General features: G+C 49.6%; 4 protein-coding genes across 7 annotated transcripts; 2 read left to right on the top strand and 2 right to left on the bottom strand.

The window, feature by feature from the left end:
• Positions 1 to 5,025: 5,025 nt before the first annotated feature.
• Positions 5,026 to 25,254, bottom strand: MVK (mevalonate kinase). 2 transcript variants are annotated; one of them, XM_082852550.1, is made up of 11 exons: positions 25,167 to 25,254; positions 24,147 to 24,238; positions 23,149 to 23,296; positions 20,353 to 20,497; positions 18,399 to 18,554; positions 15,203 to 15,306; positions 14,566 to 14,611; positions 10,591 to 10,681; positions 10,099 to 10,215; positions 6,781 to 6,934; positions 5,026 to 5,749 (listed from the first exon to the last, which is right to left on the bottom strand). In XM_082852550.1, exons 2-11 carry the CDS (start codon positions 24,222 to 24,224, stop codon positions 5,598 to 5,600), a joined length of 1,191 nt encoding a protein of 396 aa, XP_082708676.1. In that variant the 5' UTR covers positions 24,225 to 24,238; positions 25,167 to 25,254; the 3' UTR covers positions 5,026 to 5,597. The 2 variants fall into 2 exon arrangements, with proteins under 2 accessions (XP_082708676.1, XP_082708677.1); XM_082852551.1 differs by lacking the exon at positions 24,147 to 24,238 and having other exon boundaries at positions 25,167 to 25,223.
• A 283-nt stretch (positions 25,255 to 25,537) lies between these two features.
• MMAB (metabolism of cobalamin associated B) lies at positions 25,538 to 37,678 on the top strand (the record flags this gene model as incomplete). Its single annotated transcript, XM_082853813.1, has 9 exons — positions 25,538 to 25,654; positions 26,997 to 27,051; positions 28,466 to 28,559; positions 31,225 to 31,282; positions 33,235 to 33,307; positions 33,556 to 33,653; positions 33,989 to 34,053; positions 35,836 to 35,895; positions 37,340 to 37,678. The coding sequence occupies 9 exons, from the start codon at positions 25,538 to 25,540 to the stop codon at positions 37,437 to 37,439; spliced, it is 720 nt and encodes a 239-aa protein (XP_082709939.1). The 3' UTR covers positions 37,440 to 37,678.
• Positions 37,679 to 50,775: 13,097 nt separating this feature from the next.
• On the bottom strand, positions 50,776 to 106,621 carry UBE3B (ubiquitin protein ligase E3B). Of its 2 annotated transcripts, none has more exons than XM_082852548.1 (28): positions 106,487 to 106,621; positions 102,625 to 102,728; positions 101,057 to 101,238; positions 100,779 to 100,899; positions 99,395 to 99,454; positions 98,872 to 98,976; positions 97,293 to 97,389; positions 95,957 to 96,042; positions 94,989 to 95,071; positions 91,749 to 91,854; positions 91,330 to 91,450; positions 90,157 to 90,334; positions 89,562 to 89,725; positions 88,251 to 88,418; positions 73,784 to 73,955; positions 72,108 to 72,226; positions 71,357 to 71,471; positions 70,486 to 70,585; positions 66,028 to 66,147; positions 61,657 to 61,833; positions 61,421 to 61,531; positions 59,378 to 59,515; positions 58,955 to 59,020; positions 57,051 to 57,109; positions 54,512 to 54,694; positions 53,925 to 54,036; positions 52,402 to 52,494; positions 50,776 to 51,515 (listed from the first exon to the last, which is right to left on the bottom strand). In XM_082852548.1, exons 3-28 carry the CDS (start codon positions 101,215 to 101,217, stop codon positions 51,324 to 51,326), a joined length of 3,207 nt encoding a protein of 1,068 aa, XP_082708674.1. In that variant the 5' UTR covers positions 101,218 to 101,238; positions 102,625 to 102,728; positions 106,487 to 106,621; the 3' UTR covers positions 50,776 to 51,323. The 2 variants fall into 2 exon arrangements, with proteins under 2 accessions (XP_082708674.1, XP_082708675.1); XM_082852549.1 differs by having other exon boundaries at positions 106,502 to 106,621.
• A 374-nt stretch (positions 106,622 to 106,995) lies between these two features.
• KCTD10 (potassium channel tetramerization domain containing 10) lies at positions 106,996 to 140,332 on the top strand. Of its 2 annotated transcripts, none has more exons than XM_082852761.1 (7): positions 106,996 to 107,019; positions 114,163 to 114,376; positions 122,739 to 122,908; positions 125,539 to 125,625; positions 125,950 to 126,002; positions 127,289 to 127,484; positions 137,463 to 140,332. In XM_082852761.1, exons 1-7 carry the CDS (start codon positions 107,017 to 107,019, stop codon positions 137,685 to 137,687), a joined length of 948 nt encoding a protein of 315 aa, XP_082708887.1. In that variant the 5' UTR covers positions 106,996 to 107,016; the 3' UTR covers positions 137,688 to 140,332. The 2 variants fall into 2 exon arrangements, with proteins under 2 accessions (XP_082708887.1, XP_082708886.1); XM_082852760.1 differs by having other exon boundaries at positions 125,536 to 125,625.
• The last annotated feature ends 1,133 nt before the right edge of the window (positions 140,333 to 141,465 follow it).

Genomic DNA, 141,465 nt, shown 5'->3' with positions numbered 1-141,465 from the left:
CACATCACCCCTGCTGGAAGCAGGCTCTGGTCGAAGCTCCCTAAGGGTGTCAGGGGAGGTACTAGCATCCAATCTTCTCTCTCCTAGGGCAGGACGTCGCAATGGCAAAACCCAGCCTCGACCGGCAAGGAAAACGGAGGAAGCCCCGGGCTTTGCCGTCAGACACTGCTGCATTCCAATCCCCGCTCGGCCACCTCCAAGCTGTCCCGTCACCTCTCTGAGCCTCAGTTTCCCCATCTCTGATAATAACAAGAGCTCCTGCTTATTGGACACTCACTCCACATACCAGGCTCCAGGCTAAGTGTTCGATGTGCATTGTTACCTAGTATTCCCACTTTACAGACGAGGAACCTGATGCTCAGGGAGGTGATGTGGCCACCCCAAGCCCCACAGCTGGAGGTGATCAGGCCACAGAACAAGGCCAGACCTGTCTGACCTCAGAGACCACAAAATAGGAATCACTGGGAAGATGAAACGAGGGCACAAGGGCAAGCTCCTGGCACGGTGAATGGACCCCGTGGTTTCTATGGATGGGGCAACCAAGGTCCAGAGAGGGCAAGAGACTTGCCTAAGGTCACACAGCAAGCTGCCTTTTGGTTTCCTCTTCACAGCCAGAGCATCTTAGGAAGAGCACTCTACTGGCGTCTAGAGACCCATCTCAGGGCTTAGCTCCTGCACCTGTTGGCTTTGTGGCTTGGAGCAGGGACTCCCTCTGGGCCTCAGTTTCTTCATCTGTAAAATGGGGCTCGCCACACTTTCCTCACAGGCTTGCTGTGGGTACAGGTGGAGAGAATGATCATGAGAGCACCCAGAGCCACAGGCCGTCAGGCCTACAAGGGTAGGAGCAGTTCCATCAGTCACCTAGCTTCCCCAGGGCCCAGCCCAGTCCCTGGCATGCATAGGTGCCGATTTAATGTCTGCTGAATGAATACTGTCCATGAGCTCAGGGGCCAGGATCTGCCTACAGCCCTTGGCAGTCGTGGGGAGGAGGGCAACCCCTTTCTCTCCGGGCAGGGAGGATGCCCAGGGGGAGGCCAGGTGCATCCCAGGAAAGCCTCGGTGTGCCCCCATCAGCATTCATGGGGGACACCTCAGCCTCAGCCAATGCATTATGTAAATGCATTGAAATGGATGTTTTCCTTATCAGATTTAAAACAGTGAGAACAGACCCAGCTCATCTTCTGTGCGGGGGTGGGGGGTTTTGGCACAGCCGCCTGCGAAAGAGGCCCAACTCCCCCGTCTCTTCCCCTACGTGTGCAGTTAGGTGGCCTCCCCGTTAGCCCATGAGTGTGGTGAGAATGGATGCGTTCGGCCTCCCCACCCCTTCCCGCTGCCTTGGAGGGAGGAGGGGCAGCCCAGGAGGAGAGGGAGGCCCCTTCCCTCCCCCTCAGGCTATGGCCCCTCACTTCTGCCCCCAGTCTTCAGGAAGAAGCAGACCCCTCAAGAGGGCCCAGCAGATGGACTGGGCCATTTCCTGCGGTCGCATTTGTCACATTACAAGCTTTACCGTGGGAAAGAAACAAATACGGTAGAGGACTCCAGTTTGACTTACCAGCTGGAGCCCAGCGCCCCTCATCCTCAGTCTGTACTGACACCCCAGCCCTCTCACCCTGGTGGCCAAAGATGGGCCCTGGTCAGACCCTGCAGTGAGGGATGTCGTGTCCAGTCTGACAGATGGGGTTCAAGCCTGGGCTTCACCCGCTTAGATCTGTGGCCTTGGGTGAGTCACTGAACTCTCTCAGGGAGCATCTGTCTGCTCCTCTGCAAAATGGGAAGGCCATTCAGGCCCACGGTCCAAGACACTTTGAAACCCAGAAGCTTGGCACCAAAACTCACTTGTCGGCAGTTGCAACACGGGCTGACACACTATGTGTGACCTTTACCCTTCACACCCGTCGCTGCAGTCTGGAGTGGCGCTGCCCCAGATGCCACAAAGGCTGGAACATAGGGTGTCTATCCCTAAAGCTGCAAAATTCTGAATTCCAAATCACATCTGGTCCCAGGGTTTCAGATAAGGCACCGTGGTCCTGTCCTACAGACACCGCAGAGTCGCTGTGGGAATTAAATGTGACAATGCCTGCGGGGTTTAGCACACTGCCTGGCATTTTTCATGTGACGAAACTAAGGCACATCTGGATATAACAGCCAGATGTGTGGTCCTGGACAGGATTTTGGACATTTGGGGAACAACTGGGAGGAAATGTGACTATGGCCTGGGCACTGGAGATGAAAGCATACTGTAGGCACGCTGCTTAACCTCTCTGGGCCTCGCCTTCCTCACGTAAGCTGATGATTGAGACTGGCACACAGTAAGTGCTAAGACACAGCCAAGTAGCTGGTCCAAATGAGCTGGAAGGCAGGAAGGGCGGGCGAAGGGGGCACCTGCTAGTTTTATTTTTTTTAACAAAAAGCTTTCGCAGGAGAATAAGAATGAAAATGGGGACCTCGAGAGGCAAAGGGATGGGCCCAAGCACACTGGTATGGCAGGGCGGGCCCTACCAACCTGCTGACCTGCAGCCAGTGCCTCAACAGGCTGCCAGCCGTCCATGGGAGCCGGTCTCAGGGAGAAAAAGATCCCCACCGACAGAAAGAACATGGGTGTGACTGTAGCGGCTCCTCTGTCTGCTGTGGATCACAACGTCTGCTGCCTGTCTCCCAAAGCGAGACCTCTGCCAGAGTGGGCAAATGTCCTGCGACTTCTGGCTGGTGGGGGGCGGGGGGTGAGTGTTAAACTGGCTGGAGAGGCTGGGAGCCGCTCCAAATGCTGACTTGAGAAACTGCTGTCCTCCGGCAGGCAGCCGGAGAGGGCTTGGGGCTACGTCACTGCCTCTTTGGGGAGGAAGCCAGGAGGCTGGAAAGCCAGTTGGCATTCGCTATGTTTCTCGAACTGCGACCCCGGGGCTCTCCACCTAGGGGCTTTGAACAGACGGGGCTGTGTGCGTCTAACCAGCTCTGTGCACCATTTCTGGGCTCTGAGAGACACCGTCTCTCAGCTGAGGACCGTTAAAATGAGCGTTTACTGAGCGCTTACACTGTGCCAGGCACCGTGCCAAGGGTGTTACGTGCATTTTCTCATTCAATCTTCATGAAACTCTATAAGGTGGGCATTACTATTACTTCTATCTTCCCGATGAGGAGCCCACGGCCCCGAGAGTGGACTGGCTTGCCCGAGGTCACGTGGCTAGTGGCTGGCAGAGCCGACTGGGGGCCCAGGCGAGCTCTCAGTGCCGTGAAGCCTGCAGAAATGACCTTAGGTGTCATCTAGTTCAGTGTCCTCAGCCTGGCCGCACATTCGAGTCACCTAGGAGCTTGGACAAACTACCCATGATTGAGTCCCGCCATGATCTGTTAAATCAGAACAGCTGGGGGTGGGGTGAGGCATTCAGGGGTGGTTTCCAGGCGCAGCTGGGAGTGAGAACCACCACGCTAGGCAACGAGAAGGGCGAGGCTACAAATGCAAATTGTGTACAAATGTTATATCAAAGACAGGTGGCCAGGAGTAGGCCCACTAGGCCCATATGGTGGCCGGTGACAGTGGCTGAGGTGAGAGCCTGCAGGCCAAGGCACGCCAGGTGGCTGCTTCAGTGGGGCAAGAGTAACGGGTTGGCTTCTGCTCCAGGAGTGACACCTGGTCCCCAGGGAGCGAGGAAGAGGGAGCGTCTCAAGGAGCAGGTAGGTTCTGGGGCCTCAGCCTCTGGACACCCTCCTCTCAGGCCCGCCTCCTGCAGTGTAGAAATGCTGCCAACCAGCCTCATCCCTGAGAAAGCATCTTGCAACCCTGAGTGCTCATTCAAACCATATGGGGAACTTTCAAGGCCCAAGCCCCACTCTGACCACGTACATCAGAGTCCGGAGGAAATCAGGAGCCCGAGCGTGGAAAACAGCAAGAATCACAACAAACCTGTGTCCAGGCAGAAAGCACATAGGGGCTGAGGGCAGGGGCTGGAGTCAGACCATTTGAGTTGGAATCCTGCCTTGGATGCTGATTCGCTGTGTGGCCTTGGATGAGTTACTCAACCTCTCTGAGCTTCAGTTTCCCGATCTGTAAAATGGGACTGAGACTGGCAATTATTCTCCAAGATTGGGGTAGATGAAAAGCGATGACTGAGGGACAGTGCTTAGAACGGTGCCCCACACATGGTAAGCCCTCAGTATTATCATTTTATGCATTATTTGTTTTGAAGGGCAGAGGCAGGCAACCCCCATCAGTGATGCTAGGGTCATTTTCACATGTTAAGCTGGGGCAGATGTTCTTCCTATCGCCCTCAGATTCCTGGCAGTGACCCCAGGCGGAACCTGGAGAGAGAACCCTGGTGTGGGGGGCAGAGAGACTGTGCTCTAAGGCTGGCTCCTACTCGCCCTCCCCGTGAAGATGCTGGGAAAGAAGCCAGCTGCCCCCTAGTGGTCAAGGGCAGAAGCACAGAGCCATTTAAACCAAATCCTGCACTCCCTGCCCCAGCGCCCCCAAACTTCTCGTCCGGCCTCTTGCAGACCCAGGGCTTCCAGAGCTTCCGGTGGCAACGTGCTAGCTACCAGAGCTTTTGTATGGATTCTGCCATTTCACAGAGCCTTGACTTGCAATATAAAATTCAAATAGGGCCAGCAGGTGCCAGGCACTGGCTACCAGTGCTCGTCTTTCCCACCCCCAGTCAATTTTAGAAAGAAAGGAATATTCCATGACCTACAGCAGGTTTGTTTCCATATCTTAAAAAAGTCTGCGGATTAGTGGGTACTCATGATTTGAGAAGGAAGGAAGCTTAAAATTCCCCTTTTTGGAAAAGTGGGCTGGAGCTCTGCTGAGGGGCTGAGAGCTTGATGTCCGGGCATCCGTCCCTGTCTGGCCAGGGCCATCTCGGCAAACCCCGCCCCATCCCCCGAGACACACAACCAAGTGACCCAAAGCCTTTCTTTCCACTGAGAAAGTGGCTGGAGAAGGGACAGGACAGGAGAGGAAGGTGTGGGCAGCTGGAGACTACCAGGCCCTCCCTCTTCTTTCCCGACACAGAGTGAAGTAGTTTACTCAAGATCTTTTTATTCCCCCTTTGCCATCTTTTCTGCAAACCCCTTGGGTTCAGACTGGAAGAACTGCACATCAACCCTGCCTTTGGCCAACCCTCGGGCTGCAGGGTAGAAGGCAAAGACCACCACCCGGACACTGCCTGAGGGAACCCACAGTCTAGCTGGAGAGAACAGCCTGGGAAGGCTTCCTGGGGGAGGTGAACAGAGGTGGAAGGAGGGAGAAGGCCCGCTGCTCTGGGAACCAGACCCCTGCATCTCGGATCCAAGCAGCTCTGCCAGGGAATTTGTGGGTCTGTGGGCGCTGCAGGGAGGACAGGAAAGAGGCCCTTGAGTCTCAGAGGACTCCACATGGCCCCACTGCCCGCCGGCTCCAGAGAACGTTGTAGAACACAGACATGGCTTCTGGGCCGCCTGACTCACTCTGGGGACTGGGGGGCATGGCCAGTGGGAAGGGCGTCACAGAGGGGCTGGGGGCCTCCCGGTCAGCGTCAGGAGCTGGGTGCCCACTGGCCGGCACAGAGGACAACTCTAGTGCCCAGGAAGATCGGGAAGGGGCTTCGTGGCGGGGTGGTTTCATCTCAGAGGCCATCCAGGGCTTGCCGGACAGGGGCGTCCAGGGAGGCGGCCGTGTGGACGGAGACACCAGGGGCACCGATGCTGGTTTCCCAGCAGTCAAACCCACAGCTGGTCAGCGCCTGCTTCATGGCCTCCACCTCCGGCCGCTCCAGATCTGTGGGGAGGAAGGGCAGCAGGTCACCCCTGACAACCGTCCACTCCCTTGCAGAATGTTTGTCTCCGCTCACGGCACAGGCCCAGGGGCCGGTCTTCCTGCTGGTATGCCGAGCCTGGCACCCTCCCCGGGAGGGTTGTGGATCCCGAGTCACACGGACCTGGCCTTGGCTCAGCCGTGGGGCCTCAGACAAATGACTTCCCCTCTCTGAGCCTCAGTCTCCTCATCTGGGAAAGGGGATAATAATGAGACCTACCCCTCAAGGGTCACGGTGAGGCTGGCATGGGCTACTGCAGGTGGAGAGCCTGGCACAGCGCCTGGTACACCACACACGCTCAAGTATGTTCTCTCACCATCGTCATCGCCGCCTGAACTAGGTCCCCACAGTCAAGGTCTCCTGAAGTTAGGACACGGTGACTCCCTGAGGCCTGGGAGTCCCACTGAGGCGGAGGGGGCCTCTGTGGGCCACTGAGGGCTCATAGCAGAGCAAAGGGGAAAAGCAGGACAAGAAAAGGAAGGAGGAGGAGGCCAAGAAGGGGAGACGGAGAGAAAGGAAACCAAAAGGAGCAGTGACTCCCACCCCAGCACAGGGGCTGCTATAGGCCTGTTCCTCATCCTCGGCCCTGCTCTTTCCACAGAGACTAAGAGGAAAGAGACCACTTTCTTTTGTAGCAAGGTCAGTCCGCATCATGGCCCCATCAAGAGGTGACAGCAGGGGATGCAAGGCTGGTAGGGTTGGTGGTGACAATGTCCTGGTTACTTCTCAAGCTCGTGGGAGGCTTGGCAGGTAAGGAAGTGGTGGGAACAAGCCGGGCACCAGCCTCTCTAAATGCATTTTTCCTCCTTGAATCTAGGCAACAATCTTACATAAACTAGACTGTTAGCATCCTTATTTTACCAATGTGGCAACAAAGGCCCAGAGAGGTTAATTCACTTGACCAAGACCATATAGCAGAGCTGAGACTGTTCAGAGGCCTCTTCTTTCTCCCAAGGGAACTGCCCAGGTGGAACCCTGCCCATCCCCTGGGTACCTGGCCTGAGAAGCGTGATGCCACAGCCCCCGCCGCCCGCGCCAGTGAGCTTGCTGTGCAGTCCGTGGGCCATGGTCACCTGGCACAGCCGGTCCAGCGAGGCATGGCCCACACCAAGGGCATTCAGATGGTGCTGGTTCATGTCGATGAGCTCCTGAGGGAGAGAGGTCTCTGTTCCTGCTTGGCCTGCCTGAGGTCGAGGTCCTGTGCCCACCCTGTCCACGTGACAGCTGCTGGTTTGGGAACGCAAATGGCTCTGACTACCCAGCACACTGTCCCTCTCCACTGATAAAAGAACCTCTCCTTCCTGCTGGACGTCCCACGGGGCTGGGATGGAGCTGGTGGTGAGCACATGTCCCAGGCCTGGCCACAGAAGGCTCCGGCCATGGGGACTGATCAGGCTTGTGACCCCAGCTGGGCCAATGAGATCCCTCCCAGGGTTTACTCTGCCTCTTTCCTTGGAAGCTGCCAAAACTGGTTGACTTCAGAGGTAGGCCAGAGTTATCTTCCCTGCACATGGTCAGAGATTACAGAGAAGATGGAGATTTCACACCAGATCTTTGGCCCCTGGATCTAGCTATGCCTGAAGCTGTCCCCTCTGGTCGTGTCAGTTATAAGCCAACAAATTCCTTTTCTGCTAAAGTCTAGTTGAGATGGATTTCTGTCATTTGCAGGAAAAGAAGTCTCAAGTAATATGCCATCCTACAGCTCCCTCAGCTACCGATTTTCAGAATAAGAACAGGTTTGTAGTTCTAACAAGGTCACAAGTGGGGGAAATTGCTAAATGTTTGTTCAGGTTTCTTTGATTATGCATAATAAAATTCCTGCAGATCAAACAAGATGCAGGCTGATGAAATAACACAGCTAACAACCCTCACTGCCCAGGCGTTCCCTATTTACATTTCATTTACTCCATCGGCCTCTGGCAAATCCCTTCAACATGCTGCTGGCACCCTGCTAGATGCCGAGGCTCTGAGGATGAGCTCCGGTCTGCAGGGAAGTTACAAATGTGGGATCTGGAGGCAGAGGGGCCTGGGTTTGGGTCCCAGCTCTGCCACTTCTTGGTCGTGTGTCTTGGGAAGAGGTCTTTCACTCTGAGCCTCAGTTTCCCCCCTTGTAAAGCAGGGATTGTAAGAGTATCTGCCTCATTGCTGTGAGGATGGAACGAGGTATCTTTCACATGATGTGTGGAATGGGGTAAGTGCTTGGCAAACGTCAGCTGCTGTTAGTACTTTTATGGTTGCATTACTATCATCCCCATTTTTCAAAGGGGAAAACTGAGGCTCAGAGGAGAAAGTGATTTGCCTAAGGTCACTGAGCTAGTAAGGTACTGAGCTGGCACGGGAAGCCGGGTCTGCCTGATGCGAAGCGTGCATCTACCCCGCCTCTGAGAGCACCCTTGGCATCCCTCCCGCCACCCACTTCTTGCCGTGTGCGGCTTGACAGCATGCAGCTCTGCCCCGGGGTCCTGGGAGCGCCTGTGTGCCATAAGGGTTGCCAATCACAGGGCTGTCTGCCGAGGCCCACCTGGTTCTCCTGCCTGGAGCCGTCGGGCAGGGTCGGGTCTGCCTCCCCCCCGCAGCCCGCCTCACACACCCCAGTACTTTTGACAAACGAGCAGACAGGCGTGATGGCCCGGTGGCAGCCTTGGGTGCCTTTCACCGGCCCCGAGGGCTGGATGGGAGGGAAAACTTCTGGGGGCCTCTCTCTGCGCCTGAGCACCAGGTGTCACGTTGCCAAGGCAGGTTCCAGACACCTGTCACATTCTGATCCAAAATCTGTCAAGGATCAGATGACAGGCTGTGACACAGGAGAACAGCTCGCTGGCTTGAGTGCAGAGCTGTCCGGGAGGCGAACTGCACATTTCAGCGGCTGCCGAAGCCAAAATTATACACGATGTATAATCGACGTGCTGTTCTGAGGCATTCTCCAGGGGCTCAACAGGGTGTATTTTAGGCAGCACTCCATCATTATTAATTTCCTACTCGGGAGGACTGTGTTCCCTTCCTTTCTACGTGAAAGGAATTGAGAATGAGCAGGCAAAGGCTGGGGGAACGAGGGCAAAAGCCCAGAAATGAATTAGATGGAGTCCCTACACCGGGCCTGTAGTAGATACTCATTATAAATTTGTTGGGAATTCCCTGGCGGTCCAGCAGTTAGGACTCGAGGCTTTCACTGTCGTGGCCCAGGTTCAATCCCTGGTCAGGGAACTAAGATCCTGCAAGCTGTGCAACGAGGCCAAAAAACAAATTTGTTGACTAAAGGAATAAACAAGTAAGTCAGTGACTCCCTAGCTCAGGGCCACTCACTAGTTGGAAAACCTCAGAGAAAGTCATTCTCTTTAGGTCTTGGTTTTTATATCTGTAAAAGGGTGGCAACTTATCCACTTCACAGGTAGGTTGTTGTAGGACTAAGTGAGGAATCATTTGTGAAGAGACCTGGGAGAGTAGCAGTTCCCACTCATTACAGGGACTGCAGACTCAAATGCCTACAGTGGGGCAGGGAGGCACCAGGCAAAGAGTATAGTGGCTGTGGGTAATACTTAGGGAGTGGTGGGGACTACGGAGAAATGGAGACCCCAGGGCCACTCTCAAGGGGGTCCCCTGGGCACCTCCAGCTGACCGCTGCCACACAGCTATGTCAGCTGGGGCTGCCGGATCTTCTGATTCTTGCAGGGAAGCCAGATGGCTTTTTAATGCAGTCCATTCACTGGGCCAGATGGACCGGGTCTGGGAATGAGCCTGGGCCCTCTGGCTGAGCTGGTGGCTCGTGTGTTACCCACAGGGCCTCACTGCACTCTTAAGACACTCCAGTGAGGCCACGATTCGGACTTGGGCCTGAGGAAATCCAAAGCGTGAAGTCTCAACCTCTACACTAGAATTAGGCACAGGGTGGTGGCTGGAGTATTGACAGTGAGAGAACAATTTTAGACCATATCTGATCCACAGCATGCAGGTGAGAAACAGTTACTGCATGAATAGATGCACTTAGCAAACATGATGGGAAAGAAGCGGCCAGGGGAGAAATTGCTCCTGGACCTATGGAGGACTGTGTCCTTACATGCATGATCCCAAACCTGGCCCGTCGTACTTAGCACATGCCAGGCACCGCCCTCAGTGCTGTCTGTGTGTTCACTTGACTATTCCGAGTCACCTGGGAAGAGGCTCCAAAAGAAGGCACGCGTGCTCACGGGTGCACACACGGGTGCCCAGGCCCGGACTCTGTTTTAGCTCCCAGGGATTCTAAGCGCAGATGGGGAGCCCCTGCCTGGGACAGCGCCATGGGTGAGGGACCCCAATCCTGCAGGGGGGCTCTTACCTCCAGCACGAGGTAGTGCTCTGGGGCTGGGGCCACCGCCATCTCCCCCAGCAACCGCTCGCACTCCAGGGAAATGGCGTCTATGGAGGTCAGGAGGGGGGCCACGATCTCCGGGAACTGCAGGGAAAGGGATAGAGGGCCCATGAGGCCTGGGGGCTGGCAGACACTGGACAGCTGCTCCAGCACCAGGGCAGGGGGAGGAGGTGTCCCCAGGGCCCACACCCACCATCTAAGGAGACCCCCTCTCCTTCTGGCCTCGTCCTCGCCTTGCCCAGCCACGCTTGACCCAAGCGGGGGTTCTCACTGCAAAGCCAGCACGTCTAACAATCCCTGTTCTGCCTCCCGGCAGGGGTTTGGACAGACGGCACCTTCCCAGGTCCCCTCCACCCCACCCCCCTCCACTAACCCACGAGGCAGAGGGAGGGCTTGGACACCCAAACGTGAGCGCCGTGGCCCTGCCGGGAACCCGCCCAGGAGTGGAGCCAGCGGCACCTTCAGCAGCCTGCTCCTGACGCCGGCCACCAGGGCCTTGGTGCTGCGAGGGACTTTGGTGTTGGTCAGCAGGATCTTCAGAGCTGGCGGCCTGTGGGGTGAAGAGGGTCCACAGTGAGCCCAGGACAGGGCAGCTGGGTCAGGGCTGGGGGCCTGCCTGTACTCTGCCCCACCCTGACCCAGTGCAGGAAGCAGAGGCCCGGGGAGGCGACGTCAATGGCAGGCTGGAGACAGGTCCAGGGAGCATGCGTTCCTGACGCCCACCCTGGGGTGCCCACCACCGCCTACAGCTGCCTCCCTGCTTTGGCCTTTCAGCGGATGGACATTTTCCTTTGGCTTGTGACTCACTCATTCATTCATTCAACCTCGAGCGAACATGCACATGGAGGGCCTGGCATGCATGGAGTTAGAAGTTCAAAGGGTACAAGAAGGGGCTGAGGTTCTGTCCTGTGGGCCACCCCAGGGAACTGGAGAGGAGGGTGCTGGAGATTCAAAAAGAAAAAGCCACAGGACCAGGGATGGGTCATGGAGGGGGCATGGGGAAGAAGGCTGCTCCAGTGGGCACAGGAACGCGAGGGGAGGGCAGCCGTATGGGAGAGTCAGGGTCCCAGCGCTCTGAGCCAGTTCTTGCCCCGCCTCGACAGTGCCCAGACCGGTGGCCCTGGTATGAGACTAGGTGTGGTTAGAGGAAGTCACCCCCAGATGGGAGAACGGAGGGCCTGGGGTGGCCACGGTCAGCCAGCTCTCCAGCACGACCCCGTCGTCCTCATCTGCCCTCTGGGCTTTCTAATCCCGCCTAAAGCCACAACCCCAATTGTCCTTGTGGTTGGCTGTCTTTGGGGACTTAAGCCACTCTTTCTTGTCAATCCAACCTGCCTTTCAGAGCACTGCTCCAAGGCCAGGGACAGAGCGTGGAGAATTTGGATGAGCTCTAGCCAGAGATAGCTGGAGACGGACAGGCCCCTGATACATTTATTCGCTTTTCTTTTCACAGATCAAGATTGTAAAATCCAACAGGGCTGGAAAAGGCTGTCAGAAACCTGCTTGATCTCACCGCCCATAAGCCCATGAAATTAATATCGATTCTCAGCCTTGGAGACTGGCTTTTTTTTAACTTTACAAACGATGAACATTCTATTTGGCTTTTCTCTTCCCTTTAAAGATAAGCCATTCCTCAAAAGGGCAGCATTCTGGGAGGTCGCATCTTGATCCTCTCTGCAAACAATGCTTTTATTTTATTTTTTTATTGAGAAGCACCAGGCGTGGTCTGGGGTGCAAGGGCTCCTCTTTAAGCCATTGGCGGGATTAATGTGGAGTCTGGCCTCCTGGCTTCTCAGAGAATCTGCCATCTGCTCGCCGCAGCGCCCTGTAACCAGCAGCAAAGGTCAGCCGCTCTGTCACCATCCATCGGGATGGGAGAACTTTGGGTATCACATCTTCATCTTTCTCAGAAAAAGTCCTCTGCAAACAGCTAGCCCTGCGGGCCCCACAAAACTCAGGGTACTATGACATCCAGTGACCACCACCTGGGGCTATGCCCTGTAAGTGATCTGGGCCTGGCTATGTCCTCAGCCTCATCTCATCTCTGCCCTCCCCTGGAGCTCACTCCACTCACCCACGCTGGCCTCCTGGCTGCTGCTAAGCACGCCAGGAACACTCCTGCCTCAGGGCCTTTGCACGTGCATCTCTTCCTCCAGGGACCTGCCCCGGCCTCGGCAGCTCTGCTCAAATGCCGTCTGGTTAGAGGCTTCCCTTGATCAGCCTGTCCAACTCCCCCCTTCACTTTCCGGCCCTCACTCTGCTTTATGTGTCTTAAGGCCGTGGGGATGGCCTGCCGTGCCCTTACAGAGACATCTGTCTGTGGGTTGTCCTCCCACAAAGTGGGAGTCCCATGAAGGCGGGACTTTGGGTTCCCTGCTGAGGCCCCAGCACCCAGTAGTTTTTCAGAGATATTTGTAGACTGGATGAATGAATTTGGTCAGGAAGGAGTGAATAAGCACTTGATAAATACCGTTTCTGATTTCATGCCCAGGAGCCCTATTACGTAAATGAGAAGACAGAGGCCTCAGGAGAAGTGACTCACCTAAGGGCCCCCAGCAGGCAAATGGCAGAGCTGGGCTCAAACTTGAGCCTGTGGACCCCAGAGAATCTGCCACCACCCCGCCACCACCACCGGTCACTGTGCACACCTTGGGGCCTCTCCCCACGCCTCCGCATGCCTGGGAAACCCTCCAGCACTCAGCTCTTAATTCCCCCCATAGGCCATGCATGTGCCTGGCCACATCTGCATTGATCTTCTGTCCCCAGGGCCCAGTTCAGGGCTTAGGATACAACAGGCTCACAGGGAACAGAGTGAATGACCTGCCCCTGCTCTGAGAAGGACTCCCCAGGTCTGCAGCCTGCCTATGACTGTCATCCCCAGCGGCTTCAGAACCCCGAGGACACCTGTGTGCCGAGGATCACAGCCATGACTGCCTCCTCCAAAAGCCCGTGGGCTGAGGGCAGGCACGGGCCCACAGACCTCTGCATCCCGCCTTCGCTCCTGCTCTCACTGCACGTGGATTCGGTCCACCTGGCAGGGCCAGCCGCCACCTGGGCACAAGGCCCCCCTGCCATCGCTTCCACAAGCAGCCGGAGGAAGCTGTTCCGAGCTCTTAAATGGTTCCGCTCCCTCCTTTGTGTGGAGCAGTGGCTGTCACCCAGGGGCTCTTGCCCTCCAGGGGACAGGTGGCAATGTCTGGAGCTATCTTTGGTTGTCACACTGGGAGACAGGGGAGGTGCTACGGGTATCCGGTGGGCAGAGCCCAGGGATGCTACTAAACATCCCACGCTGCACAGGACCGCCCCCACTGCAAGGAATTCTCCAGCCCCAAATGTCCGCAGTGCTGAGGCTAAAGAAACGCTGATGTGGGGCCTCAGAAAGGCAGGCTTGGCTCCCAGAAGCTGACAGAGCAGGGGTGGGGAGATGCCAGAGGTGCAGGCAGAAGGAGTCCGCACCATGGCCTGCCAGGTCACTGAGCCTCGAATGGAGTGGCCCAGCTGGCAGAGGCAGAGGGCCAGGACCTGCTGTCCAGCTGCCAAGAAGACCACCCTGGCTGCAGAAGGTGACAGGGAGCCCTGGGACCCTCAGAGTGTGGAAAGGTGCCCTGAGGCGGCAGAGCACCCTGGGACAACCACTGCCCCCCCACAACTTGATGGAGGGCTCAGGGAAGAGCCAGGAGGCATCTGCTCCTGCTGGCCATGAGCTTCACTCCTGCCGCTGACGTTTCCACACTGAGTGCAAACAGAACAGAGGGTGTTGGAATTTAATACGCATGTCTGTAATTCCAAGGCTTCCGGCGGGAAGGCGGAAGGAAATACAAAACAAGCTGAAAGTTGCTAAATGCCCTTCCACTCGGACGCCCATGCCGTCACTACAGCAACTCCCACGTTGTCTTCTGGTGGCTTGTGTGTGTATGTCTGTCCCTAACCGCCCAGAACTATGTCCGAGATTCATCTTTATATCCCTAGGCCCTAATGCAGTGTCATCTGGAACACAGGAAGGTATCACTTCTTGTTTACTGAGCAAATGGACGGATGAACAGGTAACTGAATGAAGGTCTGGGGAAACAGCCACTTCCTGGAAGTGGAATGGCGCAGCCTCGTATGACCTCCCCCTCTGATCTCTCGGCAATTTAAGAGGTAAAGTGGGGAATTCTCTGGCGGTCTGGTGGTTAGGACTCTGCACTCTCGCTGCTGTGGGCCACGGTTCAATCCTCCCTGGTCAGGGAACTAAGATCCCACAAGCCACGCAGTGCAGCCAAAAAAAAAAGAGCTAAAGTGGAGAGGAAAGAGCAGGCTTCCTCGTGGCCCACGCCCTGTGGGACCACACAGAGGAGGGGATGCCCAGGGGCACATGCCCCTCACTCCTTCCCAAAGAAATGGGGCTCCCCCCTTCCCTGCCAGATGCGGAAGCTGCGGCTCCCCCAGAATTACCTATTTAAGGATGAAATCTTCCCTTGCTGGTATCGGAGCGCTCCTCCTAAAGAGAAGAAAGAGTGGGTCAGAGTCGTAGGAAAAGCTCCGTACCTGTGCCTCTTGGGAAAGGGGCTGGGTTTGGGGTAGGGGTAGAGTGTCACCGTAACTAGACTCAACCCCGTAACTAGGCACCTCAGCTTCAGGCAGCAAAGGCCCAGGAGGGAGCGAAGGCGCTCTGCACCCAGGACTTGGGGTCCCTCCCTTACATCCAGGCATCCAGCTTCCCTCCGATGGGCTGCACGGTGATGGGGTGGAGGTGGGACTACAGCAGGCGTTCTCACCGGAGGGGAGCCCAGCTGGTGTGGTCTGCAGACCCCACAGCAATGGTTCCACAGCTTCACCATCTGGACCCCTGGGGCTGGGGGTCCCACTGAAACCGTAGCTTCCCAGGCCCCGGCCCACCTCCCAAGATTTGGATCCAGGACATGTGAGGCCCTGAGACGTCCCCCGTTCCCCTCCCACCAGGAAAGTGCCATCTTCCTCAGAATCCACTGATGCTGCTCACCCCAAACCCACAGAGCCTGGGCAGCTACGCTTGTCACAAGAATTTCTAAAGGCCTAAAAATAAAGAACACAGGCCCGAGGCAGCACCTACCCCAGGTGCTGACGGCGTTGTCCACTCCGGAGGGGTTCCCATGAATCACCCTCTCCCCCTGGAAGGCCCACTTGTTAATTAGTTCCAAGCTCTCCTCAGTCCACCTGAAGAAGACACAGAGATTTGTCTTTACTGTCCATGGTGGTGAAGAGGGGGCTGGGGGTCACCGAGGGAAGCAGAGGGCAGGGGTCACAGGCTGGGCTTGCTGGAGACCAAAAGGCAAAGGGGCTTGGGCCCCCGAACTCAGAAAGAAGAGAAAAATAAACAATTCTGAACCTCTCCGGCTAAAGAGCACGCCCTAAAGCATGCCTTTTCGCCTGGTACAGCGAAAAGAGCCAAGGCTTTGAGTTCACAGGATCCTGCTTTTTGCCTCTTACGAGCTGAGTGACCCTGGGCCCCTTGCCTGCCCTCTCTGAGCCTCACTCTTCTCTGTAGGATGGTAACTCCTCCCTCCTCACAGGCTCAGCGCAGGGGTGTGGAATGTGGGTCATCTCTGGATCCCTCCCCAGCCCGTGGCCACAGTGCCTTCCCAGAAGGGATGCGGACTCAATGACGGTTTAAGTGAACAGACCCAAAACATGTGGGTATCGAACGAGGGTGAGTGCTCAGCCCCACTGCCCCACCTTCTCTCTCAGCTCTTGTTTCCTTTCTGTCGAGTCCCTGCCCCGTGAAACGGCAGAAGCCACTGGGGCTTGTGCAGCTGAGCTGGGAATCAAGCAGGGAGCTGGGGTGAACCCCATCCCGCCGCTGACTCACTGGGCGTCCCTGAGCAACTGCGTCACCTCCGACTCTCAGTGTTCTCATCTGGGAAATAGGGATAAAGATGTCTACCTCACAGAGCATTTTGTGGGATGGAAAAACACACAGGTGCTTTGTAAAATGCCCAGGGGAGAGTATGTGCTCTGGAAAAAGAGGCCACCTGGGATCACAGCACCTGGAGTCACTCCAAGCCTGGTCCACCCACTCCTTTGCTGTGGAGCCTTGGGCAAGTCAATCACCCCCTCTGAGTCTCTTTCCTCATCTGTCAGATGAGGATTTCAGGGACCTGAGACTCACACGGTGGTTGTGAGGCTATGACTCATAGTGAGTTAACACTGCTCAAAGCTTCTGATTACCCAGGGCCAAGCACTGCGCTAAAGGCTTTCACAATCACAATAACTCAAAAGGGAAGGTACAATTACCATCTCCTTTCTTACAGCAGAGGACACCGAGATTCAGATCACAGTACCACTCACTGCCTGAGCTCGTTAACTACTGACCTTTTTGGTGCTGACGAGACTCACTCACTTGTCCAATATTTATTGAGCATCTACTATGTACCTGTGACTAAGCCCACTCAGACGTGGTCCTTAACTGCTTGCAGCTTGGAGTCTAATACAGAGCAGATGTCAGGAAGCCACCAGAACTTAACTACAGCCTCTGGGAAGTGTGATGCCGGCTGGAAGGGGCACACCCTGTTCTGAATGGAGGGGCTGAGGGACAAGGTCGGCCAGTGAGGCAAGACAGCGGGAGAGCAGTCCAGCCCGAGGCTGTGCAGCCCGTGTTACTCCTGGAACTGGACAAGAACTGGCCCTTTCCAGGACCGAAAAGTGAGCGAGCAAGCCAGCAAGGTGGGGAAGGGGTAGCTGAACATAGCCCAGGGCCTGGCCCACTCTGCAAACTCAAGCCTTCCTTCCGACTGGGAAATGCTGCGGGGCAGGGCGGGTGGGTCTGCTCTCTTCACAGCTTCTGAGAAGGAATGATGGGTCTTCAGGGGAGGTGGGAGAACTGGGTGGAAGGAAGCAGCACGAGAAAGACCACACCCACGTGCACATTGGACACTGGCTCACCCACAGGCGTGTACATGCACGCACGCACACAAAACCACCCATATCCTTTGAAAGGCAGAGCCAGTTGGCCGGCCTGTGGGCAGGTGTCTATTCGGGACACCCAGGGCAACACGGCCTTCACTGCTCTGGGCTAGAAGCAGTGAGCAGCACACAGTAATGAGCGGCTGTCTTGAAGTCTCCTTCCTGAGTCACCGTCTTATCTTGGGATCAGCACATGTCAAGACTGGAAGCTCCCCCCCACCCAAGGGATCATAGGTGCTGCCCCTCACTTTCAGATGAGGAAATGGAGCCCCAGAGAGAAGCCAGTTAACCGGCAAACCTGAGATTCCTGAAAACCATTCCAGAGAATAGCTGCCTCACATCCCCCGCAGGTGCAATCATTACGGGCTCATTACCTGCCGAATGCTTCCCACAGCCACCTCCGCGGGCCCCTCCCCCCCCCAGCCCCGCCCCAGCCTCTCTCCAGCACACGCCCTTCAGAGCAGCCCTGGGGAATTTGGACCGGGAATCACATCAACAGTCCCACACACCTGCTGTGGCCACGGGGACCAAAGCGACCTCCGGGCTTAGCCAGCAGAGCCCCCGACAGCACAGCTGGGCCCACATGGCTGGTACATAAGGCCCCCCAGCGGGAGGGCTCCCTGGAGCCATGAGGGCCCAGGGCAGGTGTCACCAAGAAGCTGCCGGGCTGGATGCTGGGGCCTCATCCCCAACTCCCAGGGCAAACTGCATTATCTGCGCTAGGGCCAGTTTCTCAAGTTTCCCCAAGTAACAGAAACAGTCCACCGGCAGCCTTGTCTGGACAAGCCTCAGTGACTTACAATAAGCCGCGAAGGAGACACTGCGACCTTGTGGGTCGAGGACCCGCGGGAAGGGAGACGCCCTGACCTGACAGACACTCCTATGTTTATTTCTCAGCACGTTACACTGCTTTTCATAACCATTTGGTACCAGCTGGCAACACCCGCCGGGTATCCGTATCGACATTTACAGCCTCACTGAGTGAGGCTCCCAGGGTGGGGTGGGGTGGGGCAGCAGGCTGGCCAAGGTCCCTCAGCGAGTCGATGGCAGGGGCAGCCCGATGGCTCCTCTGATCCATTGCCCTCTACATCTGGGCCCAGGCTCTTTCTACCAAATCACGGGCACCTGAACCCAAAGGAGGCAAGGAGGGGTGGCGGGTTGGGGGCAAAGAGCTCAGGCTCTGGATTCAGACCGCTGGGTCCAGATCTAGCTCTACCATCACTAGCTGTGTGGCCGCCCTGTCCCCCAGCGTCCTCAGCTGTAACGTGGCCAAGGGACACCTCTCTCCTCTTGGTGCAGGGTGCGGAGCCCAGGAAGGACAAGGAGCGAGGCAAGGGCCTGATTACCTGCTGGCAGCCTCGCCATCCTTCAGTGGGTTTGGGATCTCCTTGCACGCAGTCAGGAGGGCAGCCGCCAAACACACGGAGTAGGCGGCACTGGAGCCGAGGCCGGCCCCGGTGGGCAGCTCCGACCACACGGCAACGTCCAGGCTGGGCAGGGCTCTGAAACACAGCAGGCAGCAGAGCGTGACTCTCCTGAAGGGCCGTGAGGGGCCAGCGCTGAACCGGCGGCCCAGACTCAGAACTGGACACGGGCAGGGCCTGACTCTTAATTGTCTGGCCCAGTTTTCTGACCTTGGGGAGATCTCCCAACCCCAAAGGCACCCCTGTTGGATGGCAGGAAATCATGGTGAATCAGACAACTTGAAAATAGGGAGAGGGTCGTTTAAGTCACTATGTTGTTGTCCAACCGGAGCTCTTCCTAAAAGTGCCTCGTGATCCATCGACCATTCCTGTAAACTCCTTCCTGCTCCCCACACAAGCAAGGCTCTTTCAATGCCCTGCCCTCAGCATAGGCTGGTCCCTCTGCCCAGGACAGCTCTGCACCCCTTTCTCCTCCAGGGGAATTCCTACCCATCCTGCAAGACCGTCCTCAAATGATCCCCCTGGGCGCTGATACTGTGTTCATGGGATGCCTCTCCTGCTGGACAGCGTTTCCCAGCCGCGTGTAACACAGGCCTGCTCTGGATCAGCAGAGAGTTCCCAATCGCTGCGCCTTACCTCTACTTCCCCCCAGCGAGAACCGTCAGACGTCAGGTTCTATCATTTCCATTAAGCACTCTTCCCGTTTTCCAAATATAACATTATAAGACTGAATCTGCCTTTTCAAACTGCACATGCCCACCCCACCCACATCAGATTCTGGAATGTGTCCCCCGCCCTCACCCCAGAAAGGGACACGCCCCTCTCAAGGTGAAAACCCCGGCACTGGACGGCAAGTGTCAAGACGCGATTGAATGCGTCTGCAGCGCAGCGCCCGGGCCCAGTGGCCGCTTGGCCAGCGTCTGCTGCACGAGTGAAGGGCTGCGCCCTGAGGCTTTCCCTTCAGGTTCTGGACCACCGCACTGTGTGCCAGTTACAGTGCTAGGCCCATTTCATGTATAATGTTTCTAATCCTCTGATAGTTTTTCTGAGGAAGGTGATAATGATAATAGCTAACATTTATCAAGCTATGTGCCAGGCTCTGAATCAAACACTTTAAGTAAATGAACTCATTTAACTTCACAGGAACCCTACGAGGTAGGTGCTATTACCACCCCCATCTTACAGATGAGGAAACTGAGGCTCAGGAAGGGTAAGAACCTCACAAAAGCTAGTAAATGGTCGCGCTGGGGTGTGAACCAACGCCGTCTGACCCTCAGCCCGTGCCCTCTGTCACCATGTGATACCACCTCAGCAGGAATGTCCCCCTCTAGGAGCCGGCTTTCCCGAGAGAGGAGACAACCCAGATCTTATCATAACACAGGCTTCACTCTGCTAATCACGGAGTTCCCCTGGAGCCTGTGGGATGTGGAACAAGGGTGCCTCTCTGGGCATGGCTTGAAGAAGACACACCGTGGATCTGAGAATGGAATCTGGCTTTGGTTGAATCGAAGAGGCCAGAGGAGGCAGTGTGGGGTTAAAAAGGCAGGCGCCGACACTGAAGGGAACTAAGTTGATTTCCCAGCTCTCACCACTTACTAAGTAGCTGTGTGGCCCTGAATGTCTCTATCTCTCTGGGTCCCAGTTTCTCCCTGTGCAAAATGAGGAGAGTGTCCTTCTCGTGGGGTTGCCATGAATACTGAAAGCAGACCATACATATAGGGTCTAGCACGGCTCCTGGCACGCGGTGAGGACAGCTGCTGTTATTCAGAGCCTGGGAAGGAGCCCGTGCATCGTCCAGCAGCCAAAACTACCGCCACCCTGGCTCAGTTTCCGGGGCAGGCTGCACCCGGACTCCCTGCCCCGACCGCGCACACACCTCTGACTCTGGCAGATGGACAGGTACAAGTAAAGGAAGGACAGCACAGCCAGGTGCTCGTGGTCGGCACAGTCCTCGGGGAAGCCCGCCACCTCCTTCAGCTTCTCCATTTGCTCCGGGGTGAGTGCTGTGACGTCACCTTGCTCTGTCACATGGGCAAACAAGTGCAAGCGGGTGGGTGAGAGGGCCTCGGGGCTTTTATAGACACCAGAATACAAAAGGCCGAGCAATCACCGGAGTCAGCATCTGGATGGACATGGACTCAGGGTCCAGCACCACAGCTGAGGGTGTCAGGGGACTGCAGGCTTGGGAGGCAGGCAGACTTGGGTTTGGGCCCTGATTGTGCCAGCTACTGTGACCTTGAGTAGGTGACTTAATCTATTTGCACCTCAGTTTCCCTCCTTGGCAAACAGAGATAACAGCAGTACATCCTCCCAGGGTTGTTTAAATAAGGTACAGAGTACCCTTAGCACTGCTCCTGGCATATAGTAAGGGCTTAACTGCTAGTAGTTTTCAAATACACACAAGCACACACACACACACACACACATAATCAAAGGCCTAGGACTGAACTCCACGGTACAAAATCAAAACCAAAGGCAGTATTATTTCCCTCTCCCAAAACATAATTAGTGAGAACAGGACACACACACAAAACTAGGACACATAAATGCCCAAATGTTCACTATGTTTAGGACTATTAGGAGGGAACAAAAAACACTGGAAGAAAAATGTGGCAGACCCTGGCAACCTAGTAGAAAACTTGACACCAAAAAGTTCAGATCCCCTTTGTCTCCTTGGAGAAGTAGCCTAACGAGCCCTTGCGAACGACTACACTCCATATCCCAGCCTCCACCCACCTCCCACCCTGTGGGATCATCATAGCAACCCTCCCAGGCATCATGACTCTGCTCACAGGGCCTCAGAGAGGTAAGTGACCCTCCCAGGCTCACACAGGGAGTCTCAGACAGGTGGTCTGAGACGTGTGCCACTATACCTGGCTGCTCAATCCGTGCTACTGACATACAAAAGTAGCAGCCAGTTCTCATGGAACGTTTCCGGCCAGGCTGAGTGGCCTGGGGTATCACGGAGAGCAAGGGCCAGGTTGCTCCAAAGTAGTGACTCTGAATTGAGGCTGTCCCTGCAATCACCCAAATACACACGCCGGGTCACCTACCACCACCACCGATTCTCGATAGGAGAGGGGCAGGGCCAGGAAGCCATCTGTACCGTTAAAACAACAACAACAAAAACCTCCCCCGGGGATCTCAAGGCAGAACTGAGGCTTGCTTGAAATTGTGGGTTTTCAACTCTTCCTTCATCTCCCTGCAGGGTTTGGGAGTGGCTGAGTGACTAGCTGTGGACTGATTCTCATGGGGGACAGGGGACCGTCTGGAAAAGGCTCCTAGGGCTTCCCTGGTGGCACAGGGGTTAAGAATCCACCTGCCAACGCAGGGGACACGGGTTCGAGCCCTGGTCTGGGAGGATCCCACATGCCGCGGAGCAACTAAGCCCGTGCACCACAACTACTGAGCCTGCGCTCTAGAGCCCGCGAGCCACAACTACTGAAGCCAGAGTGCCTAGAGCCCGTGCTCCGCAACAAGAGAAGCCACCGCAACGAGAAGCCCACGCGCCGCAATCAGGAGCAGCCCCTGGTCGCCGCAACTAGAGAAAGCCTGCGCACAGCAATGAAGACCCAACGCAGCCAAATGTAATTAATCAATTAATTAATTTTTTTAAAAAAAAGAAAGGCCCCTAGAGGAGTCTCACTTGCCCCATCCTGGCTGGGAGACACTGTTCCAAAGGATGAGGCGTCAGCCCAGACAGGAGGCACTGAGAGCGAAGAACACACCGCAGCTTTGCTGCAGACTCCGCTGATGAACGAACTGTGTCTGCTCAGGAGTGGACAAAACAGTCCCAACACTAGCAAAAATGAGCACGGAGGCCTTTATTTATTGGCATGGGAAGAGAGCCCCAATATATCGAAGAAGGCAAAAATCCCACACGCTTCTAAGAAGTTTATATGGAAAAAAAAAGAAGAAAAAGAAAACAGAAAAAGAAAGAAACAAAAAGAAGGAAAAAAAAGAGAAAAGAAAAAAAAGTTTATGTGGCTTGATCCAATTTTGGGTAAAAAACAAGCTCTCTCCCTATCTCAATCAATCAAACTACTAGTCTACAGGAAATTACCCAGAAGGACGAACACCAAAATGCTTAGCGTTGTCCTGGGGGGGTGGACTGGGAGGCAGTGATAACTGGGGATTTTTTTTTCCTGGCAACATCTCAGCATTGACTGTATTTTCCAGTAACATAAGTTACTTTTATTTTTAACGATCTTCAATCACACAAAACACCAAAACATTCTCTTTGTTAAAACAACACTGTAGAAGGGAGGTTCCCTTTGTCCACTCCCCGACCGAAGGACCCTCCAAGACATAACTAATCACCATTGTCAGTGGATATATATCTTCCCAGGGCTCTTCTCTGCATTTACATACCCACTGATACTTAATCCATACGTGCTGTTTTGCATCTTGTGTTTTTTCACTCAACAGTAGGCCCTGATGACCTGTCCCAACGGCTCACATAGACCCAGTGCATCACTTTATGCTTTTAAATTTAAAAAATATTAATAAATAAGTGAAGCTATTTTTGTGGGGACAGGAGAGAAAACACCCCCAGAGTGGCTGGCTTTTGGTCCCTTGGGGACAGCCTGGGCTGACAGCCCAGCTGTCCTCCTTCCCCTTCTCTTCGGGGCCCAGGCTCTTCCCGCACCTGGTTCCTGCTCCCGGCACTTACTCAGAAAGCTGGTGTCCAGCATCTGAAGCTTGGCCACATCCCAGACCCGCTGGATGCCAATGTTGGGTAAGTTGAGGCCCACTTTCCCATTGCTGTGGGGCTGAAGCCGGAGGAATGTTCTCAAGTTCAAGGCCACAGCCAGTGCTACCTATAGAATGAAGGGCACAAGCAGTTAGCCTGAGGGTGGTTGGCAACAAGCATGGCTCCTGTCTTAGGAAAAAGGGGCCCTTGTCAATGAGCTGAGAAGAGAGGGCAAATACTAGCACACAGGCTACTCTCACCTATGCCCTTGGCAGACACTGCTAATCAACCTTGGCACCCTCTCCCACGCGCCTAGGCACAGCCACTACCAATCAATCAGGAGTTAATACCTACTTATATTTGCCCTCCCCACGTAAAACTTCACACGTTCTCAACACCAAGGAATGGCTTCCCCATAATCACCATGCTTTCAAAGATAAATATAAGTTAAAAATATGAAAAACGACAGCTTGAAAGAGTGGAAAAAGCATGGCTTTGGGTTCAAGCAGACTTAGGTTCACTCCTAGCTCTACCGAGGACCTTGATCAAGTTACCAATCCCCTCCTAAGTCCCAGCTTCCACGTCTGCAAAATAGGATAATAAAAGTTTAACATCAGAGGGTGGTTGTAAGAGGTAAATGAGACAATGCATGTCTCAGGCTCCTTTGCAGAATCCTACTCATTTTCCCCAGAGTTTAGTCCTTAAAACTCTTCTCTTCTCCACCGAAGCTCACTTCCTAAGTGGCCTCATTCCACCCACGGGGCTTTCCATGTCATCTTTTTGCTCTCTTACTGGGTGGGCCAGAGAAGCCCTTCAGAGGGCCTAAGACCTGTCTTTTCTTTGCCCAGCTGGGGAGAAACTGACTTCCTCTCTGATGTACTCCCAAGCTATGCCTCAAGGCTTCCTTTCAGCTTCTTTTAAGGTTAGCATCAGGGAGAAGCAGTTCCTAATCCTCAGAGGCTCAGGGGGCCTTGTACCTTGCCATGGACCACGGCATGCTCTCCATGAAGGATGACTTTCCCTGGAGCAGACATTAGCAGGACTTCTGACAACATGGCTCCTGGGAGTCCTGAAAAGGAAAGCCAGAAAGAGGATGGAAGGTCCCCAGAACTTAGAAAATGCCTAGTTCAAGCTCACCATTGTAATAAAAAAGGTAACTACCATCAGCATTTGCTATGTGCCCAAAAAAGCAGTGCAGGGTAGAAGTCAGCTAGACACATCAAATAGATCTGGGTTCAAATCCAGCTCTTCCACTCCCCAGTGATATCATCTTAGCTAACTCACTCAAATAGCTATGAACCTCAAAAGTTACACGGGGACAATAACTGTACTTACCTCAATGGGTTTTGAGAAGATTAAATTAAATAATGCAAGGGAAACACTTACGGTCTGGCACACCATAATCACTCAGATACTCATAGTTACTTATTAATGGCTCTGTTCTTGGTTCCAGCTTTTATTATTACTACTATTAAAGACAGAAATTTAAATGAAATCATGAACCGGAAGGAACCTTTTCCTAGACATTTAGGCTGTTTCTAACGTTTCACAATTACAAACAGGGTGCAGAAAACAGCTGTTATACTTTTTTTTTTTTTTTTTTTTGCACACTTAAGTCAGGCTCTCTACAAGACAGAGTCCTAGAAAGTGACTTGGGCGTACGTGTGCGCGTTTTAGATTTTTATAAATAATGCAAAACTACCATCCATTTAAGGGTTTACCTCAATAGCGTGAGACCAGAACCGCACTATGCGCTAAGTATATATTACAGTGATTCCTGTTTCTTAGCGGGGGAAACTCAGGCTCGGAGTGGGGGGGGCCTATCGCTTGTCCGAAACTCCAAATCCGGTCTGTCAGATTCCAGGCTGCCGGCTCGTCAGGACGGATTCTCAGAGTTGGGGAAACTAAGCCAGAGAAGCCGGGAGCCCGGTCCAGGGTCGTCCTGGGTCTCGGCCTCGGACTTCGCGCCACCCTGTCCCGGGACCCCGACCTCTCACCTGTCGCCACAGGGGCTCTGCTTCCGAACTCGAGCCGCTCGGGTACTCCATCCCCAAGCTCGCGGGCGGCGTGGGGAAGAGGCCTCTTCCTTCGCTCAGCCAATCAGAGTGCGCGAACCGAGAGCCCCTTTACCAATTGGCTTGAGAGTTGGCCAATAGCTGTTGCTAACTGAGTCTTCACGGGTTTCCCCGCCCAACTCCTTCCGTAAACCAATGAGAAACAAGTCTCTGGGAGTGTCCCGCCCTGGGGAGAGAGCCACGGACCAATGGAAGATGGCGGCTGATGGGTGGTGCGGCCAGAGGTAGGTGGAGTCACCCCGGGGTCTGGACGGGAGCCTGGCAGGGTCAGTCCCCTACCAGATCCGTGGACCATGGCTGTGTGGGGCCTGGGAGGTCGCCTTGGCTTGCGCGGGTGCCTCGGCGCCCGCAAGCTATTGTGTCCCCGTTTCCAGAGCCGCGGCCCCCAGGGCGTGGAAGACGGGGACAGGTGAGTACCTGGCTGGGAGGGTAACTCAGGCACCTGCCCTGAGTTATGTTGTCGCCGTGGTTACGTCAAACCGCTGGGAGGTCACCGCAGCAATCGCCAGGTGACGTCCTCTTTAGTCGTGACGTCACCGTGGCAACGTGGGCTCCGTGGAAGCCAGAGACCAAGGTTTCTTGGCGCAAGACAAGTCCAAACGAAGCCCAGCATCCATCAGGACAGGGCATATCCCATGTGAGCCAAGAGGGTCATCTTGCCTGGCCTCACAATCAGGAGGGGCCTCGATTCGGATATTAACCTCTCTCCAAAGCAGTTTATACTTTAAGGCACAGAGATACACCAGTACGGTCTAAAGATGGCTGTCATCATATACCTTGAAACTTGCACCCCGTTTCCGGACCTCAGACCCTGACTTAATAATGGATTAATCTATTTCACAGGTCCAGTAATTTAACCTTTGAATAACCTTTTAATGTCACATTTTAATGTTGAAGTCTTTATTAAAGGTGTTGCTATTTGAAAATGCCAGTTTTCGAACCCTGTTTTGGCAATTCTCCATTTCGGAGTATACATGAAGCTTTACAGTATGGTAATGGCCCAGGGATTTTTCCCTCCAAGAGTCCCTGGCTTGGTAGAGCAGAGGTAACAGTTTTGGGGTGTCGATAGTCTTGGGCAAGAATCCCAGCCCTACCGTTTCTTCCCGTGGTGACCTAGGAGGGTGAGTCTCATCCCGTCAGCTACAGATTCCTCAAAAACGAAATGAACGGGCTTCCCTGGTGGCGCAGTGGTTGAAAGTCCGCCTGCCGATGCAGGGGACGCGGGTTCGTGCCCCGGTCCGGGAAGATCCCATGCCGTGGAGAGGCTGGGCCGGTGAGCCATGGCCGCTGGGCCTGCACGTCCGGAGCCTGTGCTCCACAATGGGAGAGGCCACAACAGTGAGAGGCCCGCATACCACCAAAACAAAAACAAAAACAAAAACAAAAACATCATAGGTAGTGCTTGGGAAGATTCCAGGGATAATTCAAGGAGATAATGCCTGTAATTCACTTAGCACAGTGCAGAGACTATGGAAAGTGATCGATAAATTCTTTCAGCCAATATTTATAGAGCGTCTGCATTGAGCAATGCTATTCTGCAGATACGGCTGTGGCAAGACATAGAACTTGCCCACAAAGGGCTTAAAACTAAGAGGAACGGAGGGGAAGGATTTCAAGAGATCCAAGCAGAAGGGGGTAAGTGCTGCCTCTGAGGATATGGGTAGCAAACTGTGACCCACTGAAGGATGTGCCCCAGTATATATGCCATCCTCACTCATCATCTCTTGATGTTTATTTCTTCTTAGGCCACAGCCTTCCTCGAAGACATCCAAGCTCCCCAAGATCTACACCAAAACAGGAGACAAAGGTAGGGTGGGGACAGGTGAAAAATGCAAAGAAAGACATGGCAGATTCCATCTTAAAGTTCTTCCAAATTCTAGGACTTCCCTGGCAGTCCAGGGGTTAAGACTCCACGCTTCTACTGCAGGGGGCATGGGTTCGATCCTTGGTCAGGGAACTAAGATCCTGTATGCCACGTGGCACTAGAAATTGATGGAAAATTCTGGAATGAGAATTAAATAAATAATAGCTTTAAAATATATTTTTTAAAGTTCTTCCAAATTGTTTGCAGACGTTAAAAGTATGTGACAGATCTCAATAGGCGTCACCCAAATGTGATGTGAAATGAAAGATGCCCAAGATATATTAAGTGATAAAAGCAAGTTGCAGAACAATCCAAATAGTTGGAATCCATTGGATAAAAGTGTGTGTGTATATTTATATGTGTGTTCAGGTGTGCATAGAACATTGTGAAAGGTTATACCTTGGACTGTTACCTGGGAGAGAGACTGAATTGTGGGAGAGGGGAATGAATAGACGGGCTTTCATTGTTTCCTGTACATACTTTTATTCTATTATTTATTTTGTAATGAGCATATATTGCTTTGATAATTTAAAAAAATGCCAGAACATGATGTACAGAAAAAAAAGATGCAGAAGAACATATCAGTATGATGCCATTTTCTAAAGTTTTAAACCACGCATGGACTTCCCTGGCGGTCCAGTGGTTAGAACTTGGCGCTTCCATTGCAGGGGGCGCGGGTCTGATCCCTGGTTGGGGAACTAAGATCCCGCATGCTGCGTGGCATGGCCCCCCCGCCAAAAAAAAGCACGCAGATTGCCAGTATTTATTGCTTTGGGGGTATATTTATGTAGTAAGAAGATAAAAACATTCATAGATGTACTTAATGCCATTGTACACTTAAAAATGGTTAAAATGGCCAATTTTACATTATGTTTATGTTATCACAATAAGAAAAGAAAAGATGCAAAGGGATGACAGTGTTGATGCCCTCCAGCCAAAGACTCCAGGGACGGAATTCCCTGGCAGTCCAGTGGTTAGGACTCCACGCTCTCACTGCCAAGGACCTGGGTTCAGTCCCTGGTCGGGGAACTAAAATCCCACAAGCCAAGCAGCGCAGCCAAAAATAAATAAATAAATAAAGTATATCAGGGAAGAAGTGAGGACAGTGGTTACCCCTGGGGAGGGGGGCAGTGACTGAAAGCGGGGACACGGGGGCCTCTAGGGTGAGGCTCCTATTTTATTCCTTGATCTAGATGCTGATCACAGAGGTCTGTTTCAGTTAGTAACAATTCATCAACTTGTACACTTAGGAGTCGAGCACTTTTCTGTGTATGTTATCCTTCAAGCGGAAAAATGCTTTAAAAGAGCATATCAGGAAAAAAAACTCTTTAATTTGGGCAGCAAAACATTTTCACAGGGTTTTCCAGCACCTTCACTGGAGAAAGGAGACCGAAAGACGACCAGGTGTTTGAAGCCATGGGAACTACAGATGAATTAAGTTCAGCCATTGGGTAAGGGGGACGGGATTGGCCTTGAGGTCGGGCTTGAGTTGGTTGTTAGAGGGCATGACTGAGGTGCAGCTCTCCAGAGTGCCCGCCAGTCCCAGAGGCTGCCAGCCCTCGATAAACCTTCCTTGGCCTGTGGCTTCCATCCCTCACCGCGTGACGCTGCCTCGCCCCTCCATCCCTGCTCCCTCACTCTGCTCATATATGTGTGCCATTGAGGTGCACGTGCAAAGTGACAGGTGAGTCGAGCACAGTACACAGGGCATCAGACATGATCCCTTTCGGGAGGCTTATTTTTTAAGCATATACACAGCCAGAGTTTAGAAGGTGGACTCAGGGAAGTAGTCAGGATTGGCTGGGCCATGCTGGTATAACAAACAACCCCCACGTTTCGTGGCTTAAACCATCAAAGGCGTATTTCATCCTCTCACTTCAAGCCCATCGTGGGTTGGGTATGTTTCTTCTCTGCCTGGCCTTCACTCTGGGACCCGAGCTGGTGGGACAGCCTCTGTCTAGAACAATACCAGTAATTGTGGCAGAGGGAAGAAAGACCACAGAGATGCCCACGCTGGCTCTTAAAGCTTCCACGAGTGATACGCCACCTCTGCTCACACTTCATTGGCCAGAGCCAGGGACGTGGACACATGTGACAGCAGCAGGGGTAGGAGGGGCCGCACATATTTGAGAACAAAGTTCAGGCCACCGTGCTCAGCGAGCTGTTGGCAGCATGAGCTGCAGTTATTATAAGTACTAGTTCACAAGTTCTGTCTCGGCCGTGTGGGTGAAGATCATGGTAATCAGACAGACCTGGGTTCAAATTCTCTCCCACTGCTGACTGGCTGTGTGACTTCAGGCAAATCGCCTGGCCTCTCTGAGCCTCAGTTTCCTATTCTGTCAAGTGACCCTAGTAATAGTATCCAATCTCATTGGGTTCTTGTGAGGATGTAATGAGAGAACTCCATGTTTCCCCCTTAGGACAGTACCTAGCACCAATCATAATGCTAGCTATTATTGTCATCATAATTATTAAAACTTACCAGTTCATGGTGGCCATTTCTCAGTGATGGGCCAAAGTGAGGTTCTCAGGAAAGATAATGTAGCTAGTCTGCCAGCAGAGGAGAGAGGGCAGACCCCTTGGTGTGTGTGGGAAGGGTGTGGCGAGGGGGAAGTGCACACAAGATGAAGTGGACAGAGGGGCAGGAAGGCGGGTTCTAGCATCGGCTGTTTAGAATTAGCAAATCAGCAGGCCATCATCCCTCAGGTGATGTGGTGCAGGGGACTGGCCACAGCTCAGTTGTGGATTCTTCCGTCCTCAGATGTTGGTGGAGCATCTGCGTGTGCCAGGCTCTGCTGAGTGGGGAGCCTCAGCCCTGCCTTCATGGAGCCTGCGGTCTGCGGGGTGCGGTGCAGCGGGCGGGGCGGAGCAGACAGACGCTGGAGGGGCAGCCACAAGTGGTGGGAGCGGGGATGGAGCGAGCATGGGGAGGGGCCTCCCGCTGGCCTCTGTCGTGGGAACATCCTCGGTGAGCAGATATTCCCAAGCATCTCCAATGTGCCAGGCTTGAGGCATACGCCCCCGCCTCACCATCCAGAGGGGAAGACCAACGCGGGACAGCTTACGTGTGTGCTTATTTAGTTCTGATTGTAAGATGGGCTAGAAGATGCACAGTAGTTCTTCTTTTGCCCTTTCAAAGCCATTCTCCTGTGCCTGGGAGGCTGGCCTGGAGATGGTCTCACCCCGATTCCCTTGTCCTCTGGCTTTAGAGTTGGTCCAACCAATGGGCAGCACCAGCAGGAGATCGGACGAGGGTGAGAGGGGTAGGGGTATGTGTGGCCCTGCCCCCAGCCCTGTGCGGCTCTGGCAGTTGTGGGGCTCTCCACTGCTTTCTCCCAGCTGCCCAGCTCCTGGCGGTGGCCTCTGCCCAGAATGCAGCTCTCTCCAGGGTTGGTAGTGCCTTTGACCCTCCCTTGCCCCTTCAGGCTCTTGCTTTTGCTCATCTCTGCCATCCATCTGCAGTTCCCATAAGCCTTCCCACTCTGTCAGTAGTCCCTTCGTGAAGCTTTTCTCCAGGAACCCTTCAAACACACCACTGTCTGGCCAGGACCCTGACTGGTACAGAAGAGGGTGCAGTGTTCTGAGGGAGGCCAGGGCCACAGTCCTGACCTGCATCGGGGGCACTTTGATTTTCCTGCCCCACCCAGCCTTACCAGCGAACTCCTACTCAGCCTTCAGAGTCCCACTTCTAGCATTGCTTCCTCCAGGAAGCCCTCCCTGAACCCTAATCAAGGCCAAATATCCCAGGACTCTCACCCTTTCCTTCAGAGCACTGACCTCAGTTTGCAACTTCACTGTTAGTCGTGTGACATCTGATTCACATCTCCCTGTCCTGCCTAACGGGGCCTGTGTCACCTCTGTTCATACTGAATCACCTGGACCTGGCCAGAGTAGGCGCTGAAAGAGGAGTTGTTGGCTGGATGAGCGGCGAAAAACAAATACCCCCAACCACATGGAAGGTTACGATGTTCCTCAATGTCAGCAAGAAAATAACGGCCTTCCTGTGACAGCTCAATTAGCAAAATGGCCAATCCCCTGAGAATGTATTGCCTTCCAGCAAGACAGGGCCTGGGGATGTTATATTCGAGGCAAATTCTTCTTCCTTCTCCCTCACAGGTTTGCTATGGAATTAATTGCAGAAAAGGGCCACCCGTTTGTGGAAGAGCTTCAGAAAGTGAGTAACATTGTCTCACCCCGAGCTGGGATTTTCCAACCCCGAGGCCTGGTGGCCATAACTGGATTTGTCAACTGACCATCAGTTCCTTTCTGTGTCACCTGGGACTAGTCCACTTACCCTCTGTGAGCCTCAGTTTCTTCATCTGTAAGATGGGGACACAGAGATGACCCTCCCTCACAGGTGAGTGGTGAGGTTTGGCCTCAGAGAGGGAAATGTGAAGGGCAGTGGTCTCAGCCCAGGCAGTTCTGCCCCTCAGGGGACACAGGGCAATGTCTGGAGATATTTTAAGTTGTCTGGGCAACTTAAATGTTTTAAGTTGTCTCACTGGAGGTGGAGGTGCTACTGGGATCTAGTGCGTAGAGGCAGGGATGAGGCTAAACGTCCTACAACGCACAGGACGGTCCCCGTGACAGAGGATGACCTGGGCCAAAGTGTTAGTGACCCTGAGGTTGAGAGACTTGAAAGGCCCAGCTGTGGTTAGCCCTCGGTGGGGGGGATGGTAGGGTTCTTAGAATTACTGTTCTGTTCCTTAAGAGGCAGCGGGGGCTCTGGCCCACAGAGAGGACTTCAGAAATAGAGGCAGGGCCACCACCCCCAGAACATGGAGAATGTACCTGGGGTTTTAGTCTGCGTGCTGACCTGAGTCAGCTGCTCCCTGGAGGGTCAGCCCTCGGCCTGCTTCAGTCCTCCAGGCCAGGCTGGAGCCCACTGGGGCCCCTGGGAGCAGACACAGGGTAGTGAGGGGCTGCAGAAAGATGGGAGGCCTAAACTGCTGGAACATTCTATGAATGAGGCACCTCCTGTATGGGGGAGACTGGTCTTCAGCCTCAGAATGAGGAATTGCTGGCGTCTACAGTGGTCGTTTCTGTCTGCCATGCTCACCTCTGAGCGGGGTTTGCAGAGGGAAGAGGGGGTCAGTGGCGTGATGAGCCCCTCCCTTGCTTTAGACCACGTCCTTTGGGTAACAGTTTCAACATCACCTCCTCCGGGGCCTTCCCTGGCCACCCCTGCCTCCAGCTGGTGCCTCTCCCAGGCTTCCGCAGCTCCTGTGCTTCTGCCTCTGAAGGCAAGCACCACCAGGAGTGTGGCCTGGGCGCCCCAAGGGTGCAGACTGTGACTTGTTCAGCTGGGTTCCCCGCCTGGCCCCCGGGAGCTGCTCCGGGCCTATGGCGGGCCAGGCAGCCTGTTCCCGGCTCTCCCTGCAGAAGCCCATGAGGTGGAGGCCAGCCCTCACGTTTTACAGAGGACAAAACTGAGGCTCAGCCCAAGGCCGCACAGCCAGGAATCAGCAGGGCTGGGATCGGATTCCCAGACTGGGGCCACCTCTCTCCAGCCCCCGGGGTAAACGCCGCAGGTGGCCGGCGGCAGAGTAGTACTGTGACGTGACGCCCCTTTCCATCGGAAGCCACAGAGACACCACGAGGTTAAGGAACTTACCCAGAGTCTGCTGCTCGGCGGCTCAACAGGTTCCAGTCCACTCCCGGGTGGGCACCGTCTACTCTCACCGACCGTGTCCTGCTCCCGGCACACTGCCATGGTGGCTGTCTCATCAGAGGGCACAACCCTGTCCTGTATAGTTTAAAAAGCACTGTCAATTTGGGTCTCTCCGCCCAAGTGTTATAGGTTAGAAAACCAAGGCCGTCAGTTTAGAGAAAAGAAAAAGACCTCGAAGGGCCCGGCACATGGGAGAGGAGGGTCGGGGTGAGAAGACTCCTCCTGACTATCCCTGGGCGCTTGACACTCCCCATCTGCGTCACCCAGGGCCCCTCCCAACAGGGCAGACGTGCTGTGCTGCAGGTTCAGACAGAGTTTGCTGATTAGCCTTTGTAAATGCCGGCTCCTTAGAGGTCTGACAGCTCCCGGCAGGCCCAGCCCTGCACGTGGACGCACGAGAGCCCCGCTTGGCCCGCGTAACAGGGTCTTCACCCACGCCTTCCATTCCTCCCCAGATCCAATGCTCCCTGCAGGACGTCGGCTCTGCACTGGCAACACCGCGCTCCTCAGCCAGGGAGGCTCACTTAAGTAATTCTCTCCCTGAACCCACTGTGTGTGCTCAGAGGGCCCTGGGGGCCTGGGCCTGTGGGGGGGGGGGGAATGACTCTGTCCTGGGTGTCGCCTGGGACCCCTGTCAACCTGGCCTGTGCAGCCTGAGACGGAGGGTCCCTCTGAGCCAGGGGAATGGTTGGTGGGCACCCAGGTGGAAGGGACGGAGTGGGCTCCTTGTGATCCTGGGGCAGTGGCCTCACGGCCACTTCTCCTTGGCTCCACAGAACATGCCACGTTCGAGGCAGGGCCCATCCTGGAGCTGGAGCAGTGGATCGACAGATACTCCAGCCAGCTGCCCCCGCTCACGGCTTTCATCCTGCCTGTAGGTACTGGGCTGCCTCAACCTGGGGGTGGCTGCGGGCCAGTGTGTTGACCAAAACACACAGGCAGGGATTCAGCCTCCCCCCTTTTAATTTTTAACAGCGACAGAAGCTTTCCCCCAGCCCCCAAGTCCCCTCCAGACCGTCACGGCTCCCTCCCCAGTCCTGCCTGCTTTGGAGAGGGGTACCCAGTGGGTGTGCCCCGGCAGGGCCCCTGGAGACAGAACACTGCCTGTTGTGGGCGGGGCCTGTGTGTCCCTCCGTCCATCCAGGCTCCCTGCCTGCAGTGGGCACCCTCCCCCCACCCTTCCAGCCAACACCCGCTTTCTCCTTTCAGTCCGGAGGCAAGAGCAGCTCCGCACTGCATTTCTGTCGGGCCGTGTGCCGCCGAGCTGAGAGACGGTACAGGGGTGCGGGGCCGAGGGAGCGGGGCCTGGGCAGAGAGGCAGTGATCCTGACGGGGGTGGTGGGGTGGGGGCGGAACAGCACATCGGGATCAGAGCTTGTGCAGAAGCAGGCAGCTCCAGGAAAGGGGAGGGGGAGGCCCAGCGGGTCTAGGCGATTATTTGTAATTATAATAACACTCACGTGGTATGAAATTCAGGTGCGTATTCAGTGAGGACTCCCTGTTCCTGGGGTTAATTTAAATGGTGGGGGTGGTCTCAGCTGAGCAGAAAGGATTGAAAAGCTCCACACCATGATAAGAGCTATGAGGGAGGGTACTTGGCACCGGAGTGACCCAGCCTGGGACTGGGCATGGGGGGTACTGGGGGCACAGTGGACAGAGTGCCCAGGGTGAGGGGACAGCAAGGGCAGAGGCGGCAGTCTGCATGGAACACACACAAAGGACGCCGAGTGTCTGGTCCAGAGTGAGGGGCGTGAGGCATGACGAGGCTAGAGGCTGAGCTGAGGCCAGGCCGGGCAGGGCCTCATGTGCCCCGAGAGCTCTGCATTTACCCTGAGAGCCTTTATCCTGCGAGCCATTGATGGGTTTTAGGCCATGAGATGACATGCTGGCTGCTGGGTGGAGAAGGGCCCAGACCAGCCACCTGCTACCCCAATCCCCCAACTCAGTCAGGAGAGGAGGGACACCCCCCCCCACCCCCCGCCAGAAGCTCCCGACTGCCTTTTCAAGGAAACTTTAAAATAGTAATTGCGGGGCTTCCCTGGTGGCGCAGTGGTTGAGAGTCTGCCTGCCGATGCAGGGGACACGGGTTCGTGCCCTGTTACGGGAAGATCCCACATGCCGTGGAGCGGCTGCGCCTGTGAGCCAAGGCCGCTGAGCCTGCACGTCCGGAGCCTGTGCTCCGCAACGGGAGAGGCCACAACAGTGAGAGGCCCGCGTACCGCAAAAAAATAAAAAATAAATTAAAAAAAAAAAAGAGTAATTGCAACATCTCCATTTACACCACTCATAGGCCAGGCTGCCAGCCGGCTTTACAGAGGAATGAGAATAAAGCCCTGCTTTATATAACCGGCAGGACCGTGCTGGGCACTTTGTATCCATTATTTCATTGATTCCTTGTGGTAACCTTGGGGGAGAGGTGGTGGCAGCTCCCACTCTACTGGAGTCAGGACGCTGGGGCTCAGAGGTGACACCGTGGCCAGGGTCACCTGGGTGGTCCATGGCAGAGTCTGGATTTGAGCCCAGGTGTGTCTGCTCCATACCTGAGCTCTGTCCATAGCCCCATGTCATAAAGATTTCACTTCTCATGAAAGGCCCTTGGGGCCAAGTGGTTCCTAAAGTGATGCTGAGTCACAAAAGAGCTTCAGCTTCAAAGGGAAAAAAGTCATTTGTACAAAGCTGTCCACATCAGCAGTGCTCATAGTAGCAAAAAATTGGAAACAACCCAAAGGCCCAACATCAGGGAATGGCCGAGTGGGGGGGGGGGGTCCTGGGGACACCAAACCCGTGCCCAGGTGACAAAGCCCCTGGGGCAGGAGACACAAACCTGGGGCCTCGGTTTGGGGCGAGCACCTCCCAGCAGGAGTTATGTAGCAGAGGCGACGTGCATGGAGGGGCTGCCAGCTCACTGGCGCTCAGCAGACAGCACCATCTAGCGTGTCTGCACACAGACTGGCGAGGCTGCAGCGGGAGTGAAATGCTGACTCGGGACGCAGCTCCTGCCCCCAAGCGTGTTGAGCCCGTAACGTAGTGTGATGCTGTGTTTCCTCCCCTTCTAGCGTGGTGCCTCTTGTCCAGTCCGGTGAGACGGATGCAAACGTGGCCAAGTTCTTAAACAGGTACTCAGATGGGATCTGGAGGGTCTTTCTGAAAAGGTAGGCACTTCGTGGCTCCAGCCCTGGCTCGTGTGGCTCCAGCGTGGGCCAGGCCAGGGCTGAGAGCTGAGGGACCCCAGGAGCTGCCTGGGGTCCAGAAAGTGACCTCACAGCCAGGGTCTGGCCCCTTGATGTGGTCACTCCTCCCCCAGGACATGGCCTGGGCTTTGATGGTCCTGACCAGCTCCTTTCCTCCTGGGAGGGGAGTGGGCCTGAGGGGAGTGAGGACCGTTCTGTTCATGTCACAGTAGTGATCCTGGGGAGCCTTCCAGCCATGTAGGTTGTGTGGGCTGAGCCAGTTCGTTCTCTTAGCAAGGAAGGCATCACCGTGCAGATGAGGAACCAGCATATGACAGCTCTGCGGCGGGGGCGATCACCCAGAGCGGGGTCTCTTCCACTGCCCAATCCCCCACCACACTCCCAGAGAGACAGCCAGGCATCAGGAGGAGGGGGGCATGGTTCCAGGAGGGGGCACGGGTCAGGGAAGGTTCCAGCAGGACCTGGCATGGAGCTGGCCGCGGGGTACGGTTGGGGCAGGGAGAGAAGAGGAGGGTGGGGTCAGTGCGGCCCGGAAACAAGGGAGAGCACAGGGCAGCTTCGCAAGCTAACTGCCAGCCGCTGAGGGGCAGGCTCGCTGCTGCCTCTCCTGTTTCCCTCCCCACCCAGCCCTGCCCAGAGGCCCCATCGCCACCGGGTCAAAGAAAGAAGGGAGGGGGGCACTAGGGTCTAGCCCACTAGAACATTCCAGGCCAGTGCTTCTCAACCGGGATGTCTGGCAATGTCTGGAGACAAGTGGGTGGGGGCTGGGGTGCTGCCCAGTGTCCTACGATGCACACAACAGCTCCCTCTTCCTGCGACGAAGAATCACCCAGCCACAAGGAATGATCCCGAATGTCACTAGTGCCGAGCTTGAGAAGCCTGCTCTAGGCTCCCTCTACTCAAAGAGTAGACCAGCAGCACCAGAATCACCTGGGCACAGTTTAGACCTGCCAAATCCTGGGCCTGGCCCAGCCAGTCCTCCCGAATCAGAATCTGATCTGCATGTCACCAGGATCCCCAGTTGACTTGTGTGCTCACCCCAGTTTGGGAGGCACCAGTCCTGTTCACTGGAAGGTGCAGAAACCAGGGAGTGGCCCAAAGTCACCAGCCCTGTGAGGTCAGACAGGGTAGTGGCCTCATCCTGCAGGAACCACCCCAGCCCTGGCGCCAGAGTCGGGCGCTGGGCTCTCAGGAAGCTGGCCTGGAGCGCCATCCATCAAGCCCAGGTCGGCTGAGCACCCGCTGTCCCACCCGATGCTCCTGGGGCACGTGACTGATATTTCCTCCTAGAAGGCTAATATAGGGAGGACCCTGTTAGCATTGATCTCTCATTTCAGATCATTCCATTTGCCTTCTTCTGCCCCTCCAGACTCAGTGACTATCTCTTCACGTTAGCTAGATACACAGCCATGAAGGAGGGGAATCCAGAAAAAATATACAAGAAAAATGACTTGTCGGTCCATGCCTGAGGCGCTTGGAAATAATGGAAAAAAGGAGCTTTGCAGACTCCTCCACAGTGACAACGGGAAAGGAAGACTTTGCCCTCGTGTCCTGATTCCTGAAGATCTCACCCAGAGGGGCCAGAAGCTGGTCTTTTGTCCAGACTCCGCTTCCTCTCAGGGCCCCCCACTTCCTTCAGGAGCTGAGGCCGGTGGAGAATTCTAGCCCCCTCCCCTGGGCTCTCCTCAGCCTTCCAAAAAAGAATAAAAGTGGGAAAGGCTTGAGGTGTGTGTGTGTGTGTGTGTGTGTGTGAGAGAGAGAGAGAGAGAGAGAGAGAGAGAGACAGATGCCCTCCACTGGCAGCTCATTTGGAATGGTACCAGAGGCCCTTGGAAATGTAATTGTGATTTACCTGTGCCAAAGGGGCTTTAAAATGTCACATTTATAAAGAGTAAGGCAGACAGGATTTGGAGTTTAGTCACCTCTGAGCCACTCATCAAGGGGGAAGGACGGCTGCAGACTGACAGGCGAGGCCTCGGAAACACTTGGACTGAAGTGCATGTGTGGCGAGGGTGCAGCCCGGAGAATCTTCTCTAAAGGGGAGCCTTCCTCCATCAAGGGACGGACATCCCGGGGAGAGGACCACCACCACTTTAATGAGGGCATGTCCTGCCCGGGCAGGTGGCGTCCAGGGTCAGAGGTGAACTGCGTTCAGCTTCAGACTATAAGCTCTTATGTTTCCAGCGAGGCTGACGCAGACCAGACCTACTTCTCTGATGTTGCACTCGGCTGGTTTATGCCTCTGAGATCCGGGCCACAGCTGTATTTTATTTCAGTTGTCACTGCTGCTCCCTCCCGCTAGGAAGTGACCCTGCCAGTGCCAGCTGTGTCCTTGGGAAGGGGGATATTTATGAAGGGCGAGGAGGCAGCCCTGAGAACCTGAAGACTCCACGCCACTAATTGCAGGAAACAACTTGGGAAGGGCAGGCTCTCACTAACTGTCAGGGCGGAAACGCCCAGTGAACTCCATCCAGCCATCATTTATTAGCCTGAAGCTCGGAAGTCTGGTCCCTCCAGCCATCCTTGCCAGCAGTTAGGAAACATTAAAATGATGAGTTTTGTGCTAGCTTTGCTTTCGTTCTTAACCACCTTACCTGCTCATTTTGTTGGAGGAACATCATTATCTCGTCCCTTCTGGGTCCTTTCGTTCCTGGACTTGGGCAAAGTGGCTGAGGTGCAGGTGACCGTGAGTGAAAGTGAAAACCCTCCAGGAAGTGGCCCCGGCCAGCAGTTGGCGCCAGGTCTGGTGCATGGTGGGCACTCGGCCTGTGTGAACAGAACTGAGAACATTACAGAACAGGCTAAAGGTGGTTCACTGTCGGGCAGGCACTCAGGCTGGACCGGGGAGGGTTATGTTCCAAGAGCCCACAGCAAATCCATCAAGTGACTAGGTCCTGCCCACACCTTAGCATCTTCCTGGAAGGAGCAGGACGTACATAATAAAAAGTCCCACATGCCCCACTGTAGTGAAACATCTGCAAAGGACAAGAGGAGTTCTTTGAGTAGATACAGCGTCCTCATGGGATGATCTCTGAAACAAGGCCTTTTCCTGTAGCCATATCCCCTCCCCAGCAGCCCTTGCTGGGAGGGGCTGTCGCAGGCCAGATGGTAACTCTGGGTTCCCAGGTCCCACACCCCCTGCATCATCCCTTCCACCAGCAAACATCCCCGAGAAACAAACACCCCTGAGAAACATGCAGGTGCAGGCATGTCCTGTGCCACTGACCTGGGAAGAACTGAGGCGGCCTGCTGGGGAAGGGCTCGCCCAGGGGACGGGTCAGTTTGAAACTTTCGCTCCTCTGCTGTACCTTACATAGCCATGTGGGAGCTGGAAGCAAAAGGAAAAATGTGTTCACTCCCGTACACTTAGCAAAACATCCTCCCCGGTCTCGAACCCAGTGGGAAAAGTTAATGAAAACTCTGTGATCGAAACACATGACTGTATATAAAGCCCGTCTGCAACCGCTGTCAACCCTTGTAAATGGTCGTCCGCATCACACAGCAACGCAGGTCGGGAGAGAAATGGCAGGCTGTTTTTACTTATAATGGTGATACCTTGTCGATCATAGATTTTGTTTTTGCATAAATTTGATTTTTTAAAATATCGCGGTGAGGGACTTTCCTGGTGGTCCAGTGGTTAAGACTTCACCTTCCAGTGCAGGGGGTGTGGGTTCGATCCCTGGTCAGGGAGCTAAGGTCCCAAATACCTTGCGGCCAAAAAAACCCAAAAACATAAAACAGAAGCAATATTGTAACAAATTCAATAAAGATTTTAAAAATGGTCCACATCAAAAAAAAAATCTTAAAAAAAAATACTGCAGTGGAAAAAATTCTGTAAAAAATTGCGTGAAAGTTATTTCTCTTGCTTCCTGGATTTGGGGGTGTTCCCATACATTTTGCACCCAAGAAAGTCCTCCACCTGCCTCTCCCTGGTCCAGGTCTGGCTCTCAGGATCGTATTTAGGGCCACAGTCAGAGGTGGTTGGATATTCCAGCGGCGAGAAGCCCACCAGCCAGCATTGTCGAAGGGCTTGACATGCCAGGCCCCAGGCCAGGGGCTCCACAAACATCATCGCATTGAAACCTCACAGCAACCCCGAGGGAGGCACTGTCTATGGCAGGAGGGGGGAAACAGACTTGCAAACCAGCTTGTGTCAGGGAGTCAGTGCCAAGATGTGGGCCAGGGATGCAGCCCTGTGACTCCCGGCCCAGTGCTCCTCCCCCCACTGCCACTTGACAGTCATTTTAATCACGCCCTGGGCCGCTGAGAACAATGTCAGGCACTAATAGATTCTGCTGTCTCATTTCTCAACCTACTTTCCCTTAACTGATACTTCATGGCTATTGTTAATGTGCATTTTTCACCGAGTAATTTTCATAACCCGAACTTGTAACGCATCCCAATGACAAACGTCCCCGGTACCAAATCCCCCATCAGCTGCAATGTCACCCTCATCTCCCCCCACCCCACCCTCACAGCTTCCTCCGACAACCCATACAGTTTTATGATCCCTCTGTCCCAGTTATCATTACTGAACCTTTAAGAATCCAGACACATTTCAAGTTTAATTGAATAAAATCCTTTGTGTAATAAATTCCACATGAATGCTACATAAATCAGTGCCTTGGGAGGATTTGTCGCTCACCCCTCCCTTCAGAACAGGCCCACTGGCGATACTGGACCCAGGCTGGTCCCACCTTGCTTAGGGAGAGGACTGAGGCCCCCTTTGCAGCCCAGCCAGGGTGCAGTGTTCATTTGCCTTGACCTGTCACTTTTCTTCTCTGGAGTCCATCGTGGGAGACAGTGCTTGGGCGCAAGCAGAGGCAGGAGATGAGCTGGTTGGGGGGCACCCAGGATCTTTGGGGGTGTCCTGGTGCTCTCCCACTCCACAGATTCACAAACTCCTGATGAAGGCTCTGTGCATCCTCTCCCACCGTAGTGAAACATCTGCAAAGGACAAGAGAAGTTCTTTGAGTAGATACAGCAGTCTGCGTACAACCCGTGGAAGCCCCGGGGAAGAACCTCTGCTCTCAGTTCTCAAGTGCAGCACCCACTTCAGGAGTGAATCCATGCACAGGGCTGCCTGCTCCAGCGGCCTCATTGCTGGCTCTGCGGAGCCCCAGGCTTGTGGTGCGAGAACAGTCAGACGCCCGGCATGGGCGTCAGCTTCAGGCAGACTTGGGTCCAAGACCAGCTCTGTTACTTCCTAGCATCACGACTCTGGGCAAGTCGTTCCGTCTTCCTTGGACTTGCTTCTTCAACTGTAAAATGGGAATGAAAATCATATCCCCCCCACAGGACCACTGGGAGAGTTTAATGAGGCAATGTTTAAAAGGCTTAGCATGCTCCCCCGTCTCATGTTAGCTATTATTATTTTGATGATTATTATTATTTGAAATCAAGTTCCAGCTCTGTCACTTCCTAGCTGAGTCACCTTGAGGGAATCTGTAACCACTCTGAACCTCAATCTTCAGCTTTTATTTTTGGGGACAATGATACCAACTTGCAAGGGTTCAGGAAATATGTCCATGGGCCTGGCACACGGCAGCAGCTCAACAAAAACAAAATGTAGCTACTTTTGAATCAGGTTTTATCCTTTTTCAAAGCACTTTCAAATAGCTCAGGCCCAGGTGGAGCGCACAGGACCGGGAGTAGCACCTCTGGTTTGTTAAGACTTCCCGAGCCGGTGGGAGATGGGGGCCTCCAGAGGGTCCTGGGCCAGGCCAGCCCAGGGGGATGTGGCTCCAGGAGCAACAGGCCGAAGTGAAAGGGAGGGTGACCCGGTCACAGAACAGCGAGAGCCAAAAGGGATCAGTGCCCGAGGACTCCCTGCGGGCAGCAGCAGAACCTGGTCTTCGGATTCCCACAAGGTGCCCTCTTGGGACCGAGGACATGATTGACAAATAACTGGGGCAGAGGAGGAGACGAGGGGACCTAAACCCGGGAGGAGCCCCCTACAAGCTACCTCTCTGAGGAAGGGTGAGCAGCAGGCCAGCTCAGCGTGCACCAGGGCAAAGGCAGCCTGGGGAAGGGATTGAATAAATGGCAGAAAGGCGTCCAGCTGACCCAGGACCTGGGGGTCCTCCCCGCACCAGCTGCTCCCAAGGCACGAACGCTTGGCCCTCGTCTTCGGCCATCTGCAGTGCCCACGTCCCTCCCCAGTGAGCAGGTGCCTTTATTTACGATCACCTTGGAAGGGTCGAGCAGACATATGTTGCTGAGGGTCGTTTATTCTTGTTTATAAAATTTATGGCTTCACCTCGATTACACACTGTCAAAACGGGAAGGATTGGCCCCAAAGTCTCTTGCCGCATGACTGCCTCAGACGTGTGTACATCTGTTAACTCCGTAGGAGCTGTAGAGGGAAATCAGGCTGCCGATGACTCAGAAGCTCGCTGTCCCGTCACAAGGTGTGGGCCACAGGCCTCAAGGAGAGACATCAGGCGCCTACGTGGAAGGGGAGGAGGTCAGGGTCTGCGGCTGGCCGCACCAGGTGGCATCGGGACCCTGGCCTTGCCTGGCAGACGGGCTCTCTCAGGCGCTTTGGGGTGGGGCATGGAAGGGGAGGAACTTGATTCCTGCAGCCCTCAGGGGTCCGGCTACAGGACTGGCAGCTGGAGCCAGTTCTAAGCCTGTGGATCTCCACCTGCAGGTGTCAGCGGGGAGAGAGAAACGTTGACTCCACTGTGGTGGGTGGAGTTAGGTACGACCTCTCAGGAGGGCAATCTGGCAATGCCTATCCAAGTCCTGGAAATGTGCGTCCTTCTGACCCAGCAATTCCGTGTCTGAGAATTTCTCGGAAGGAAATAGATTCATCAGTGGAGTCACAGGGTTGTTTTTTTTCTTTTCAGTGCATGCTGCTCATTACAGAGAAAAACTGGAAACAAATGTCCAACAATAGGGAGCTTATTATTAAAGAAGAAATATTTAACAATAAGGGACTGTAGGAAATATCATAAAGCTACTGAAAATGATGGTGCCTATATATTTATTACTATGCAAAAGTGTTCACAATCTATTAAGTGGGGAAAAAAAACCCAAATTATAAAACGGTAGGTATAGAATGATCCAAATCCTGTAAAAGAAACATGAGTGTAAATATACCATAGAAAAAAGATGCAAGGATTCATTCTATATGTTAATAATGCTTATCTCTAAATCGTGGGATTACTGGGTGGTTTCTACTTACATTTTTGTTTGGATTTCCTAATTTTTTTTTTTACAATGTATTTGGGTTAGATTTGACAGAGGCGTACTTGTATAATAAACATGATTGAAAAAGTGTAAAGAAACTTGACAACTGCTTTCCCTGCCTATAAAAAATCATCTACCTCCCTTGGGATGTTTGGAGCCAAGAGAACAGCCCAAGGGGAGGGCACCCACCAGCAGCCAAAGCCACGGGGCCCCTCCAGAAACTAGAAGCCTGGTGAGTGTGCCCTGCGTTCGTTCTATTGGAGACAGCTGGCTGTTTGGAGTGCAGCCCCTGTGCAGCCTGAATGTGGACGCTTGGCTTCCATTCTAGGACAACAGCTGAGGGAAGAAAAATGATCGCAGCCCCACTAAAGTGCCCCCGGCGGGTAATCACACCAGCTTTTCACAGGATGTTGAGGATGCTGGCATCCTTCTTTGTCCTCCATTGGCTGCTGCATCTTTAACTTGTACAGAATTTGAGAGTAGACAGTGGACTTTCACATTTAATTATTTTATGTGGATTTTTGTTCTGGATTATCACCCTAACTTTACCTGGACAAACTGGCGCCCCATCGGGTAGAGTAATGAATCCTATGTGCCGTAGTCAGCAAGTGGAAAAACCAGCCCTCAACCCGGGCTTCCTAGATCAGAATCCAGCTTCCTTGTCCAACTCTGTTCTGCTGAGACAGGGCTTATCCCAGGGATGGGCGAGAAATGCCAATTCCAACTGATTGGTAGTGGCTGCCTAAAGGGCTGTGGTAAGGAGCCTGAAGCTGGATCCGATGCAGCAGGAAGGAGTTTGGTAATCCATTAGTGATATCTGCCAGGCTTCCTACGGAGGTAATGCAATAAATAATGTGTATTTGACGTTTCTGAATTCCTGGGCCAAATCCCTCGCAGATTTCAAAAGGGTGGGGACCTCAGAGGTAAGTATGGGTCTTCAGGCTGCCTAAGGGTTCTCCTAACCCTACAGCTCCCCGAGAGAGCAAACCAGCAGGACAGGGATTTCTCAGGGCTTTGAGACGACACACCAGGGTCAGAGATCTTTGAGACACAAACACTTGTAAGTCTGACTAATTGATCAGTCAGCCCTGATGAGCTCACCAGCAGAATTTAGAATCTGTAATTACATTTCACATTAAAACATGCAAAGTTAAGATTAAAGCCAGTGAAAAGTGGCGTGACACCTCCCGACCCCAGCCCACCTGCAGCCTCTGCCTCCATCATCCATCCCTCCTCTCACCAGCAAGCGGGTCTCCTAGGGGCAAGGGCTATAGTTCTGGAAGCCGCTTCCTTGGGCTGTTTCCCTCTCAGTTCCCTCTAAGGCTGTTTCCTGCTGTGCTAGGGACCAGGTCCTGCTCCCCTCCCTGCAGTGCTACATTTAGTTAAGGCAAACGCTTTGTTCAGGGGGACATTTTTGGGTCTCCCAATTTACAGTGATCTCCAGCTAAAGACCTCTAAGAACACACCCACGCCCGTAGTTGAGCAAAGTCGGATCGACTGTCCTGTTGCAACGAGAGAGCACACAATACAGAGAGCCGCGGGGTGTTTCAGGAACAGGGTGTTAGAAAGGACCTAGAGGATTTGGGCTTGTGTCAGGTCCTCTGGGGAAGGTTCAAGGAAGCAGGGGTAGTTCTATGACGGGGTGTCTTGATAAACCTCTATTAGGAGGGAGGAATGTGTGAGGCTAAAGCTGCAATGGAACACTGGAGGGTCAGACAGGCACAGCCCCCAACCTGTGCGAGGGGCCGGGGGAGTGACGATACGACAGGGCAGGGCACCCCTTATCAGGTACACTCCCAAATCCAACCCTGCCTTTTAGCTCTTTAGCTGGGGACCTGTGCAGCTGTGCAAACTGTCACTTCTCCTGGTTTTACCAGGACTCAGGGAGACTGAGCTCTGGGGTCCTCAGCAAGTCCTTAAAAATGCTGCAGGGCCTTATTTGCAAAGTGGGCGCAATTTTGTCTGTTTCCTTCAGCCCCCAAGAGGGTAGGTGGGACAGGGGACAGCAGCAGACACAGTGGGCTCTGGACAAGGGACAGAACAGCCCCTGGGGCTTCCCTCAAGCTTGGCCCCTTGGCTAGAAGGCTCTCCCACGCCCTCTTCTGCCTGCTCAAACCAGGTAAGGGCTCTGCAGTGTGGCAGACCTGGGTTCAAACCTTGGCTCTGCCGTTTACTGATGCTGAGACATCGGACAAGGGGCTTATCATCTCTGAACCTCAGTTTTCCCAGCTGTGAAGTGAGCATCCTAGCAGCACCACGCTGGAGACAAGTGATGGCCGTATGTGCTCACACACGTCCTCCTTGGATTAGTTACGCCCCTTCCCCCACCCCATATCGAGCTCTGCAGGGCAGGGTGGTGCCCACATTCTTCTCTCTGTACCTCCAGCACCGAGCCCAGCCCAGAGCATAGTAGGTCCTGGCTATCTATCTGTTAGATGAATGGACATGAGCCTGAACTCCCTGGCAGTGTGGCTTCCTGGGCCAGCTTCTGGCTGGGACACCTGCCAGCTGCCAGGCCCATCTGGCACCATTGTTAACGGTGACCAAACCATCCACGCTGCACAGCAGACTCCATGCGGCCCTGCACTGCCCCACTTGGGTGATGGTCCCTTCCCTGGACAGCGTCCCTGGGTGGGCCACAAGCAGGGTGGGGAGTCAGTGGGGCCAGGCCCAGAGGGAAAGCGAAAGGACCATGGAGCCTGACGTCTGGGATAGGTGTCCAGAGCAGCCCAAACTGTCAAGAGGACAAAGTGTCACTGTGACTCCCCGACCTGTCTCTTTCTGCCTCTAACTTCAGGCTCCCCGGCCTCCCCTGGAAGCCCCTCCCCTGCAGCCCCCCGGGTCTGTTTGCACCCCCTAGGCTTTGCCACCTCCAGCGCCCCTCACGGCATGGGGTGTCCTGCACAGACCGTTCCCCTTGGCGGCAGTGCTAGCAGTGGTGGAAGGGGGACCTCCGTGGTCTCACAGACGCAGGGCCAAATCTCGCTTCTGGCACTTCTGAGCTGTGTGGTCTCATGCAAGCTAACCCACCTCTCTGAACCTGTGTCCTCATCTGCAGAACAGACCAGTTACGCTCCCAGGGCCCAGGGTCCCCGGGTGGATTGAACGTGACCACTTGTGCAGAGGGCTGAGCGCAGTGCTGGGCTTGGGCGAAGGCCGAGGGATGGCAGCTACCTTCACTACACTTATGGTAGGACGCTCCCACTCCCGTCCTTGGTGACAGATGTGTTCTAATTCCCACCGTCCACCACCCTCACACCTTCCGTCTGGCTGCTGCCTCTGCCCCAAATACCTCCCTTCCCATCTCTGAAGTGGAAACCCTCTTTCTAAGCGAAAATGAAAGAACACCTCCTTTACGGCCCCCTCCTGCCTAAACAGACGTGACCCCTCTTCTTTGACCCCCGCACACTACTTGTTACCATGACGATGCTCTTTAAGGCACGACTCACTATGCCCAGTTCTTGGATAAGAAGAGAGAGGTTGGCGGAGGTGGTCCAAGCTCCTGCAGCCGATGAGCGGCCGGGATGGGCCTGGCACCCGTGTCTGTGACCCCACAGTCCATGTTTCCACCCCAGCTGTTCGTGAGGTTCTCAGGACAGATACCACCATCGCTGGGGTGATTTTACTGATGAGGAAAGAAGGTTCAGGGAGCTGGAAACTTACCCAGGGTCACTCAGCTTTTGATGCCAAGTCCAGGGTCTTAGCCTGATCGCTGGGGCTTAGCGGACGACACTCCAGCCCTTGCTCCTCTGCGTGGTCTGCGGCGCAGTGCCCCAGCCAGACCAGCTGAAGCAGCATCTCCCTGGGGACTCGTGTGCACATGAGTGTTTTCGACGCTCTGCTTTGGCTTCCTCTGCGGCCCAGCTTCAGTGGGGTGTCTTCTGCTGTCGCTGGGGGGATCCCTGCAGTCTGGCTTCTAGGTGTAGGGTCTGTAAACTGACAGACCCACCCCCGTCCCCCCAAATTTCCAAGAGCTGAGAAAACCACAAAGGGAATGCAGCTGTGAGTCCTGGGTTGGGGAGATGCCTGGCCTGAGTGCGCGGGGAAGCGCAGAGCTCCGCCAGGGCTCGGGGCAGAGGAGGACCTGCACCCCTGGGGCTGGGCTGAGCGTGGTGGAGCCCAGCTCCTTGGGGTCCTGCGGCCGCTGACTCCGACTCCTCCGTGGCACGGTGAGCGCCGCTCGCCTACTTAATGGAAGCCCAGGAAAGCGAGGGGCCTCGCCCACAGCCTCCCAGCTGGCGGGAGGCAGAGCTGGAACACGAACCCCAGTTCCAGATGCTCCGAAGCCCTTGCTCTCTCTGGCGTCCTCAGTTAGAGCTGCACTCCACCAGACTCGGGAGTCAGCTGCCACCTGTTAAGCACACGCTTGTAACAAATGTTAACCATCACGATGATTATAATGAGAGGCTGCTTCATTCTGACTCCATGCCCCAGAGGCTGGAGAAAACCGTGGATCCCGTCTGGGCCTCAGAGCAGCCCCTTCTCAGCGTTACTCAAGTGTCACACTGTGTGGGTGTGTGGCTGTGTGCACAGGTGTTGATTGGGGGATGGGGGGCGCAAGCCTGGGAACACCTGGGCCAGGATCCTCTGGCTGACGTGCTCTTGTGTCCTTTCCTGCTCAGCCCTGTGCCGCAGGCAGTGCAGAGGAGGGCGTGTGCTTCTCCCCACTCCGCAGAAGCTCCACAGAGGTCACAGAGGACCCTCCTCCATGTCATCTCTCTTCATCCTGCTGTGACTGTCGGTAGCACCAGAAGCTACTCTGGAAGCCTGGTCAGAGCCCGACGACCAGGTGCGGGGGCAGCCCGGGTTTCGCAACGTGAAAGGTGAGGAAGGGCAGGAAGAGGGCTGACATCTGAGTGCTGACTCGTGCTGGGTGCACATCACGCCACTGAGCTCTGGCCGCCCCCGTGGTGGCACCAGGACTCCCGGAAACGCACACAGCCAGGCCGCCCCATGAGAATTAGAGCAGGAAGTGAGGGACCGGGTTTGCACACGTGCCTCTGTTTCTTGGAAAAGACACTGAATGAACGCTTTCCACAGTTCTCCACCAGCTCTTATCAATTTAAGACATTTCCAGGAAATAAGACTTCAGCCCAAGGGGGGCCCTGGGTCTACACGTTAGCCAGGCTTAGAGACAACCCGCCTGTCCGTACCTCTCACAGTTAGCAGCGTGTATCGGCTACATCAGCAGCACAAACATAGGCTGATGGCTTTGCTGGAGTCAGAAACAGTGGTGACCTGTGTTCCTCCAACTGCGTTCCACCTAAATATTCTTAGGCACCTGCAAGTTCTATCAGTGTATTGAATTGTCCTCATTTTAATAGTAATGGAAAACACCCCACTTGTTTTTCCTAGTTATAAAGACAAGCTTTCTGTTTGCAGTACTAACTTGTAATTAAAAGCCAAAATATCACAGGATAAGGCTTTAGTTTTTTAGGTGGGCGTGTCCCACACTGGAGGCCACTGATGGATTTGGGGGACTCTGCAGAATGTTTTTCCTTTGCAGGATATAAATGCTCTGTGGGAGGGAGCCTGGCATATGCAAATTCCTCTTGGGAGCCCAGGTGGCCCAACTGGCAGGCTTTCAAGACCTCTCTCCTGATGCTCAGATCCTCAGGTGCCCCCAGGCCAGGGGAGGCAGCAAGAACTCACGGGAGGAGCTGGAAAGACTGGCAGGGTTGAGATGGGCTTTCTGCTGGGTGTAAACCTGGTCTTGTGTAACAGGAAGAGACAGGGCTGGCGTGTCCTGCAAATGCGACCCTCAGTAATGGAGGAAAGCTGAATACACCCAGATTAGCTGGAAAATCTTACTTTGAGCACTTCTGAATTATCTGGATTTTTTTCAGTAAACACCTGTCACCATTTTACGTTACCGTGGAAGGCATGTAATCCAGGGTGGTGGCTGCCTCTGGGAAATGCGTGAGAAGGATGGGGAGCATGCAGGGTGCCTAAGGGGGCTTTAGCTTTACCTGAAAGGTGACACACTGTCCAGCACTGTTGACCCTGGTGAGGCAGTGAGCCTCGGCTGTCTGCTGCATCATCCTCTGTGTCTTCTTCCCGCTGTGGAAGCCTGCACGCCCTTTAAGCCCCAGATGCCCCATCCTGAGCTCTCCAGGCACTCGGTTGCAAAGTGCTCCTTCCCGACATAAAAAGCAGAACAAAGCCACTGTGTGCTGAGTACAAATTTGATAAAGCTTTTGTTGTTTTAATCCGAAGTTATCTATGAAAACAAGCTCCACCCCACAACTTTTTAGAGCCATCAAGAGCCATCGAGGTGTCTGTGAACACCACCTAGAAAAGCACAGACTCAGGGTTTCGGATAGTGCAATACTTCCAGCTGTTGAAGTTAAATGAAATGACAAACTACCCCTCCTCGTCAGAAGAACAAAGTCGATGCTGGTGCTTACGAACCCACTCTCTCTGCATCCCACACTGGCAGACCCCTAGGAAATAAGAATCAAACCTCTTAGTGCAGGGTGACAATCCTTTAGGCACCAGCATAAATGTACCCACCTGCCCAGAGCACAACACGCACGTTTAAAAGGAATTTTCCAAGGAATCGAGTGTTTAAAGATAGTGGCAAGTCCACAGAATTGGAGATTACTGACAAATCTTAATAATAATAAGAGTAATAAATTCCTATCTGTCTTTAAATTCCTTGCCGTCTCCCCATCAAGGTGAAACACGTGCTCTGTTTTGTAGAAGCCTGGGGCTCTAACATGGCCAAACGTGAGCCTGGGCAGGATGCCGGCACCTGGCTGAAACCCTCTGCCGGAGGCCAAGGAGACAGGTCCTGCCCGCTTTGCCACCAACATGAAGGTTCTTTCTGGAAGGTGTTTTGCTATGTGGAAGAGAGCTGTGAGTCCTCTGCCGGCTCCTGGCCTCTAGTCTGGCTTCAATCTGGCTGGTGGGGATGCACCGGGAGTGTGGTGACGTGGGCGAGGTGGGTGGCTGTCCACACAGAACAATAACATGGCTTCTGCCTCAATTCCCTGGATCTAGAGTACAGTTCTCGTGATAAAGGTGAAGAATGACGGCAGAAGAGTGCAATGGGTTGGAAGAGAAAACAAAGTGAAAAACCCCAAACCAAAAAACCCGGAGGGCCCGGAAGTCTCCTCAGCCTCATGAGCCTCCGTCAGTGCAAAGGGCTCCCGGGTTCCCAGTGCTGAGGAAGGACGGGAAACAAGACCCAAGTTTCTTGGGACTTTTACAGTCTACAGAGTAAAGCCACTGCCCAGATGGGACAGGTACCTTCAGCTGGTGTTTGTTCCTCACTAGACGACAAGTGTGGCCAACAAGCAGGGGAAAGGCAGCCGCCCTCCCCAGGAATCAGCAGGCTTCGAGTAACAGCTAGCGCCTTCTGGAAACGGAGCTGCTCTTAAGGAACGACGGGTTTTTTCTCCCAAACCCGGGATGCCAACGTGAGTGCCCAAGACGGGAGCAAGCCAGAAGGGGCTCCCTGGCAGCCCGGCTGCTGAGGACCCGGAGCATCTGAGGTGAGAATGGGCAGAGGACCGCCGCCGAGTGGAACTCGGGGCTCTGAGGTGGGAGCAGCGCCCTGAGCTTCCAGTGCTCCGTGGTCTCACCGGCAGGCACCTCTGCTGCCCCGGGAGCAGGTGGGCCTGGCTATCTGGAGAGAGGCTGCTGCGGACGGGACGGAGGCTGAGACTCTGCAGGGTGCATAGAGGCTTGGCGAGGCCTTACCTGAGTAAAGAGTTTTCAGAAACGGAAGGGACGCATCTCACGTTAGGTCGGCTTCATGCATTCAGGCCCACGCCCTGAAAACCACTCTGGAACCTTGGTGTTCCTGGGACTTGTTCATGCATGGCTCGCTCAGAAAGTTAAGGAACAGAAACTCACGAAAAGACCAAATTAACAAAAAGAGAAGCCCCACTGCCATCACAGGCCTCGGCTTCAGGCCGCTGTAAAGTAGGAAAGAAGGACCAATGCTGGCGGAATCTGGAGGTTTATTTTCAACACCCCCTTCCTGTTAGTGTCACCTGGAGAGTGCTGGGTAGCTTTGTCACGTGCATCCAAAGTTCTTGAGGCCACAGGGGACGTCTCATGGCTATAGAGAGGGTCTGGGGGCCACCATGCCCTGGCACGTCAGTCGTGCTCCCAGGGGAACGCTGCCTCTTGGGGCTGAGGGTGGCTGGGAGCTAGGAGAGCTCGAAGCCCGTGTTCATGCTGATGGCGTAGCGCAGCTTCTCCCGCAGGACGCTCTTCTTGCTGTAGTTGGGCAGCTTGAGCAGGTTGAAGCAGGTGGAGGAGGTGGGCAGGCGGCCACCTGGCTCCCGCTTGCGGATGGTAAAGAAGCCACGCAGGACGCTGCCCAGGGTGTCGCCAGTGTCCTGCAAGCACACCCCACAGCCTCAGGTTGGGGGGCGCCTGGGGAGAGGGCTGGACCGGCCCCCTGCGGAGGACAACCAGCCTGGAGAGGTGGGTGCACAGAAGCAAGCCTGGCTCCTGGGGTCCTGCACGGCGGAAGCCTGCATGAAGCAGCACTTGGAAACAGGACCTCTGGTTTAACTGCTAACCATCGGTAAACCAATGTGCAAAGAGCCGGAACACTGTAAAAATGTTATGGTAACAAACTCCTTCCTGACCTTGCCAGCGCTGCGGCCTGCGACAGACCGTAACTTGGGGCAGCCTTCCTTAAGTAAGGGGGCTGAGGGTCGTCTAGTGTCACCTAAGAGGAGGGATCAGCGTGAGGGTGGTGGCATCGTGGAAGGCAGCTACACTCAGAGGCCACTGGGTTTTTGTGGGGATGAGAAACTTATAACAACGGCTACCATCTGAGCACCCACTATGGGTCAGGCTTGTGGCACACAGAACACGATAACCCCTAGGGCGTCCACTCTCCCTCTGCAGAGGAGGGAATGAGGCCGCGTACCCAGGTGTGCACAGCCGGCAGGTGGAGGAGTTGAAGCCTGAGCTTGTCCAATTCCTGAGCCCACGTTCCGACCCCTCTCCCACACTGCCGCTCAGACCTGTACCAGCAGCTATGAAAAATGCCCTGCAGGTATTCTTCCCTGAGGGAGTAACGAGGAAGGGACCTCCAGGAGAGCTGAGGCCCCAAAGTGGCCCACCTGTGCTCCTGGCCCGAGAACCGCGACACCTCCTCACCCGGCCAAGGAGGCTGGCTGCCCGCCCTGTGGATACGACTGGGCAAGTGCCCCACCCGGTAGGTGCAGCAGACCTCACCAAGAGGGGCCGGCTCTTCCCCAGCAGCGGTACCTGATCATCCGACACTTCCACACAGCGGATGGAGAAGGGAGGCTTGAGGTAGGCAAATCCCAGGAGCGGGGGCCTGGAGCAGCTGGTCACAAACTGCAACACAAAGCAGGGCTGGGAGTCAGAGTGGGCCTGGCTGACGCCGCCCTCAGGGAGAGACCACTCGACAAGAGCACCGGAGAGGGAGGAGCTGGGGGGCCCGCTAAGCGTGTCAGGGGGAGGCCTGAGCTGAGGGCCGAGGCCAGGGGCACGCAGCATACCACCAAGCGTGAGTGCTCGCTCTGCACCTGCCTTGCCGCTCGGCTTCTTCGCCACGCAGAGGATGTGCACGCGGGCCTGCTGGGTTGCCGGGCAGCCCCTGTGAGCTTGGTTCCTAATCTCCTCTCAGCACGCTAACAAAAACCAGGCCTCAGGAGCCAGCGGGGCTGAGGGCAGACCAAGGTACTGGATGCCCCAAATGGGGCCTGTGGGCAGCCAGCCTCGCTTCCTTGCTACACTCTTGGAATTCCTTGCATTTTCCAGATGGTAGCTCCTGTGTCATTTCCCAAAATGACTAGTCCTGCCTGGACAGAGGCATCTACCCACCTGGAAATCCAAGTGCTTAACCTGCACAGGGAAATCCTAAGAAACCGTTCGCTTTCTTTAGTTCAACATTAGCCCAACGCTCTCCCTTCTCCAGGGGATCTAGGGACCTGCTACTTACAACACCAAGCTGTGCTTCAAAACTCTGTGTCAGGCTGAGTGTTTAGGTCTTAAAATAAATATTACCATTTAAACAATGTCATGAATGGTAGTGAGATTCCTGATATGATCCAAAAAGTTTACGTGTCATGCTTCAGAAACGGTTTTTACAAGAAGTATTGACAAGATATATTACTATCCTAATATCCTGTATTTTCCACCATAAAGAACGCAGCAGCGGATCCTATTTAGAAGCATTTCCACACCGTGCTGTGTCCTCTGTGAATCCGAGCTCAGCTAATCATACCACAGGTGCTGTGTGACTCGACCCGTTTGAAGGGTGAGGAAACAGACTCAGGTGAGTCTATGCCCCTCCCAGTTCAGGCTGATCAGGCCTGCTGCCCGCTGCCAGCCAGAGCTGGTCCAGGGAGGGAGGGGTGGTCAGTCTCCTGGGACAGGAGGAGGATTGGAGGGCAGGGAGAACCTTGGGGCTCTGCTATCACTATATTTAAAGAAAGTATAGTCACATTCTCTCCTGTACAACAGTTCTGTGGCTTCCCCCTGGCTCTGGGGCTGTCTGCAGCCACAGAAAAGGGCAGGCACAGGGCAAGGAACTGCAGGTGTGGTGACAGGCCACCCAGAGACATAAATATGCCTGCTGTGAGGGGCACCGACCACGTGGTTAGGAGAGACCGGCTTTCCTCTTTCTAGGAGAGGGGGGTAAGCAGCTCTACAGGTTGGCAGAGATTGTTATGCCTACAAGAGGCCCTGTTGGAAAAACTGGTTCTCTTGAGAATCAACTTCTGGAATTGGCCCCCTGCACGTATAGATAACATATGAAATACCTTCAGAAACATGGCTCTCTCGTCGGGCGTGAAGTCAGAGGCCAGGATATCCCAGAGCCAGATAATGACCCTGTGACTTCCATGGAAACCACCGTAGTACACTGTGTGCTTCCTGAAAACAATGCAGACAAGGGCTCAACCACACATTCTGATGGGCGCTTACAGACACAGGCAGGCATGGAATTTAGATAAGCGGCACAGCAAACTCTGGCCAGCCTGGGTGACGACAAACTTCTCTTAAGCCAGAAGTTCGTGCCTTAGTAACCCCAGGTTCCGGAAGCTCAGTGGGTGGAGCGTTGCATTGTAGGCCCTGTTGTTTCCCAGCAGAAGCTGACAGGAGACCCTGCACCACTGTTTCCTAGGACTTTGGAGAGCCCCACGGGCCTCAAGCTCTGCTTCTGCTTCTCAGTCTCCAGGCAGACAAGGGCTTGAGCTTTTCTTCCAAAGCAACTCACCCAGAGATCAGGGAAGAGGAGTCCATCTGGAGACAGGACCCTGAAAACTCTCCAAAAGGAACCCAAAAAAGGAGCAGCTTGCTTTCTTGGAGGCCTAAGAATTTCAACCTTGCCCCTGCACTCACTCCTTACTTTAAATCTTCCAGATCGATCTCAGCATTGTCCCCGGAGATGAGTCGCTGTAGCTCAGGGGTCGAGAACATCCGGGTCCACTCAGGTTTGATGATGGAACGGAATCCACTAATGAGGGCAGCTGTCTGGTTCTTGATTTGAGTGTGCATTCGAAAGTGGGCCATCAGATGGATGTAGCTAATTCTGTTGCCAACAAGGGAAAACAACGGAAATTAACAGGACAGGGTGGGCAGTTGCTGATGGGCTGAAAGATGAGTCCAGTCAGTTCTGAACCATTTTACAAAAACACAAATAGCACCAGAGCACTTCACCAGAACAACGGCGATGAGGATGACAGCCCTCCTGAACGGCCCACGGTGTGCCACTGTGAAAGCGTTAGTGTCAAGGGCGTCACCTCATGCACTCCTTGCGAAAGCCAGTGGGTCAGACGTTGGGGTAACCTCACTGTCAAGAATCAAAGTGAGGCATCTCCAGCTAAGGAGAGGGCCCTTCTTTGGACAAAGGGACTTTTATTTAACTTCATCCTTTTGGACATAAACCAATTAAGATACTGTTCAGTCCTCCAGAGAAAAATTGTTTCATGTTGAAACTTCAACCAAAACCTTGCTAGACTGGACAAGGAGTCTAGGCCATGAGAAGGTAAGGCTGCGGGAAGTTTTAACCACACGCAGCTGGCTGACGATTAGGCTTAATGAGGAAGTTGGAGCACTAACAACGGTTCCCAGCAGCCGGTCTTCCACGTCTGCTTTCACCCACACAAGTAGTTCATCTGCAGCTGCACAGCACAGTGCAATGCTTCTGCCCAGGTGAAATCCCTTTTCACAGGCTTGCCAGCATTGCTGATTTCTTAGCAAACCATTTATTCAGATGAAAGAATGTGAGCCCAGCCCAGGTACAACTCTCAAAATTCCAAATTAGTACAGTCCAAATAAATCTGTTTACCCCACGATGCTCAGATCTGAGTTACTGACCTGGAAAATATGCCTATTTAAAAAAAGCTTCCAGTGGCAAGCTTGCACACTGATATACTTAAATATGATTTTTTTCTATCACTGCTATTTCTTTCATGTACTCGTTGAAGCAGGTGACTAATACTGTTCCATTTTACCAAAAGAGGGAGGGAGCCTCGGAGACTTTCCCATCGAACACCCAGGAAGTGCAAGCTCAAGTATCTCTGCAGGAGCAGGTCCTGGTGATGTCTTTTAAGAGTCTGCAGGACTGAACGTCCTTGCCCTTATACTGGGGTTTTATGCTAAGGACACGTAAGAGTTAGTGAAATGACTTTCCACGTAGGTTTCCAGGCAGGACAGGAACCTCACTCCAACCCAGGCTGTATCAACCCACCTCCACTGGCTGCTGTACATACGGCTCCTACCATCGTCCCCGTGCCATGCCTGGCAAAACGGGCCCATCCGAGGGTAACATATCTGATGATGGTGAGATCACTGCTCTCATTTATTAAGGCCTCCTTTGAGCCAGACATCCTGGAAGGTACTTTACACGCATTCTCATGTGAAACCCTCTGAAGGGATGATTACAGGCACACGGTGGGCAGGCTCAGGGCCCACCCTGCTCTCTGACACCCCCAGGCAGCTTCCACCCGCCCTGTGGCCCCTGTACTTTCTGTCACTCTAAGGCCCTGTGGCCAAGAGTCAAAATGGGTGTATTTCAATCATGATGAGAATTGGGTCTGCTCTCCCGACTATTCTGACAGTCTAAATAAAAGCTCCCCGAGTGCGTGGACTGACTGATCCGACCCGAGAGGGACACGATGCTTGGGGACACTGGGCTGTGAGGTGCATCTGATCCAAATGACTCACCGGGTAGGACTAAGCTCTCACTTGTCACTGAAGAGAGTGATGCTCAGATTAACAGTTCAGATGCTCAGCTGAGCCTAGTGGCAGGAGATTGACAGAGTGACAAAAGGGCCAATATCTACTCCTTGAGCCGGGTCCTACCGTTTAATTAGGTGAGTACAGGGCTGGGTGGAGACATGCATGCAGGGGCTTTGCTTTGAGGGACCATTGATGACAGATTCCTAAAAGCCTGTTATCTGTGACAAGAGCTGCTGGGCCTCAGGGTCTCCCCACGTCCAAGGACCTGTCTGCTGCATCTGAATTCATCACTGTGTCTTCTCAAGAACAGTGCTTTATACAACTGCCACACACCCTCATTCTAAAATGATCTGCCCCTCCAAGGAGTCTTTCCACCTCCGTGCCCTCTGGGTTCAGGACTTCGTGCCCGACCGGCTCAGAACCCATCTGTCTGCATCTAGAACCGTCATTAAATTTCTAGGAACACCACAGCCTGGGTGCCTCTGACCTTAGAAGTGCTACTGCAAATATAAATTGTCAATTCTTATTTTGCAAATCGAATTTAATACGATTTCGGCCTATGAACTGTAACCAGTAAATTCCATTATGATGTTTATGGCCTCTTTCTACTTCAATTTATCTTAATAAATTCTCAAAGTAAGCCCAGAGAGCCAGAATGAAGTCTTTTCAAGTGGTGACCTTAAAAATCTAATTGCCATACTCACTTGTTTTCATTTGTAACAGGAATGGTCTTCCCTCCAGGAATCAGTTCATGGCAAACAAGCTGGGGGAGAGGAAGGGGAACAATTACTCAAGAGAATTCTAATGAGAAAATAAAGCTTCCTGAAGATGGAAAGGCCTGATGCCGACATCCATAATAACGACAGAGGAAGATGAGACATGTTTGGGAACAATCATTTTCACAAAAAGCCAGGGCTTAAATATCAACAAGCCGGCCCTGCATGATCAATCTGACAGGTTCCTTCCCATCTGATCCTCGTACAAACGTGTGTATTAAGGCCCCGGGGTGTTGTGGAGGGGAACGTGTTAGCAACGAAGAGCACAGGAGGACAGATAAATAAATGCTGATACAACCATACCTTGGAATACAGTGGCGCTATTAAAAAATATGATGAAAAAGTATATTTCTTGAAAAGGTGGGGGGGAAAGAGCAGATTATATAACAGCAGTCAAGGTATGCAAAAAATTATATATGTGCCCAGGGAGAAAAAACCTAAAAAGGCTCAGGCCACATGTTAACAGTGGCCCTCTCCAGGCACCAGCACTATAGGTGGTTTTCACTTTCACCTTTATGCTTTTATTGCAGCTGAATTTTTGGTTAGAAGTTTGCATTATTTTTATAGTCAGGACAGAAAATTAAGAATGTCGGGAAGAAGTCTCAAAATTAAAGATTAAAGTCTCTGATTAAATATTCAAAAACGCTATAGAATCAACTGCTTTCCTCAACTTCAAGAAGTCTTGTGGGTCGCCTAAAAATCAAAGAATGCATCATTTCAAAGCTAATTTTAATAGAAATTCTACTAACATAATATACTGTAACTCTAGAGACCTGGAAAGGAGTAACGGTGCCCTCTAGTCCCACTGCTATCAACATCTCGGGGCTGACGCCGCAGGATGTTAAAGCTGGATGGCCCTTAGGAATGCCCAGCCAGGTGTTTCCCACAATAGGTTGCAGGGAACTCCTGATCTGTGCACCACCATCTGGAGAATCTCTGTGTGAGGTGGTGTGCCCTCCCTGAAAGAGGAGTTCTGTGACCAAATGAGCTGGGGAAGGTTGAGGTTAACACAACCACAGCAGGTTCCTTTCTCATGGGCTTCTTAGGGCACTGACGTGCCAGCGTGCTCAGTGGTTCTTCAGGAGGAGGACAGGGCGTGCGGTCTAGAGGGCATCTGGTGACACTGGTCCCAGCAAGGACTAATTCGGCAAATGGTATTTGTTGAGATAAGGAAAGTGTGGCTCAGGGAGACTGAGTGACCTCGCTGAGGCCCTGGGAAGTCGGCCCTGTACTACGAGCTCCAGAGCGGCCCTAACACCACATGCACACTGGGGCTCATGCAGGGGTCCGGGGATGCAAATGGAGGGACTGGGAGCCCTGCAAGGAAAATCAGGACAGAGAAAGTCCGGGGGAAGCCCCTCTGCTGCCACGACTTCAAGGGTCTTTTTTCCCGGCTCTGCTCTCCATGCCGAGGAGGAGCAAGGACAGGGTTCTGTTAGAGGCACACCCTGTCAGGTGGTTCCTTCCCCATGTCTCAGTCATGATCCTCTGGAACAGCTAATCCTCACCATGGTAACGAAAGGCAGTGTACAAAGTAGGAGTCACAGCTTCCATCAGAAATGACCCCAAAGTGCCCTGGAAGCAGAGCAGGGTCTCGGTGGGAGCTCTCTGGGTGGCGAGCAGGCCAAGGCCAGGTCAGCTGGGAAGGGGAGGGGAGCGCCCTCCCTCCTGGCAGGGTGGCAAAGGGGCTGGGGAGGCAGAGGAGAAGGGTGGACAGACAGACAGACACAGCCCCAGTCTGTGGGTCTCCTGGGGAAAACATCCGGACTAGGGCAGGTCTTAGGAAGCCAAAGTGGGGAGGGGGAACAAGGTTCAGCCAGAGGCCCACCTACCTGACCCATGACATCCTCATCATATGACAGTGTCAGGCCCAAGTCAGCAATGTCCCCATCGTACCGCTGAAGCAACAGAGAAAGGGACAATGTAGGGGCCAAGGAGTGCTACATCCTTGAAGGTTTTAACACTCCCCGCCTATGACATCGGCTTGGGCAGCTACCACTGTGGCTGCCGTACAACTTGAAACAAAGGAAAAGGCCACTCGTCACCTGGAGGAAGGAGGCTGTGAGCATCAGTCCCGGGAGGAAGTGCTCAGGCGGGGACACGAGGCCCTGCAGTGGCTGAGGAGTGTGCCACTTCACCACAGCAGGAAATCCCACTCCACCCCACGACGACGGGGTAGAGCTGAACCCCACGGGGCGTCACTTGGCTGAGTTCACACCGGCACTCAGCTAAGCCATGCCGCCTTCCACACTGACCTTAATGGAAGTGAGGTTTTTATAGAACTCGGAATCCAGAGAAGGCAGTTCATCCACAGAGCTGTAGAAGACACTGTGGTGGTGCCCGAGCAGCTGGCTCAGGAAGAAGGATGCAAAGGGCACGTCCACCACAATTCCCTGCCAGAGAGGAGACAGGAGCTGCCACCTGCTGCCCAGCAGCCCGTCTCGGTGATCTCATCCAGGGCGGCTCGGGCTGCAGATGGGGCTCCGAGGGCGCCAATGACATCTCTAGACTTCCTAAATTTTCAGTCTGGAGAGCGATACATCCCTACCACCTAAACACAGTCGAGCGCCTCCTGGGGACATTACCACATAGTGGGTAAGGGCCCAGGCTTTGCAGCGGCACAGCTCAGGGATCGCAGCTCAGCTCCGCTGCTGCTAGACCACGGGGCATTGGCTTTATCATCTGTAAACGGGGACTAGAAGAGCCTCAGTTTTAAGGGTTAAACGAACAAGGTGGGGGAAGTTTCCAGGAGGAAGGGATAGCTGGGCAGGAGGCCTTTAGTACAAGGCGCACAGGTGCCCTCCAGGGCTGGGACACAGGTCTGTCTGGCCCCAGCACGGGGTGTGAAGGAGGGGGTGAGCGAGAAGGCCAGGGAGGCAAACAGGGCAGATCAGGAAGAGCTCATAAGCCTCCTGGAGTCTGGTTTCTATCCAGAGGGCAGCAGGGAGCCCTGGGAGGGCTCTCCGCACGGGTACTTCCTGTGGGGAGTGGCCTGGAGGCAGGGACACAGCCCGGAAGCCCTTGCACAACGCCAGGAACTTCAGACAGACTGTACTGGGTGGAGAGAGGTGTGCGGGCTGGAGAGACTGAGAAGGGAGAGCCAATCAAACCCCACAACGGGCCTGTCCTGAGGACGAGTGCGAAGTGAGTTAACACAGGCCACTCCTCATCAGGACCCAGGAGGTCCTTATTGCCAGAGAGGGAGGAGACGGAGACTAGGCCCAGGAAGTGGGGGAGGACATTTACAAAGCGAGGAAGTGGTGTTTTTCAGCTGGCCCAGCCTCTCCTGGGTCTCATCACAGCTACACGCTCAAAGGAAAAACACGGCATATGCCCAGGCAGGGCCTCATGGTTTTTTTTTTTCGTTTTGTTTTGTTTGTAAAAAAGAGGAATCAACTGAGAAATTGTCTCCATTTTGCAGATGTGGAAACAGAAGCACAGAGAATGAGCCCAGACCACCCAACCAGTCCAGGGCAGGAGGAGGCCTGGAGGGTGCTTGGACTCACATGGGGCACCTGACATCATCACAGCAAGGGCTGAGGCCGTGGACCGGGGCTGTTTACACAGAGAGAATGATGGACTAGAGAGTATGTTCACCCCACATGACCTCCTCTCTCAGCCTGGCCCGCTATAGCTTCTTTGCCTCTGGAAGGCATCCTGGCCTCCCTGGGCTTTGTGATGGGTGTGACACGAGCACTACTCAGGTGGCGGCCGCTGGGGGTGAGGCAGGCTGGGGAGGGACTGGTCTCCTGTGGCTCTGGAGTCCACTGTGAGGCCACAAGGACAGGCTGCTGATGAGCTGAAGCTGGAGCGTTACTTCCTTCCTGGGGAGCAGGATCCTCAGGGCAGGGGGTAAAGCGCCACCTGGAAGCAGTCCTGCCAGTTGGTGGGCTCTCAGGAGAGAGGGACCAGGAGCTGGGAGGGCTCGCCCAGAGCCTGCAGAAGGCCACACCACCCCGGCCCCATGACACCGGGAGCAGAAGCTCAGACACCTTTCCTCCTAATAACAGTGAGGATGGCAGCTCCGACTTCCCCCGTGACCAGCTGCCAGCCACCGTGGGAGATGTTTACCTGTATTACCTCATTTACCACCTGCAGCAACCCAATAACGTAGCTCTACTATCCCCGCTTCACTGACAAGAACACGGTTGGTGCTGGTTCCCGTCCCTCTCTCCTCACCTTTATCCTTGTGACAGGCAGTTGCCACTATGTACCTGATCACTTACATGCATACGAAGCCCACGGTACTTAGAACATTTTATTTTCCATTCCTGTTCACTGCTTCTTAACGTGCCTACCTCATACACAGCTTTCCCCAGCATCTTGCCCACAAACTCAAACAGCTGCAGGTAATTCTCATGAATGTAGGACGTGGGCGAAGGGTAGAGTCTCTCGTCCCCACTGGTCGTCTGCAAGGCAAAAGGACGGGTAGGGACAGGGAAGTTAAATGCCTTGCAACAAGCAAGGCCTTCACTTCTCATCTGTCACCTCGAATCTGGCTGCCGTCAACCACGCTCTCGTGCCCTTTAAATACCTTGAACAGGTTGAGTGCTGGGTCAAACACCCTCTTGATGATCTCTTCTAAGAACTCCTTGAAAACACCGTCTTGATCAATCCCTGCCTCGTCCACCCCGAGGTCATTGACAAACTTCACGCGGATGACGCCCTTCATGGCGTGCTGGGAGAGCTGCCGAAGTTGCTCGTAGCCGTCCTGCCAAGGGCAGAATTACCGCCCATTAGGAACCCAAGGCCCCCTGCATAATTCAGGGCTCCCTCCTCAAAGCTCCCTCTCCTCTGTGGGAAGCATTCCCAGTGTAATTACTAAATGTGTCAGGATGCACGGGTGCATGACGAGAGCCAGCAGTTTTCACCTGCTTCTAGACGACAGCCTGTTAAAAGAAAAACTCATTCTGGGGATGTGACTTTACCACTCTGGCAAGGGGAGGCTGCCCTCAGGAGGATGCAGAGCAAGGAGATGGAGAGATCAGACAAGATGAGTCACGACAAGCTCTCGGTCATCAGACAGGACGGAAGACGCTGAGACAAGATGAAAGCTGTAAGATGAAAAATCAGAGGAGCCCCCCACCACTCAACTCCTGGTACCTTTCCCCAGATCATGAAAGGCTGTGAGTCATGCTGGAAAATTCAGGTTATATCCTGAGGGCGCTGGGGAGCCACAAAAGAGTTTAGGCAGAGAGTCACATGGCTGGCTTTCTGTCTGAGGAAGATTTTTCTGTTGGAAGCAAAGCAGAGGGATGGCAGGGAGCAGGGAGATGGGTGCCAGGAGTGCCGCTGGGCCTGGAGGAGGGCAGAAGCGGTGGGAAGAGAGGCCTCAGCACCTCCGGCTTGCGGTCAGCTCCCTTGAGACACGCAGCCACTGGGTATGTCTCACTGTCCAGAAAGCTAGGACATGACTCTGGAGCTCTCCTGCTAAATCATCGTGCACAGCCTCTCTCTTGATTCTGATCTGTTGAGGCCTTCCTGGCTCCAGAGCCTGTCCTCAAATGTATTCCTGGCAGGTGGGTGCTGACGGGCAAGCTGCTTAGGCTTTCATTTCAGAGCAGTGATTATAAAAAACCGTGCTTAGAACACGATAGGGCCCAGGGAGGAGTACTTTGGCCCAGCCTGAGAGGCCCCATAACCAGGGTCAAACCGATGTCTTTAGATACTATCACAGAACAGGTTACAAATCAGCTGCCATGTCCTATTGTGGCCACCCCACGTTCCTCCCCTCAGGTACAAGTGCAGTGCTCTCAGATGCTCTGCTGACATCAGACAGGCCATCTCCACAGCACCCACTCACCTGCCAGTCTGGTTCCTTGTCACAAAGCAAATGAGGCCAGTATGGCAAGACCCGTTTTGGGGAACGCTTGCTGCCTTCCTGCCGACCGTGTTTTCCTTGTGCTCACCTACTGATGCAAAGGCCTGTGCCATGGTGGCTACCCATCTTATTTAGGAACTAGGTTCCAAAGTTAGTGAGCAGGGAAAAAAACTACCTCTGAAGTCCCCTAAATCACCTGAAGGAATAAGAACACGGTTTTGAATGCACACTCCTGAAAAGTACTTTTTTATGCACATGAAACATGAAAATCATTAAGTTAGACAAAAAGGAGAGAAAAACAGGGAGTCACCAGGCAGCTGCTGCAGCATTTCAATCATTCTGCCTAAATGTAATTATCTTGGCACTGAGTGGGGACGGGGAGAGAATTCTAACATGCCCCTGCCTGCAGGACTTCCTCCATTCTGCTTTAAAATGATGCCTCCCTAACCTTAGCATGTGTTAGGAGGTGTGTCAGAGTCATGCAGATTAAACGAGATGGTCCATGTGAAAGCTCTTAGCAAGTGGTCAAACTCATGGCAGGTGCTCCAGGAATGTTTGCTGGACTCAAATCTCAGTTTTGCTGGGTCAGCCCCACTTTAGCCTCCCCTTGAAACACTGTAGAGAGGAATTTGCTGCCCACCTCCTCTGACATACTTCCTATTGCACCCCACTGCCCTCTCTGGAGAATTCTATATCTGTGCCCCAGGGGTAGGTGAAAGGGGGACTGGGCGTTCCTCTTCTCTTCTGCATCTCAAAGAGCGGATGCACAGAACACTGAAGGGGAACGGGAGAACTGGCTTCCAGGCCCAGCTCTGTCACTGACACCTGAGTGACCTTGAATTCCTCTGGCCTCAGTCCTGCCTTTGACGGGGTGAGGGGAAAGGGATGAGCAAGGGTGTGTCCACAGCTCCTAGTTCTGCAGTGCTGGTGTTCTGGCCCCCGTTCACCCCTGTGAGGAGAGGCCTTCCTGCAGGACTTTGGACCATCACCTGGAAGCCTAATATACAAGCCTCACCTTCAGTACAAACCATAAACAAGGGGACAGAATAAAAGCCCAGGATATCATGGGTCAAACATCGGCTTTTTGATGCCCCCTTGTGTCCTAATCAAGCAAAGGCCACTGTGCTCTCAAGTTCTGGTACCCAAGCCACTGAATCGTGAGAACTGGGGTAACTGAATCAATGACCCTCTCTCCTTCCTAATTCAGTACGAACACCAGTGATCAATTTCATGACAGGATCTATCCCAATGGAACGTAAAGAGGAAAATGGACTTTGCCTAAAATCTAAGACAGAAATCCCTCCTTTGACGTCCCTGAGGGATGTGTTTAAACAAGCTGGCCCAGGGTAAGCGGGTGTCTGGTAAATCTCCCAGTGACACTTGAGGAGGGTGTCGGGGATTCTGTCACTCTCAGGAGACACCACAGTTTCCACCACCCAGACTCCCCGTTGTGCTGGCCACATGGGAGTGGGTATGACGGGCGGTGGGATGGAGGAGTTTAAGAGACAGGAAAGGTGCATCTGGGTCCAACAAAGTAAGTGCTGGAGAAATGAGTTCCTACAACACAGCTGGGCCTTTTTTCCTTTGAGTCAAAGCAGAGGTTGCAAACTGGTGGCCAGCAGGTTGAATTTGATGGGCAGACAGGTGTTATCTGACCTTCCAGGTACTTTACAAAACCTGACTAGTTCACAACACAAAGGACTGTGGATTTCACACAAAACCCTAAATTTTGGTCCTTTCTTAACAAGCCGGAGCATTATAGAGCCCAAATCGCCACAGGGCAATACTCAGGTGGCCTCTTTTAGAGGCATGTGCTCTCCACCAGCCCCAACACTGAGGCTGGTTGTCAGCTGTCATTTATCAACTCACTTGTGAGGTCAGTCCAAGGGCTGTGCTTCAAGAAAAACGGGAGCAAGCAGTGGAAGTGGAGGATATTTCTATTCATTTAGCATGCAAACAAAACGCCCCGTGCCGAGACACTCTCAGCGAGCGTTACTCATCTCCATGACTGGCAGGGCCCCTGGGGGCACTTATAGTTCTTATCCTTAGTTTTGAGAATGTCAAAATCGTCTGTTCACCACCTGCTGCCTTTCCCCGGCAGCTTTCAGTGTCAATCACCAGTGGTCAGAGAACTTAAACAAGTTCTCCAGGAGCGACAAACACAGCACAAATGCCCCGAGGCAGAAATGAAAACGTGTGCGGAGGAAGGGCTGCTGCCAATGCCGTTTGCTGGTGGCTGGCGATGCGGCCCCGGGCTGTCCGGGATCCCCTGACTGTTCTACGCTGCAGAACATGCCGATGAGGAACTGTGGCTGGAGTGTGACGAAAGGCAAGAGAGCAAGCATGGGCATATCAACGAAGCCAAGCCGCTCCTGGGAATGGGGACACGGGACTCAATCACCATACGCGCACATACGCTGCACAATGCCGGAGGAGCGTGTGGCAGGCACGATGCAGACACTGCAGGTGCGTGCATTTATTATGACAATGTTCAGGGTCTTGTTCCAGCAAAATCAACATATCATGACAACTTCCTGACATATGGAGGACAGTGTCCTGAGGACAGGCACCTATTTCAAAGTCACACAAAGTCGCTGCATGGGAGGAACCCTGGACGCTGGGTTTGGCAGAGGTGGGCCACTTCACGTGCAGCTCCTAAGTTTATGTCCAAAAAGAACGTGTAGCTCTGTGATCGATGTATTTCCCAGGATGGCTCAGTAACTTAACACCCGCACTCCAGCCTCCACACTCACAGCTGGGCGGCTGGGCAAAGCGCCTGCCAGGACAGACAGAGTCTGCACAGGTATAAGCGTGTCTGTCCTCATTTCGGAGGCACAGAGTGTTGGCCACTCTCACCTCGTGGGGTAAAGGGAGGGAAATGCTGCGCTGGGGTCTCCAGAACTGAGGGCGTGTTTAATCAAGCAGTGCTCAGAGCAGCTGGCAGGACAAACAGGCCCTTCCTGCACCCACAGCCCTGGCTTCAGTGTCATTAGATCAAGGAGTGATAAGAACAGTTCAGAGGCAACAGGTCACCCACTAGAAACCCTACGGTTTACAGAGCGCACTTTGCAACAGGCTTCTCACCTCCAACATCCGGGACCGGCGGATGGTAATGTGAGTGACATGAGGGGAGGCAGAGCTGGTTTCCACAAGCCCCAGTCTCTCCTTCTCCTTGGTCACCATGTTTCGGAACAGGAGAACTCTCTGAAATGAGCAAAGGTGAGACCGATAAAGGGGTCAACAACTGAGGATCCCCTAAAACACACTGTACAAAATTAATGAAATGTAAGCACGTGAGAGGCTCCCAGAATGGGATGCTTTGATGTGTGCTACAGGTTAGAAGTGTTTTGTGAGGACAGTAAACTTCCCCCCAGATGCTCTTGGGAATTAGAAATATAGCTGAATACATGCCAAGGGGAAAGGTTCCAGAAAGAGTGGTCTGGCTGCAGCCAGAGCCCAGCTAAGAACAGTCTGGGAGAAAAATCATTCTCCTTGTTCTGTCAATAATCCACCGTAAAAACCTTGCGGCAGCACGCATTACAGAGGGTGCCTTATATAGCCGTGCCTGCTTTAGAGGAAATCAATAGCATGAATTTAAAACACAGAAACATTTCAAAGATATATATATTTTGCTGTCAGAAATGTGTAAATGACCCTACAGTGTAAAGGTCCCTGACCTTTCTACCTGCCTCCTCTGTCTCCTCAAGCACATCGCAGTCCCACCAGTCATATTTCTCAAGTATCATTTAAATAGAACCCTCTTGCATTCTCAAGATTCTGACAGGCTCCTTTAGGAGAGCATTGACCTTTGGCCCCATCCTGTAATAGCACTCAAATCATGTCAGCAGAATGAACGAATAACTCCAACCTCAGCTGTTTTTCTGAAAAACGGACATCTCCCCAAAGTCAAGAGCATTGTTAAATACAAAAAATAACAGCCACTAGTAATAACAGTAGTAATAAGAGCTAACTATACACGAGGGGAGGCTACTGCATTTTCATTTGATCATTCTATTAGCTCCCTGAAGTAAATAAGGTGACAGAAAAAGCCACTGCCGACAACCTCCTGAGATGGGGGATGTGCTCAGTGGAGGCACTAGTCAGTGAAGGGGTGCCATGTGGCTGGTTTACAAGTCTAGAAACTAGGACTGAAGTGCCCTGAAAAACAGCACAAGCTCTCGGGGCTCCTTGGCAACGCGGAAGGGAGAGCGCGGGCTGAGGACAGCGAGGGTGGCTGGAGATGCACATGCTGGGGACTCTCGCCTCTGCCTTCTGTGCTGTGGAGCTGGAGACAAGCACAGGTATTTAACTCACGGGGGGCCACGTGGCATGACTGCTTCCCGTGACCCCCAAGTCTTTAGCACGATTACCTGAACAAGGGGTGCTGTCTTGTGGAACTTGAGGCAGAAGATAAGCCTCCTGTCAAGGTTAATACTATATGGAGCAGAGACAGCGGACACAGAGGCAGAACTACAGAGGTGACCACAAGATTGCCGGCCTCCCATGAATTGCAGAAAGACTGGATGGGGCTCTGGATTTCTGTGGGGCAGGAAAGAAGGTTTGGGGTAACTTTCACCAGCTCTCAAGGGGCTAGGAGACCTCAGTGAGCACAGTGGACATCTAGGTAAGGATCATCATCCCACTTTGCAGATGAGGAAACTGTCATGCAAGGTCACACAGCTGGTGCACGGGGGACCAGGGCCCATGCACAGACCACCACACTACCCACCCCTACCCACCACACGTGGCCCTAGGCCTTCTAGGCCAAAGCAAGAGAGAGAGAGAGAGAGAGAGAGAGAGAGAGAGGGAGGGAGGGAGGGAGGGAGGGAGGCCTTAAGTACCAGTCAGGAGATGAACTGCATGTAAACATGTAAAAGCAACATAAGAGAGTGCAGAGGATGAAGTGCTGCGTGTGTGAACCAGGCAGAGCTGAGACTTTTAAAAATATTAAGGAAAGCAATAAAGGCACTATAAGCCACCCACTCAGGTGGGATCAAGAATGAGGGAGAGGTTCGGTGTCTAGGGCAGATGGCATAACAGTAACAGATGAGAGAGACAACGCAGGCCTGGAGAGAGGCTTTCACCCCCTGTATGCCCCATTAAGAACGTCACCAGAAGAGAACAGCACACACGCTGTGAAGAGAGAGGGGAAGCCTGAGACACAGAAAACACGCCAAGCCTCAAACACTATCCCAGTCCTGCTGGTGCCATCACAGGAGCAGGACAGGGGCCAGAAGATGAAGAAGGGCCCTATTTTCCCAAGGGAGGCAATAGATTTATGAGCCAAGGACGAATGGCTCATAATCTTCATGATGTAGATCTTAAGCGCCCCCACCCCGCCCTTGGTGAGGATTACCATACAGCCTGGACTCTTAAGTCAGGTCAGCTAAACCCAGAGCTTCCCAGACTTTCCTGTTCTCAGCACCCCTAACAGCTCAGTAATATTTCTTAACTGCAATCTTAGGTCAAAAGAAATACCTAACAGTTCCATTTAGTAGACAGTTAAGTCCTAACAACTTAATAAGTGTTTATGTCCTAAGAACTTAGTAGCTGTATTTAAAAAACACGCATAAATTGAAATTTAAAATATTTTAATTTCATTTTTTTAAAACCCAGCTTAGCAAATAGGACATCATCGAGAAGAATGGAGCAGAATTTAACGCTGACGCTGTGAACTCAAGCAAGTACTTCACACGGTGCCCAACAGATTTCACTGTGTTTCCCTCAAAAAACTAAAATATCCTGTAGCAACCGGGGTGCCCCAGCGCACCGTTTGTTAACTGCAGACACACAGAGTGGAGATTCCAGAGCAGACGCTGTGGGGACGCTGTGGGCCAGGGCTGAAGTCAGACACCCAGGAACGGGGCGAGGAGCCGCACTTTAAGTCAGATTCCACCAACCTGGACTAGACCCACGAGGTGAAGGGCTGGAACCCACTTCAAATGAGGACTGGCTGGAGAAGGGAAGGGCACCAACCACCCTTGGAAAACAGACCACCCAGAAAGCAAACCGCAGAAGATGACACCATCCACTTTTAGTGGCTGTTCAAGGACCAAAGGGTAGAAGTTACAGGGAAGTAGATTGTGTAAGACAAGGAAGGATGTTCCACCACTGGGAAGACAGAAGCCATGCAATGGCCTGCTCTGCAAAGCTGCGCATCCTCTATCTGAGGCAGGGGCAGGGATGCCGCTAAGGGGCTCACGCACAGAGGGCGCGCGACTAAGTCATCTCCATGAGAGGCTTAGTTCTGTCTAAGCCTTCTGAGAGGCTCTGCTGTCAGGCGCAGTAAGAATTTAAACGGCCACATGTTTGTGAACCGCTGCTTGAGGGGAAGTAAAGAAGGGCAGCCACAAGTATGACATCAAGGTCAAGACAATACCAGAGAACAGTGAGGAGGACTAAGTAAGTCAGGAGAGAAAGGAAAGGGCACCTGTGGGTTCTAAGGAGCCTCCCCCCGAAGGAGCAGACATTTCTGGAGCGCTCACGACACACCAGGGACGCCCCTCATCTCCCGGGCACCCCTGCCACAGCACCTGGCCCTTCCCAAGGTTCTCACACCCCGTGGCTCTGTATGCCACACACCCCAGTTCTCTTCCTTCCTCTGATCACTCCTCTCCCCGTGCAGGGCTCTGGCCTCCGTCCCCGGTCTGCTCACTCCCTCTGGCTCCCTGACCACCTCAGCCTCATGCATGAATGCACCGAGGAGGTCGCAAGCCGTCCGCATGTCGAGTCCACCTCCAGCCCCGTCCTCTCTCCTGCACTCCAGACCCTCGAGGAGCTGCAGACACGTCGCCTGCTCCCGGCTCTTCCCAGTCCCGCTCCTGCCTGTGCCCCCACCTCTGGGAATGGCCCTCTCGAGCAGCCAGGCCCCCAAGTCAGAAACCTGAGCATGCTCTGAATTCCTCCTCTCCTTCCCCCGGAGTGCCATCGTTCTTCAAGGCCCGGAGGTGCTACCTCCTTCAGAATCTCTTGATGTCATTGTCTTTCTACTCCCGTGGGCCCACCCGAGTTCAGGCCAGTTGGCCATGACACCTGCCTCTCGCCAGTCCTTCAGGCGACGGCCAGAAGGAATTTTCTAAAGCAGAGTTCTGACCAGGTGCCTCCACAGCTAAAAACTCCGATGGCTCTGGACAAAATCCACGCTCCCACCCTTGGGTTACGAGGCCCTTCCTGCTCCAGCTTCTACGAACCTCCTCAGCTTCATTTCTTGACTCCACCGGCTCTCGCTTGGCACCACATTCTCTCTCACCTTGGGCCTGCAAGCACAGTCCGACTACCTGTGGAGTCTTCTCCTGAGCCCCTGCCCTGGGTGCCCACGGCATCCATCCCCATAGCATCCACCCCACACTAGCCAAATGGACAGTTCACACTGTCTTCAATCTCTGCACCCCCAGCACCTGGCATAACAGCTGCAACAGCATAAGAGCCAGTCAGCATCTGCGTTTACTGAATGATCGTTTTTATTCATTTCTAATAATTGCGATAACAAAAATGGACAGTCAGGAACTTGGTGGGAGGACCCCAGCTCTGAGTGCAACTCACGTTTTTGTGAGGAATGACGTGCGGGATGTACTGCAGGATCAGCTGAGCCCGTTTTCTGTCCTTGTCAAGTTCCTGGAAGAGCACGCTAGGTTTGAGATCCCTTAAAAACAAAGACATGGATTTGGGATAAAGAACAAGAAAACCATCCTCTAGTGCAGGGCTGGCCAGCTACAGCCTATGGGTCAAATCCAGCCTGCTGCCCATTTTTGTAAATAAAATTTTAATGGAACAGTCATACCCATTCATTAGGTACTGTCTCTACCTGCTTTCGCACTACAATGGCAGAGTTGAGGAGGTGCAACAGACACTGTCTGGTGTGCAAAGCCTGAAATATCTACTGTCTGGCCCTTTACAGAAAAAGTCTGCTAATCTCTATTCTAGTGCCACAACTTCAATAGTTACATAAGAGTTGATCTGTCATTGATTAAAAAAAGGCAGACATGATCTTATGTTTAGTTGTTGCAAGAGGATTTCCGTACCCAACCCCCCAACAAACCTAGCTGTGGTTTTTATCCCGCTAATTCTGCTCATAAAAACTGCCATTTAATGATCATAACCTGTTGCTTAGTTCAGCTGAAAGAACTTTTCTTTCCAGTTTGAGTGTGAAACATCTGCTCAATGTGAGCTCTGGCTGCCAACACTGAGCTCTAATCATCTTCAGCGTACTGTGTCCTAACAGAAGCAACTGCGAGGTGACCTGTCCTGACAGGTGCTTTATAGGGACATATGCAGATGAAAGGACAAGATGAAGAAGACGGACCAAGTCCTCTCTGCCCTAAAACATAAGTGCTGAGCATCAGGCCACAATGGTCCCAGCGGCAAGACAGAGGGACTCCAGCCTCCGTAAACCCCCTTCCCACCCCGAGCTCACTTGCGCAGCCAGTGGTCCTCGGGGGCGAAGCGCCGCCGGCAGTCCCGCTCGTAGAGCACCATCAGCCACCCGTGGACGGACTGGAACAGCTCCAAGGTCTCACCCTTGGCATTCTCTGTGGGGCAAACAACCAGGAGAGCCACAGTCTCGGAGCTGCTCAGAACTGGAGGGGACAGGAGGATAGCCCGTGTCTCCTCTCGTCAGCCCCGAGGCCCAGCAGTTCTTCGTCTCCCTCATGCTGAACGTTACATGGAATCAACAGGATTAAAAGGCTCCCTGGGTACATTCTAAGGGCCTGTGGGACCCGGGAATGTCTCAGACACAATCACTCGCACTGCCTCCCACTTGTATGTCGTACAAAGGACCTTTTAATCTAAGGGGTTTGGTGCTGATCGACTGGAAACACTTCAGGAGGTAGACTCTAACTTGAAGTGGGACCAGGCACGTGTTTTATCTTCATGAAAATCAACTCAAAGAATCAAAAGGAGTTTCAGGGCAAAATTAATCATGAATAATCCTTCACACACACATGTAAATCCTCAAGGATGCCTGGAAGAGTAAGACTTCCATAACCACACTACTATCTTAAGGGGTCATAAAGAGTGGAGAAATAAAACTTCTAACTATGTGAATAAATGTGCATTTTGAATTAACTCTGATGGACAACAAGGCTAAGAATCAGCTGATGTTATAGACTCTAGACTTCCCATGTGTAGCAGCAATTAAACAACGGCTGACATCTTTACCTTACCTACGATTCCATCCCAGATCATCTTAAACACAAAGGAATTCAGAAAAGAGGAGATGGTGACCAGTTCTTCTAGTTTGAATGAAATCTGTTCTTCATAAACTTCAATGTCATCAAGGATCCTAAGTCAGACAGAAAATTATTCATACTTTCCCACTAAAAAGAAGGGGAAAAAAAGATCTATTACTCATACTAGACAAAATAATGTTAAGAAATAAGCTCTATCTGTTAGATAAAATTTACAGGTAAAAGGATATGATGGAAGGGTGGGTGGAGGTATAGATGAAGCAAGAGTGGCCATGAGTCAATAACTAATGAAATTGGTGACAGGTACGTGAAGGTTCATTATACTATTCTTTCCACTTTCTATTTATTTGAAATCGTCTATGGTAAGAAGTTAAAAAATACAATTGAGAAAGGAAAGAAACGACACGTTCTGCTCTACCCTTTTCTTAGAATCTGACTGTGACACTGCTTATGAATTCATGTCTGAATTATTAAGGAATCTTGACTGAGAGTCTGTGTCTACTGAGGGAAGTTGTGGAATCTTATTCTGCATCTGTAACAGACACTAGGGGCACTGAGTAAGTGCTTGATAAGTATTTGAGGGTGAATGAATAAATGTCTGAAAGAATATATGAATAAATGAACCATAAGATGCAGCTCTATCTGAAAACCTCCTATAACTGCTCTATTCACTTTAGAGCCTGACTCACTCTTGGGTCACCCTTGACCAGGCAATTAAGGGGGTGTCACCAGCAGCCAAAGACCCCTGCTCTCCCCTCTAACTACTCACTGGGCCCTCCCTCCATGACTCATACCCAATCCGCCACCTACATACCCCTAATCCCCTCCTGCCAATCTCTCCCAGACCGAATAGAACTTCCTGAGGTCCATTCTACCTTACAATTCTTCACCAATCTTTTGGGAAAAAGTGGAATTAAAAGAATACCAAATACTCAAGTAGACACATAAGCTTAAAGAAAAGGAACTGAACGGGACTGACATTTGTTAATTTCTCACTGTGCCAGGCACTGTACTAGGTACTTGACATTCCTTTTCTCATTTACTCCCTATCAGATTGGTAATATTGTCTCCATTCCAGTGTTGAGGAAACTGAGGCTCAGAGAGGTTAAGCAACTTGCCCAGGGTCAGCTTGACAACAGTTGTAAGAATAACAGCCAACACATACTGACTGCTGCCGGTGCCTGGGACTATGCCTATCACTGATCTCTTCTGTACCTACGGCTAAGAGGTAGGTGCTATGAATTCCTATCTATAGATGAGGAAACTGAGGCCCAGAGAGGTGGAGCCCCTTCCCCTCTGGACCAGGGTGTCTCAGTGAGTGGCTGAGCCAGGTTCTGCACACTGGCTCTGGAATTTTCCAATTAACTACCTAGCACAGTGAGTAAACAGCCGAGGTGTGATTTGAACCGAGCTCTAGAAGACCCCAAAGCCCACATAAGTGGTAATGACCCAGCTCTCCTGAAAGGATGGGAACTAACAACTGCTGAATCCCTACTAAGTGCCACCCACTTTGTAAATGTCTTGTCTAATTCTTCTAATGACAGGTCCAAATGCTTGCAGTAATCACATTAACAAATGCTTCCTCGCTGACACTGTAATTTGGTCTCTCCACATTCTAGGAAAGGAATTCAGCCCCACAGCAGTCAACCTACGTGATAAGGTGCCGGGAACAGTCACAGAACAGCATCAGCATGGCCAAGAGCTGCTTAGACTCTTCAGTGTCATTGTTGAGGCATTCCAAGAAGAGCTTTAACCCTCCGTGGGGCCCCAGTTCACAGATAAACGCCCAAAGTTTGGGCAGCAGGTCATCAAGGTAAGTGAGACCTGGAAAAGGATAGAGAAACCCAAGCTTCAGGTGGGGCTCCACCTGGTCCCTTATGTCTCCTCTCCTTCGGGAAAACAAAACACTTAAACCTATTAGTGACCATTTAACGCATGTTGAGAGAAAGAAGGTGCAATTACGAAGAATAACATCACCATGAGAACAACAATGATAATAGCAGGCTAATGTTTAATGGGTGCTTACTATGTGTCAGATACCATTCTAAATACTTCACAGGCACTATTTCCTTTTCACCTTGGGAAACCCGATGTTATCACCATTTTAAGGGAGGACACTGATGCTCAGAGAGATTGAGTAGCTGGCCCCAAATCACACAACCAGTAAGTGTCAGAGCCAAGAACAGAACCCAGATCTGCTGACTCAGTGTTTATGTTTTAAATCAGGGATCAGCAATTTTCTTCTGGAAAGGGCCAGAGAGTCAGTATTTTTAGGTTTTCAGTCTGGACCAGTCTCTGTCACAACTACTCAATGTGCTACTATCACAGCATGAAAGCAGCCATAGACAATAGGTAAATAAATGCATGTGGCTGTGTTCCCAACAAAACTTTAATTACAAAAGCAAGCGGTGAGCTGGACTTGGCCCATGGGCCATAGTTTGCCAACCCCTGCTTTAAACTATCTTGCAGGCTTATCCACATTTAGCAAAGCTTTCCTCTCATCTACTGCTATTATTCTATCTCTGTTAAAAATGGGAAAGCAGCGAATGACAATATGAGATACTCTGAAGAGTTACACAAAAATTTGACCCCGGGAGAAGCAGAGGGCTTCTCGATGGCTAGGCCTCAGGCACACAAGCTGCATCACTGTTCTCTATGAAGGCTTTTAATATGGCTATTGACCTAGAAAGTGTGGCTCTAAAGTTCCACTTGTCACTGAATGTACAGTAAGATGTGTTCCTCAAATTATTCCTCAGAAAAGGAGGAGTCACCTTATATTTGAGTCCTTATAATGCCTCTCACTTTACAGAGCACTTTGAATGGCTTAATTTTGAACAAAGAACTGTTTGGGGAACATATATTAGCCTGGGGGCAGACTCAATCAATGCTACTTATGGATGTTTAGAGGGTGAACTGAAGGGACTGTAATGGAGGCAAAGAAATTTAACACCCATCTCATTATTATTCCTAAAGGTTTGACCTCACGTTTTCAAGGGTAAGGGGATGTGGTTACAAAATGCAGAAACCTCACAATTTAAAAATAAGTTAAAAAAAACAAAAACAAAAAACAGGGTGACTGAGAGGACCTTCAAGATGGCAGAGGCGTAAGATGTGGAGATCACCTTCCTCCCCACAAATACATCAAAAATACATCTACATGTGGAACAACTCCTACAGAACACCTACTGAATGCTGGCAGAAGACCTCAGACTTCCCAAAAAGCAAGAAACTCCCCACGTACATGGCCATGTGGCTGACAGGGTCTTGGTGCTCTGGCCGGAGGTCAGGCCTGAGCCTCTGAGGTGGGAGAGCCAAGTTCAGGACATTGGACCACCAGAGACCTCCTGGCCCCACGTGATATCAATTGGCGAGAGCTCTCCCAGAGAACTCCGTCGCAATGGTAAGACCCAGCTCCACTCAATGGTCAGCAAACTCTAGGGCTGGACACCCCATACCAAACAACTAGCAAGATGGGAACAAAACCCCACCCATTAGCAGAGAGGCTGCCTAAAATCATACTAAGTTCACAAACACCCCAAAACACACCACCGGACACGGTTCTGCCCACCAGAAAGACAAGATCCAGCCTCATCCACCAGAACACAGGCACCAGGCCCTTCTACCAGGAAACCTACACAACCCACTGAACGAACCTCACCCACTGGGGGCAGACACCAAAAACAACAGGAACTACAAACCTGCAGCCTGTGAAAAGGAGACCCCAAACACAGTAAGTTAAGCAAAATGAGAAGACAGAGAAATACACAGCAGATGAAGGAGCAAGGTAAAAACCCACCAGACCAAACATATGAAGAGGAAATAGGCAGTCTACCTAGAAAAGAATTCAGAGTACTGATAGTAAACATGACCCCAAATCTTGGAAATAGAATGGAGGAAATATGAGAAACGTTTAACAAGGACCCAGAAGAACTAAACAGCAAACAAACAATGATGAACAACACAATAAATGAAATTAAAAAGTCTCTAGAAGGAATCAATAGCAGAATAACTGAGGCACAACAGGTAAGTGACCTGGAAGATAAAATAGTGGAAATAACTATCACAGAGCAGAATAAAGAAAAAAGAATGAAGAGAATTGAGGACAGTCTCAGAGACCTCAGGGACAACATTAAATGCAGCAACATCCGAATTATAGGGGTCCAAGAAGAAGAAGAGAAAAAGAAAGGGACTGAGAAAATATTTGTAGAGATTAGAGTTGAAAACTTCCCTAACATGGGAAAGGAAATAGCCACCCAAGTCCAAGAAGCACAGAGAGCCCCATACAGAATAAATCCAAGGAGAAACATGCCAAGACACATAGTAATCAAACTGTCAAAAATTAAATACAAGAAAAAGAAAAAAGCAGCAAGGGAAAAGCAACAAATAACATACAGGGGATCTCCATAAGGTTAACAGCTAATCTTTCAGCAGAAACTCTGCAAGCCAGAAGGGAGTGGCAGGACATATTTAAAGTGATGAAAGGGAAAACCTATAACCAAGATTACTCTACCCAGCAAGGATCTCATTCAGATTCGACGGAGAAATTAAAACCTTCACACACAAGCAAAAAAGCTAAGAGAATTCAGCACCACCAAACCAGCTTTACAACAAATGCTAAAGGAACTTCTCTAGGCAGGAAACACAGAAAAGGAAAACACCTACAATAACAAACCCCAAACAATTAAGAAAATGGTAACAGGAACATACATATTGATAATTACCTTAAATGTGAATGGATTAAATGCTCCAACCAAAAGACACAGACTAGCTGAATGGATACAAAACAAGACCCGTATATATGCTGTCTACAAGAGACCCACTTCAGACCTAGGGACACATACAGACTGAAAGTGAGAGGATGGAAAAAGATATTCCATGCAAATGGAAATCAAAAGAAAGCTGGAGTAGCAATTCTCATATCAGACAAAACAGACTTTAAAATAAAGACTATTACAAGAGACAAAGAAGGACACTACGTAATGATCAAGGGATCAATCCAAGAAGATGTAACAATTATAAATATATATGCACCCAACATAGGAGCACCTCAATACATAAGGCAACTGCTAACAGCCATAAAAGGGGAAACTGACAATAACACAATAGTAGTAGGGGACTTTAACACCCCACTTTCACCAATGGACAGATCATCCACAATGAAAATAAATAAGTAAACACAAGCTTTAAATGATACATTAAACAAGATGGACTTAATTGATATTTATAGGACATTCCATCCAAAAAGAACAGAATACACTTTCTTCTCAAGTGCTCATGGAACATTCTCCGGGATACATTGTATCCCGGGTCACAAATCAAGCCTTGGTAAATTTAAGAAAACTGAAATCGTATCAAGTATCTTTTCCAACCACAACGCTATGAGACTAGATACTAATTACAGGAATAAAACTGTAAAAAATACAAACACATAGAGGCTAAACAATACGCTACTATGTAACCAAGAGATCACTGAAGAAATCAAAAAGGAAATTAAAAAAATACCAGAAACAAATGACAATGAAAATACGATGGCTCAAAACCTATGGGATGGAGTAAAAGCAGTTCTAAGAGGGAAATTAACAGCAATACAATCATACCTCAAGAAACAAGAAAAATCTCAAATTAACAACCTAACCTTACACCTAAAGCAATAGAGAAAGAAGAACAAAAACCCCCCAAAGTTAGCACAAGGAAAGAAATCATAAAGATCAGATCAGATATAAGTGAAAAAGAAATGAAAGAAATGATAGCAAAGATCATAAAACTAAAAGCTGGTTCTTTGAGAAGATAAACAAAATTGAATAACCATTAGCCAGACTCATCAAGAAAAAAAGGGAGAGGACTCAAATCAACAGAATTAGAAATGAAAAAGGAGAAATAACAACTGACACTGCAGAAATACAAAGGATCATGAGAGATTACTACAAGCAACTGTATGCCCATAAAATGGACAACCTGGAAGAAATGGACAAATTCTTAGAAAAGCACAACCTTCCGAGACTGAACCAGGAAGAAATAGAAAACATAAACAGACCAATCACAAGCACCTAAATTGAAACTGTGATTAAAAATATTCCAACAAGAGGCTTCCCTGGTGGCACAGTGGTTGACAGTCCGCCTGCTGATGCAGGGGACATGGGTTTGTGCCCCGGTCCGGGAAGATCCCACATGCTGCGAAGTGGCTGGGCCCGTGAGCCATGGCCGCTGAGCCTGCACGTCCGGAGCCTGTGCTCCGCAATGGGAGAGGCCACAACAGTGGGAGGCCCAGGTACCACAAAAAAAAAAAAAAAAAAAAAAATTCCAACAAACAAAAGCCCAGGACCAGATGGATTCACAGGTGAATCTATCAAATATTTAGAGAACAGCTAACACCTATCCTTCTCAAACTCTTCCAAAATATAGCAGAGGGAGGAACACTCCCAAACTCATTCTATGAGGCCACTATCACCCTGATACCAAAATCAGACAAAGATGTCACAAAAAAAGAAAACTACAGGCCAATCACTGATGAAAGATGCAAAAATCCTCAACAAAATACTAGCAAACAGAATCCAGCAGCACATTAAAAGGATCATACACCATGATCGAGTGGGGTTTATCCCAGGAACGCAAGGATTCTTCAGTATACTCAGATCAATCAATGTGATATTAACAAACTGAAGGATAAAAAAAGATACGATCATCTTGGGCTTCCCTGGTGGTGCAGTGGTTGAGAGTCCGCATGCTGATGCAGGGGACACAGGTTCGTGCCCCGGTCTGGGAAGATCCCACATGCCATGGAACGGCTAGGCCCGTGAGCCATGGCCGCTGAGCCTGCGCGTCCAGAGCCTGTGCTCCACAACGGGAGAGGCCACAACAGTGAGAAGCCCGCGTACCACAAAAAAAAAAAAAAAAAAAAAAAGATATGATCATCTCAACAGATGCAGGAAAAGCTTTTGACAAAATTCAACACCCATTTATGATAAAAACTCTCCAGAAAGCAGGCATAGAGGGAACTTACCTCAACATAATAAAGGCCATATATGACAAACCCACAGCCAACATTGTCCTCAATGGTGAAAAACTGAAACCATTTCCACTAAGATCAGGAACAAAATAAGGTTGCCCACTCTTACCACTATTATTTAACAAAATTTTGGAAGTTTTAGCCACAGCAATCAGAGAAGAAAAAGAAATAAGAGGAATCCAAATCAGAAAAGAAGTAAAACTGTCACTGTTTTCAGATGACATGATACTATACATAGAGAATCGTAAAGATGCTACCAGAAAACTATTAGAGCTAATCAATGAATTTGGTAAAGTAGCTGGATACAAAATCAATGCACAGAAATCACTTGCATTCCTATTCACTAATGATGAAAAATCTGAAAGAGAAATTAAGGAAACAGTCCCATTTACCATTGCAACAAAAAGAATAAAATACCTAAGGAGACAAAAGACCTGTATGCAGAAGACTATAAGACACTGATGAAAGAAATTAAAAATGATACAAACAGATGGAGAGATATGCCATGTTCCTGGATTGGAAGAATCAACGTTGTGAAATGACTATACTACCCAAAGCAATCTACAGATTCAATGCAATCCCTATCAAACTACCAATGGCATTTTTCACAGAACTAGAAGAAAAATTTCACAATTTGTATGGAAACACAAATGACCCTGAATAGCCAAAGCAATCTTGAGAAAGAAAAACAGAGCCGAAGGAATCAGGCTCCCAGACTTCAGACTATACTACAAAGCTACAGTAATCAAGGCAGTATGGTACTGGTACAAAAACAGAACTATATATCAATGGAACAGGATAGAAAGCCCAGAGATAAACCCATGCACCTATGGTCACCTTATCTGTGATAAAGGAGGCAAGAATATACAATGGAGAAAAGACAGCCTCTTCAATAAGTTGTGCTGGGAAAACTAGACAGCTACATGTAAAAGAATGAAATTAGAACACTCCCTAACACCATACACAAAAACAAACTGAAAATGGATTAAAGACCTAAATGTAAGGCCAGACACTATAAAACTCTTCAAGGAAAACATAGGCAGAACACTCCATGACATAAATCATAGCAAGATCCTTTTTGACCCACCTCCCAAAGAAATGGAAATAAAAACAAAAATAAACAAATGGGACCTAATGAAACTTAAAAGCTTTTGAACATCAAAGGAAACCATAAACAAGACGAAAAGACAACTCTCAGAATGCGAGAAAATATTTGCAAATGAAGCAACTGACAAAGGATAAATCTCCAAAATATACAAGCAGCTCACGCAGCTCAATAACAGAAAAAAACAACCCAATCCAAAAATGGGCAGAAGACCTAAATAGACATTTCTCCAAAGAAGATATACAGATTGCCAACAAACACATGAAAGGATGCTTAACATCACTAATCATTAGAGAAACGCAAATCAAAACTACAATGAGGTATCACCTCACACCAGTCAGAATGGCCATCGTCAAAAAATCTACAAACAATAAATGCCGGAGAAAAGGGAACCCTCTTGCACTGTTGGTGGGAATGTAAATTGATACACCCATTATGGAGAACAGTATGGAAGTTCCTTAAAAAACTAAAAATAGGACTACCATATGACCCAGCAATCCCACTACTGGGCATGTACCCTGAGAAAACCATAATTCAAAAGTGTCATGTACCACAACGTTCACTGCAGCACTATTTACGATAGCCAGGACATGGAAGCAACCTAAATGTCCATCGACAGATGAATGGATAAAGAAGATATCCATTCTTCTTTATATATGTGGCACATATATACAATGCAATATTACTCAGCCATAAAAAGAAACGAAATTGAGTTATCTGTAATGAGGGGGATGGACCTAGAGTCTGTCATATGGAGTGAAGTAAGTCAGAAAGAAAAAAACAAATACCGTATGCTAATATATATACATGGAATCTAAAGAAAAAAAATGGTTCTGAAGAACCCAGGGGCAGGACAGGAATAAAGATGCAGATGTAGAGAATGGACCTGAGGACACGGGGAGGGGGAAGGGTAAGTTGAGACAAAGTGAGAGAGTGGCACTGACATATATACACTACCAAATGTAAAGCAGATAGGTAGTGGGAAGCAGCTGCATAGCACAGGGAGATCAGCTCAGTGCTTTGTGTCCACATAGAGGGATGGGATAGAGAGGGTGGGAGGGAGACGCAGGAGGGCGGGGATATGGGGATATATGTATACATACAGCTGATTCACTTTGTTATACAGCAGCAACTAACACAACAATGTAAAGCAATTATACCCCAATAAAGATGTTTAAAAAAAAAACAGGGTGACTAAATAGCCAATAGGTCAAGTAAGAAATCAAAAGAGAAATTAAAAAAATACCTTGAGACAAGTGAAAATGGAAATAAAACATTTCAACATTTATGGCATGCCGCAAAGTGGTTCTAAGAGGGAAGTTCATAGTGATTCATGCCTACCTCAAGAAACGACAAAAATCTCAAACAATCTAATTTTTTACCTTAAGGAACTAGAAAAAGAATAAATGAAGCCCAAAGTTAGTAGAAAGAAGTAAATAACAAAGATCAGAGGAGAAATAAATGAAATAGAGACTGAAAAGGCAACCAAAAAGATCAATGAAATTAAGAGCTGGTGCGTCTGGAGCCTGTGCTCCGCAACAAGAGAGGCCGCGATAGTGAGAGGCCCACGCACTGCGATGAAGAGTGGCCCCTGCTTGCCACAACTAGAGAAAGCCCTCGCACAGAAACGAAGACCTAACACAGCAAAAATAAATAAATAAATTACTAAACTCCTACCCCCAACATCTTCTTTAAAAAAAAAAAATTAAGAGCTGGTTCTTTGAAATAAAGTTGACAAATCTTTAGCTAGACTCACCAAAAAAAAAAAAAGAGGCTCAAATAAAATCAGAAATGAAAGAAGAGACAACTGATTGAAAAAATACAAAATATCAGGCTTCCCTGGTGGCACAGTGGTTGAGAGTCCGACTGCTGATGCAGGGGATGCGGGTTCGTGCCTGGGTCCGGGAAGATCCCACATGCCGCGGAGCGGCTGGGCCCGTGAGCCATGGCCTGCTGGGCCTGCGCATCTGGAGCCTGTGCTCCACAGCGGGAGAGGCCACAACAGTGAGAGGCCCGTGTACCGCAAAAAAAAAAAAATACAAAATATCCTAAGAGACTATTATGAACAATTATATGCCAACAAACTGGAGAACCTAGAAGAAATGGATAAATTCCTAGAAACATACAATCTTCTAAGACTGAATCATGAAGAAACAAATTCTGAATAGACCTATTACTAGTAAGAAAACTGAATCAAAAACCTCTCAACAAATAGAAGTCCAGGACCAGATGACCTCAATGATAAATTCTACCAAACATTCAAAGAAGAATTAATACCCATCCTTCTCAAACTCTTCCAAAAAATTGAAGAGGAGGGAATGCCTCCAAACCCATTTTACAAAGCCAGAATTACCCTGATATCAAAACCAGACAGACACAACAAAAAAAGAAAATTACAGGCTCTGATGAACATAGATGCAAAAATCCTCAACAAAATATTAGCAAACCGAATTTGACAAGATATTAAAAAGATAATACACCATGATCAAATGGGATTTATTCCAGGAATGCAAGGATGGTTCAGTATCTGCAAATCAATCAATATGATACATAATATTAACAAAATGAAAGATAAAAATCACATGATCATCTCAATATATGCAGAAAAAACATCTGAAAAAATTCAACATCCATTTACGATAAAAAAACTCTCAACAAAGTGGGTACAGAGGGGATGTACTTCAACATAATAAAGGCCATATATGAAAAGCCCACAGCTAACATCATTGTGAAAAGCTGAAAGCTTTTCCTTTAAGGTCAGGAACAAAACAAGGAGGCCCACTCTCACCACTTTTATTCAACATGGTACTGGATGTCCTAGCCAGAACTAGGCAAGAAAAAATAAGTAAATAAAAGGTATCCCAGTTGGAAAGGAAGAAGTAAGATTCACTATTTGAGACGAGGTGATATTATATATAGAAAACCCTAAAGAGTTCATTAAAAAAACTGTTAGAATAAATTAATTCATTAGAATTGCAGGATACAAAATCAATATACAAAAATTCGCTGCTATCAGAAATGAACTATCAGAAATAGAAATTACAAAAGCAATCCCATTTACAACTGCAACAAAAAGAATAATATATCTAGAATAAATTTAACCAAGGAGTTCTGAAAGACCTGTACACTGAAAACTATACGACACTGATAAGGGACTTCCCTGGTGGCGGAGTGGTTAAGAATCCGCCTGCCAACGCAGGGGACATGGGCTTGAGCCCTGCTCCAGGAAGATCCCACATGCCGCGGAGCAACTAAGCCCATGTGCCACGACTCCTGGGCCTGCACTCTAGGGCCCGCAAGCCACAACTACTGAGCCCACGTGCTACAACTACTGAAGCCCGTGTGCTTAGAGAAGCCACCACAATGAGAAACCCGCGCACCACAATAAAGAGTAGCCCCCACTTGCCTCAACTAGAGAAAGCCCGCGCGCAGCAACGAAGACCCAATGCAATGAAAAATAAATAAAAAAATAAATAAATAAAATAAAATTAAAGACAGTGATAAAATAAATCAAAGAAGACACAAATAAATGGAAAGTTATTTCATGCTCATGGACTGGAAGAATTAATATTATTAAAATGTCCATACTACTCTAAGCAATCTACAGATTCAATGCAATCCCTATCAAAATTCCAATGGCATTTTTCAGAGAAATAGAATCAAAATTTGTATGGAACCAAAAAAGACCCTGAATGGAAAGCAATCTGGAGACAGAAGAACAAAGCTGGAGGCATCGCGCACCCTGATTTCAAACTATATTACAAAGATACAGTAATCAAAACAGTATGGTACTGGCATAAAAACACACACACAGATGAATGGAACAGAATAGAGAGCCCAGAAATGAACCCACACATATATGGTCAATTAATTTACAACAAAGGAGGCAAGAATTTACAATGGGGAAAGAACAGTCTCTTCGATAAATGGTATTGGGAAACTGGAAAAGCCACAGGCAAAAGAATGAAACTAGACTACTACCTTACACCATATGTAAAAATAAACTCAAAATGGAGTAAAGAATTGAATGTAAGATCTGAAACCATGAAACTCCTAAAAGAAATCACAGGCAGTAAGCTCTTTGACAAGGGTCTTGGAAATGATTTTTTTGGACCTGACTCCAAAAGCAAAGTCAACAAAAATAAAAATCAGCAAGTGGGACTACAACAAACTAAAAAGCTTCTGCAGAGCAAAAGAAACCATCAACAAAATGAAAAGGCAACCTATGGAATGGAAGAAAATATTTGCAAATCATATACCTGATAAGGGGTTAATATCCAAAATATATAAAGAACTCATGCAACTCAACAAAAAAACAAGTAATCTGTTTAAAAAATGGTTAGAGGATCTGAATACATTTTTCCAGAGATGACATACAAATGACCAACAGGCACATGTAAAGGTGCTCAACATCATTAACCATCTGGGAAATGCAAATCAAAACCACAATGATAGGGCTTCCCTGGTGGCACAGTGGTTGAGAGTCCGCCTGCTGATGCAGGGGGCACAGGTTCAGGCCCTGGTCCGGGAAGGTCCCACATGCCGTGGAGCGGCTGGGCCCGTGAGCCATGGCCGCTGAGCCTGCGCGTCTGGAGCCTGTGCTCCGCAACGGGAGAGGCCACGACAGTGAGAGGCCTGCATACCGCAAAAAAAATAAAAATTAAAAAAAAACACACAAAAAAACCCCACAATGATATACCACCTCACACCTGTTAGAATGGCTATTACCAAAAAGACAAGAAATAACTAGTGTTGGTGAGGATGTGGAGAAAAGGGAACCCTTGTGCACTGTTGCTGGAAATGTAAACTGGTGCAGCCACTATGGAAAACAGTATGGAGATTCCTCAAAAAAACTGAAAATAGAACTACCATATGATTCCACAATTGCATTTCTGGGTATTCATCTGAGGAAAACAGAAACACTAATTTGAAAAGATGTATGTACCCCCTTGTTCACAGCAGCATTATTTACAATATCCAAGATAAAGGAAACAACCCAAGTGTCCACCAATGGACAAATGGATAAAAAGATGTGGTGTGCATGTGTGCGCACGCGTGCGCGCACACACACACAGGAATACTATTCAGCCATAAAAGAGAATGGTATCTTGTCATTTGTGACAACACGGATGGACCTTGAGGTCATTATACTAACTGAAATAAGTCAGAGAAAGACAAATACCATATAATTTCACTTATATGCAGAAACTAAAAAACAAAGAAAAAAACCCAAGCTCATAGATACAGAGAACAGATTGGTGTACCTATGGTTGCTGGGGCAGGGCGTTGGCGGTAGGGGAAAGGTAAGCAAAATGGGTGAAGGGGATCAAAGAGGACAAACCTCAAGTTATAAAATAGATAAAATCATGGGGATGTAAAGTACAGCATGGTGACTATAGTTAATAACATATACTGCATTTCTGAAAGTTGCTAAGAGGGTAGATCTTAAAAGTCTTTAACACAAGAAAAAAAAGAAAAAATTTAACAATGTATGGTGATGGATGTTAACTAGCCTTACTGTGCAATGTGTACAAATATCAAATCATGTTGTACACCTGAAACTAAGATAATGTTATATGTCAACTATACCTCAATTAAAAAAAATGGAGTAAGAAGTTACAATGCAGAGATCCCAGGTATGCTTCTACAGTACAAATATACTCATTTACAGCATGACATACCAATTCAATGAGGGCTGCATCCTGAGCAATTTAGACAGAAATGAAGATGCCATGCTCTGGAGAAGCCGGGTCAGAGGAGCAGCACGTGGCTCCAGGACCAACACACGTATGTGAGGAGCACGAACAAAGACATTTTGTAAATTGTGAGAGCAGAAAAACAGCAGTATTTTTAAAACAAGTATGTTATTTTCTATAATCTAGTTTGTGTATAGTTTTGTGTATAGCCAAGCTAATAGAATGAATATTATACATATACTTTAGACTAGCTCATCTTCCTTTTTTTTTTTTTTTTTTGCGGTACGCGGGCCTCTCACTGCTGTGGCCTCTCCCGTTGCGGAGCACAGGCTCCGGACGCGCAGGCCCAGCGGCCATGGCTCACGGGCCCAGCTAATCCGCGGCATGTGGGATCCTCCCGGACCGGGGCACGAACCCGTGTCCCCTGCATCGGCAGGCGGACTCTCAACCACTGCACCACCAGGGAAGCCCCATCTTCCTTTTTAAAATCATGTATTTTTTTTCCGTCTTTTTTTTTTTGGCCACGCAGCGCAGCTTGTGGGATCATAGTTCCCCGACCAGGGATTGAACCCGGGCCCTGGCAATGAAAGAGCTGAGTCCTAACCATTGTACCGCCAGGGAATTCCCTAAAATCATGTACTTTCAAATTGGCCAAAAAAACTTCTTTTTCAATTCTCTCATTGGGACAATGGGGGATGCTTAATGTGGTTATCTTATAAAGGTGGACACAGGCTATTACCTCAAAATCATCTCACTCAGTATGCTTCCCAGACCTTCCCACTGTGCTGCGGTGCCAGCTCATCTGGGCCCCTTTTCCTTCTGCACTCTCCTTAGGGAAATGGCCCTCAGGCCCAGGCCTTTCACCCCACCCCTTTGCTCAAGCCTCCACACAGTACACAGTATGCTGGCTTGGCATCTCTGCTGCAGGTCCAGCAGGTACCTTACACTCATCACAGCCAGACAGAACTCTCAATGGCCCACAATCCCCCCTCCACCTCCTGCCCCCCCACATCCCTTAGCTCAGCAAATGGCCCCACCATCCACACAGTTGCTTGGGCCAGAAATCTGGCAACATCTTTGAAACTTATAGTCCTCACTCCCCCAAATCCAATCTACTAGTAAGACCTGTAAACTCCACTCCTGGAGTGGACTGTAAATCCTCCGGCTTCCATCTCCATCAGCCCAGTGGTTCTGAACCAAGGATGATTTTGCACACCGCCCCACCCCAGGGGGCATTTGACAATGTTTGGAGACATGTATGGTTGTCAAAAGTGGGAGAGAGGTGCTACTGGAATTTATGGGTAGGGGTCAGGGGCTGCTAAACATCCTACAATGGATAGGATGCCCTCCACAACAACAAATTATCTGGCCCCAAATGTCAACAGTGCTAAGGCTGAGAAACCCTGCCCTAGTCCAAGTCAACAATGTCTCATTATTTTCATTGTCACAGTGTCCTTCATTATATTAAATATACTTTCCTCTGACTTATCATTGGTCTCCTCACTACTGCAATGTAATCCTCTTGGGAACACAGACCTTGGCTGTCTTATTCCCCTCTGCATCCTCAGTGCCTGGCACACATAGGTGCTCTATAAATATCTGAAGATGAGTAAGTAAGTGTGAAAGACAGAAGTAGCAGCACTTTGATTTAAAAAACGTAAAATGTAACAGAGAAGTTCTTAACCCTTTATGCAGTCAACAGCTTCAAGGTTTATAGACGTTTTGTCCTCATAACACCCATCATACTAACAACTCCTGTGCTGCTCACAGTGGGGACTTTCTTCCTTGCTCAGCTAAAAAGGAAAATGTTGGGCATATCCATGCAATGAGATCTTACACAACCAATAAAAATGAGGTTTTTAAAGAATTCTGACATGATAAAATGCTTATAATGTGATTAATGGAAAGGAAAAAATAAAACTATGCATTTCAATCTAAATATATATTTATGTAACACACTCAGGATCAGGTGGTTATCTATGGACTGTAGGATTAAGAGTGGTTTAAGTTTTCTTTTTTCTGCTTCCTTGTCTTTTCTAGTTTTCTATTCATAAAAAAATGTTAACTTTTAAAAAAGCAAGTTGCACTTCATAATGAAAATAAAAGCCAGGTCACAGGAACAAGCTAGAAGTGCTAGGACTGCAATGACCTTAAGCTATTTAACTGAACAGAATCAAGTTCTAAGAATAGCTCAAAAATACCCTTCTTCAGAATCTATTTTCTGAGTCAAGGAAGCCAGGAGAGAATCAACTTCTAAGAAAACTTGTCTGGCAAATGTGAGAGATGGCGGAGACCGCCTCAGGACTCCAGACCTGTGAGTATCTGCAGCCGGATCTGGGTTAGAGTCGTCAGCGAGGTCTGGTAGAGGACGCAGATGTTGCAAACCTTCTGTACCTCTGCAGAATCAACACGTTTACCCCCAACTGGCCTGAGAATATTCCGAACTGACGCCGACTTCTGAAATGCACGCTTCAGGAGAGCTGGCGTGGAGAGAAGGAGGAACGTGTGAGCAGAAGTTCAGCCATCTGCCAAACTCCACCCCACAAAGGGAAGAGCGCTTCAGTAAAGCTCCTAATTTCCAGCCAGAGCCAGACAGTGAGGCTGCAGCTTTGATTCAAATCATCTCTTTTGGGTAAATCAGAAAAGCAGTAACAAAAGGTCTGTAGACAGAACACAAAGACCTCTTTAGAACAGCACAAGATCTGTCAGAACAAGCCAAACATATTTGATTCTTACTGTGGATTCTTTTACTGTAACCACTTAACTTCAGAACCCACAAAGGTGAAACTTCCAAGGACTGAATTATGGGAAGAGGGGCAAAGGTGGGGGGCCTGGCTAATTCCCAATGTTCTGTGCTTTCAGAGGGAAGTAGGAGCATCAGCCTCCAGCACTCATTATCAGTTTGGGGTTGTACTCTCGTATTACACCTTCGCATCTATATCCTGCTGAAGTTACACTAAGCCCATGCTCACTGACAGCTACAAGATGGAGCTTTGTGACACACTGGGTGGCAGAAGAAAAACCACACCGAACCTGGCAATCTGCCATAGGCAAGTAACTCCACTGAATTATGTGTTAACAGCGTTGCTTTACTTTTATCAGAGTGCGCAATAAGAAACCTTTCCAAGGAACCCATTAGCGACCCTACAACGGGGATGCCGCTGAGGTGGCAGTCTGGTCAGTGACCACTACCACCTGTATAAGCAGCTCCACAGGGGAGATTTATTTTATGATTAGGAGCTCAGAAAAGCTCTACTTCCCCTAAGAAATAGATCTTCCTCCTTCTTCCTGCTAATGAGAAGTAATAAAGGGTCCACAATTCCCTTTTCATTTTTGGCCACTGGAAATTCAGAGCCAAATGGCAGTTCAGAGATAAGCATGGCAGCCCTCATGGATCATCTGTGGATGTTCTCTACACACAACCTTGATTTTGTTCACATAGTTACATTTCCCTAGTCCTTGTTTACTATCCCTAAGGACTTCCAGTCAGTGTTTTGCTAAATGTGAACTTGATTTAAGCCGTCTCAAAATCTTCAGGGGAGAAGTCAGAGGTCACATGACAGAGGGGAGCAGGTACACAGGGCCAGGCAGGCGCTGCACTTCGGGGAAGGAGAGCCGCTCACTCTTCACAGGAAGCACATTCTGTGGGGACGCTGGCGGCACGTGGACCGGCTCCTGGTTCTCCAGCAGCTTCTTGCTCAGGATGTCACTGAAGAAGATCCGGATCAGAGGCACCCCCCACAGGAACTGCAGCTGTCTGGTGACCAAGGGCATGGACTCGTTAAGGCTAGGAGAGAGCAGGAGAGCGGGCACGTCAGTTCCACCTGCTGGATGGCCACACGGAAGGGTAGCTGGGGACTGCCACTCAGCACGGCAAGTAAGATGCTATAAGAGAAGTGGGATCCACAAATTGCCGCTGAGGCCTGGACGCAGAAGGCACCAAGCTCTTTCTTGGCTCTCTCGCTCCACACAGACTTCCTGTGCTGCCAGCAGCATTGTTGCTCCCCCCAGGCCCCATGTGTCACAGTCACATCCCAGACACCCTCTATCTGTTCTTCATCCTAATTCCATCCTGTTTACCACCCAGTTGACAAAAGCTTCCTGATGCCTACGTAGCTGGCTTGCAGGCCTGGCCCACAAATCTCGATGAAAAGGGGGAAGTGGTGGAAGAGAGGCAGGCAGAGACAAGGAAGACGGTGATCTGCCTCCAGAACTCACCCATAGTCCACGGATTGGGAGAACCAGCCAAGGACAGGGTGCCAGTGGGTCAGGTTGGATTTCTTCTGGGACACGTACTTCTGACAGTAGCAGAGCATTTGGGTGAGCAAACTCACAAATCCATCTGTCTCCTCCTCTAACACCCTGGGGCTGAGGGAGCCCAAGTGCAGGAGGTTGCCTACAAAGAGAGAAGGCTGAGTGCGGTAGGCCCGGACAGACATGCTTCCTCACCTCCCAGCCCTGCTCTCTGCCTGGGGCTCATGCATCCATGTCTACGTGCAGGAAGAAATTCCACGTAGAGAGGAACCCATCAGTGCTGGGGCTGCAGTGCTGTGCAGGGCTTAGAAACAGGCAGACCTGGCCTCAAATCCTGGCTCTGCCAGAGGCGAGCTAGGTGACCCTCAACCTACTTCTTGAGTCTGTTTGCTCATCTGTAAGACTGGAGTGATGACCCCCACTCTTGATGTGAGGACTATATGAGGTAACGTGTAAAATGTCAGGTACACAGATTTTTAAGTTAGTATAACATTTTCTTACACCAAGATTCTGAAACCAAGGGTCAACACAAGAAATGACCTCCTGAAGAATAGCTGAAAAGTCCTGGAAAATCACTGTTATTCAGTGTTCACTGAATTTATTTAATGTTTTCTGTGAGGACTCTTACCATCGACTCCCTTAAAATGTAGCCCCAAGAACCTTTTTCTATGTAAAATAAATTTCCTCTAATTAGGCAACGAGAGTTTTGTACCTCTGCTGTTTCAAATGCTTCTCTATCCCCAAACCCTTTTCTCATCTAAATGAAAACACTGTAAAACAGACATTGTAGACCCTACTCTGATCTAAGCCCCACCAAACTGTGCTCTCTTCTCTCTTGAGATGAGAATTATCCAGGTAACTCGTTTTCATTTTTCCCTTGGCTGCCAGGAAGCTAAGGGCTGAAAGTTAACATTCATTTACAGTCACTCAGCTAGTTTGCCAGGCTGATGTATTTTTCCATGTGATTTTCACTTTCATGAGTCTACTTAAACTGTTTACCTCATTACCTGTCTTTTATTGTAAGCACTTCCAACTTTTACTAAAAACAGCTTGTGGCCTCCAGAATGGTGGAAAGCTAAACACCTGGGCTTTTCCCAACGCCCAGAACACAATAAAATTCCAGCCATAGATACTTACCCATGAGACAAAGTGTATGGCATCCTTCTAAACTTTCACATACATCACGGCATCGATCTTCGTCTCTTAAAAATGTGATGAATTTACGGAGCATGTCATGAGATTCTAAAATAGTGAGGCGCTGCAAACAATCGTAGACTGTTAAAGCGGAAGCTGATAAAAGGAGCTTCCCACCAGAGTGTGAACTCTATCCCTGCAGATCACCCCCTAGCTGCCAAACATGTTATCCATCACCAAGAAGAAAATGAACAAAGATGAGACCCTTTTTCTCTGGGCTTCTAACACAAGTGTGTCTACGGTAGCTACTGATTTAGGAGAATCATCAGGAGACGAGGTAGAAATTAACAGAGAAAACATTTTACTTTCTATTTTAAGGACAAAGGCAAAGATGGAATTGGGGGAATTCAGAGCCCACTCACCTCAGGGGTCACTGTGCTGAGATGAGTCATGAGAGCGGGCACAGACACAATGTGGATGAGGAACGGCCGGATCAGATTGTCTGAAAATTGTGCAGCAATCACAGGGCTAGACACAGACATATCACCTTACTCAGACACGTTTAATGTGAACCTGGAACAAAAGAACAACCCTACCAACACCCCCAAATCCCTTGGAATTATGCTTCACAGGACTTCTAGGAAGACTGAAGGCTGAAAATGGGCCCATTCACTGGGGGAAGTTGAATAAGTGATACTTTAGTCTATGACGCAGCTATGAAAAATCAATTTACTGAAGTTTTACTGACATGAGAGAATCCTCATGCTATAATCAACCTAAAAAAAAAAAGCAGAATGAGAAACTATGTACACGGGAGAGGAGGATGGGGATAGTGACTGGAAAGGAGGAAAAGAGGGGCTTCTGAGGTGCTGCTACGGTTGTTCTATTTCACAGGTGGGGTGGTGCTTACATGGGTATGTTTACTGGGCGATAAGTCACCAATAACTCATACTTCAATTAAGCAATTTATTCTGAATATATATCCAGATAATAAATGGAACAAGGTGAGTTTGGGAAGGTTCCCATGGGCCATTAATTTAAGAAATATATATTGATCTTAGAATATAAAAATGTGTTGAATATATGAAGCAAGTATAAAGAGTAAGGAATAAAAAGTGTGGGCTCTGGAGCCAGATGGCCCAGGTTTAATTCCAGGCCCTGCCCCTCCCGGCTGTGTGACCAAGGGCAACTGACCTAACCTCTCTGGGCCTTAGCTGCCTCATTTATAAAATGGAGATACAAGAATGTGGTGAGGAGTCAGTTAATGTGTGTAGAAGTCTTAAAACAACGTGCGGCCCGTGAATGTTAGCTATTTGTATTATAGGACTTGGTGATCACATCTAAACATATCAGTTATGACTTCATAGACTTTTAGTAGTAGTATCTACATATTGTATGACAAAACCACCGAATATCTTGTTTTACAAGGTCCTGGTCCTGCTCAATTACTTACAAATATTCAGAGGAGGAAAAAAAGTGTACTATGCAAGAAAAAGGCTTTAGAACAGCCCGGCCTTAACAAGTGAGTCAATGGATTCTGACATATGGAAAGAAAAAACTTAAAATGATGGACGCTATTATATTCTCAAAGGAGAAGAAACGTGGTGGAATGACTAGATGACCCTCTTGGTGGATCACAGTGTGAACTGCAGCCACAGTGGGACAAGGGAAGGATGCTGGGACGAAAAGACGACTTGTGTTCTTGGGAGATGGAAGACAGGGGAGCTAGAGGATGCTGCTGCGCTCCTGGGCTCAGGCGTCTGTGTCAATCCTCCGCTGTCTGTGACAGAGGAGAGGGTGGGCGATGCTGCTGGAATGAGCTGCTCAGGTGACTCAGGAGAGGGAGCTGCAATAAACCTGATCTAGGAAAACATGTGTTACGACTCATTAAATACATCTCTTTGTAACTCCTCTCAAAGTATGTAACGAACGTATGACTGTTACCTAGATAATTTGTTCTACTTCTTTAATCATAGCATAACCAGTTGGATTCTGTTCCTGCTATGAAGGTCTAGCCTCTAGAGGTGTGCTGTCCAATGCAGTAGCCACTGGCCACACGTCAGGGGCTACTGAGCACATAAGATGTGGCTAGGCCAAATTCCTATGTTTTAAGTGTAAAATAGCCACCACTTTTTGAGGACTCAGCACGGAAAGAAAAATTAATAAATTATCTAATTTTAATTAAAATAATTTAAAAGTATTGATTCCATGCAAAAATGATAAATTTGGATATAGCAGTTTATATAAAATATATCGTTAAACTCAATTTCCCCTTTCTTTTGACTTATTTAATGTGGTTCTCATCATATTTCTATTGGACGGTGTACACCAGCCTTGTCCAATAGAACTTTTGGTGATGATGAAAATGTTTCACATTTGTGCTGTCAATATGGTTTTCAACTAGTCACGTGGCCCCTGAGCACCTGAAATATGGCTAATGAAACCAAGGCATTGAATTCTTAATTTTATTTAATTTTAATAAATTTCCATTTTATAAATTTCCATTTCCACGTGGCTAATGGTTAGTAGAAAACACAGTCTAGATCAGGTCGGCAAACTGTGGCCCACAGGTCAAAAACTGCCCACTGCCTGTTTTTGTAAATAAAGTTTTATTGGAACACACAGCCGTTCTCATTTGTGTATGTACTGTCTATGGCTGCTTGGCGGCTACATTGGCACAGTAGTTGTGACAGAAGCTGCGTAGCCCACAGAACTGAAAATATTTACTAGCTGGCCTTTTGCAGAAAAAGTTTGCCAACCTATAATCTAGACCATCATTTTTCAAATTGGTGTTCCACGGAAAATGATTCCACAGGATAGTAACAGACATGTTCCATCATCTAAAACTTGGGTGAGAGTACTCCATGTTCAGATATGTTTGGGTCAAGTCAGGTTAAACAAGCCCGAAGAGTTTGCTACCACAGGATCTGTCAGAGCTTTCAGCAGGAAGGTGCCTGGTGAATTTCCAGGAAGGGGCAGACGGGCAGCTTTACCAAGCTGGTTTGACCACAACACTCCTTCTTTCCCAAATTATTATTATCTTGGGGATTAAGATGATCTCAGATTATCAAGCTATCTTATTAACAACTCTCCAAGTTACTGCTCCTTTCAACAGTTTAAGTATGTTCTGGACCCATTAACAAGCACAGCTCTTTACACTTGGCAGTTCTCAGACTTGCTGGTATGATTTCTATCAGGAAATATTTAGCTTCTTACGACTTTACATCTCCAAACTGACTAAGTGAAGATAAATATCACATCCTCTCTGGTCCTCCGAACTCTAGTGTCTTAAACCCGTGTTCGCAACACTATTCCCTGAATCCTTTCACCCTGCCCTTTGCTGGGCCTCTTTCAGCTCTTAGGTTTCCTTTATCAATTAAAAGCTCAAAAGGAAAAATGGTCATATCTTGGCCCCTGGCAGAATAAAAGCAATTCATTTTGAATAGCTTCCCTCAAATCATGATGCAAAAACATTCAAGGGTACAGCCGGAAGATTAAGAACAGGGCAGTCACAGATGTGTCATTTTCATCAAGAACAACACTTCCTGTAAATTCTAACAAAGTGGGCAAGCCCGTATCTAATACCAGTAACAAGAGAAGAAAAGCAGGAGGAGCAGGCCTTCAGAAGCAAGCTGGCTCCTCAGGCGCAGTTTCTTACTCACCGCATTGCTAGGGAAAAGGCTGCTGTTAAAGTGCCTTTGGACAGACAAGGCCGGGGTCTCGCCAGGCCACGGGTTAACAATACCTGCAAAGAACACTGTAATTGGTCAGGGGGCGACGCCAACTTTATATTCATGTGCACGTAAAAAATGTACAGTAAGTGCTTCAGATAAAAAACTGTATTGGAATGTTTCTAAAAAAATGAAAGAAAAGCAATGGGTATGTATGGAGGTTCACTGTACCACTCTCTCTCTCTAGTTTAAATATTACACTTGAGTTTTAAAAAATAATAGTTAAAAAAATTAGCAGCCGATAAGAACAACACCAGATTTAAAATCTCAATTATTTTAGAAGCAATTCAGAGTTACGGCATCAAGTAGACTCTTCCACTGAGATGAACTGTTGAGAATCCACCTTTGGTTGCCACAGCACCTCGCAGGGTTGTCGTGAGGAGAAAGTGAAACCCAACCAGGAAACAGCCCATCTCAGTGCCAGGCCGGAGGACGGCCTAGATCAATGTCACTTCTCAAACTCAAGAATTCCCAAGTATCAATACTTTTCAACAGTGATTAGTTACATTTCTGACAATTCCCTGGATGTACGAACTGGCACGATAACATGCAGTGTGGACGGAAGGCTGTTTGAGGACACAGAGCTAGAAAGACGATTCCAGACACCAACCAAGAAGGAACCTGAGGGAATACATCCTGAGACCTCCTTCCTGAGTTTAAGTCTCAAATGACTGGATTATCCTCATAGTCAAAAATGTAGCACAGTGAAGGGGTCCCAGTCACTGTCCTCCCTTCACACAAATCGAGAGGGTGTCAAAGCTGGGGTCGGGGAGGGAGGAGAGGGCGCTTCCTGCAGAAAGCGCTTCTGTGAGGAGGGCAGCAGATAGGCCGAAACCAGAGGTAAAAACCCAAGTTCAGGTATGGAGAGTGAGTCCCACATTAGGGATGGGGTCACAGACCTGCAGCACAGAGTAAAATCCATGCTGGCTGAGATGGCCCATTATATTTGCACAAATGTGGTTCATGGCTGGTCGAAGACTCTCACCTAAACGAAGAAAAAAGTCTGAGAAAAAAAATCTCTGGCCATAACGTGAACTGTTTACATGCCCCAGGCCCCAGGCCGTAAGGAAACGAGAGCTCCTCTGGCTTGCCTTCCTGCTCCCCTGGGGTCTGGCACCAGAGGACAGGAAGACGCCACATCTCCAGAATTCTCTCTCCCGCAAGGCCCGGTGGAAGCGTAACCTCTTAGATGACGGGACCTCTGGTTTCCCAGAAGTATCATCCCCGGCCTCCAAGCTCCTGCAGCACGTTTTCTACTTCCCTCCGAGGGCCTGGCACTTTCTACCCCCGGTGGCTACCTCCTCTCCCCACTGGGATACAAGCCCCCTGGCAGGGCCAGAATGCACCGAGTTCTAAATCCCCCCCAGAGTCCAGGATCATGACTTAAATGAACCCTCCTCCTTCCTGGCCTGGAGCCTCGGCACACAGTTTCCTCTGCTTCAGAGTCCTGCCCCACCTCTGTGCTCTGCAAACTCCACCTCCCCCTGCAGCTCTCAGCTCAAATGTCACTGCTTCGGGAAAGGCCGAGCCCCACACAAGGCAAGGTCTCCCTCCCCACTGCACTCTCGTTTCTCCTGGGCTCTTCCTTCCAAGCGCCCCTTGTCACACTGTTGTCGTGACCTACACATCCACGTATACTACTCAGATATTCATATATATACAACCTCTCTTCAGTGTCTGTCTCTTCCCCACCCCACCAGACTCAGGTGCTGGGAGGAAGGGCGGGCACACAGAGTTCAGCACCTAAAGCCCCTGGAGGGCAGTGACCTCTCCCCTATCTTCAGTGCCTGCAGAGTGTCTGGCACACAGCAGGCTACGGGGTAAACGGATAAATAAAGTGAATGTATGAAACATGTAAGGCCGAGCTCAGTGTTCAAGGAAGAAGGCAGCTTTACCATGCAATTTTATGGGCAAAATAGAATTATTTGCGGCCGAATATTCTCCAAATGAAATGATGAGGCTTAAGTGAATATTATCAATCTGAAGGCTGAGGTGCTGTGGGAGTTGTAACAAATGAGCTCAGAGGGCTTGTGCCTTCAAACGTAAATTCCAAGAAGGGAGAGAGCTGAGCACACGATACTGAACTTATCCTAGATACCATAGTGCAACGTCTCCATGTGTGTGGTTCTAGGGCCTTGCCTGAGGCTTGTGGCAGCAAAAATACTTCTTGAAAAGGTCCCCGAACTCTCCATGGAAACGCTACTTAGGAAAGATTTTGAAGCAAGTCCCACAGACCTTTTCCCCGGAGAATTTTCCATGTTGAAGTGTCTGTAAAGGTGACAAGCATCGTGAGGTACAGTGTGATGAGTTTGGAGTCTTGTAAAATTTCAGGCTAAAAACAATAAAGAGAGTAAGATTAAGACACACGCCCTCCAGTCCAAGAGAGCAGAGCAACCGTTTTACAGCTTTTCTGAATGCAAACCAATGAGTCAGGATTCTAAGTCTTTATTCTTTTTCTCTTGAGGAATGACCACTATAAGAGTTAAACAACAACTATAAAAGTTAAACAACAGGGATTTCAGCACACTAGTGCTTGACCATAGAATTGAAATACTCTTGGGAATGGAGAATTGAGAATTCTTAGAAAACAAAATGACCAGGGCTGGCCTGCTACATGTATGCATTCAGTATTTAACATATGTATGCATGTACACTGGAGCAACAGAGTATAAATGCAATTGAACATAACAAGGACTCTGGGCTCAGACTTTTGGCTTTACCACTTACTAGCTGTGTGATCTTGGGCAAGTTTCTTAACCTCTCTGTACTTCAGCTTCCTCCTCTGTTGACTAGGGACAGTAACACTGCTTCCTTCGTTTAGTTGTTGTGAGAAATAAATGGATTCATGAATATAAAGCACTAAGAACAGTGCCTCGCACACAGAGAACACTATGTATTGATACTATTGGCTATTACTATAATGATGACTATAATTCATGCTTGATGCTGGGTCAAGGCCAAGAGAGCCATTCACAAGTGCCTTGAGAGAGATGTCTGGGAATGGATCACTGGGTGCTCTAGGGACATCTGCTCCATTGCTCAGTTACTACCAGAGTCCTTGCCAAGCCTCTGCGCCTGAAACTTCTCCCTCCCTACGTGCAAAGTGGAAATGGCTGCTGTTTGTACACACTCACACCCCTGCCCACCTTCCCATAACACAAGGGTGGGCACTGGACCAGGCAGGGCTGGTGGCAGTACCCCACCCATCTTGCCGCTGTGACCAGTTCAGGGTTGAGACCAGGATCCCACTGGACCTTTATGAGTCCTCCCAGATTTCTGAATCGATGGGGGAAGGCTCCCTTTTGTCTTTGGTCAAGACAGAGTCAGGATGTGAGGCTAGAACTGCCAGCTGCCATGATTAGAGTGGGAGAGGACAAGGTGATTCCAAAAGGAAGCACACATGAAAGAAGGAAAGAGAGGGAAAATCCAGAAGCCCCCTGGCTCTAGTATGTATTACCAGCTGCACTCATGTTGGGTTTCTGCACTGTAACAAGGGGCCTGACTAGTATAATAATGCCAGCTACAAAGTATCCACTATATCAAAAGCACTGAAAGGAAGACAAGATTCCCTGCCATTAAGACTGTGGTAAGTGCAGGTCAATGTCCAAAATACCGTGCATGAAAGAAGCTCTCAAGTTGATAACAGCATCTAACTCACTCTCTCTGGGAACAGGGACTCCAGTAATTCTTTACTAGACTCCAACTGATACATCACAAAGGTATAACCTATGAGGGAACCACGAGGACTCTGAAAATACATTCTACAGGCCTCAAGTAGGAGGGATCGACTTACAGTCTTGTTTTTATTTTTTACCTTGAGCTGCTCAAGAAACTCACAGCAATACCACATGACGTCTTTGATCTGTTTAATCCATAGGAGGGTGAGATCCTTGCAAAGAGCCAGGGACACGTACCATACCTACAAACAGGAAAAAGAGAAATGTAATGGGCAGTTACAGGGATCAAATGACACACATTCCAGCTACTGGAATGGGACCAATCAGCTAGGTCCAGAGCCAGATAAGGCAGGGGGATGAACACAAAAATAAGCAGCAAGGAGGACTTATTTTAACACTAAACCCAAAGGTAAAACTAGCCTGGTAAGTGGATTTACCACCCTGAGTATGAGGCAAGAACAGCGCACAGCTTCTTGGATAATGCAAAGACTAAGGAATTCACCTGCACTTTGTTAATGTTTTCGATCCATTACTTACTTACACATGGGTGCAAACATGCAGAGTCGTACACAACAGTCAGAACATTCAACAGGAATTCTGAGAGGCAAACTGGCCAGCTTGAGTGGTCGTGGGAGACTTTCTGGCTTCCGCCCCACTTACCTTGGGTTCATTCTCAACATCCATGCTGCTCAGGATGCAGCGACACAACTTCTCAAATCTCTGCAGAGAGGCAGAATGGGGGTTATAAATTCTCACAATGAATGGAGAAATGAGAAAGCAGAAATGTTCCGTGGACCCCTGGCATGGATGTGCCGGCCTGACGCCAGATGACTCACATCGGGATCCTATTTAATTCCGACTTGTAGATGTGGAGACCGAGGATCAGAAAGCCTAAGGAAAGGCTCTCAAACTGGTGACCCGCAGGCAGGATGAGCCCTACATGTGTTTTAGACTGGGGCTCCTTTTGAAAAACAAGATCAACCTGGCAAACTGGGCCTGGATTCCTGCAGACTAGCAGCTGTCTCCTAAATTGTGCTCAGCCTTTTGCCATTTTGTAAGCACCACGGATGCTGACTTTTGTCTCACAAACTGTCCTATCATCACTTTCATCTTGAAATGCAAAAGCAAGAAAAGTGGTACACCCTGGCTGTACCAACCCTGGATCCACCCTTAAAAGAGGTGTGGCCCTGGCTGCTGCTCTACCAGACTGAGCTGCGGTTTCCTCCTCTGTAAACAGGCGTCACCTCCCTGCGCCTGCCTGTCCTCATCTGCGTGACTGCGTTTACTGCCAGCGTCCTCCTCTCTCTCTCCTGCTCGGCTACAGGCTCCTCAAGGGTAGAGACCTTGCCCACGTTGTTTCCTTCTGGGGCCCCGTACCCAGAAGAGGGTCTGGCACAATGTGAAGCTTAGCAGTAATGGATGCCTAACCCCCAGGAACACAGAGGCCCTCCTCAAGGGTCTCCATTAGTACTGTTACAGATGACTAGCTGCTCCCCTGGAATTTTACTTTCTAGGCTGATTTTTCTAATTCCAAAGGTAAAACTAGCCTGTTTTGTTTGGTTTGAAGGATTTTAAGAGAAATTTCAAATTAGCGGCCAATTTTTACAAATTAGTAAACTGAGTGTCAAACAGCTCTGGAGTGTCTTTAAAAAAATCAGAGTATCAGTCCCCCAGTGGCTGGAGCAGAGGAGCGGCCACCCCTCTGATGGCACACCACAGCCCACCGCTTCCTCCAATGTCCTCACCACCGCCTGTCAGTTACCATGTATTATGACTTGTACCATGTTGTGTCTCATAAATCTGCTAACCTACGCATCTGAGGACAAGTGCCTGTAAGAGTCAATGTGAAAACAATCGTGATGATTCCCAGCACTGGGCATAATCCCTACGAAACAGGTTCCAAGAAAACAGAAGGGGCAGGATGTGGGGGTAACAGAACCTTCTCACAGAGTTGCTGTCAGGACTAAATGAGTTAATATCTATCAAATACTTACAAAAAGATCTGACACATAAGCACGATGTGGGTTTGCTATTATTATTTTACCTCATCATCCTCTTTAATTCTGAACAAGAACAGCAGTTTCCTGGCAGTCTTAAAAATACAAAGTGCACTTCTTTTACTGGACCCAGAGTCATCTGCTTTAAAAAACTCATCAATCTCTCTCCTAGGGAGGGAAGGGTAAAAAAAGACGTTTTAAATTAGGAGTTCAAAGCATCTGGAAGGCTGTTCAAGAACTGTTAAGAGAAAAGCAATCTTTTTTTTTTTTTTTTGCTATGAATTGGAAACAAAAGAAAACGTGCTGAGGAGCTCCTGACACCCACCTGATTTCTCTTTGCAGTCGACGCCGACAGAGAAAACTCCGTACGTGGGCCTGAATCTCCACAGCTGCCCTCTCCCGCTCCTTCTGCACCAGCCTTTCCTCTCGAGCCTGACGGGCTCTATCAATGAACCAAGCTCTCGAGGTCTGAGAAACAGTGAACATGTTTGCAAACTTGCACAAACCCTGCAAAGAAAATGGCAAGTGGCTGATGTAGGTCATTATACTAAAAACACTCACGGAAAGGGGCTCAGGAGCAAAGGGCAGGAAGGGACTTGGGCAGCAGCAGAAAGCTACTCGGGACGCCCCAGCTCCCTCCCAAATGGCTGATAGCTGTCCCCGCACAAGTCCCAGCTTCCTGTCGGCTCCTTTCATGCAACTCCTCAGACCAGCGATGCTTTTTCCTGTATTAAGTTATCACATTTTTTTAAGAGAAACAACAGAGTGCCTGGCATAGGGTCTGGGCTCTGCAATGGTTTAATGAATAAACAAAGCATGAATCAATTCCAACCACAAAGCTCTAACTCAAACCAGGCATCCTCTAAGTCAAAGGTCCCTGGATATTTCACTGAGCAGTCAACTTTTATTTTGCCAAGTGAAGACTTGAGGGAAAAACATTAAACATAATTATTTACTGTCACCATTATTTTATTTATCCATTCACTCAACAAATATTTACTGATACCCACTTTGTGCCCAACACAAAAGAAGCCTTTCATTTTTTTTTAAAGGGCCATTTAAACACTAAAACAGCCAAAGGTACGTGATTCCAGAATGCCAGACAATCCATTAAATCGAACATGTTTGGTTTTAAGCATAACTTATTCTGTTGTCCTCACCGTTCCCATCCTGCCAAGGGCTGAGGAAGACGTTAGAGTAGAAAGGCCCCCATCCACAGACTGGTATTTTTGGACTCTAAATTAGCCATTACATTTTAATCTAAATCATCAGTAACTGTCTTTTCCCAAAGGGATGGCTTTGGCTATCAGCCTAGAGCACATAGCACTGGTCCACAGAGCCTCCCACACTGAGATGATGTCTTTAGATGCTTGAAAACTTCGTCATTCTATCCAAAATATATAATCAGACCAGCTGACATGGGCACTGAAATGAAATACTCAGAAATCTAGACTTCTTGTAAACCATCTCTTTACCAGGTTACCTCACTCAAAGCAGTGTCCACGTGAAAACATCAAGGATAAGAAGGTCACGAGAGGCTCCTCCCATGTCAGCACATCGGGGGGAACTCTGTGGCCCCTGTTCGACATTGATTCACATCTGTTAAACAGTATGGCTTTTCCTACATGTGGGTCTCTCATCAGTAATTCTCAAGACAAACGAACATGGAGACGGTCCTTCATGGGGTGTCGGGGGTGGGGAGGAAGCAGAAGAGAGAGCCTCTTCCCAATAGTAAAACAGGAGGTTGCACACAAACTGTGACTAAGTACCTGTAAGACCATCTTGAAACTTTTACCTGATGATGGGAGGGAGCGTGAGAAGACAGGCAATAAAAAGGTACCAGTCTTCCAAACCATTCACTCTGCCCCAGAAGTGGAAGTCTGGAGCACTCACCTGAGGACCTGCCGGTGACGCAGAAATGTCAGGTAATCAGTCATTAGTGATTCTGCACAGGGCTCACAGCTGAGGACATCTCACTTCAGAGGAGCTTGTGTTTTCTGGCAGAAGCAGAAGAAAAAAAATCCAGATTTAGGATTAGTTTTCTAGGTAGGCATCATATACCTTCCTCACTGAGAAAAAGTAATAAAGACAGTGCAAAAACATCTGTGTCCTCTCTAGTTAATGTTGGATCTAAATGGTAGACGTATCTCCCCAGTCCTCACAGTTGAAAGGGAATAGGTTGAGAATAAGCCCAAAGAAGTTGCTGAATTAAAGCTGTAAATGTTTTGTGATGGCAACTAAGAATAACAGAGGGGATGACATGTTTAAAAGCCATTGCAAATTATGTTTGACGTTTTCAGCAAGTTGGAAAAATATTTATGTCTAAGAAATGGAAAGGAGGCTGGCTGCGAACCAAGACTGTTACAGAGTCCAAGGTCATACTGCTTGCCACACGACAGGCCAATAAATTGAGAGACGAGTTGATGGGGCAAGGAACAGCGATTTTATTTGGAAAGCCAGCAAACCGAGAAGATGGTGGACTCATGCCCCAAAGAACCATCTTGCCTGAATTAGAACTCAGGCTTCTTTTATACTAAAAGGGGAGGGAGGAAAGTCAAACATTTCCTGGTTCTGGTCAGCCTCCAGAGGGGACGTGTTAATTTCTTCCTCCCTGCAGTCATTCAGAGGTGGGCCTGGTCAGGATGTTTCCTGTGAGCTAAACAAAGGTATTTTAGCTTAATGCTCATTACCTGGGAGGCAGGGTTCCCAGAGGTGGGCCATTATGTATAATTTAAGCTTACAGGCAACATCCCTTTAGTGATTAACTTGTAATAGAATACAAAGGGTTCTTCCCTATTACAACATGATCCCAATTACACAACGAAAGAGAAAAAATCACGTGCGCAGGCAGATACAAAACTGGGGGGAAAAACACGTTAGGAATGGTTGTTTTAACTAATGAATATAACAAAAGAGAAGCAGACTCACAGATACAGAGAACAGCTGGTTACCAGTAAGGCGAGGGAAGGAGGAAGGGGCAGTATCGGGGTAAGGGATTAAGAGGTACAAACTGTAAGGTATAAAATAAAGTACAAGGATCTTTTGTACAACATGGGGAATATAGCCAGTATTTTATAACTACAAATGGAGCAAAACCTTTAAAAATTGTGAATCACCATATTATACACCTGTAACTTATATATAATATTGTACATCAACTATACTTCAATATTAAAATAAAAGAGTGGTTGTTTTGAGGTAGGGGAACTGTGGGAAATTTTGCTTCCCTAACTAGTCTGTTTCTCGAACTCTCCACAGAAGGCATGTGGTAGCGTGACATGGCACTGTGAGTCAGAGCTGGAGCCAGCCCCTAGCTCTGCCGTGTACCGCGGGGGGAGGTATCTCGGAGTCGTTCTGTCTTGTCTGTTAATCAGCTTAGAGGCCGATCATGAGCACTGGATGAGATGATGACCTCAAGCACCTATAGAGGTGGCTGACGGGGCGCACAGTCAGTAAGTCTAATTGACGTATTATTTTTATAGACACAAAGATTTTCTTTTTTAAAACTCTTCAGCAGAGGTCCTCATCTGTACAGGCACTATGGTTCTCTGGGTAGGAAATAACAGTCACCCGTTAAAGAGTTTTTTCTATCCCTGGGTGTACTAAGACTCACCAGTCCTGTCACTTGGGCTATGAGCCCTGGGCCCTGTTTATATTGGGTAACAGCTTCAAGGTCCTGAGAGCTACAAACAAGCCGGCCCAAGCCATGAGCACAATGGTATACTCTTTCCTTAACGTGGAGACAGTCCCTCTTGGGGGGCAGGGGGAGGAAGGGGAGGGAGCAGAAGGAGAAGAGAGCACTTTTTCCCAATAGAAGAACAGGAGGTTGCATGCCAACTGTGACTAAGTACCTCTAAGACTATGTCAAAACTTCACTTCTCCCAGCGGGCCCTGTAGGATAAGATCCCTTCCTTGAGATCATCATCCCCTTGGCAACGCTCTATGTTGGTTTCTGTTTACATCACATAATGGTCTATACTTTGCAGTTCTTCAAATTCTTTCTTATTCACCTCCTCTACCTGCATAACATCTATTACAGTTCATCAATCAAATAAAAACACATCAGAAGTATTTATTAAGTACTTACTCTGCTAAATGCCCTGGAGAATCAAAGAAAAGGCTGTGCGTAGAAAAGGCTGTGAGTAGCAGAGAAAGCCTTGGGTCAAAATAGCCCTTGGTTCTTTCAAGTTATGGTTCTACCTTATTTGGCCAAGTTACTTACCCTCTCTAGGCCTCAGTTTCCTTATCTGTAAATTGAGGATAATAATAGTACCTGCCTCCTAGAGTTGCTAAAAGGATTAAATGAAAATTTACCCTTCTTGTATCTTGATTTAGTCATCAGGATACTGTGATTAGATTAAATGGGAAAATGTTAATAAGGAGTATCTGAAAGCAGATAGCAGGTAAGTGAGCTTTACCGTTCTGTCCCTAAGAAGTTTACAATCCAGTTAGGGAAACAAAAATGTTATAGGTGGAAAGATTAGGAAACAAGAGATTGTTGATAACCAAGATGGTCTGAAAAGCGAAAGGAAACATGTTGATTTGAGTACCCACTGCTTGTCAAGTCCTTTCTATGTGATCTCATCTAACAAGAAGAGCAACCCTATAAGATCATTTAATATCTCCCATAATCCCATTTAATATCTCCCATAATCCCAAAAGCGGCAGAGTCAAGATTTTAATACTGAGTCAGGACTCTTCTCTACTTCTATAGTTCCATGAGACTGTTCAAAATCAATCTTTTCTGGATCAGGCCAACTTCATGGAGCACTATGAAAGAGCCTGACAGTCTAGAGAGTGTAGTCCAAAGGTGAAGCACCATATATAACTGCTGTCTGAGCCCAAGGCAATTTTCCGCTTATGGTGGGAATAGCTGGGCAGCTAGGTTGAATGACCTGGTTGAATGACCATTTGTTAGGGGTGGACCATGGATCAGACACCGTACAGATATTTAACCACCTCTGTTTTTTCAGCTCTATCAGGTCTCAACAGTCTAACTTTCTTAAGAATAAGCAACAGGTTTTGAAGGCTACAGCCGATGTAGGTGCATGCTTTCAAATCCCACCTTCACACAGAGAAAATGAAATGTAGAAAGGGACATGACTTGTCAGAGGTCACTAGGCTCCTGAATTTGAACCCACTTCTAACCCCAAAGCAATTATTTATTTTAAGTGCAACAGAGAAGACCCAGGGACGCCACTATTCACGGAAGGCAAAGAAAAATCGAGAATGCAAGGCTGCCCATGGGGCTAAAAGTCAAATTACTACCAAGCTTTCCTTTATTGGTATCATTAACACCAGCTGCTTCCATTGAGTGCTGAATGTCACACATGGTTCTAAAACTTTAATTACACAACACCCTTTGTGACACGAGCTAATTACTCCATTTCACAGAGTTGGAAACTGGGCTCAGAGAGGAGAAAGAATTCACCTAAGGTTACAGTGAGTAGGGTTCGAACTCCGGTTTGGGTGACTCCTGCGGCCCGGCGTCTTTCCCCGGCATCAACCACCACAATAACAAATCTTTTTCGTCCAGCGCTAGTCGGTTTATAAAGGCCTATTGCCCCTTTTTATCTCATTGGCCCCAGAGATAAAAAGGTCACGGAGAACCCCACCCCCCACCGGAACCCGAAAGCCAGCCCCCAGCACCTGCCCCTCCGACCAGGAGAAGCAGGGACCCAACCCCAGAGGCACCTCCCTCCAAGTCCCCGGCCCCACCACCCAGAGAACCCACAACCCTGTTGCCACTCGCTACCCGCAGGCCGTAGACCTTTATCCGCTCGAGGCCCCCGCGCTCGGGGTCGGGGCCGCAGTTTACCACCGCCTCAGCCCAAGACCCCCGAGCTCTGCCTGACCCGGGGCAGCAGCCGAGGCCCAACCGCCATCTTGCCCCGGGATGTTCACTCTGAGAGCTCCGCCGGGAAACAACTATCCAGTTCCGGAAACGACAGTTCCGAAGAGCGTCTTCGTCCGGAAAGGAAAACCTCCCTGCACCTTGTCCCCCTCTATGGAAGCCGAAAAAGCGGAGCATTAGGAGCGGGATAAATGCCTGACCCAGCCGAGAAGAGATGCAACCCATTCCAACCAGGGAACTTTGAAGGAAAGCGGCCGATATCTAGGAGTACAACGGACCCTTTAGGAAGGTGTCCTCTGCGGGGCGGAAGTGGCGTGGCCGAGTGCGGAAGTCCTCGCTCCGGCCCCGCCTCCGCCCTAGGCTCACGCGAGCTGGGTGTTTCCTGTCTTTCTTAGTCCGGGTTTGGAGACTCCGGCGTCCTCCGGCTTTTCATGGTAAGGAGGGCGTTGCCCGCGGACTGGGGGCTCTGGGCGGGCGAGAGAGCGGGACAGAGGTAGAATAAAGGGGGCAAGGACCGAGAGGAGGGGGTTTGATGAGGGGCTGTCGCGATAGGAGAGAGGCGGTTGGGGGAATGGATGGGGGGCGAGGCCGGGGGTGGGGGAAGGGCTCTGGACGGAGAAGTGTGTGTGTGTGCGTGCGTGTGTGTGTGTGTGTGTGTGTGTGTAGGGGAGTGCTGTCCCTGGCTGTTGGGGGATCCGGGAAAGGGCATTTGGGCTCGTGGAGTAGATATGTGCATGGATGAGTGGGGGGGCAGTCTCTGAGACTTCAGCGCTGGTCGGAAATGAGAATTGGTGATTGTAAAGAGAACAAAGAGATGTCACTGAAGATAGACATCTAGAGTGGAAAATGAGGATTTGGGCAGGGCTGTGAAGGAGAATGGGTAATTTATGAGAGGGCGAAGTGGGATTCCTTGGAGCGGAGTGTTCGGGGTTTTTGGAAGTTATGCTAGAGTCGCTGGGTTTCGGTGAAGTGGGGACGAGGCTTACAAGTGCGTCTGAACACACGGGCCAGTGGAGCGGAGGAAAGAAACCGAGGGAGCCCGCCGGTGGGCGTGCGCTCGGTGCTGGGAACTCCGCGGAGGTAACACACGGGCCAGTGGAGCGGAGGAAAGAAACCGAGGGAGCCCGCCGGTGGGCGTGCGCTCGGTGCTGGGAACTCCGCGGAGGTATGATGCCAGGGTCCTGAGGTCAGGGTACCTTCGCCACGGAATCCAGCGCCTTAATTGGCGCTTGGGTACCTATCTAGTCACTTGCATCGAGACCCGGGGTGGCCACAGCTAAGGAGCTGGGGATGCCTCACACTCTTATCTTCTAGCTGTGGGAAGTTTCTCTGTGCTTGGAATCCTTCAAGGGTCTGTTCTTGAATAGCCCTTTTTCCCTGGGTGGGAATGACCAAAGTTCAGCCCAGACCCTCTTTTTACTTGTTTGCCCCAAGTCTTTAACCTGGCAACTGCAGTCTTTAGGGAACACCGGTCCCAAGGACAATGTTGAAGAAAAAAATGATTCAACCCGTATCTGACTTTGAACAGCTCCATTTTGTGCAAAGTAAGTTCCACTTGAGGGAGAGAAGTCATTAAAGCAGTGGTTCTCAAACGGTGGTCCCCAGACCAGCAGCATCACCTGGGAACTTGTTAGAAATGGCCAAGTTTTCTAGACCTACCAGACTACTGAGTCAGTCTCGGGGTGGGGACCAGCAATCTGTTTTAGCAAGCCCTGCAGGGGATGAGAGTGATGATTTCTTGATTTGGGCTCTGTAATGAGAGGTGCATGAAAGTGGGAGTCAGAGGATCCTAATAGTTCTGGTACTTACTTTTCTCCCCTTAAAAATGGGAGTGATGATAACGTTTTCCTCACTAGCCTGCTGAAAGAAATAGGCCAATGGTTTGTGTGCACAACACAGGAAGAGAAAGTAATTCGACAAAACTCTTGGAAATATCAGTGGCTGTCCTGTAAGTTTTGGATGCAAAATAATGCTACAGTTATGTGGTTGGTTGAATTTTTTTTATTTTTTTCATAAATTTATTATTTATTTTTGGCTGCATTGGGTCTCCATTGCTGCGCGCGGGCTTTATCTAGTTGCGGCGAGCAGGGGCTACTCTTCGTTGTGGTGCGTGGTCTCTAGGCGCCCGGGCTTCAGTAGTTGTGGCGCACGGGCTTAGTTGCTCCGCGGCATGTGGGATCTTCTCGGATCAGGGCTCAAACCCGTTTCCCCTGCATTGGCAGGCGGATTCTTAACTACTGTGCCACCAGGGAAGTCCACTGGTTGAATTTAGTTTTGTTGAAATGGAACAGCAGACCTCTGAGTTGTAGAAGTGCCCTGATTTGGAGGGTAGGGGGAGTTTTATAATTAGCCTCAAGACAATGACTCTTAGCTAGTTAAAGAAACACCTGAGCTTTGTGGCTGCACATTAAAATCACCTGAAGAGCTTTTTAAACACTAGTTTCTGAGTTGCCGCGCCCTTCCCCAGTTTGATTAATTGTTCTGGGTGAAGCCAAGGAATCACCACTTTTTAAGTGCACCCGGGTGATTCCAGTACAGCCAAGGCTGGGAAGCTCTGGCCTCAAGGACAACTTAAGCAAAAGGGAAACTACACTAAATACTTAAACATTTATTCCTTGAGGGTTATTCTGAAGATTATGGCTTTAACTTCATTTTACAAGTTAGGAAGCTGAGACTCGGTGAAGCCATTTGTCTGAACATCACAACTGCAGGTTTAGGTTTGCTGAACTCTTATTCAGACTTTCTACACACATCTCCAACACACACAGACACACAGACACAGACACACACACACACACACACACACACACACACACACACACGGGAGATAGTTCTACAGAGAGAGGTAGAGGAAACTTCGAAGGGTGAGGGATTTGGTGCCTTTTTTCCTGTTGTACTTGCCTGGGTCTCCTTTCGAGTCAGAGGTTTTACCCCTTAGGCTGATTTTTATTTTTTAAGCATGCGTACAGTTGCTTCTTGTCTGTGCGGCCTGAAGCTGTGGAGCAGGGGCCTGCTTTTGTTTCCGATTTGGTTTGTTTTTCTGTGTGGTCAGAAATTCATAGGGCTTATAGAGCCAGAGGTTGGGGAGCTTCTCCAAGACCAGGAAGTTAAATGGAGGTTGATTGGAGTGGGGCGACACAGAACTTTTAGAACAGCGGGTTGAAATCTTGGCTGCACATTCGAATCACCTAGGGAGTTGGAATTCTAAAGTGCTATTGCCTAGCCACACCCCCAGACCAATTGCATCAGAATTTCCCTGAGTAAGGCCCAGGCATCAGGATTTTTCTAAAGTGGAGAGCCACTGTTTAGAATCAGCAGCAGTATGCTCAGGGGAGGTGGGAAAGAGAAGCCTGGACTTACTGATCTAACTGGGATAAACTTCTGATTGAGTAGAATCAGTAACCAATACTGCAAGTGTTAATTACCTCTGTTTCTTGTAACCAGTTGTGCTCTCTCCTGCCTCACCTCCCCAACCTCATTAACGGTGAAACAAAGGCAGGATCCCAGCAGGGATGGCTGAGGAGGCCTCCGAAGAGAGGTTTGCTGTGAGAGGCTCATTGTCTACTGCTTTGTGTCCTCTGCTCCCTGCGACTCAGGCTTAGGGATGAACACAGCCAGAATCTTTTTTCCAGGGGCCTCTCCTAGTATTGAAGTGACTGACCTTTAGAAGGGTGGGCTCTGGAAAGGTTCAGGGCTTTCTCTGTCTACTTGGAAGTCTCAAGCGAGATCAGGATGGTTTCTGCCTTTCTCTCAGTGTTTCGGTCGAATGTCAGTAGACCTGGAAATGGACTTAAAAGAGAAGATAATTTGAGACTTGGAGCGCATGCCAGATCATCGTAGTTTGAGTGCTTTGTGTTGCTCTGAGGCAGGGGCTGGGCTGAGTGCTCTCTGGGGCCTCGCAGCCCTGGAAGTTGTGGCCACTGTCCCCACTCGCTAGACGGGACTAGACTCAGACAGCTGGTAAGTGGCAGGGCTTGGGGCCTAAACTCAGGTCTGACTTCCAAACCCAAGCTCTCAGCCACACATGACCTCCTGTCTTTCTTTCAGAGCTTTTTTGTACTTTCTGAAGAATGGGGGGTGGGGCCCCCTTTCTCAATTTCTGTGTCATAGCTCTGTATATACCAAGCATGACCATTGATAAAACCATGGGCTTGGGGCCAGGCAGGACTTGCCCACATCCTTCACTCACTTCCTCATCAAGACACCTCCGTCACCAGTGCACTTGGAGAAGTGACTGATTGTGGGCTGAGGTATCCAAGTCCACAAAATGAAGATAGTGATAACTGTCTTCCAGCATTGTTTGGATTTAAATGGTAGTATGTGGTGATAGAAATTAAAACGGTGGTATCTCCTGGAAGGGAGGAGTGGGAAAGGGTCAGGGAGGGGCTTTCTGGAGTGATGGAAATGTTCTCTATCTTGATTTGAGTAGGGGCTACATAGATGCATAAGTTGACCCAAAGTCATCAAACTCTACACTTAAAATACACTTTAGTGTATGCAGATTATCTTTAAAAAGGTAAGGAGGGGCTTCCCTGGTGGCGCAGTGGTTGAAAGTCCGCCTGCCGATGCAGGGGACATGGGTTTGTGTCCCGGTCCGGAAAGATCCCACATGCCGCGGAGCGGCTGGGCCCGTGAGCCCTGGCCGCTGAGCCTGTGCGTCCGGAGCCTGTGCTCCGCAACAGGAGAGGCCACAGCAGTGAGAGGCCTGTGTACCGCAAAAAAAAGAAAAAAAAAGTATTGGAAAGCCAAAATGTACAGCACATAAAATTATTCTTTATGACTTTTTTTGTCTGTTTCACGGTAAGTGCCTTACAAAATGCCGTACCATTTCCCAAAAACATATTTATTTTTGTATAAATTTAGATCTGAAATGGGCGCTTAAAAAAGTATTTCCGTTTGGGGGCAAATTTCCTTAGCTAACCCCCTCCACCCAAAAAAACTCCCAATCCATAATTATAAGCTTTTCTTTCCCCCCTGCTCCAGGTCTTCAGAGTTTTCTGAAACTCTTTACTCCCGTAAGCAATTTCTGCCATCAAATGGACAACGTGTCTTTCTGGGGGAAATGGTTGGTCATAACTGTTAGTGGCAGGTCTCTGAGGACTGATTTCACACGAAAGCTAGGAGGGAGGCATCACTGTTTCCTCTTGGCCTCTGTCTTTTGTGTTTGGCATCAGGCCACAGAGACCCCAGGTGACCTAAGCCTCAGCTTTTGAAAACTTAACCTTCTTATGATGTTTTCACTTGGTGAACGAAGCAGGAACAGGTTCTTGAGAAAACACCTTTCTCTCCAGGAGGCCATTCTTCATCCGTGTCATTCTGCAGCGCCCTGACAACAGTGGGTTCCCCAGTGCGTGATTTCCCGGCCATTCTTTTGAGGGGATGGAGGTCAAGCAAGTTGGCCATTGCCTCTACTATCACTGGTGGATGGCAGGTTGCCACTCATTAGTCCCTTAGCCCATTTAAAAAATAACACTTGTGGGGACTTTCCTGTTGGCGCAGTGCTTAAGAATCCACCTGCCAATGCAGGGGACTTGGGTTCGAGCCCTGGTCCGGGAATATCTCACATGTCACGGAGCAACTAAGCCCGTGTGCCACAACTACTGAGCCTGCGCTCTAGAGCTCGCAAGCCACAACTACTGAGGCCCGCATGCCACAACTAATGAAGCCTGTGTGCCTAGAGCCTGTGTTCTCAACAAGAGAAGCCACCGCATTGAGAAGCCTGCACACCGCAAGGAGGAGTAGCCCCCACTCACCTCAACTAGAGAAAGCCTGTGTACAGCAACGAAGACCCAAAGCAGCCAAAAAATAAATAAATGAATAAATTAAAAATGAATAAATAAATTCTAAAAAAATAACAGTTGTGCTTTACCAGCTATAAATGTAATATGTGTTTATTGTGGGAGGTCTGTAAAAGAAAAGCATAAAGAATAAAAAAAAACAAACAGTCCTTTTTCAGTCCAGGGTATAGTTTTAAAGGTTCTGTGTTGTCAGTGCCCTCCAGCTGAAACCACCAAGAGTATGTCTGTAGTCATAGTTGGGTTTGTTTTCTTGGTGCATTGAGGGAGAACTGTGGAGAGTCTCAGAAAGAGGACTCACGCTTCTGGTGGGTGATTGTGGGAAGGACTCAGGAAGTGGGGCTTTGCTCTGTGTTGAATGCTGCCGGGAAACAGGGCTAATTCTGGGATTGGGTCTTAGCAATTCCTCACTTGAAGGCGGGAAGGATGGAATGGGGCTCTAATTGGTAAAGAAGCAGCCATGATGACCCTTATTGGTCATTTTTTAGGGGACAATGTCCTTGTTTTTGTCTGTGTTCAGACATAATTACAGAGGGGCCTCGCTTGTGTCTGGATGCATCAGCGGCCGAGTTGCCTTGTCTGCTGGTGATGTGCTGTGAAGTCATTCACATTCTGTGGGAACCCCGAGGCCTCGGCGTGAGTGCTGGGCCAGCTCGTGGCCAGCAGTGCTGTGCTCCAGTTCCAGTAAAGACTCAGTCACTCTTGGAATCGTCAGCTATAGAATGTTCCCTATTCAAGAAAAGTTTTCTGCTGGGAGTCTGGGATTAGCAGATGTAAACTATTATATATAGGATGGATAAACAAGGTCCTACTGTATAGCACGGGTAGCTATATTCAGTATCCTATGATAAACATAATGGAAAAGAATATTAAAAATGTGTATAACTGAGCCACTTTGCTGTACAGCAGAGATGGGCACAACGTTGTAAATCAGCTAGACTTCAATTAAAAAAAATAAAATTTGGGATAAAAGAAAAGTTTTCTTTGAATACACACATGCCAGCTACCAGTCTCCTTTCCTGCGTCTGCTTAGATCAGACACTGCACCCATTTGTCTTACGGGGATGTACATGGTCGCTGGCAGTGCTCTTTAGGGAGACTCAGCGGATCTTGCTGTTTGGGGAAGTACTAGTACAGGAAGTCTCCAATTTGCAATAACTTGCTTCCAAGAGTTTTTATGTCTTTTGTTGAGTACTTAGAAACACTTATTCCCTGTAAGGGAACGGTAGTTGAGACCCCACTCAATTTCCTGAAAGCTTGTTTCATGGGTAATTCAATGGAAAAGTGGCACTTTTAGCTGTTCCGTTGTGCGTAGCAGTAAGGAAACGGGGCCTTGGCAGTGCTTTCGGCCACTTTAGCATACAGCCAGGGTGTTCATTTATATGGGTAGTGGGCACAAAGGAAGTCCTTGTAATGCAAGACTTAGTGGCAAACTGGTAATTGCAGGGTCAGCAGTGAAGCCAGTGTATGAGGCTGTCTGCTTGGAGTTTGGGGCAGGTTGGGGAGTGCATGCTCCTCCCAATGGGTTAGCCGACGCCCCAGCTCCCACCACTGGTTCCCCTGCTGGCCTAGTTGGCCTCTGATTTTAAGAGAAGCCAGAAACTCAGATTTTCCTGTGAATTCTCCCGAGTTGTCAACGCTGGGAGTAAACTTTGTTTTCAATGCAGTATACACTTGGACTAAGCAGAACACATCTGGAGGCCAGCTGCAGCACACTGGCTGAGAAAAGTAAATCAGGCCTGGTGCTGTGACCCTAGTGCCCCTGTGTTTGTCCCCTGGCAGGAAGAGATGTCAGGAGAAAGTGTGGTGAGCTCAGCGGTGCCAGCAGCTGCGACCCGCACCACTTCGTTCAAGGGCACGAGCCCCAGTTCCAAGTACGTGAAGCTGAACGTGGGTGGAGCCCTGTACTACACCACCATGCAGACGCTGACCAAGCAGGACACCATGCTGAAGGCCATGTTCAGCGGGCGCATGGAGGTGCTCACGGATAGTGAAGGTAAGCCCAGCCTCTGGGACATGCTTGTGGTCGAGGGCTTCCTTCCAGTTCAGAAAACCAACGTGAAACAGGCAGTGTCCACAGGCCCAGGTTTCCTGTTGTGCTCAGTGTTACTGGGCGTGCAGGGAGCCTTGAGAGTGAGTAACAGGGAGACTGGATCTAATCAGGGGGAGGGGGAGGTGGTCAAGGAGGGCTTCCCTGAGGAGGTGACACCTAAGCTGAGAGCTGAAGATGAGTAGGAGTCAGCGGGATGGCGGGGGGTCATAATCTCGACTTAGCTGTTGATTTGCAGTGTGACTGTGAGAAAGTCACTTCCCCGCCCCAGGCATCAGCTCTATACAGTGGACGCTGGACTGGCTGCCCTGGTTGGCACTCTTCCCATTCTCTCGGTCATGATTCTGTGATGTCAGAGTGAAACTCGAGTGTGACAGAGGTGGGAGCGTTTTCTCTGGACCGTTGTCCTCCTAGGATGGGGTCCTGATAAAAGACTCACAAACCTGGATTTTGGAGTCTCAGCTCCCCATTTTCTTGTCTGGTGACCCTAATCAAGTTGTTTAGCCTGTCGTCTCATTTCTCCATCTGGCAAATGGGCACAATGACACCCACCCCGGGGGGACTGCTGGCCCATAGCAAGCATTCAATATATGTATATTCAATGCGTGGGTTTTTTGTTTTTGCTTGTTTTTAGTTGCGGCATGGGAACTTAGTTGTGGCATGCGGACTTCTTAGTTGCGGCATGCGGACTTCTTAGTTGCGGCATGCGAGCTTCTTAGTTGCAGCATGCATGCGGGATCTAGTTCCCTGACCAGGGATCGAACCCGGGCCCCCTGCATTGGGAGCGTGGAGTCTTACCCACTGGACCACCAGGGAAGTCCCCAGTGTGTGGTTTTTTTTTTCTTTTTGTGGAAAGTCATGTTAATGAAGGGCAAAGAATTGTTTAAAATGGTCCTACTTCCCATAACTACTTCCACCCACCTGGAACACTCAGACCCCTGCAAGAGGGAGCATCCTTCTTTGGCTGGGTTTATGGGGCAGGTCACATGAGGTTTAAAGATGGCCCCATCCTTCATTCCTTGGCCTGAGCTTGCTTGAGACCAGGCCAGACCACGGCTTGGCTTGACCCTACCTTACCTGTTTCCGAGGCTGGCCTCTGTGCTGACGCCCCTGCCTTTCTCGAGATGGTAGTTCCTGGAAGAGTGGCGAGTTTTGACACAGGGGTGGGATTGGGGGCTCTGGGCCTGGTGTGCACAGCGTGTTCTCCTATCCTAAGAGGGCCACACCCTGGACTGTCGGCTAGTGGGGGCATCTCCCTCTGTGTCCTGGAGAAGCCAGGCTGCTGGGGGACCTTCAGTCCCACTTCCCTGGGCTCCCCACAAACTTGGGTTTCTGGCCCAGCAGCAGGTGAATGAGGTCAGAGCCCCAGAGCTGCCTCAGTGCCCCACCCAGAAAACGCCAGGGTTTTTATGAGTAGGAGGATCCCCTCTGCTGGGCCGCACCCAGCATGGCCCGGGAGTATTTGTGGAAATCAAGACAATAGCACCCCAGCTGCTGAAGGAAGTGGACCTTATCTGAGACCCCAGGTTTGTTGTGGCCTTTCTTCCGCCCTGCCCAGTCTCTGGCGGGGCTCAGGAAAAGCGGCTGGCTCGCTTCCAAGGCAACGTGGAAGCCGTGTCTCCTTGAGAGCCCTCACCTTGGTGGCTTGATGCTGTGTCACAAAGGAGACGGAGTCCGCAAGCTTTCCCATCCCCCAACTGGGAGACGCACGAGAGTGGAACCAGTGGGCCTGTGCAGGCTTCTAAACAGCTGCCAGAGGATGTCCTTCCTCGGTGCTTCGTGGAAAACCCAGCATCTCCAGGGAAGCAGTGCTGCCTTTGACACTCCAAACCCCAGCTGTTTCCACTTCACAGAACTCCAGCCCCCTTCAGGTCATCATGAAGAGCTCACAGTGTGGCCTTTTATGGGTTTTGTTTCATTTAAGCCTCACCTTAACCCTTTAAGGGGTGGCTGCTGTTACCAGTTGCTAAGTGAGAGATCCACATCTCAGAGAGGTGAAATGCTTTTTCAAAAGCTACAGGGCTGGAAATGATGAAGCTACTGAACCCAGGACTTGCTGGCTCTTACTGTCTGTTGTGCGTGGTTTGATGTGGGCCCAGCCCTAGGCCTGGTCGTCTGAGTGTGGCAGCCTTATGGTGCAACCACCAGCTTAGAGATGAAGCCCTTTTGGGCCTGGGATGTCAGGCTGAGTGTCTGGTCTTCCAGCCAGCGCTGTGCTGGCAGAGCAATCCTGTTGGCCCCTGGGGAGTACACTGCCCAGCCTGACCCATGGCCTAAGCACACCCTTGGATCTACAAAGCGCGGTAGACTTTCTGCATCTCACAGCTTCACCCTGGCCTTCAGGCAGGAAGCTTGTCGGTGGCAGTGAAATTTGCCACAAACAGGCCCAAATGCCAAGTGTGGCTCACCCAGGCGAGTGAAGCCAGCAGGACGGCATGCTGGTTAAAGAACAAGGGCTCTGAAGATACCGAACAGTATATGCATTGTGTTGCTAGAAATCTGTACAGGATACCTGAGAAGCTGGTTGCTTCTGGGGAGGGGACCTGGGGTCCTGGGTGGGTGGCAGACTCTCTTGCACTACACGCCCTTCTGCCTGCCTGAGTTGTATACCGTGTGCACGTAATTCCTCAACAGAGAGGAGCGTGGGTGTTGGAGGTGGACCTGGATTTGAGTCCTGCTCTGTCCCATGGTAGCTGTCCCAGCTAACCGCTATGGAGCAGTTTCCACGCGTTGGGCATTGTGCTCACACAGGCTCATTTGCTGTTCACTGGTGATGTGACACTAGTCGAGTGACTTTTTCTCTGAACCTCTTTCCTCATTTAAAAGTTGCCAATGATAATGTTTTTCGGGGTTGTCATGGGGATTACATGAGGACGTTAGAAAGCCCTTGACAGAGGGCCCGGCACTTTGGGGGACTCAGTAATGGGGGCTGTCTGTTACTGCTTTAGTCCTGCCTGGGCTGGGGTGTAGAGGGGCCGGGGCTGTGGGGAAGGGTCTCAGCACGCTGTGGAGAAGTGGCCTGCCTTGGCCTTGTGGGATGAGGGTGTTGCGGTCTCACGTTCCCCCTACAGGGGTCGCTCTTCTGAGAGGACACGGTGGCAGTGATTAGGCCTTTCCCAGACTCCTCCCCAGAAAGGTTCAGTTCCTGCAGTGCTAGAATTTCTCCCGGAGCCCTTGTCATTGTCGTCATTGGCGGGTGGATTTATGTGGCCCTTTCGTAACACGACTTCTGTCCGGCCCTCACCTGTAGTTGCCTGCCTCATCCCTGTTGCTTGTAGTACTTTCCCGCCTTAAATGGTGTCTGGTCTCTGGCTAATGTTTTTGGAGTAAGGAAGTCTATAAACTAGATCAGAGAAGAGAGTCATTAATCTAATTATCAGTAGGCGTTCCCTAGAAAACCAGTGGGGCAGTGGAATAAGCAGGAAAACTGCAGTACCCCCGCAGGCCTCCTGCCTTATGCAAAATTCTGAAATAAGTTGAAAGCGTTTAAACTGCATAATGTAACAAACTCCCCTGTGCCCCAACTCAGACAAGGACTAAAACATTACCTGGACCCATGGGGCTTCTCTTTACCCTCTCTGCCTCTCTCCCTTCTAGCCATGACCTCTAAGTAGCTTGACTGTGGGGTCACTGGGGTGGATTTCAGTCTTTGCTGCACAGAGTCACCCTCAGAGCTAAACCTTGATGCCTGTCGTCCACCCACCCCACCCCCGCCCCCGCTCCTCAGCCAGATGTAACTGGACAGGGTGTGGTGGACATTAGGACTTTAAGAGCTCGCGGTGGGATTCTAATGCGCGGCCAGGGCTGAGAACCACTGGTGTGGGGCTTTGCGTGAATTACTGTTACTACAGCTGTTTATGTCCGTAACCACCGTATAGTTGGTGCATTTTTAAACATCATATAAATGGTGTTACATGTTATAGCTTGTACGTAGCCTTTTAGCTTTTGCTTTAGTGAGCGTTATGCCTGTGACATTGATCCATGAGAAAACAGCTCTAGTTCACACATTTCCCTGAAGTAGAGTGTTCTGTGCAGTTTATGGATCCGTGTTCTGTGATGGTTATTTAGGCTGTTTCCAGTGTTCACTGTTAGGAATATTATCATTCTCCAACACTCTCCCAGTGCATGTGTGGGCTCTGCTTCCCAACCCTTGCCACATCATGGCACACCCAGAAAATAATATTTTTACTTTGGTGAATGAAAAAGCTCTGGAGTCCCCAGGCCCCAGCCAGCCCCACCCCACACCCCCACACCCCCGGCCCAGGGCCCACAGCATTAAGGTCCTACCCACCATTGGGAGCTCTGTCCTGGAGTTGATTCCCAAGAGGGGAATTGGGGATCATATCCTCGACTTGATTAGGTATTAGCGGTTGTGTCCGTTATCCTCCCCACAGGGGTCTGAATTTTTGCCAACACTGGGCACCTGTCATTGTTTGCTTACTGCCAATCTGATGGTTATGGTACAGTGCTTTGTTGTTTTATTTAGCATTTCCAGTGCATTGAGTGACTTATGTTTATTGGCCATTGTGTTTCATCATTTAGCTGCCGGACAGTGTCTTTACACATTTTCCTTTTTTCTTTCTTTGTAGAAGTATATATTCTGGATCATATTTCTTTGTGGTCTTATGTTGTAGATATCTTCTCCCAGTCTGATTTGTTGACTCTGATACCTCGAAGTTTTTACATTATTTTTTACATTTAGATCTTTGATCTATTTCGGTCAGTGGTGCTCAACCAGAGATGATTTTTGACCCTCAGGGACACTTGGCAATATCCAGAGCATTGCTGGGTATCACGTTTTGGGTGTGGGAATGCTATTGGGTGGAGGCCAGGGATGCTGCTACATACCCTATGGAGGGTCTCTCCATAACAAAGAATCACCCGGTCTGAAGTGTCACTAGTGCTGAGGCAGAGAAACCCTGCCCTAGAGATTCTGATTTAGGAATGAGGCTACTTCCAAGAGTCTGAATTTGTAACAAGGACCCAAGTACCTTAGGCAACTTATGAACAGGCAAGTCTGGGGACCATAAAAATCTAAATACCTTAGTATGGAGAAGGAGAGGTCAGTGAAAGCTCCCTGGAGGAGGTGGGGGAGGGAAGGAGAGAGGATGTACCTGGTCTGCTGGCGGGGCTGGGAGGGGGCAAGCCCGGCGGTCCAGCCCCCCGTCTCTGAGCCAAGCCTCCTCCCAGGCACCCCAAAAACCACGCAGACCCCCTTCCTGGGGGCTGGAACATTCTGCCTCTGGATGCCGCTGCCACTCCCGTCTATTCTCCAGTGATGATGCCATATGTAAAGGGCTCACCATCAGAGACCTATTTGATGGCTGCTGGCAGACCCGGCATTGTGCTCTGTGCTTCCTGTACATTCTCTCATCTTACCTTTATGCCAGCCCAGGGAGGAACCATTTTTAGAACAGGAAACCGTAGGACAGAGAGGTTAAGTGAGACACCAACGTCATCCAGCAAGTAGGTGCAGAGCTGGGTTTCCAGTACAGGCCTGTGCTGTCTCACTCAACCCGTCCCAGAGCCTCCGGGTCTACACCCCTCACTCTTCTTTCCAGCCCTGCCAAAGGGGCCAGGGAGCCCAGGTCGCCCTGACCTGGCTTGGCTTCCCTTAGCTTGTCTATATGCTGGGGACTGGAGCTGACTGCTTCAAAGGGATCGATTCCTGCTTTGAAAGCAACTAAAATATTTTGAAGTCAAAATGTTAATTGAAACCTCATGGAGAGTGCGTCTGGCTCTGCTCTTTTTTTTTGCCCTTATTTGTCCAAAGTATGATTCCTTCACCACAAGCATTTCCTGACAGCATTCTTGAGCCAGAGCCCAGTGTCACGGTCCGCCTGTTCGTTTATGGAAACTCTGGACTGTCACTTGGGTAATTGATTTCAGGGGCCCTCGTTCTTTCTGAGTGGCTGCGTTGTCCACGCATCAAAGGCAGACGAGGACATTTTCTTCCCAGAGCGGCTGGGTGGAATTTGTTGCCCTTTCTCCCAAAGACTGAGGTTCTATGTGTCTTCTCAATTTCGTATGATGAAAAGAGTTTTCCTACGAGTTTCTTGCTTGTTCTTTGTGGTTTAGGTCTGCCTCCCCAGCTTTTGGGAGTGTCCCTGGACCTCCCTGAGCCTCTGTTTTCATCTGAGGAGAATGCAGGGGAATGAGCCTCCATCACCAGGAACTGTTGGGGAGATAGTACGGTCTTTCCATACCTTGTCGGCTTGCTGGAGGGAGAGCACTTGATCCACGGTCACAACAGGGGTCACAGGCTGCTGGCCAGCAGGCCCTGTTGTGGCTGCCCTGTCGTGGGTTAATGACAGGTTTTAAAAAAAAATCAGTTTACTGTTCTTTAGAAGTCTGGAGATTTCACAGGGAAATCTGCATTTTTGGCTTCTCCTGGAACATCAGGGGCTCTCTCAGCCCTGGGCCTCATTCCTGCCTGGCCAGTTTTGGCTGGAGTGGGAAGAACCCCCTTGGGGGGCGGGGGCGGGGAGAGGCAGGGCCTGGGCTGTGGTCTGCCCTGCCCACCTGCACCTGGTTATCCTGTGTGCTCAAGGCCCCTGTAGGCATCTGAGCTGCAGAACAGATACTGAGTCCGCACTTTGTTGTCTCAGCTGGAGAAAGGAGCGGGAACATAATGTCCAGCGGGCACTGTCAAGGTGACAGGATTTACCACACCTGTGAAGGCCTCGTTGTCCTTCCTCGGATCCAGGGTCTGACTCCAGGCCACACATTTGCTTTGTGTTTGCCGAGATTGGGGATTAACTTCTTGCTGTACTCAGGAAGCCATAGCAGCGTGGAAGTGCTGCGCAGAAGGCTCTGGAGGGACGAGACGGGACCTTTAACCAAAGGCCCAGGAACCGTGGACTGAGGAGTAGTTGCAAAGCGGAACGTGGAAATGGCCTCCTTGTCAACTCTCCTGGTGATGGCGGCAAAGAACACTAACTAGTGCACTAGAACACCTGAGCACACTTGGCGGGGCTGGACTCGGGGGAGGCGGGCCGACTTGTGACTGGACGTGAAAAGGTGCCTTGGCTGCCCTTGGCCTCCATTGGCCTCTGCTGCCGATCCAGGGCCTGGGGTCTGAGGAGGATTTGGGAAGACATAGTGGTCTTAGGAGTGGAAACCTGGCTCTTTTCCCAAGCTGAGGGAAAGCAGGGGCAGAGAATGAGTGATTCCTGTGTGAACCTCCTAACTTCCCTGGGCGCTGGCATTTCCTCACCTGCAGTGCGCAGCAGGAGATTTGGGGCCCCCTTCCCGGGGTGACCCTGCTTATCGGGAAGGCCGGGACTTCTCCGTCTGTCTGGCTTCACGTTTTCTCTTGAGATGTACTTGGTCTTCACCTCAACCCTGCTTCCCCTTCTGGTACCTCCTCCTCCCCTTCCCAGGCTCCAGTCCTCTTTCCTCTTCCCAGTAGCATTTGCATTTCAGCGGAGGAATTTCGAGAAGCGAAGCCGCATAGCGGCCCTGCAGACCAGGGCCAGGACTGGAGACTGGAGAAGACACTGAGAAGCTGCAGGACTCGCCTTGTCCCCACCCACAAGGCACGATTTCGCACTGTGCCTGGTTCCGGTCAGCAGCTGGAATGTGTTTCCGTATCTCATGAATGCCAGCGCCATCTCCCCAAGTTAGACTGAACTGCTTGAGGGCAGGGTCTGGCTGGTCACCATTTTATCTCTGATCGCTGTCATTAGCCACTAAACACTTGTTTGGGGGGTTACGGATGGAATTTTCTGTGGTGGTGCTGGTGAGTGCCTGGGGGTCACCCTTGGGAGTCAGATGTCACTGACTCCCTGCAGCATGAGCCGTCTGCTTCCTTAGAAATGGCTCTGTTATTTGGGAGTCTGAAAAAAAAAAGCTTTGTTGTAAAAGGGAATAGATATTTTCACACCAGAAGCCTTTCCCCTGTCAATGGGATGTGCTCATTTGGACCCATTTTATCCAGGTGTGGGGTAGGCCCTCTTGCGATATTCTTAACATAGGGATTTTTGAGGTACTTTAGGAACATGCTTTTAGGCTCCAGGGGCCGTGGACTTCCCTGGCAGTCCAGTGGTTAAGACTCCGTGCTTCCTTCGCAGGGGGCACCGGTTCAATCCTTCCTTTGGTGTGGCCAAAAAGTTAAAAATAAATAAATAAAATAAAGGAGCCCAAACCAGTGAGTCTGGGGTGTGCTTGTCTGCAGCCAGCGGGGCCTGGTCAGCCCTTTGCTGGTAGCTGGGCAGGTGGGGCCGCAACCCTCTCTGTGGTCCTGCTCTCCCCAGGGGTGGTGGGAGCCAAGAGACACCAGCTCTCCTCCCCCCTCCTCCCACCACAGGCTGGATCCTCATTGACCGGTGTGGGAAGCACTTTGGTACCATACTCAACTACCTTCGTGACGGGGCGGTCCCCTTGCCTGAGAGCCGCCGGGAGATCGAGGAGCTGCTGGCAGAAGCCAAGTACTACCTGGTCCAGGGCCTGGTGGAAGAGTGCCAGGCAGCCCTGCAAGTAGGTATCACCCTTTCTCCCCGTGTGGGCAGGGAGAGCCCCAGACTCATCTGCCTTTCTCATTGTCCCCCTCCCTCATTGAGCTGTTGTGAGAGTTAATGAGTTGACCCCGGAGCTGCTCCCCTCTGGCCTGCGCGACCCCCGAGAGGCTTCCCTGTGATGCTGAGGCCACCTGACTGCTCTCTGGCTTATTTCAGCCCCCATGGTGTTGGGTCCTCTCCCTGTGTGCATTGTAACCCTTCAGTACCGAGCCATGGGGTGTAAAACCTGATCCTTCTCTGGACTCATTGGGAGACTTACTCTCATCCCACAAGTCATTGTTGAGAGCCCAGCGTAATCTCTACAGACAGACACCCCTCACTCCTCAGCTGGAGCTGGGGAAGGACTGCTGGGGTCAAGTCTAGGGACAGTAAAATCCCTACAAAACCAGAACGCTTCTAGATGTAGCCAGCAGCCATTTATTTCAAGGCAAGTTAAGACATGGCAGAGAATCAGAAGAACCCCTTTGCGTTGTCCTAGGAATTGGATCTGTAAACGTGAGGCTCTTGGGTGGCTCTCCACTGGGACAGTACCCACGATGCCAGTCTGCCTGAGGAACTGGTATTTGCCTGAGGAGCTGTTATTTGCACCACCCCTGCCGCTACTGCCAGTCTGTGAACTCTCTGTAAATCTAACTGAATGTTGTAGCTTTTACTTTGTTATTTTTTATTTCATTTGTATGTTTATTAAAGTAATGCATGTAAAGCGTTTACCAAGGCAAGTTAGTATTGTAAGCTAGGTTGATGTCAAAAACACTAGCATACGCCTTCCACCCACTCCCACCCCTGCAGCAGCCTCTTTTAATTCTTGCAGCAGTTCTTTACTCACCTATTTCTTATATTATTTATTGATTTTTCAGTTTACCACACTATCTACTGGCGTTTCTGTAGAAAATTAAAATTTAGCTCATGTGCCACCCCAGCCACTACCAAACTTGCCTGCACATATTCCTTCTCCCAGTGTAGTTTATCACAGTTTTGATTAAATCCGTACTCAGAGTTTACGTTGAGTTGTGTAAATATTGTTAACAGTTGAGCCACAGAGTATACAGTGATTATTTCCTTTTTCGTGTAACTTTTCAGTTTGCCAGAATTAGTGATTGCTTCATTGTCTTTTGTTTGCTTGGTTTTCTAAGCACACATCCCTAATTCAGCCCTAAATTCTCAGAAACTTCAGTCTCCTCCTGGTATGTTCAGACACATCAGGGAATCTCTGTTTCATCTTTGTCTTAGAGACATGCCCTCTGGGTTCCTTTTTGTGGTTTCTGTTAGTCTGAGATTAAACCTCCAGGACTGACCTCCTAATTTCTGTCGCCCTTATCCTTCTATTTTCTCAGAGCGTTTTTTCAGTTTTATCTTTTCAACGCTTCTATTGAATTTTTCATTTCTGCTATCGTATTTCTGACTCCCGAGAGCCTTTTCTAGTTCTCCGAGTGCTCTTTTTTATATAGCACGCTGATCTTGTTTCATGGGATGCGGTATCCGCTCTCATCTGTCTGATGATACTATTTGAAGTTTTCTTTCTGCTGCCTTCATTGTGGGACTCCTTCTCTTACTTTTTCTCTTTGTTTTGGTTTCAGTCTCATATTTGAGAGGCTTTCCGGGTATAATCTGATGGTCCTTGGTCTGTTGAAATTCAAGAGCAAAGGCTCTGAAACACTATGTATTGTTGTCCAGTGGGCTTCAGTGGCAGATGATAAGGCTGGCTTTTTCAGTGGGAACTCTCAATGTCAGAATCTGTAAGCCTTTTTTTTTTTTTTTTTTTTGGACAGGTGGTTCCCTGTAGAGGAATCCTCCACTCTCTTGCCTGGTGGGTATAAGCCCAACTGGCTGCCTTCTGAGATCTGAGTAGGAGAAGGGGCTGGGGTGGGGGTAGGGCTCACCATTTAGTGTGTAGATGGTTCACTTAATCTCCCGTTTTCAGAATAGCAGCTCAGCCCTGTCCTCTCCTGTACAAACTGCTCCAGGAAAGTGGACTTTTCTCTTGCCCGGCTGGGGTAGGGGATCCATCTGGAGGTCTCACCAGTGCTTCTGTCGACTAGCAAGCAACCCTCTGCTCTTGCCCTGAGTCCACCAGCCTTCAAAGCTGTGGATTCTTTCCCATCTGCCAACTTAGGTTTCAGCGTTCTGCTCCTTGGTTATCACTCACTTGAGACCTGCTTTCCAGACTTGAATTTTTGACATCTTTTGTCTGCTGACCTCACTTTTCCCATTCTTTCTCTCCTTATGGGCTTATAATTCCTCTGCAGTCATTGCAGTGGGGTTTTAGGAGCTTTGATGCAATTGTATTTCATCTGCCATATTTAGGGTTTATTTTTGAGTGGCTTCCTGGGCTGTGAAATGTGTCATTGTTAGTATTTATATGCCAAGCACCCTGGCATATAACAGTCCTGGCCGAAGAGCGGGTTCATTGGAGAACTCCACTCCTGGTCATCCCCCATCCTACTTCACTGGTGCTGAGAATCCTCCTCTCTTCCCAGCCACGGCTGCCCCATCTCCCCTCGCCAGAGTCCGTCTTTGCCCGGCAGGCCAGCTTAAACAGTTCAATGCTGGGCAGGCCTCCCAGGCTGAAAGCATGTTTTGTTCCAGCAGAACAAAGATACTTATGAGCCTTTCTGCAAAGTTCCTGTCATCACCTCATCCAAGGAAGAACAGAAACTTATAGCGACTTCAAATAAGGTATGGTGGAGGCAACCTTGTGGCATTTCTTTTGCTACCAAAAGTAGTGGAGGTTATTCTGAGTAAGTTTTGGAATAAAAATGTGGGAAATTGCCTTGGGCAAGGCCTGAGAAGGGGTCAGGAATGGGAGAGTATAGCTCATCTTTTGTTTCTCCTGGTGCTGGCTCACGCAGTCTCCCTCTCCAGCCCCACCCCAGCCAGCAGGCTATGCTTATCTGCCTCTTCAGGCGGATGGCAGGGCTCCAGTGCTGTGGGAAGCCGGTGGTCCTTCGCACCTGCACTCCAAGTGACTCTCTTCTTCCTTTTTTTTAAAACAACCCACAGCCAGCCGTGAAGTTGCTCTACAACAGAAGTAACAACAAATACTCGTATACCAGGTAAGGTGTTGGCCAGAAAAGACATCTGCACTCAAACCAGCCAGGCCCAGCTCCCCTCGTTCCCTTCAGATGAGGGTGGCCTTTTTGCACCTCTAGAATGCCCAGATGGATCGATAGATATGAAATCAAATTCACACGTACCATAAAATTCACCGTTTAAAAATACACAATTCAGTGTTTTTTAGTATATTCAGAGTTGTGCAACCATCACCACTTACCTAATTGTAGACCATTTTCATCACCTCAGAAGGAAACCTATACCTGTTAGCAGTCACTCCCCATGGCCCCCCACCCTCTTATCTCCCCCAGCCCTAGGCAACCACTACTTTGCTTTCTGTTTCTATGGATTTGCCTACACCGGACATTTCATATATGTAGAATCTTATAATATGTTGCTTTTTGTGTCTGGCTTCTTTCACTTAGCATAACGTTTTCAAAGTTCATCCATGTTGTAGCACGCATCAGTACTTCATTTTATGGCTGAAAAATACTCCATTGTTCAGACAGACTACATTTTGCTTGTCCATTCATCAGTTGATGGACAATTAGGGTTGTTGCCACCTTCTGGCCGTTAGGAATAATGCTGCTGTGGACATGCATGTACACATACATGTTTTCATTTCTCTTGGGTGGATACCTAGGAGTGCGATTGCTGGGTCATATGGTAACTCTACGTTTAATCACTTGAGGACCTGCCGAACTGTTTTCCAAAGTGACTATGCCATTTTATGTTCCCACTAGCAATATATACAGGTTTCTAGAATGCCTTTTGGCTCTTGGGAACATGTGGCTCTAAATCAGGAACTTATGGCTTGTAGGGGTATTAGATGAAGTTATTTAAGACCCATAAATGGACCCAGGATAAAAAGTCTCCCTCGGACAGGTCACTCAGCCTCTCATGTGGCTCTGTGGGGCTCTCCTCCATGTCCCCGACCTGGTGCCTCTGCCTGCAGACCCCGTGGTTTCAGGATTTCATTCCTGGCTGTTGCACAGCAGGGCGTCCGCCCTAGCTCGCTGGTGAGGAGCGCAGACTTAGAGGCCAGAGCTGTCTTTTTGAGGCTCAGCTCTGCCATTTATTAGTTATTGGCCTCAGCCAGTTCCCTAATTTCTCTGACCCTTGCTTTCCTTTGAGCTTTGGGGACTGTAGTGCCTTCTTCACGGGCTTACTGTGAGGTTGAAAAGGGATGTTGGAGATAATGGGCCCGATGTGTGGAAACACTCCCCCACTAGTGGTGGCTGTTAACACCAGCTTGTAATCAATCACTTTATCAAATGCTCTTTTGCAGCAATTCTGACGACAATATGTTGAAGAACATCGAACTGTTTGATAAGCTATCGCTGCGCTTTAATGGAAGGGTCCTGTTCATAAAGGATGTCATTGGGGACGAAATCTGCTGCTGGTCCTTCTACGGCCAGGGCCGCAAGATCGCTGAAGTCTGCTGTACCTCTATCGTCTACGCCACCGAGAAGAAACAGACCAAGGTAAGGGCCTCCAGAGGACGGTTCTGAGTGGCTAGTCTGAAATCTGTATTTGAAAAACTTCCCTTTCTCCTTGAGCAAAATACACTTCAAAAGGGAAAGGCTCTAAAAATGCTTTCCTTGACTCTTGACTGCTCGTTGTTCAAATATTCATTCTCTTTTGGGCCCTGGAAAGATCCAAATGTAGGCTTGGAAGAACAGAATGGCGTTTCCTTTCTGACACCCAGTAAGTATAGACAGTCATACTGCTCATGGGTTCCTTTTCTGTAAAGGTTGATTCAGACGGGTCCTTGTACCCGTGTGTACCCCGCTGCCTGCATTTTCTCCTCTGTCAACAACGGTCCGACCCCACCTATGCCAGCTCCTTGCCGTCTTCCTCTCGACGCTGTTTCCCACCACACTGGCCCCATCCATCTCACTCATCAGGAGCAGTGCTACCTTCAAGGTCTTGACCTTGGCCTTCTAGTCGTGAGCCCCTACTTCCTTGTCATCTGTCCTCCTCTTACCCACCGACTTGGGCAGCCCTCCACCCTCACGGGGCCCTCTCAGCACTCGTTGTGAATCTGGGTGGCTTCTTCCCAGCATGTGACTCCCTGACTGATCTGGACTCTGGACCCATTTTTATGTCATCCTCTGCAAACCAGTGGACCTGACCTCTCCCTTGGCTTCTGTCTCTGTGCTGTTTTGCAAAGCTAGATCATGCTGCAGAGTGTGGTTAGAGATCTGTTAATTGATATTCACTCCCTTTAGGTTTCTGCTTGCCTACCCTCCTCCTTAGGCTATGTGACTGGGTTGTTTTTGTCTTTTGTTTTCCTCCCTTCTATTTTTTTCTTTTTATTGAAGTATAGTTGATTTATAATGTGTTAATTGCTGTACAGCAGAGTGACTCAGTTATACATATACACATTCTTTTCCATTATGGTTTATCACAGGATATTAAATATAGTTCCCTGTGCTATACAGTAGGACCTTGTTGTTTATCCATCCTATATATACCAGTTTGCATCTGCTAATCCCAAACTCCCAATCCATCCCTCTCCCATTCTATTCTCTGTGTCTATGATTCTGTTTCATAGATAGGTTCATTTGTGTCATAATTTAGATTCCACATATAAGTGATATCATATGGTATTTGTCCTTCTCTTTCTGACCTACTACACTTAGTATGATAATCTCTAGTTGCATACATGTTGCTGCAAATGGCATTATTTCTTTCTTTTTTATGGCTGAATAGTAGTCCATTGTATATATGTACCACATCTTCTTTATCCATTCATCTGTTGATGGACATTTAGGTTGTTTCCATGTCATGGCTATTGTGAATAGTGCTGCTATGAACATAGGGGTGCATGTATCTTTTTTTGAATTATAGTTTTGTCTGGGTATATGCCTGGGGATTGCAGGATCATATGGTAATTCTGTTTTTAGTTTTCTGAGGAAAACCTCTACGCTGTTTTCCACAGTGGCTGCACCAACTTACATTCCTACCAACAGTGTAGGAGGGTTCCCTTTTCTCCACACCCTCTCCAGCATTTGTTATTTGTAGACCTTTTTCTTTTTTTTGAAGGTATTTTATTTAATTTTTTTGTGTTTAATTTTTATTTTATATTGGAGTATAGTTGATTAGCGATGTTGTGTAGACTTTTTAATGATGGCCATTCTGACTGGTGTGAGCATGTAGTTCATTATAGTTTTGATTTGCATTTCTCTAATATTTAGTGATGTTGAGTATCTTTTCATACGCCTATTGGCCTTTGGTATTCTTTGGAGAAATGTCTCTTTAGGTTTTCTGCCCATTTTGCGATTGGTATGTTTGTTTTTTTGTTGTTGAGTTGTATGAGCTGTTTGTATATTTTGGAAATTAAGCTCTTGTTGGTCGCATTATTTGCAAATATTTTCTCCCATCCTGTATGTTGTCTTTTCGTTTTGTTTATGGTTTCCTTTACTGTGCAAAAGCTTGTAAGTTTGATTACGTCCCATTTGTTTATTTTTATTTCTGTTGCCTTGGGAGACTGACCTACATTGGTATGGTTTATGTCAGAGAATGTTTTGCCTATGATCTTTTCTAGGAGGTTTATGGTGTCATATCTTATGTTTAAGTTTTTAAGCCACTTTGAGTTTATTTTTTTGTGTGGTAAGAGGGTGTGTTCTAACTTCATTGATTTACATGTGGCTGTCCAATTTTCCCAACACCGCTTGCTGAAGGGACTTTTTCCCATTGTATATTCTTGCCTCCTTTGTTCAAGATCAATTGACTGTAGGTGTGTGGGTTTATTTCTGGGCTCTCTATACTGTTCCATCGATCCATGTGTCTGTTTCTATGCCAATACCACACTGTTTTGATCACTGTAGCTTCGTAGTATTATCTGAAGTCTGTGATGGTTATGCCCCCTGCTTTGTTCTTTTTTTTCAGGATTGCTTTGGCAATTCTGGGTCTTTTATGGTTCCATGTGAATTTTAGGACTATTTGCTCTAGTTGTGTGAAAAATGTCATGGGTGATTTGATAGGGATCATGTTAAATCTGTAGATTGCTTTAGGTAATATGGCCATTTTAACAATATTAATTCTTCCAACCCAGGAGCATGGGATATCTTTTCATTTCTTTGAATCACCTTCAGTTTCCTTTATTAATGTTTTATAGTTCGCAGCATATAAGTCTTTCACCTCCTTGGTGAGGTTTATTCCTAAGTATTTTATTTGGGGGGTTGTGATTTTAAAAGATATTGATTTTTTTTTACATTCCCTTTCTGATACTTCATTGTTGGTGTGAAGAAATGCAACCAATTTCTGTATGTTAATCTTGTGTCTTGCTACCTTGCTGAATTCATTTACCAGTTCTAGTAGTTTTTGTGTGGAGTCCTTAGGGTTTTTCTGTATATAGTATTATATCATCTAAATATAATGACAGTTTTACCTCTTCCCTTCCAATTTGGATACCTTTTATTTTTTTTTCTTATCTGATTACTGTGTCTAGGACTTCCAATACTATGTTGAATAGAAGTGGTTACAGCGGGCATCCTTGTCTTGTTCTAGATTTTAGCGGGAAGGCTTTCAGCTTTTCACCATTGAGTATTATATTGGCTGTGGGTTTGTCATAAATAGTTTTTACTATTTAGAAATATGTCCCCTCTATACCCACTTTGGTAAGAGTTTTTATCATGAATGGATGTTGCATTTTTGTTAAATGTCTTTTCTGCATCTATTGAGATGATCATGTGGTTTTTGTCTTTTCTTTTGTTTATGTGGTGTATCATGTTGATTTGCATATGTTGAACCATCCTTATGAATTTGGGATGAATCCCACTCGGTTGTGATGTAAGATCTTTTTTATGTGTTGTTGGATTTGGTTTGCTAATATTTTGTTGAGAATTTTTGCACCTGTACCATCAAAGATATTGGCCTGTAATTTTCTTCTTTGGTGGTGTCTTTGTCTGGTTTTGGTATCAGAGTGATGGTGGCTTCATAGAATGTCCTTGGCAATGTTCCCTCCTCTTCAATTTTTTGGAAGAGTTTGAGAAGGATAGGTATAAGTTCTTGTTTGTATGTTTGGTAGAATTTGCCTGTGAAACTGTCTGGTTCTGGACTGTTGTTTATAGGGAGTTTTAAAATTATAGATTCTATTTCAGTTCTATTGATTGGTCTGTTAAAATCATTTATTTCTTCTTGATTCAATTTTGGTGGGCTGTATGTTTCTAGAAACTTGTCCATTTCTTCTAGGTTGTTGAATTTGTTGGCATATAATTGTTCTTAGTATTCCCTTATGGTTTTTTGTATTCCTGTGGTATCAGTTGTTATGTCTCCTTTTTCATTTCTAATTTGTTTGAGTTCTCTCTCTTTTCTTCTTCGTGAGCTTGGCCAGAGGTTTATCAATCTTGTTTATCCTTTCAAAGAACCAGCTCTTGGTTTTATTAATTTTTTTATGTTGTTTTTTAAATCTCTATTTATTTCCCCTCTGATCTTTATTATTTCCTTCCTTCTGGTGACTAGGTTTTGTTTTTTCTTCTTTTTCTAATTCTTTTAAGTGGTAGATTAGGTTGTTTATTTGAGATTTTTCTCGTTTTTTTGAGGAAGGCCTGTATCTCTATGAAGTCCCCTATAAGAACTGCTTTTGCTGCATCCCATAGATTTTGTATGGTTGTGTTTTCATTGTCACTTGTCTCAAGGTATTTTTTAATTTCCTCTTTGATTTCATCATTGACCCATTGGTTTTTTAGTAGCATGTTTAGTCTCCATGTAATTTTTTTTCCTCATTTCTTTTTCTGTGGCTAATTTCTAGTTTCATGCTGTTGTGTCAGAAAAGATGCTTGAGATAATTTCTGTACTCCTAAATTTGTTGAGGCTTGTTTTGTGCCCTAGTATGTGGGTCAATCCTAGAGAATGTTCCATGTGCACTTGAAAAGAATGTGTATTCTGGTTTTTTGGGATGTAATGTCATGAAAATATCAATTAAGTCTAACTGTTCTATTGTATCATTTAGTATTTCTGTGGCCTTATTGAGTCTCTGGAAGATCTGTCCACTGATGTGAGTGGCATGGTAAAGTCTCCTACTGTTGGGTTGGCCAAAAAGTTCATTCAGGTTTTCCTGGAAGATGTCACAGAAAAACGCGAACGAACTTTTTGGCCAACCCAATATTGTATTCCTGTCAATTTTCTCCCTTTATATGTCTGTTAGTATTTGTTTTATGTATTTGGGTGCTCTTATATTAGGGGTATATATGTTGATGAGTATAAAATCCTTTTCTTGTATTGATCCTTTTACCATTATATAGTGTCCTTCTTTATCTTTCTTTATGGACTTTGGTTTAAAGTCTGTTTTTTTTTTGTTGTTGTTTGTTTGTTTGTTTGTTTTGTGGTACACGGGCCTCTCACTGTTGTGGCCTCTCCCGCTGCGGAGCACAGGCTCCGGACGTGCAGGCTCAGTGGCCATGGCTCACGGGCCTAGCCTCTCCGCAGCATGTGGGATCTTCCCGGACCAGGGCACAAACCTGTGTCCCCTGCATTGGCAGGCGGACTCTCAACCACTGCGCCACCAGGGAAGCCCTGGCTCTTGTTTTTTTAATCCAGTCTGCCACTCTGTGTATTTTGACTGGAGCATTTAGTCCATTGACATTTAGGGTAATTATTGATAGATATGTATTTATTGCCATTTTAAACCTTGTTTTCCTGTTGTTTTATATTCTTTGTCCTTTTTCTTTTTGTTTTTCCTTTTGTGGCTTGATGATATTCTTTTGCATTATACTTATGTTCTTTTCATTTTTTGTGAATCTGTTGTATGTTTTTGATTTGTGGTCACCCTGTTTTTCAAGCATGTTAAGCCCTTCCTATATATATTTGCCTTAGACTGGTGGTCATATAGGCTCAAACACATTCTAGGGGGGAAAAAATCTACATTTTCTTACTCTCCTCCCCAACATTTTATGATTTTGATGTCCTCTTTTACATCTTCACGTTCATCCTTTTGCTGTTCATTGTGGTTATCATCACTTTCACAGAAAATACTTTTTTTTTTTTTCGGTACGGGGGCCTCACTGCTGTGGCCTCTCCCATTGCGGAGCACAGGCTCTGGACACGCAGGCTCAGCGGCCATGGCTCATGGGCCCAGCCACTCCGCGGCATGTGGGATCCTCCCAGACCGGGCCACGAACCCATGTCCCCTGCATTGGCAGGTGGACTCTCAATCACTGCAGCACCAGGGAAGCCCGAAAATATTTTGATTTTTTTTTTTTTTTTTTTAATTTGTATAGTGGCTTTTTTTTTTTTTTTTTTTGGGCTGTGTTGAGTCTTTGTTGCTGCTCACGGGCTTTCTCTAGTTGTGGCGATTGGGGGCTACTCTTTGTTGTGGTGTGCGGGCTTCTCATTGTGGTGGCTTCTCGTTGTGGAGCACAGGCTCTAGGCGTGGGGGCATCAGTAGTTGTGGCACATGGGCTCAGTAGTTATGGCTCGCAAGCTCTAGAGCACAGGCTCAGTATTTGTGGCGCATGGGCTTAGTTCTCCATGGCATGTGGGATCTTCCCGGGCCAGGGCTCAAACCCGTGTCCCCTGCATTGGCAGGCGGATTCTCAACCACTGTGCCACCGGGGAAGCCCTCTACTGGCTTTTTTAAGTGATTTATTTTCCAATTGTGATTTTCTCTTTCCTATAGATTTTTACTTCTTTTCTATTTAGAGAAGACCTTTCACTATTTCCTTTAGGATAGGTTTAGTATTGCTATGTTCTTCTATTTTTTCTTGTCTGAGAAAGTCTTTATCTCTCCTTCTATACTAAGTGATAGTCTTACTGGGTAGAGTATCTTAGATTGCAGATTTTTTCCCTTTTAGGACTTTGAATTTATCTTGCCACTCCCTTCTGGCCTGCAATGTTTCCGTAGAGAAATCAGCTGATAGTCTTATTGGGGGGGGGGGGTTCCCTTGTAATTAACTCTGTTTTCCTCTTGCTGCCTTTAGAATCCTCTCTTTAACTTTTGCCATTTTTATTATAATACGTCTTGGTGTAGGTCTTTTTTGGTTTATCTTGTTTGGGACCCTTGAGCTTCCGGTACCTGGGTATGTTTCTTTCTTTAGGTTTGGGAAGTTTTCAGCCATAATTTCTTCAAATACATTTTTGATCCCCTTTACTCTTTCTTTCCCTTCTGGAGTCCCTATTCTGCATAGGTTGGCACACTTTATATTATCCCACAGGTCTCTTAGATTGCTTTCGGTTTTTTTCATTTGGCTTTCTATCTGCTGTCCTGATTGGGTGATTTCCATTATTTTATCTTCCAGATCACTTATTCATTTGCATTATTCATTCTGCTGTTCATTGCCTTTAGCTCAGCTTTCGTCTCTGCAAATGAGTTTTCTAATTTTTTTTGGTTCCTCTTTATAGTTTCTACTTCCTTTTTACAGTACTCTGCATTTCTTTCAATAGCCTTTCTTAATTCCTTTGGTATTTTCATTATTTTCTTTTTGAAATCAGTGCCTATTAGACTGAAGGGGTCTGTTTCACTCTTTGTTCCTTCAAGGGTCCTTTATCTGGGAGTAGTTCTTCTGCTTCTTCATTTTACAGATTTCTCTTTAGAGTTTAGGAGAAACAGTTGTCTGCTGTGGTCTTGGAGGGCTGTTTATATGTGGGGTCATCCCTGTGTAGCTTTTGTGAGTTTAATATATTTGGTGTGAGGGCAGTTTTTAGTATGGATGCCTGTGGCCTTTTTCTTCAGCGTGTGCTGGTCGTTATCCCCTTGACGGGGGTGTGCAGATGCAGTGGCTGATGCCCAGTCCTGGGTTCTTGGTGGCGGCGGGCAGCTCAGGCACCCCCAGAGCACACGGTGGGCATGATGGCATCTCACAGCCACTCCTGGAGTTTGGGCAGGCAGTGGTGGGGGCCCTGCAACCACTCCTTGGGTCCAGGAGGGAGGTGATGGTAGCCTGAAACCACTCCTGGTGTCGGCGGGGGGGGGGGGGGGCGGCGCTGCGACGGCTCCTGGAGCCCATGCAGGTAGTGTCCTGCCCTCTGCAAGCGCACGAACAGAGAAAAAGGCTACAGTGCAGATCCCACCCCTCCCCTCATGCACCCCCCAAACAATGGCGACTGGCCTCTAAGGTGACCCAGGCTTCCCCTGCATACACCCCCAGCTGTGGTCACACTGGATTCCAGCCCCCCGGTCCGTCTGCACAACATGCCAACCCCAGTCCTCTCCCCAGTTTTGATCTCTGAAGCCCGAGTTCCAGCACCAGCCCCCGCCAGCACTGGCAGACTCGTGTGTCAGGCTGGGGAGTGCAGGGCGGCAGCACTGACTGACTGACTGTGCAGTCTTCCGTCTGCTTTGGCTGACGCAAACCAGCTGCTGTTTTCTCCTCTGAGGCTCAAGCTCTCCTGTCCCGGCCCATCTCCCCGCCGGTGAGGGGGCTTCCCAGGGTGCGGGAACCTTTCCTCTTTTTCACAGCTCCTTCCCAGTGACACAGGTCCTGTCCCAATTCCTTTCTCACTTTCTTTTCTTTTCCATTTCCTTTTCTCTTTCTTCCTACCTGGTTTCGTGGAGATTTTCTTGCCCTTTCAGCAGTCTGAGGTCTTCTGCCAGTGTTCAGTAGATATTCTGTGAGAATCATTCCACATGTAGATATATTTTTGCTGTATTTGTGGGGGAAGGTAAGGTTCATGTCCTACTATTCTACCATCTTGATTGTGCTTTTTTTTTTTTTTAAATCATCCCATACACTGTGTCATTTCCTTTTCAACCTATCTGGGGAAATCTGATGACCAGGGACACATGCAGCAGCTCATGCCTCTAGTCACCTTCATACAGATCTGTAGGCCACCTGCTCGGGTTATTATCCTTACTGCAGTCCCAGGAGCCCACAGCTCTGTGATGCTAGAGCAGCCTCAAAGGCAAAATGCAAATGAGAGAAAATCAGACCACAAAGTAGAAACCAGAGTTAAAAATCTTTTTTTAACTTCTTTTTTCTTTTTTTAAAAGGGTACATGTTTTTTTTGTTTGTTTATTTTTGGCTGCACTGAGTCTTTGTTGCTGCGTTCAGGCTTTCTTTAGTTGCAGCAAGCAGGGGCTACTCTTTGTTGCGGTGCGCGGGCTTCTCATTGTGGTGGCTTCTCGTTGTGGAGCATGGGCTCTAGGCACACGGGCTTCAGTAGTTGTGGCATGCGGGCTCAGTAGTTATGGCTCGTGGGCTTAGTTGCTCCATGGCATGTGGGATCTTCCCGGACCAGGGATTGAACTCGTGTCCCCTGCATTGGCAGGTGGATTCTCAAGCACTGTGCCACCAGGGAAGCCCTTTTTTTTTTTTTTTTTAACTTCTTAGAACATCTGGTTCATTAGTATGTAGAATGTATCCTAAAAGGTATGTATTGTTGTAAGGTAGCCAGGAAGGGAAAAACACTTGCTTTTTTTTCCTTTCAAAGATAGTGGGGGAACCAGAATTATTCACTTTTCCTCCTATGTTAACAAGACATGCCTCTTTTCTTTAGGGCTGTGAATTCCACCTGTAACTAGACTCTCCATTTTGTCATAGTTTGGTTTTTTATATACATGGATTGCCTCTGCCCTTGGATATTCAAAAGCTAATCATCATATTGATTAAACTTTAAAATAGTGACTTTACGTTTTTAGAGCTTAACAGCGAGCAAAGGCACTGAGAGACCTCGTGGTCGGATCCCCACTGTGTATAGATTCCTGGACGGGTTCCAGAGTGAGCCTGTGCTCATGTTCGTGCAGCTGGTTAGTGGTGGAGCCGGGCTGGAGGCCAGAGCCCCTCTCCTGGCTCCCTTCGCTCTGCCTCTTGTCCCTCAGGGCTCCTTCCTTTTTCCAGGGAGTTGGTGTTGGGATGACTGCCCCTTCAGGGACAGTTTCCTCTCCTTCTATCCCACACTTCCGGGACCTGTGCTTTCGAGCTGACACTCATGGTTCGTTGTCTCCCGTAACTGCACAGATGTTCCACTTGGGTCTTTGCATAATCGGTATCTTCCCTGGCAGAACATTTGAAGTGCTTTACCAGTTCTTACTGATTGCCTGGGACCCACCTCTAGTTCACGGCACCTGACCCCGAAGGGCAGTAAGTGCACGCAGCGCTTTACTGAGTGGGAGGGATTGTGTCCATTTTATGCGGGTCCCCAGCTGGTGCCTGTTCAGAAAGGATGCTGCTTTAAGGTGTGGAATGCCTCGTGTACAAGGGTGCAGCCCTGATTGTTAGAAGTAACACACTGGGAATGATGTAAATGTCCAAAGGAAGGCAAACTTCCAAAGGGGGCAGAGAGGGCAGGGAGATCTGTTTCACTGTATCCCTTTTGTCTCTCGTGAATGTAGCGCCATGTGTAAGTGTTGCGTATTGACAATAAAAACTGCTTTAAACATAATAACGACGGTCTTACGGAGTCGTAGGGGCCTGGTGTAGACAGATGGCCCTGCTCAGAAGTCCTGGGTGGTGGCAGAGCTGGTGGGGTGGGGGATTTGAGAGGCTAATGTACCTGCCTTGTGTTTTGTGGCGCTACAGGTGGAGTTCCCTGAAGCCCGAATCTATGAGGAGACCCTGAATATTTTGCTGTATGAGGCCCAGGATGGCCGGGGACCCGACAACGCACTCCTGGAGGCCACGGGTGGGGCGGCCGGACGCTCCCACCACCTGGACGAGGACGAGGAGCGGGAGCGGGAGCGGATCGAGCGCGTGCGGCGGATCCACATCAAGCGCCCGGACGACCGGGCCCACCTCCACCAGTGAGCGGGCAGGGGCCCCGCCTGCACCCCGCCCGCCCTGCTCCTCCCCGCTGTGCACTCAGATTCCCCGAGAGCTCCCGGGCCTCCCGCTGCCCCCGCGTCCGGAGAGACTGCATAAAAAGCCAGATGACGATTTTGGTATTTCTCGACCAGGTGAATGGATTGTCTTTACCCAGGTGAACACACCCCTGCCAGTGAACAAGCTGGGTCCAAGGTCTCTGCTTTCCTGAGAATCCGAGAAGCACTGGAGCCAGGCTTTCCTGGGTCTGGAGGAAGAGGATGAGTGGGTGTGGTGTGTGTGTGAGAACTTGTCTGCGGTATTTATTTCTGTGGGTGTTGACTGCCTCTTTGAGCTTCTTGGGTCGCCTTTCCTCCACGGTTCAGTTTGTCAACTCCGAAACGGGTCCTGTAGTCGGTGGTCACCAGCGGTGTCTGCGAGCTCAGTGTTTGCTAACTCCACCCCAGCACCCTGGCCCCATTCCCGTGCCCGGCACAGGCTCCACGGCTTTGCGAACAGCCCGTCCCGCCTCGGGCATCGATCCTAGAGCTTGTTGGTGAAGGACCACAGCTCTTAGCAGTGGAGATACCACCTGGGGGTTCCTGCCTCTCAGCCGCTGTTCCTAGTGTGGCTCTGGATGCCCAGCTCCGTTGAAGGGGCAGGCCTGTTGCCCCTTCTGCTGATCTGTGGTCTGGTGCTTGTTGGGACCCTGCAGGGTCTGGCCGAGAGCAGAGCTGCCCCTTCCTCTGCCCTCCTTGTTGACCCACTCCATTCCGGGAAGGCTGCCTGGCCTGCTTATGGGCATAGCGTACAAACCACTGCCCGGTGGGCTCCATTCCTTCCTCTTTGGCCTTATGCCCCGTTAAGCGGCGCTTACTGCCCCCAGCGGATGCCCTGCCCTTTGCTTAGAAGAAATTAAACATGGCCCCAGACTCTTTTCTGGCGTCCAGACAGGACCACTGCTCACGCCAGCAGCCTCAGGACGGTTCACCTGCTGTCAACGCAGCCGTCGCCTGGAGATCCCTTCCTGTCTCTGATCCTTACACAGTGTGGAGTGGCCATCGGTGAGCAGACGGAGAGGACGTGCAGATCCTTTTGGGTCCGGTCAGTGTGCATGTTCATGTTTGTTTAAGGGACGTGTGCGATTGTGGATGAGGATGTGTGCCCATGGCGCCTGGGTGGCCCGCGCTGGAGCCCTGCTGTCTGCACGGCGCTCGTGTGGGACGGACGTTCTTGGTTACCTACCTCCCCGTCTCCGCGCCCGCCCGTGACACACAGAGGGAGTGGTGACAAATGTGGGTGGTTGAGACTAGGCTGGTAGAGTAGTTCCAAGGAGATTCGGATGTGTGTAAGGTATGGATGGGTTTTGCCTGCTATTCAAGGGAAACATTACCATTTTATACCAAAGGTATTAACACGGGCAGCCTTTGATACAGTGCATTCGAACAAAACGAGTTTATATTTTGAAATGGTTTTTACAGCTTAGACTTTGTACACCCTGCCCTACTTGTGACAGTTGTATGCCTTTATTTTGTATCCAGCAGCAAAGCCTACAATAAAACTTTAAAACAATCATGACCCAACCTAAAAATCATGTATCGGGTAGATGCTTTTTAAACTGTTGTGTGGGAAACTTTCATATTAGGCCATTTGGATTTTATTAAGTGCTAAGGATGGGAGGGGAGGGGGCTTAAATAATGTTTTGTAAATATTTTATACTGTTTGTTTTAAACACCAACCCTGCTGTTTGGGTTGAACTTTTTTAGAAAGTTAAAGTGAATGTCAGTTCTGATGTTTTCTATAGGAATGGAAAAGCCATCATGTAAGTTCTGTTTTTCAAATGTTTACGTGAAGAGTAACTAACTTTGTGGAACAGTCTGATTAGTTGGGGCTTCTACACCTTATGACCAAATGTTTCTGGCCGTCTCTCTACTTTCACATTTCCTTCAACTTCGCACTTGTAGTTTGGAGTCTTTGCTTCCCTGGGATATGAACAAGTTCACGAAACATTCCATGGTGAGTGATACTGTTAGTTGCATACAGCTGTGAGCTGACAATGACAAAGCGTTGGCTAGTCCAGGCTCTGTTATCAAACATATTCTACAAAGAAGTGATTTCTTATGTGAGCACTAAGGGCAACAAAAGTCAATATTTGTATTTAAGAACCATCCAAGTAAAAACAAACACTGGCCTAAGATTTGGTGAAGAGCTAAGTTTTATTACACTGTAATAACTTACAATGGAAAAAGCAGAACAGCTTTGGGTCCCTCGTATTGAGGCTTTTTTTCAAATAAGTCATCTGATTGTGGTGACTGGGGACCTTGCCTCTCCATCGTCCTCCTGTAGTGGCTTAGCAGGGCGGTCGCTGTGCAGGTACCCTGGCCCTCCCTCTGGAATGTGTGTTTTCTAGGGCTCCACCCAGGGTCACTGTAACACGTGTGTGTCACTAACCTTTCTGTCTCTTTGTGCCATGGAAAAAAACACTATGAGCTTCAGAAGTAGTCACTGTGTGTTGTACAAGCATCTGTGGACATATGTAAAATAAAAGTTATATAACGCTTCTACTTAAATCTGTTTTTCTGGGTCTTTTCAGAAACGCCCAGCACAGTCCAGCCACTGAACTGAAGTGCAGTTCACAGGAAAGAGAGCAGAGATCCCACCTTCTACTTCACCACCTAAAGGTTGCTGCTCAGGGTGGAAAAGATGAGTCATTTTTCCGCAGTGTTTGAACTCAAACACTGGAAGGAAGTCTTGGGTGGAAATGCTGCTGGGCTTGTGAAACAGCGGTCGGCTGCTGTTGCCTCCGACTGCAGGTTTGGGGTGGGGAGAGCTACCGCTCACCATGTGGAGCCTAAAGCCGTGCAGGAACTGGGTATGTTTCTGAGTTCCACTTATTTAAAGCAAAATTCAGATTGTGCAGCTTTACGCTCTCAGACCACGTATAATACTTCATTGTGCCCCAGGGGCAGCATGACAAAGAGAATCTGTCATCCCCCCATACTGACATGTTCAAGTGCCCGTCAAGTGTAGGTCCTACTGGGGATGTTTAAAATCACCCCCTTGGGTGACTTGAGCTTGGCTCCCTAAAGAGAACATGTAGTGCGACAGAACACCTGAGGGTTTGGCCTTTGGCATAAGATGCCACTCTGCTTCTTCAGGGACGATCCTTTTCCTAGAGCTGCTGGAACCTTTGCTTGAAGGTGTCGCTAACTGGACCAAATTCGAGCTTTCCTCAGTTGCAGCAGAAACGGCGACGGGAGAGATCACACGTCATCCTCCATCAGGACTTCATGCGGACCGACACCTGGGGAAGGTACACGCCGAGGTTTAGAGGGGTCTCCTCTCACTCAGGAGGAGGCAGTGAGCGGTGCAGCCGCCTGCGTGGTCGAGGGGGACGTGGACACCCACACCGTCTCCTGCCCCGCCTCCCGTGAGACAAGCCACATCCAGAAATGGGCTCACTGAGGCCTCAGCTTCCGCCTGAGCCAGCCAGGGAGGAATGGGGGTAAGTTTTAAGACAGCATGTAAACTGAAAAGTCACCTTATACTTTACATTAAAAATCATGCTTCAGTATTTTAACTTGTCCCCAAAGGAGTTACCTGTTTTCGGGGGCAATTATGTGTCTTTGTCCACAAAACAGTTTCATCGTTAAATGTGTATGAGACAGTCCATGTTGTTAGACCATTTTTTAGTTTGTGTATATATACCAAGTATTCATAATTTGCTACAAACCATGTTTTAAAGATTCAGCCCCCTCAGCTTTCAGTTTGTCATTTGCCAGCA

The sequence above is a fragment of the Leucopleurus acutus genome (assembly GCF_964270905.1).
Source record: "Leucopleurus acutus genome assembly, chromosome: 13".
Taxonomy (NCBI): Eukaryota; Metazoa; Chordata; class Mammalia; order Artiodactyla; family Delphinidae; genus Leucopleurus; species Leucopleurus acutus.
This window is presented reverse-complemented; position numbering and strand designations above follow the sequence as displayed.

Coding starts and splice junctions, on each gene's coding strand:
- MVK (XM_082852550.1), bottom strand. CDS start 24,224: ATGTTGTCAGAAGTCCTGCTAATGTCTGCTCCAGGGAAAGTCATCCTT. Junction 10,216..10,590: donor TCAGGAGCAGGCTGCTGAAG/GTGCCGCTGGCT, acceptor CTTTCCCTGCAG/TTCCCGGAGATCGTGGCCCC. Junction 6,935..10,098: donor AGCACTACCTCGTGCTGGAG/GTAAGAGCCCCC, acceptor TCTCTCCCTCAG/GAGCTCATCGACATGAACCA.
- UBE3B (XM_082852548.1), bottom strand. CDS start 101,217: ATGTTCACTGTTTCTCAGACCTCGAGAGCTTGGTTCATTGATAGAGCC. Junction 89,726..90,156: donor TCCCAATCCGTGGACTATGG/GTGAGTTCTGGA, acceptor GCTCTCTCCTAG/CCTTAACGAGTCCATGCCCT. Junction 52,495..53,924: donor AGAGAGCCATGTTTCTGAAG/GTATTTCATATG, acceptor TTTGTGTTGCAG/TTTGTGACCAGCTGCTCCAG.
- KCTD10 (XM_082852760.1), top strand. Junction 114,377..122,738: donor GGTGCTCACGGATAGTGAAG/GTAAGCCCAGCC, acceptor CTCCCACCACAG/GCTGGATCCTCATTGACCGG. Junction 127,485..137,462: donor CCGAGAAGAAACAGACCAAG/GTAAGGGCCTCC, acceptor GTGGCGCTACAG/GTGGAGTTCCCTGAAGCCCG.